At 40.9% G+C, this 144,179-nt stretch overlaps 2 protein-coding genes and 1 non-coding gene across 8 annotated transcripts; 1 reads left to right on the top strand and 2 right to left on the bottom strand.

The window, feature by feature from the left end:
* The first annotated feature begins 10,521 nt into the window (after positions 1 to 10,521).
* Positions 10,522 to 70,432, top strand: GCFC2 (GC-rich sequence DNA-binding factor 2). Of its 6 annotated transcripts, none has more exons than XM_049856736.1 (17): positions 10,522 to 10,877; positions 19,355 to 19,504; positions 21,073 to 21,297; positions 22,377 to 22,474; positions 27,610 to 27,725; positions 29,705 to 29,891; positions 32,024 to 32,147; positions 33,503 to 33,584; positions 34,078 to 34,190; positions 35,157 to 35,356; positions 37,165 to 37,315; positions 41,988 to 42,091; positions 50,783 to 50,859; positions 52,725 to 52,791; positions 54,546 to 54,692; positions 58,889 to 59,013; positions 68,969 to 70,432. In XM_049856736.1, the coding sequence occupies exons 1-17, from the start codon at positions 10,619 to 10,621 to the stop codon at positions 69,084 to 69,086; spliced, it is 2,343 nt and encodes a 780-aa protein (XP_049712693.1). In that variant the 5' UTR covers positions 10,522 to 10,618; the 3' UTR covers positions 69,087 to 70,432. The 6 variants fall into 6 exon arrangements, 5 of the variants coding, with proteins under 5 accessions (XP_049712693.1, XP_049712694.1, XP_049712695.1 ...); XM_049856737.1 differs by having other exon boundaries at positions 37,168 to 37,315; XM_049856738.1 differs by lacking the exons at positions 41,988 to 42,091; positions 50,783 to 50,859; positions 52,725 to 52,791; ... (1 more) ...; positions 58,889 to 59,013; positions 68,969 to 70,432 and adding an exon at positions 39,808 to 39,917.
* Positions 70,433 to 77,978: 7,546 nt separating this feature from the next.
* MRPL19 (mitochondrial ribosomal protein L19) lies at positions 77,979 to 88,477 on the bottom strand. Its single transcript, XM_049857328.1, has 6 exons — positions 88,364 to 88,477; positions 88,055 to 88,172; positions 81,179 to 81,297; positions 79,650 to 79,784; positions 78,830 to 79,011; positions 77,979 to 78,700 (listed from the first exon to the last, which is right to left on the bottom strand). Exons 1-6 carry the CDS (start codon positions 88,464 to 88,466, stop codon positions 78,479 to 78,481), a joined length of 879 nt encoding a protein of 292 aa, XP_049713285.1. The 5' UTR covers positions 88,467 to 88,477; the 3' UTR covers positions 77,979 to 78,478.
* Positions 88,478 to 106,839: 18,362 nt separating this feature from the next.
* Positions 106,840 to 107,073, bottom strand: LOC126061267 (small nucleolar RNA U3). The gene has a single exon (XR_007513742.1). It is a non-coding gene; the product is annotated as a small nucleolar RNA U3 (small nucleolar RNA).
* Positions 107,074 to 144,179: the final 37,106 nt, after the last annotated feature.

A 144,179-nucleotide genomic window follows, 5' to 3' on the forward strand; every position in this document is an offset into this window, starting at 1 on the left:
GCCCTTGACAACCACTAATTTATTTTCTGTCTCTATGGATTTGCCTATCCTGGACAGTTCATATAAATGGAATCATACGATACGTGATCTTTTGTGACTGGATTCTTTCACTTAGCATAACAATTTCAAAGCTCAACTTATAAAATTTTTAGAACTGTGCCTAACACGTAGTAAGCGTGGTGTGTATTACTGTTTGCTATTACTATTTCCTGGCTTTATTCTTCCCCGAGGACTAAATCCCAATCCTTTCCACGCTTCTGAGATTCCAGTAATTATTCTCCCTCTGCAGTATTTTCATCTCTCCTTTTCTACTTTCATCTCCCTCTTGGTATATAAACCCTCTCAAGCCTATCCAATATCTAGTTACCTCCTATCTGTCTCTCCAGAGGAAATTAATTTTTTAAAAACTAGTCTACTGTTTCTGCCACATTTTCCTATCAACTCCTGGCTCCTAGTCTAGCATTCAGTAGTAGAAAGGGATTCTCTCTTAGAATTGCCACTGACTGTCAGAGACAGACCCTCAAAACAATCATGTTTGGTTTATTAAGTTGAACCACGTGAAATGGCCAATATGCAACCATTTTTGTCTTATAAAAATGGCATTTTTATTTTATTCAACCTTTCAATGCCCTCCAGCCAAAGGCTACCAGGAACACACCTACAGTCGATTATTGTCTGTTGCAATAAAGGAGAACACCCGTTGTGGGGATGTGTCCATAGGAACGTGTTGGAAAGCATAGCATTTGGGCTTATCTCGGATGATGCAGGCAGGGGGCTATTTAAAGAAGCAGGGCTTTGCTCTGGATTGGATGCAGTCAGGAAGCAGAGACAAAATTATGATTGAGTGTATTAATATATCTCATCTAGAAAGAGGAAAGAGTAGAGCAAACCTAAAGCTGTAATTGATAAATGAGAAATAATCACTCATAGTAGCCAGGTGTCCTAATTTCCTAGTGCTGCCCCATCAAAAATAACACAAATGGAAAGCTTTAAAGAACGTAAATTTATTTCTCAGTTTTGGAAGCTAGAAGTCCAAATAAGCTCTGGGGGAGGGTCCTACTGGTTGGTAACCCTGGGTGTTCCTTGGTTCATAGACAGTTCCTCACGTGGTCTCTTCTCTGTGTGTGTGTCTCCATGCCTGTTTTCCATTTTTGTAAGACACCACTCAGAAAAGGTTAGATTTAGGACTCACTCTATTTTGGTAGGAGCTCTGGTGGTGTAGTGATTAAGCGTTTGACTGCTAATCAAAAGATCAGCAGTTCAAATCCACCAGCTGCTCCTTGAAACCCTATGCGACAGTGCTACTCTGTCTAGGGTTGCTGTAAGTTGGAATCGACTCGCTGGGAACAATTTTTTTTTGTCCTACTTTGGTATGGCTTCATCAGTGTAACAAAAAGCCCCTATTTCCAAACAGGGCCATATTTATAAGTACAGGGGTTAAGACTTCAACATAACTTTTTAGGGGGACACAGTGCAACCCATAACACCAGGATAAGGGGCTGCTTGTTCATCTTTGTGATTTAGACAATGTTCACGTCTTCTTTGTATTCAGACATTATAGAGCAGTCTTGTTTTTGTCTTGATCCATCATGGTCACAGAATGTTCTTGCCTGATGGTGGTGTTCCGTGAAATTGTTTGACAGATGAACATGACAACCTACCTGTGAGTGCCAGGCCAGCTCCCAGCAACATCCTGGCTTGTCGATGGTGTTATGCCAGACCCTATATGTCGTAGACAGCTTTTTTTTTTTCCTCAGTCCATTTTTTGGCCATAAGTAGATAATATCCATTGTCATGAATTGAATTGTGTCCCTCAAAAATATATGTCAACTTGGCTAGGCCACCAGTCCCAGTATTGTGCTGTTGTGCTCCATTTTGAAGCCAGCTGCGCAGTGGTTAAGAGCTTGGCTGCCAGCCAGAGGGTCAGCAGTTTGAATCTGCCAGCTTTTCCTTGGAAATCCTATGGAACAGTTCTACTCCACCCTATGGAATCTCTATGAGTCAGAATCAACTCAGCAGCAATGGGTTTGGGTTTGTGTCCTCCATATTGTGATTTAATGTAATTTTCCTATGTGCTGTAAATCCTAACATCTGCCAGTGGTTAATGAGGCAATATTAGGTTATGTTAAAGAGGATTAGGGTGGGATATAACAGTCTTACGCAGATCACAGCCCTGATCCAATGTAAGGGGAGTTTCCCTAGGGTGTGGCCTGCATCATCTTTTATTTTATAAGAGATAAAAGGAGAGAGAAGCAAGCCAAGAGATAGAGACCTCGTGCCACCAAGGAATAAGCACCTGGAGTGGAGTGCATCCTTCGTACCTAGGGTCCCTACACTGAGAAACTCCTAGACCCAAGGGAAATTGATGACAAAGACTTTTCTTCAGAGCTGACAGAGAGAAAGTCCTGAATTCAGACTTCTAGCCTCCTAAACTATGAGAGAATAAACTCCTGTTTATTAAAGCCATCCACTTGTGGTGTTTCTGTTACCGTAGCACTAGATGTCTAAGACATTTGTCATATCCACATGTTGGCCTCTGCTGAGATTTTGCTGATCAAGATCAGAACGGTATCTAGGAACAGACTGTATATTTGGACTAGGGTTAATCTCTTCTCCTCCTGTCCCAGGATGAGTTGTGGAATCATCTGACAGGACAATGGCTGCACAGTAATGTTTAGGACCCTGGACAGGATACACTGGCCAGTTGCAAAAAAGCAATTAGAAGAATTACAATAAATTCGCCTTTGCAATAAATATCAAAGACAGGTGCCTAGAATAAAAAACTCAATCAATGACAGCATGTCCCAGAACCCAGCTGGGTCTGTTTTAGAAACCCAGGTGGCTTTTTCTTTTAGCCTAGTTGTGGACTGTTCTACTCGCCCTGTTGTATGTCGGCACAACAAGAAGTGATGTTATAGCATAGATGTCTCCTTGGCTAGAATAATTCAAAGGCTATGTGGTTATCCATTAAAACCCTAGCTAATGAATTTCAAGTCAAACTGGTTTATTGGGCTTCCAGAGAAGAAGTTATGTAATTTATGCTTTTTGCTAGGTTCGAAGACAAGTTTTGACCTCCTTTTCCAGTTGAGGTTTTTTTAACGTGGGGTCTATTGTATGTACGAAGAGTCAATTTTTCCCTCCTGGGAATTTTTCCAAGTAACCTGCTCTTGTCATTGTTTGGAGATTTCTGGACATTCTTTTCACAGAAACATGACCTGCTGGTAATTTTAAATATCTGAAAATCTCTAACAATTATCCCAAATACACAGGTAAGTTAGAGCGTGGCAGGCAGGTGTAAGACTAACGTTTACATAATGGTACTCTAGTAAGGTAGATTGGAAACCCTGGTGGTGTAGTGGTTAAGAGCTATGGCTGCTAACCAAAAGGTCAGCAGTTGGAATCCACCAGGCGCTCATTGGAAACCTTATGGGGGAGTTCTACTCTGCCCTTTAGGGTCGCTGTGAGTTGGAATCGACTCGACAGCAGCTGGTTTGGTTTGGTTTAGTAAGGCAGAGCGTATATTGAAGGTATTGGTACAGTTTACTGCAACAGGAGCAAAGCAAATTTTTGTCTCTCAAGTTGGGCAGATTCCTTGCATGGAGTTAAACAGTTCCTGCAAAGCAGTTTGGAGTGTCTCTGAAGAGAACAAACTGACTGTTGTACCCAGGCTGGCCCTAACATTAGCTCTCATTCCTGAAAGACTAGGTTTCGCAGAAGCACTTGTAATGGGTTTAGCAAAAGCATTTGCTGATGTGAGGTCAAGGTCTAATTTTTATAAGACCAAATAAAGGTTGAGATTAATGATACGATGGAAATTTAAGTTATGGAAGGTCCTATAAAAGAGAATATAGCTTTTGGCGTGCTTGAAGGAACAGTTATTAAATTTTGTCAGTAGTTACATTCATAGGAGTAGCTATGATCTAAAAAAAAAAACCACACACATCAAAAAGTCTTTTTTTTTTTTCCTTAAGTAGCCAAAGACCATATAAAGTCAACAGTAGCAGAATGAAGATCCAAAAACTAAACCTGACCTGTTTCTGCTATGTTGATTCTGGCCATGGCAACCCCTCATGTTACAGACTAGAACTGCTCCATAGGGTTTTCTTGGCTGTAATCTTTACGGAAGCAGATCACCAGGTATTTCTTCCAAGGTGCCACTAAGTAGATATCAACCACCGATCTTTATTTGTAGTTGTGTGCAAACCATTGTGCTACCCAGGGACCTTAGTATCGAGAAGTCTTTTAATAAAAGGTATCAAAATACCATAATAGGCAAGGCTAGTGGTAGAGCAAAAGAAAGAAAAAGGGCAATGAAGATTCAGAAAATTAATCTTGTTCTATAATCCTCGGCAGAAGCTACTTTTTAGGTAGTCAGCAACTTATTCTGTCATCTTGGACAGAAGCTATCCACTTCTGTAGTCAGAGCCTTCTGGAATATTTCTTAGAATTCTAAGTTTAAAGTCTCTGAATAGAACAGACATCCAGTAGTCAGAAGAAAGTGCTATATGTCTTTTAAGTTGGGATCAACATCTTAGATTTTTACTGGCATGTCAGTTGTTAACAGTACCAGATAAGGCCTACATCATCAAGGCTCAAGCACAGTTCTTCTCTATGCCTTTAGAAGACCCAATATAAAGTTTTCAGATCATGTAAAGTCTACTTATGTACATCTTCTAGAAATACAGGTTGTTGGTTATAGTTATGGGGTGAATTGTGTCCCCTCAAAAAGATATGTTGAAGTTCTAACCCTGTACTAGTGAATGTGACCTTGTGTGGACAGAGGAACTTTGAAGATGTTACCGGTTGGGTTACCATGAGGTCATGCTGCCATATCAAAATACCACAAAGTGGATGACTTTAAAGAACAGAAATTTATTTTCCTACAGTTCTGGAGGCTAGAAGTCTGAATTCGGGGCAGCGCTATGCTCTGTGTCTCTCTCGCTCACTCTCTGTTTACTCCAGGGGAAGATCCTTCCTTGTCTCTTTCAGTTTCTGGTAGCCCTGAGCGTTTCTTAGCATTCCTTGGATTGTAGATGGATCCTCAGGCAGTGTCTTCCCCCAGAGGGTGACTCTATTTCTGTATCTGTTCTGCCTTTTTATAAGACACCACTCAGAAGTGGATCCTCAGAAGGGATTAGGATTCGAATCCCCTCTACTTTGGTATGACCACATTTAACACAACTGATAACAAAAGAAAACCCCTATTTAAAAATTCCAGGTCACAGTCACAGGTACAGGGGTTAGAACTTCAACAGTCTTTATGGGGAATACAATTTAATCCATAACAATAGAGTGGGTCCTATTCCTATATGACACGCATCCTTATAAAAGGATGAAGATAAACAGAAACAGGTAGACAGGAAGGATGCCATGTGATGCTGCAGCTGCAAGCCCAGGAACACCTGTAGCCACCAAGAGCTAGGAGAGAGGCCTGGAACAGAGATTCCCCCTCAAAGCATCAGAAGGAACAACACGGCTAACACCCTAAACTCAGATCCCCAGTCTCCAGAGCTGTGACACAATAACTTTCTGTTGTTACAATTGCCCAGTTTGTAGTATTTTGTTACAGCAGCCCCGGGACACTAATAGAGTCATTGGTGACATCTTATGAGTATCTTGTAATGTTCAATCCTATCAGCTTGTAATAGGATAAAATCTAGGACTGCAACTAACACCCCAGTGCATGAGGCAGCCTGTTTTTGACTAAGCAGGACGTAACTTAGAGAGGATTGACATTAGCGCCTTCCAGGCAAGTGGCGATAATTACAAATCTCAGATTTCTGAGGCCCACATTATGGTAATTTGAGGTTTCTGAATGTTTTTTAGAACTCCCAGAGTTTTCTTTATTTCTCCCAAAGTTATGAATAATGACAGTTGAGATTCTGAGTCAAAGGCAAAGCTAGAAAAACGTTGTTGTTAGGTGCCACCAAGTCACCTCCAACTTATAGTGACCTTATGTGTAACAGAACAAAATGTTGCCCAGTCCTGTGCCATCTGAGGAAGGGTATGCATCAGGGTTGTATCTTTCACCATATTTATTCAATCTGTATGCTGACCAAATAATCTGAGAAATTGGGCTATATGAAGAAGAACACAGCACCAGGATTGCAGGAAGACTCATTAACAACCTGCAATATGCAAATGACACAACTTTGCTTGTTGAAGGTGAGGAAGACTTGAAGCACTTACTGGCAAATATTAAAGACAACAGCCTTCACTATGGATTATACCTCAACATAAAGAAAACAAAAATCCTCACAACTGGACCAATAAGCAACATCATGATAAACGGAGAAAAGATTGAATTTTTCAAAAAGAGATACTGAAAACTGAAAGCACAATTGTTGTTGTGTGCTGTGGGTCCATAATTTTATGAATGTGCTTCCACAATGATTTTTTTTTTTTTTGGCCTTAAAAGAGAGAGTTATTTTACTTACAAACATAATTTCCCAAAATGTTTTCCTCTGGGAAAGTTTTAAATAGGTTGGCATAAAAACGAAAATGTATTTGTTGTTTTTAACAAGAGAATTTTTTTAAAGATAGCTCTATCAAAGGAAGGGGGCAGTTTCTGAAGGATTGACACAGTCCGTATGTAAGTAGCCCATTTCTCACTAGGGGGAGCTCAGAACCCACCAATAAGTGGCAAACCCAACCAAACCCACTGCCCTCGAGTCCGTTCCAACTCGTAGCGACCCTACAGGACAGAGTAGACCTGCCCCGTAGAGTTTCCAAGGAGCGCGTGGTGGATTCAAACTGCTGACCTCTTGGGTAGCAGCCGTAGCACTTAACCACTATGGCAATAAGTGGCAAGACAAGCTAAATAAAATGCCATTTCACCTATTTAGGGTAAAAACAGTATATTTGGGTATAGACGGCCAGATTTTCAGAAGTTGGAAATTTTTTATATGTCAAATTTCAATTATCACCCTCTGTAATTCCAAATTATATGCAAAGGAATAAGAAAATATTGTAAGCAAATAATAGATATGGCATTATCCTCAAGTTCTTGGGGGAAAATTCCTAGTGTTCATAACAAAGAACAAACAATATAAGGCAGTTATAATTGTGGGTACCTGGAAAGACTGTTAGGAGAAACACAATTCTTGCTCTCTGGCCCCTTTTCCTGTCTCCATGTATAACCAGTGGAGTCTCTTCCCCTTTCAAGATTCACCATCTTGGGTACATTTGGGGAAGGGGCGATCTCATAGCCACCTCTAGGCTAGTGTGTTCAGCAGCCTGTCATCCATTGTGTTTCCTCTGACGCTCTCAGCTCTGAAACTGTGGTGCTGCCATCCCATCCCCACCGTGAAGCTATCATCACTGTCCTCACTTCAGCTGCTCAGTCCTTCTTTCCCAGCAGCAGTGTTAACCCAAGAGTGTGCGGAGTAGAGCAAAGTCTTACTAAAGGATTAGGGGAAATAGCACCATACCTTAAAAGTCTCTTGTCCCCCTAACCCTTGTTACTGGGAACGTCTCACTGGCCATGGTTTTCTTCAGGTTCCAGAACTATCACCACCCCCTCCATCACCCCCCCCACCCATTGTGAAGCCTTTCACTACCTTTGAAATTCTTCACAGCTCTCTTCACCACAGACTAGAGTTACAATATGTCCCACGCAAATAAGTCCCAAATATTATATGGGTCGTATTTCTACTAAAAAGTTATTTCTCATTCATTTGAAATTTAAATTTAGCTGGGCGTCTTACAGTTTTTTCTAAATCTGTTAATGCTACCCTGGAGTCTTCACTCTGCTTTCCTTGGGACTGAAGGGGGAATTCCAAAATCTACCCCACTCCCCTTATTAAGCAAGTTATCTCTATTTCATCCTCTCCCATTCAAGCCATACCCAGGAAAACTCAATTTTCTCACTAATCTATCTCCCTTGGAACAAAGATTTAGTTTATGTTTTAAATAGCAGTTTTTATTTCTATCTCAGTAGCATATTACCTGGAGCCTTGGTGGTGCAGTGTTTAAAAGCTCAGCTGCTAACTGAAAGGACAGCAGTTCCAATCCACCAGCTGCTCGATGGAAACTCCACGGCGCAGTTCTACCATGTTGTCTTGGGTCACTATGAGTTGGAATTCACTTGACAGCAATGGCTTTGGGTTTTGTTTTGTTTTAAGTATATTACCTGTCTATTAACATATTTGCACCCAGTAAGTTGCAGTGCTTCGTTTTCAGGTTTCATTATTGCTGTTGAACATAGATGTTTCAGAATTGCCCCATCCACAAATTTAGTTCATTGGGTTCATGTTAATTCAGTACATACCACACACTGGACACTGTACTAGTACAAGGATACCAAGAGAGGCCTTGTCTTGATAGACGGTGTAGCTTAAAATGAGGAAGGAGCAGCTATCCCACGGTCTACTAGTTGCTTTAAACCCAGCTAAAAAGGTTGAACTCCGCCTGCCATTTTCACGTTCAAGGTAGACATTGTCTGTGAGTTGGAGATTTTCAAGGGGAGAGAACAGCTTTCTGGAACAGCAGCTGTACACTCAGCTTATCCTTAAATAAACTGCTCCCTTTGCAAGCAACGCTGAGAGTGAATTCTGTCCTGCTGCCCACCTTTCAAACTGAGACAAACACCTGCCACGATTTTGAAGACTGGTGGGGAACGCTGTTAAGAAGGTGTAGGCAGATTTTCCTTTACGGGGAATAACTTCTACAGTTAGATAAACTTAATCCCTTTTAATAGGTTCTTATTAGCCTGCCTTTTGAAGATAATTCAGTTTTCAGATTAGGAGATACACAATGGCATTTGGATGCTGTAACAATCTGATATGCAGTTGTTCATCATGAAGAAGTTACCAGGAACATTAAAAAAAAAATTCTTAAGGGTGATTGTCCTAGTCATCTACTGCTGCGATAACAGAAATACCACAGGTGGATGGGTTTAACAAAGAGAAATTCATTCTCTCACAGTCTAGTAGATTACAAGTCCAAATTCAGGGCACCGGCTCCGAGGGAAGGCTTTCTCTCTCTGCCAGCTCTGGAGAAAGGTCCTTGTCATCAGTCTTCCCTTGGTCTGGGATTATCTCGGCACAGGAACCTCAGGTCCAAGGAATGCGCTCTGCTCCCGGCACTGCTTTCTTGGTGGTATGAGGTCCCCAGGTATCTCTGCTTGCTTCTCTCCTTTATATCTCGAAAGAGATTGGCTTAAGACACTACCTAATCTTGTAGACCTCATCAATATAACTGCTGCTAATCCATCTTATTACATCATAGCGATAGGATTTACAACATATAGAAAAATCACATAAAATGGTGGGCAACCACATAAAATGGTAGACAATCACACAATACTGAGAATCATGGCCCAGATAAGTTGACAGATATTTTTAGGGGACACAATTCAATCCATGACATGGATGAATTTATCTTGTATCTACTCTAGGGCCTTGCTACTTAGAGTGTGGTCCTCGGACCAGCATCCTTAGCTTCACCTGGGAGCTTGCTAGAAATGAAGACTCTTAGGACCCACCACAGACCTGCTCAGTCAGTATCTGCCATTTCCGCATAGTCTGCAGGTGATTTGAAGAACATCAGACTTGAGTAGCCCTCTACGGTTTAGCATGGTGCCTGGGCTACTGGGTGGAAAAAAAACTGTATAATGTAGGGCTGTTTCTTGACGTAGTACCTAAAAGAGCACAGAATTTCCCTCTAATCACAATTATGATCATTTTCCTCACCATTTTAAAATTACAGTCTACTGTTTGGTTTTGTATCAGCAGCTTTATAGTGTGACTTAGACGACATTCATCACAGAACTGGAGAATTCTGAATGGATGGATGGTAGATTGAAAAGCACTGGGCCTAACGGAGCAGCCTAGCCTCTCCCTTACCCATCAGCTGGCTTCTGGAGTTCATTCTAGCCCTAAGGAGCACTTAGTCGGTGGTGGGAAGCTGCTCTTCCAGATATCACAGGTGTCTCTATTTTCTAGTCCTATAAGCCCCGGTAGTACAGTGGTTAAAGCATTCGGCCAAGCCACGGGAGAAAGATGTGGTGGTCCGATTCTGTAAAGATTACAGCCTTGGAAACCTATGGGGCAGTTCTACTTTTTTCCTACAGGGTCGCTGAGTCGGAGAGGACTCAGTGGCAAAGGTTTTTTTTGGTTATGGAATCCTTTTCACATCACATGCCACTATCGTAACAAAAAAAAAACCTTCTAGTGTCCTGAAATTTATTTATCTAGATTTAAAAAGAAAAAGCTCTCTTTGCAATAAGTCATTAATAAATTATGAATAACTGGTCATGCATAGTGCCTGACTCCCAGACAGTTTGCTCACAGAGAGCTTGTGGATGCTTCTCTGTGTGGGACTCAACTCGAGCAGGCTCTGGGAGTCGCTCCGCTATGGTCTAAGAAACCACAACTTGGAAAGAGTACTTTGCATGCCCACGCCTGGGCCCAGGGAACTGGGCTGTCAACTTCATCGAAGGAAGGGAAACACGCATGCGCACTCCTGTTGACCCGGAGGAAGCGGGAGCGGACGCCGCCGCGAGGAATGGGTGCGCGCACGCGGCGGAAGGGCGGGAGCGCGCGCCGATCTTCCAGGACTCGGGTGTGGGAGGCGGGCACACGCGCGGTGGCCGGTGCCCGAGGCCCGGGCTGCTGCCATGGCTCAAAAGCCGAAAAGGACTTTTCGGCAGCGCCGGGCTGATTCCAGCGACAGTGACGGCGGCAGGGAGTCGCCTACAGAGCCCGGGGCGCCGCGGGAGCAGGCGGCCCCGGGTCCTGCGGAGAAAAGGCCGCCTGCAGAGGCGGCGAGACGGCCGTTCAGGGGCCGGAGCCGGGTCTGGGCGAGTTCCCGGCGCGCCGCGAGAGCGGCCCCCTGTGCAGGCAGCGACCCGGGCGACCAAGGCGACTCCGAGAGCGGTGAGGGCGCCCGAGGGGACGTCCAGGCGGGGCGGGAGCAGGTCGGCGGGTGCCCGGAGCCTTCCGGGGCAGTTCTGTCGTCTGCCGCCGGCCACCGGGAGCCCCTAGTCGCAGAGGCAGTGAGCAGGACTCCCTCCCGCCTGAGAGCACTGGCCCGCTGCCTCCATCCCCGTTTTGGGCTCCTTTGGGGAGTAAAAGGAATTCTGTACGGATGGGTGGATGGCTCCTGTGTGTTTGCGTCCCGAGGTGACCTTAACTGATTGTAGCTATAGATCAACACTTGGTGTTTATGAGGAGTTAAATACTGCTGAATATGCTTAAGCAAGCAGGAAAGTTATATGTACCTTTTGGAAACTTGTCAATTCGGAGTTGAATCTTTATGTTTTAGAAAACACTTAGCCAGAATGAATTGTACGTTAGAAGAATCTAAGTGACAGGCTTTGGGACATTCTCTTTTGCCTGTTCTTCTTTTTCATCAGTTATTTGCAAAAACTGGGATGAAAAATAACTGTCGCTGAGTAGCATAACCGATAATAAAGTTAAATATGGTGTAGTGATTTGAGGTACCAGTGAGTTCTTAAATATGGATTTGAGCAGCGTAAAGTTTACGTAAAATGTGCTGTTAATGTGTTTGAATTGGAGTTTAATAAGGAACAAGTTTTTGGTTAATCTTTTCGGTAAAAAATTTTCTCCCTGCTATTACTAGTCCATTAAGGCAATCTTGGTGTTTTCTTAGTCATTGTTAGGACCTTGTATCTGGTGATGGAAGTTTTGATAACTTTTTGTATTTGTTTTTCTACTCTAAAAATGTGTAAGTCATCTAGTTAAACTTTAGCAGGAATAGAGAGCACAAGTTTTCTGTTTGTCTTGCCTTCTCAAGCAGCGGTTTTCTAGCTTTTTGGTTTTACCAAAACCAGTTGCCCTCCAGTCATTACAACTCATAGGTTGGAGTAGAACTGCCCTATAATGTTTCCAAGGGAGTAGTCTTAGTGGAAGCAGGCTGCCACATCATTCTTCCACAGAGCGATTGGTGGGTTTGAACTGACAACCTTTCAGTTAGCTGAGTGCTTCACCACTGTGCTGCCAGGACTCCTTTTTTTTTGTTTGTTTCTAGAACCCCCTTTATACTATTAAAAATGATTGGGGGCCCCTGTGAAGTTTTGGTTCTATGGATTTTATCCATTGATATTTACCATATTTGAAATTAAAACAGAAATGTTTAGTAAACCATTTTTTTAAAAAAAAACTATTGTAAACCCATAACATGGAAGGATAAATAACTTTTTTTTAATATTCTTTTTTTTTGGTGAAAGTATACACAGCAAAATAGGTTCCCATTCAACAGTTTCTACACGTCATGTTCAGTGCGTTGGTTAGTCTTCATTTTGTGTCAATATTCTCGTTATTTCTGTTTTAATTGTTCCACTCCCATTAATGTAGTCTCACTGCCCCCTAAACTTCTCATCTGTGCTTTAGAATAACTTGTCCATTTGGTATCATGTGGATAACTTTTTAAAAAAAAGATTGCAGTTCTCAAGGGTGAAATTCTCTACTTTTTGAGCTAACCTGCTATTTAGTTAAAAAGTGATTTCAAGTGATAGTTTCTGTTCAAGGATTAAAGAGTATCTCAGGGCAATAGTCTTGGGGATACCCTCAGTCTCAGCGGGTTCAGTAAGCCGGGGTTCTTTGAGAATTTGAAGTTCTCTTCCACATTTTTTTTCCTCCCCTTTTTATCAGGATCCATCTATTGTGACCCTGATCAAAATATTTGGTAGTGGTAGCTGGGCACTATCTAGTTCTTGTGGTCTAAAGATAGAGGAGGCCATGGTTCATGGATAATTAGTCCTGTAGCCCAATTCTTTCTCTATTTCTTGGGTTTCTTTCAGTCTCTTTTGCTACAGCAAAGAGAGACCAGTGGTTCTATCTTAGCCAGCTGCTTGCAAGTGTCTAAAGCTTGAGACGCCAAGTAACATTTTTGTGAAAAATAATTATTTTCCAAAAAAATAGAAGAACACCATTGTTTCTCATTTGACAATCTCTTTAATGTCTGGCCTCATGGAAGACAGCTGAATTGTCATAGCCGCTTCTGATTGAGTCTTTTGTGGTATGTGTTGGTTGAAGTATGTGAAGAAGATGAAGCCTTAGATATGTGGTTAGAGGGGTATTTAGTAGCCTTTTTCGATCATTGGCGGTATTCTGCTTTAATACTACAAGAAAACTCAACAAGTAACGTTTTTCAAAGCTTAGGTAAGATACGGAATCTGAAACCATATCAGTACATTTTTTTGTACTCTGTTAAATTAAAATCTGTTGTACCCGTTGTGTATGTAGAATGAATCTTTTACCCGTGCGTGATTGGTAATATTGTGCGTTGACTATTTGGAATGTATTGGCTTGGTGAGTTTGCAGATTTTGCAAATGCTGACACTTTTTATGATACAATACCAAAAAATAACTTGGCTAATGTTACCACTAATATCATCAGTCTCTGAGTATGGGGAAACTGTCAGGTTCACAGTGAAGGATACAGGTTTTTCTGAAATTCAAATTTGCACTTGAAATTTCTAATTCTTGAAGTGATAGGCACGCTTTGTTCATTTTTGAGAAATGATTGTCACAATACCCACTTCTGAATAGCCAGAGTTTGTCAATCCTTCTTTCAAGTAAACTACTTTTCCTCTTCAAAAACAGTAGCTAGTTCAGCATGCAACTCAGTCACACAAATGCTTTTCCTCGAAGCAACCATTGTATTTGAGTGCGCAGCAGAAGTACCTTATGCATACATCCCTTTGGTTGCACAGAATATTAAATAGATGTGTGCCGGAGACGGCCCAAGATGGCAACTTAGTCACACACACCAGTCCGCCCCCTACAGCGAAGAGCCAAGAAACTAAGTGAAACAGATACAGGTAACAGTCTGGGAGCCCAGAACAGCAATTGGAAGGATGAAGAATTAGATCAAACACCAAAGGGAGGGAGAAACTGGATGAAAACTGAGAACGAGGAGATTTATGGACTGTAGGCACCCTGCCAGCCGGCCAGGTGCAGCATGGTCATCTTGAGACAAAGTAAGCACTGTTCCTGGATAAGAAGCACAGGAAGGCAACTTCACAATAGGGAACGGAGATACTGTGTAGACAAACCCAGAGTGAAGCAAGGCGAGCAGAACAGGAACCATATCAAAGGAAGGAAAGTATTGGAAGTCAGGCAGGAGCCCTAGGATCCAAGCAACCATAGAGCAGAAAGAAAGCCAGACAATAGGAGTAAAACTGCTCACTTGCAGTGGAGGCAAGAGATCCCCTCCTGGCCAGATGCTGGGCAGCTCCCCCCTCCATGCATCTGGTCAGGGCTCAGTCCTCATCAAAGGCTGCACTCTGCAGGGAGTACAGCAGCATCCAGGCCAGGGACTGGGGGAACACGCTTCCCCCCTTTTACCGTCTTCTGTTCTCCTGGTAGCCAGCAGTATACCAGTCTCCACCGCCCCCCCTTGCCTGGCAGTCCATGGCACGCAGTCCCACACTGTCCGACCTGCAACCAGAGGCTCGTGCCAGCTTCAGCCATCCCCATGCCGCCACACCCCCGGCAATTGGCAGCATGAGCTCTCACCGACTCCCTCTCCCCTGCCCCCACTGCCACTCCTTCCCGTCAGTCAGCAGTGTGAGTTCCCTTGCCACCAACCTGTTGACCAGTGATCAAAGGAAAAGATCCGTATGATCATCTCAATTGACACAGAAAAGGCATCTGATAAAATCCGACAGCGTTTCCTGATGAAAATTCAGCAAGATAGGAATAGAAAGGAAATTCCTCAACATAATTAAGGACATATATGCAAAATCAACAGCCAACATTATTCTCAATAGAGAAAAACTGAGAGCATTCCTCTTGAGAACAGCAACAAGGGAAAAATGTCCTTTATCATTACTCTTACTCAATATTGTACTGGAAGTCCTAGCTAGAGCAATAAAGCAAGAAAGGGAAATAAAAGGTATTCAGGTTAGAAAGGGAGAAGTAAAACTATCCTTATTCACAGATGGCGTGATCCTACACACATAGAAAATCTCAGAGACTCTACAAGAATGTTACTGGGACAAATAGAAGGATTCAGCAAAATGGTAGGGTACAGGATCAACACACAAAAATTAGTTGAGTTCCTCTGCACTAACAAGAGGACTCTTAAAAGGAAATCAAGAAAACAATACCATTTACAATAGTCCCCAAAAGGATAAAAGTATCTAGGAATAAACATAACCAGGGCCATAGGAGACTTATACAAGGAAAACTATAAAACACTACTGCAAGAAACTAAAAGAGATCTACATAAATGCAAAAACATTCCATGCTCATGGATTGGAAGACTTACCATTGTGAACAATGTCCGTACTACCAAAAGCAATCTATAGATATTAATGCAGTCCCAATCCAAAGGAAGGAGGCCCAGAATAGCTAAAGCAATATTGAAGAAGGTCAAAGTAGGAGGCCTTACACTTGCCGATCTCGAAACTTACTATACAGCCTTAGTAAGCAAAACAGCCTAGTACTTTTTCAATGACAGAGACATTGATAGACCAGTGGAATAGAATTGAGAATGCAGAAGTAAATCCATCCATCTACGGGCAGCTGATGTTCAACAAAGGATCAAAGTCCATTCAGTAGGGGAAGAAACAGTCTCTTTAACAAATGGTGCTGGCAAAAGTGGACATCTGTATCCATGCCTCACACCATGCACAAAGACTAACTCAAAATGGATGAAAGACCTAAACGTTAAAGCTAAAGCTCTAAAGTTCCTGGAAGATAACATAGGACCAAAACTAGGGGACCTAGTATTTGGCATAAATAGCCTATCAAACCTAACTAGTAATACACAAATAACAGAACATAAATTAGATAACTGGAACCTCCTAAAAATTAAAATGCTTATGCACATCAAAAGATTTTACCAAGAAAGTAAAGAGAGAACCTATAGACTGGGGGAAAAAAAAACTTCAATGACATATCTGGTAAGAGTCTAATCTCTAAAATATATAGAAAACTTCAACAACTCAACAACAAAAAGACAAAAACAATGCAATCAAAAAGTGGGCAAAGGAAATGAACAGTTCACTAAATAAGACGTTCAGGTGACTAATAAATATATGAAGAGATGCTTGCAGTAATTAGCCATTAAAAAACCAAAACCAAACCCAAACCCGTCGTTGTTGAGTCAATTCTGACTCATAGCAACACCGTAGAAGAGAGTAGAATTGCTCTCTAGGGTTTCCAAGGAGCAGCTGTGGATTCAAACTGCCGACCTTTTGGTTAGCAGCTATAGCTCTTAACCACAGCACCACCAGGGCTCACATTAGCCATTCCAAAACAAAAACCAAACCCAGTGCCATCAAGTCGATTCCAACTCATAGCAACCCTGTACGACAGAGTAGAGCGGCCCTGTAGGGTTTCCGAGGAGTGACTGGTGGATTTGAACTGCTTACCTTTTGGTTAGCAGCCAGTCTTTTAATCATTGCACCTCCATTAGAGAGATGCAGATCAAAACTACAATGAGATACAACCTCACCCCTTTAAAAATGGTAATGGTCAAAGAAAACAACAAATGCTGGCAAGGCTGTGGAGGGATTGAAACTCCTATGCATTGTGATGGGATTGTAAAATGATACAACCACTGTGAAAGACAATATGGCACTTCCTCAAAAAAGTTAGCAATGGCAATACCTTGTGATCCAGCAATCCCACTCCTAGGTATATATCCTAGAGATAAAAGAGCAGTAACATTGCTGCATTATTCACGTTACTGCATTATGCACAGTAGCAAAAAGATGGCAACAACCTAAGTGCCCATCAGCAGATGAATGGATAAACAACTTGTGGTACATACATACAGTGGAATACTATGCAGCTATAAAGAATAACAAGGAGTCCATGAACATAACGTGGATGAATCTGGAGGGTATTATGCCAAGTGAAGTAAGTCAATCACAAAAAGACAAATACTGTATGGTCCCACTATTATAAAAGTCAAGAATAGATATGCACACAAAGCAAAGCTCTTTGATGGGTACCCGTGATGGAAGGGGGAATCACTTTCTAGATAGTAGACACTTGTTACTGTTGGTGATGGGAAAGGCAATCCCAAATATGAGTGAAGCCAGCACAATTTGACCAAGGTAAATAAAGACACTAAAAAGTACAAGAGAAAAAGGGACAATTTTGGTAAATGCTATAACATATACAATTTTGCAACAACAGTAAAAGCAACCAAAACATATATGTGTGGTTATGTAGGTAGATATGGATACATATATGTGTATAGGAAGGCATATTCAAGTAAATGCACTTGCATGGATGGGTATATCTGTAGGCATATGTCCGTACACATTTGTGCATGCTACATATATATTCACATATATAGCAAATCACATAGGGGGCACAGTTACAGAGGTTCAACATATCTAGACAACTCACGGATTGGTTTACTGGGTCAAGGGGCTTGGGACCATAGTCTCAGGGGACAACTTAGTTAACATAGTTCACAAAGATAATGTTCTACATCTTCCTTTGGCAAGTAGTGTCTGGGGTTTTAAAAGCTTGCGAGTGGCCGTCTAAGATACAACTATTGGTCTCTACTTGAATGGAGCAAAAGAGAATGAAGGAAATCAAACACTCAGAAAAGAAACTGGTCTACAGGACTCATAGCCCACACGAACCACAGCCTCTTCTAACTTGAGACAGAACTAGGTGGTGCCTAGCCACCACTACCGACCGTTCTGACCAGGGACACAATAAAAGGTCCTGGATAGAATAAGAGAAAAATGTAGAATAAAACCCAAATTCTTGAAAAAGGCTAGGCTTACTGGACTGATAGATAATAGAGGAACCCCCAAGACTGTCACCCTAAGATACTCTTTAAACTCGGAGTTGAAGCTATTTCTGCAAATCACTTTTCAACCAAATAATAGATTGGCTTATAAAATGAACAGTATCATCCATGAGTAATGTGCTCCCTTAAACAATTAACTGTTTGAGGCCAAATGGTCAGTATATACCCAGAAGCAAAGACAAGAAGACGAGGAGAAGGGAAGCTAGATCAATGGAAACAGAACAAACAGAATGGAAGTAACAGGAATGCTGACACATTATAAAAATTGTGACCAATGGCACTGAACAATTTGTATAAAACTTGTTAAAGGGGAACCTAATTTGTTGTGTAAACTTTCACCTAAAGTACAATATTATTTTAAAAAATTAGATGTGTGCTCAAGGGTCAAGATTTAATAGAAATATATTTGTATTGTTTCCTTAAGGACCTTCTTAAGTAAAACTGGCTTTTTGTTTTGTTTTGCTCTGTTTTCTTGCCAGCGATAGTGGTCAAGAATATAACTACTGCTACTACAGATTGGTGTCACTGCCTTGATTCATACTAAAGGGGTCAGCAGTTTTATCTGCCACCGCTTTTGCTCACTTATGTAGATGTCAACACATAAAAAGGGCATGTAACATGTTAATATTATGATGGAAGTGGTTTTGACTTCACGGGTCCCAGGGACCTCCAAAGGGTGATGGACCACACTTTGAGAACCACGGCTCTGATGAGAGCTGCAGCTGTATTCCTTCCTCCTCCAAGTTATGATTTTACTCCTGAATTATCTAGAACTGTATGTAAGTCTTCTACTTAAGAATTACCTTAAAGGTAGAAAGTACTGTTTGTGTAACCTTATGTTTTAAGGTTATTTGTAAAGATTGTACAATAATTGTAAGCTAACAAATCCTTTCTTGTTGATAATACCAAGAATTCCTTTACATTTTGTTCATTAAATTCTTATAACACCCCTGTGGATGTTATCTTTATTGAGCAGATTAATTGAAACTAATGAAGTAAATGACCTTCCCATGATCTGAGTGAAGACCACAGTGCTCATGACATCTTGCTACCAGCTATTGAAATACGATATGATGAGAGCCTAGATTGGGCGGAATTAGTTTCACAACCTTTATTCTTTGATTACTAACTTTGTGACTTGGAGCATGTTCTTTAGCCCCTCTAATTCTTAGTGTCCTCATCATTAATAACATTGACTTTACAGAACTGTCACTATTGAATGAAATAAAACATGTGAGATAGGTTTCAGTGTGCCTGGCACATAGTAAGTATACATGAAAAAAAATCTCTACTTGTTCACTACCACTATTTTCTATTCCAAATATTTGTTAAATTATTGTGCTTTTTTTTTTTCTTCTGTGTTCCCTTTCCTCATCTCATTGCATCCTTTGTGAATATTTCATTAGTTAAGTGGATAGTACAAATAAGGTAAGTTTTTATACATTTATTAGACCATTCATGGGTTTCAGAAAGAGTGGAAGGCAGAGAAAGGCGTGTTATGTTTACTTTAGGTACAGAGTAGGATTAAAACACCATATAATACCTAAGCCATATGTTGGTCATAATTCGAATTATTCATCCCAGTGTCTTGACTCTTTCTTGTTAGATTCCGAAAATGCCTTGTTAGAATCCAGAACAGTTGATCTCTCAGCCGATGAAGAGAATGGGACACATCACTCCTCAGAAAGTGAGGATGACCAGAGTTCATCTTCCGACAACTCTAGCTCTCCAGAAGAAAAAGAGTTTTCATCAGCAGGTTGGTAATATTTGTAATTTCAGTTAATAACTTTTTTCTAACGTCAGTATTTTCTGTACCGGTGGTTCTCATTATTGATGACATAACAAACTCTAGTGAAGTATGGGGCAAGTAATTTGTTAATAATGATTGTCCAAGTGCCAAAATTGACTGTTCATGTCAAATGTAAATGAAATGACAAGGTGAGCTGGTAGTTTGTCATACCCATAGAACACAGAGAGCGATAACCTAATATCTAACAACTGGTACATCTAAATGTCTCACATTTGTTTACGTGGGACTCACCACAGGACCTTGGAGCTTTACTTGGTTGTGCTCTAGTTATAGACTGTTTCTCACATTGGCAAAGTGATTAAGAGCTCGGCTGCTAGCCGAAAGGTCAGCAGTTAGAATCTACCAGCCACTGGTTAGAAACCGTATGGGGCGGTTCTGCTTTGTCACTGTGTCACTATGAGTCAGAATCAGCTCGATGGCAGTTATATTCCTGGATGCCCACAGAGGAGGTTCGGGCCATAGTACATGTAGTCCCCAGTTTACAGTGGGGTTTTGTTCTGATGACTCCATCATAAGTTGGTTCTGATGTAAGTCGGATACCTCAATTTTTTTTTTAGTTTTCATTATTATTGCCTTGTATTATCAATATCTATATAAATCTGATCTTTATTTGTCTTTGGGGGTTAAAAACATTACAAGTAAACTTACAGATGTATTTTACTACATACATACGTGGAAAAATTCGTAAATTATAAAAATTTACTCTGATGAAGAAGCATTGGACGACATCAGCATTTTGTCCGTTGCGGTAATAACTCCACATATGGAATGTTCTGGATCACCTGGATTATCCCTGGGAATGGGGATGGCATTCCTCGTCAGAAAGTTAGAGTTGTCTGTGTGGCCCTTTTCTATTTTTTATGTATTTCGCGGTAACATCTCACTGATTGCCAAATCTGTTGACTTTAGCACAGCGATCAGTGTTTGGGTCCGTGTTTTCAAACAGCTGAAGCCCCTGATTTAACCTAGAAAAACTCCCGCTAATTCTTTTTTGTAAAATTTTTCGACAGCTTCTCTCTTCTCTCTCACTGTGTGTTTCTTCTTCAGCATGTCTTCCTCTTCAAAATCTGCTAAGTCCTAGTCTGTGAATCCCTCTTCTTCGCAATCTAGGAGATGTTCCACACTGGCAATATCAAGTTCTAAATTCAACGTTTTTGCCATACAGACAGTATTTCCACCGGTCTTGTTCATCATATTATCCTGATCAAATGCTTGCAGCATGTTCACATAACTTAGCAATTTTCTTATATCCCCTGCATGCATTTTCCCGAAACTGGAATGTTCTCAGTATATTTTTGGATACTTCTAGATTTGATTCATTTCTTTAAATTATATTTAATCTCTATCAAATTAACTTAATTTCTTACTTTACTGATGTAGATTTTGTGCCATTTATTAAGTTTTATGCGTGTATCAAAATAGTGAAAAAAAATGGGAAAATGGTGCCTTTTGTCTAAGTGTGAAGAATATTTTTTTTGGAGTTTGGTTTTCAGTATCCTCTCTGTTTCGTTCAGTTAGGATCCCTGATGCAGCTTTCATTCAGGCAGCCCGCAGAAAACGTGAACTGGCCAGGGCCCAAGATGACTACATTTCTTTGGATGTGAAACAGACCTCCACCGTCCCTGGTATAAAGAAAAGCAGTGATGAAGATCTTGAGAGTGAACCTGAGGACCACGAAGAAAGAATACTATTCACCCCAAAGCCTCGAACACTTAGAGAAAGAATGGCTGAAGAAACAAGTATTTATTTATCAGTGCATAAACATAAAGGCATTTTTATTATAATATTGTGATAAAATCCCTATAGAAGCTTAGATTAGTGTCATATCGTAAAAGTGTTGATGTTGATTTTTATGTAATATCAGTTTGGTCAAAGACATTATGACCTCTAAAAGTTCATGTCTGTGGGTATATGTAATATTTACTATTGCCTATTTAACAATTTAACAAGTTTAAAAAATACATCGTATAGTGTCTTATTTTTCAAACTTTGAAAACCGTCATTGTCACCTCATAAAGATTTAAAAAAAAAAAAACACAGGCATCTACAGAGCTTTTAGGCGTTATGTGTTAAAATCTTCCCTATTCCACTAGATGTCCTCTATCAGTAATCCTTAAGTCTCAAAAAAACTGTTTTCACATTTCTTCTTTATAAGCAAGAATATGCATTTTGCCCAGGTTTTTGTCACTTCAAAAAATATTTTTTCAGAATGAGAATTTTGTTTCCTTATAATCCAGAAATTATTAAGTTATTTATAAATGTTTGGATTCTCGGTTAGGGATTGAGAGCTCCTTCTTTCTGTTTTCCATATATAGGGCTGTAGTGTTTTGAGTGGGACAGTTTGGTGGTAAGAGTACAGGTGCTGAAGTCAGATCACTGAATTCAGGTCCCAGCTTCAACACAGCCCTCGGACAAGTCACTTAACCTCCCAGCTTCTGAATTTCCTCATTTTATAAATGAGGGTACTAATAGTGGTTTTTCCCCTGGACTGTCATGAAGGATAAATAAGTTACCATATTTTTGCACAAATAACATGCGCCTTCTACGTTTGTTAGCCGCACGCTTCCCGTTTTTTTACAGCAGTATGTAAGTGTGCTATGCTAATTTTTTTTACAGCAGCATGTAAAAAAAAATTGACATGTCGGGCTTATGAAAGAGGGCGTGGTTGGCAAACAAACGTAGAAGGCATAAAAATACAGTAATACATGTAAAATGCTCCTAAACCTGCATATTATAAGCCCCCAAAATGCAAGCTGCCGCTAATGGAATGAAAACTATTGAATGTTTATATGTGAATTTTTTTTTTTTTTTTTTGTAGCAACTAGAAATGAAGAAACAAGTGAAGAAAGTCAGGAAGGTGAAAATCAGGATATTTGGGAACAGCAGCAAATGAGGAAAGCAGTGAAAATCTTAGAGGTAATAGTTTTTATACCGTATGTATTAGTTTCTTGTGGTTGCCATAACAAATAGTGTACACTAGAGGTTCCCAAACTTTCTCATTCTTGGAGCCCTAGTGTTTTGCTAATTTTACTATTGTTCCCCAGGCCAGAAGAAATACCAAAACAATTCCATTTATTAAATAGGTTCAAGAAATTCAATAAGGTTTATGTCTTAACAACTTAGTATCCAATTAGGTAAAATAATACGGATAAGTTAAAGAAACAATGTTTATTTTTATTTTTAAATAACCACAGTTACTTACAAATGGAATAAGTGCACTTATTAGACACTGCGTGACTTCTCAAACCTTAGAATCAGATTAGACACTGCCAGCCTCATTTCCTGATTTTTATATGGTACTTGTGTTTTATCACGTCACTGTTAGGTGCAGTTGAGTCAGTTCCGACCCATAGCGACCATATGTACAACAGAATGAAACACTGCTCAGTCCTGTGCCGTCCTCACAGTTGTTATGCTTGAGCCCATTGTTGCAGCCACTGTGTAAATCGTCTCATTGAGGGTCTTCTTCTTCTTCACTGACCCTCTACTTTAGCAGCTGCCAAAATCCCAGCTTCACAAATACTTCATCAAAAGGAATGTAGTTCAATCTAATATTGGGACTTTGAACTGATGAGAACTAGCAGTCCAACAGATGTTGAGTATTGCTGTTCCCCTAAAAAATTTAAAATATCCCACAGGGATATTTTAAATTTTTTAGGGGAACAGCAATACTCAACATCTGTTGGACTGCTAGTTCACAGGGATACCTTGGCACACAGTTTGGGAACCGTAGTGTGCATTAATTTTAATTCGGATTCTTTTACTTGACATACTCCTGTTTTTACATAGTTATAGAACAACCAATATCTAATATCTCCAAAATACTTATTGGAGCCAATGAATCGTCATTTTCTTAACCGTTCCTCCTTTTGGTGACCATTTTAGGTTATTTCTGATTTGATTTTTCTTCCCTGTTAATAATATCAATCCTTTTTCACTTCTTCCCTCCTTTTGTTTCTTTTGTTCAGATGTGCTTTTGAGCTGTTAACTTAGGATAACTGCTAAGCGTGATACTGCTCATCAAAGGCAATGAACATATTTTATGGCACTTAATACATTTTTCTCTAATGCTTTCTAAGGAAACGTAGAACAATCTGTAATGCCGTTGATATTATGAAAGCGTTTCACCACAGCCTTGCCTTTAGGTGCAAGCTTAGTTGGTGGAAATGTAATCTCAAGCTTACTTGATTGGCATTTTTTATTACCAGCATGGGTGGATTCACTGATTCCCTTACTGAGGATCTGGTACATGCCACTGCATCAGTTTCCTGTGGCTACTGTGACATACTTGGTGACTTGAAACAACAGAACTTTATTCTCTTACCGTTTTGGAAGCTGGAAGTCCAAAATCAAGGTCTCAGTAGGGCCGTACTCTTTTCGAAGACTCTGGAGGAGAATCTCTTCCTTGCCTCTTCTGGCTGCTGGTGGCTGTTGGCATTCGTTGGCATGTGGTCACATCTTTCTCTCCACCGTCTTCTCATTGTCTCCTCCTCTTCTGTCCCCAAACTCCCTGTGCTTCTCTCTCATAAAAATACATGTAATTGCATTTAGTACTACCCGGATGATCCAGGATAAGCATCTCCTCTCAAGATTCTTAGCTTCATCACATCTTTTGCCACATAAGGTAATATGCACAGGTTCTGGGGATTAGGATGTGGACATATTTTTTGAGGGCACCGTTCAGCCCACTACGGCCACTTATGGTGGTAGGTACTGAAATATGCAGTCCTAGTTGGGGAGAGGCAGCTAAACAAAGTAAGTATAGTGTGATGTTATGGGTTCTCTGAGAACTCCTGAGGTGGCACAAAGGATCAAAGGAGTGGTCAGTTTTACAGGAGGGAAGATGCATGGAGAGACTTGGAAAAGCCTCTGCCAAAGTGATAATACTTGAACGGGTCTTTGAAAAAATGTTTATGATGTGAGGAATTAGAGATGAAAGCATCAGGAGCAAAGGCATAAAGGCTTGAAACAGTCTGATTAGCTTGGGGATTTTCAGATATGATCGGAGTTAGATGGGAGACTTAGAAAATTAAGGTGAGAAATGATGATGCCCCATATATTTAAAATTATGAAAAGTATAGTTAAGCCAATGAGTTGCCTGAATACCTGCTTCACCTCTTTACATGTCTTTGTCTAAACAGAGGTTCTCCAGGACCATTTGAACATTCTAAACATGACGATGGTAGGCAGTCATCAGGCAGAGGACAGTAATGTGAAATATACCATGTTACAAGACGTATTAGTTAGGAATGTGTTCTTCTGCAAGTAACAAAAAACTCAAATAACAGTGATTTAAACAAAAGTAAAAGCTTTATCTAGAAACCCTCCAGCAGACTTCATTTACTTTTCATTGACCAGAATGAATTTATGGCTCTTTTGTCATGGAAAAGTAGTATTTAGCTTTTGGGAAATAGGCATTGGTTTAGCCAGACAACTGTGTCTACCACCCAAGGTGATATTCACCAAGGACTGTTGATTCTTCAAAAACTGCATGACTTTTTAAGATTACATTATACTGTAAACCAAACTAGTTATAAAAACATTGAGAACTAAGCTTTTGTGAAAATACAAGATTTTGTGTTTGGCTTTCGTATGTGAATTATGATACAATTTTGCAAAACCAGTGGCTTACTCATTGGAAGTACCATTTTTTTTTTCAACAACATAAATGGTGACTATACATGTGGACCTCACCAGATGGAAAACACAGAAATCAAATTGACTACATCTATGGAAAGATATGATAGAAAAGCTCAATATCATCAGTCAAAAGAAGGCCAGGGGCCAGTTGTGGAACATACCATCAATTGATCATATGCAAGTTCAAGTTGAAACTGAAGAAAATTAGAGCAAGTCTAGGAGAACCAAAATATGACCTTGATTATATCTCACCTGAATTTAGAGACAAGAATAGATTTGATGGATTGAACACTAATGGCCAAAGACCAAACCAGTTATGAGATGACATCAAGGACATCATACATGAAGAAATCAAAAGGTTGTTAAAAAGACAGGAAAGAAAGAAAAGACAAAAACGGATGTTAGAAGACGCTCTGAAATTTGCTCTTGAATGTAGCGTAGCTAGAGCGAATGGAAGAAATGATGAAATAAAAAATCTGAACAGGAGATCTCAAAGGTTGCCTCGAGAAGACAAAGTATTATAATGAAATGGGCAGAAATCTGGAGTTCGAAAACCAAAAGAGAAAAACACTCTCCGCATTTCTCAAGCTGAAAGAACTGAAGGAAAAATTCAAGCCTTGCGTTGCAATTTTGAAGGGTTCTGTGGGCCAAATAATGAATAATGCAGGAAGCATCAAAAGAAGATGGAAGAAATACACAGAGTCACTGTAACAAAAAGAACTGGTTGACATTCACCCATTTCAGGAGGTGATCGAGAACTGATGGTACCGAAGGAAGAAATCCAAGCTGCACTGAAGGTATTGGCAAAAAAAAAAAGGGGGGGGGGGGCGGGGGGGGAGGCTTCAGGAATTGATGGAAAACCAATTACGATGTTTCTACAAACGAATGCACTGGAGGTGCTCACTTATCTGTGGCGAGAAACTTGGAAGACAATTACCTGGCCAACTGACTGGAAGATATCTATATTTGTGCCCATTCCAAAGAAAGGTGATGCAACAGAATGCAGAAATTATCAAACAATATCATTAATATCACATACTAGCAAAATTTTGCTGGAGATAATTCAAAAACAGTTGCAGCAGTACATCAGTGGGAAAATGCCAGAAATTCAAGCTGGATTCAGAAGAGGACTCGGAATGAGGGATATCATTGCTGATGTCAGATGGACCTTGGCTGAAAGCAGAGAATACCAGAAAGATGTTCACCTGTGTTTTATTGACTATGCAAATGCATTTGACTGTGTGAATCATAACAAATTATGAATAACATTGCAAAGAATAGGAATTTCAGAACACTCAATTGTGCTCATGCAGAACCTGTACATAGACCAAGAGGCACTTGTCTGAACTGAACCGGGGAATACTGCGTGGCTTAAAATCAGGAAAGGTGTGTATCAGGGTTGTATCATTTCACCATGCTTATCCAGTCTGTATGCTGAGCAGATAATCCACGAAGCTGGACTATATGAAGAAGAACAGGGCACCAGGATTGGTGGAAGAATCATAGAATCTTTAACAACCTGCAATATGCAGATGACACAACCTTACTTGCTAAAAGCCAGGAGGACTTGAAGCACTTACTGATGAAGATCAAAGACTATAACCTTCAGTATGGATTACTCAGGATAAAAAAAAAAAGCATAAAGGAAACAAAAGTCTTTACAACTGGCCCGATAAGCAACATCATGATAAACGGAGAATACTGAAGTTGTCAAGGATTTCATTTTATGTGGATCCATAGTGAATGCCCATGGAAGCAGCAGTCAGGAAATCAAATGATGCATTATATTGGACATATCTGCTGCAAAAGACCTCTATAAAGTGTTGAAAAGCAAAGTAGTCACTTTGAGGACTAAGGTGCGCCTGACCCAAACCATGATGTTTTTAATTGCCTCACGTGCATTCGAAAGCTGGACGTAAATAGGGAAGTCTGAGGAAGAATTGATGCCTTTGAATTATGGTGTCAACAAAATATTGAATATACCACGGACCACCAGAAGAATGAACAAGTCTGTCTTGGAAGAAGTACGGCCAGAATGCTCCTTAGAAGTGAGGATGAGGAGACTTTGTCTCATGTACTTTCAACATGTTATCAGGAGTGACTGCAACCCTGGGTTTAAACATAGCGACAATTGTCAGGATGGTGTTCCCTTCTGTTGTATAGGATTGCTGTGAGTCCAAACTGACTCGATAGGACCTAACAACAACACAACAGTGTAATTTAAAGTTCTAAATTTTAAAACTGAGGGTTTTAAAAACTTTTTTTTTAAATGTTTTGTTTTCACGTAGAGTTGCACAGGCATGGAATTTTTGTGCTGGCGGGGACCTTAGCTGCCCAGTCTCCTTTCATGCTCTTAACATTTGTAAGGTAAATTAAATGTTAAAAAAATGTAAATTTCATATTATTTCTAGGGAAGAGACGTAGACCTTTCTCACAGCAGTGAATCTCAAAAAGTGAAGAAGTTTGATACTTCCATTTCATTTCCACCAGTAAATTTAGAAGTTATAAAGAGGCAATTAAATACTAGGTAAGTAACGTTCATTTTGAAGTTACTTTTGTCCTAGATATTTAATAGTAAAACAATATAAATAATAAATGGGTTTATAGGTAGAAATAGCATCTCCTATGTTAACATAATTAACACATTAATTTCATTTTTGTGTGTCTTTAGTCTTTATAATAGATACATATTACCTAGTTAAAATCAATAATCATAAAATTCCGCTGCTTTTACTTAACATGGCCATAAGCCTTTTTCTGCCTGGTTAAATAGCCTTTAATTTTCTAAAAATACCATGTTTGTCCATATAGTTGATATATCATAACTTACTTGAGTACTTCTGTTAGACATTTTGATGTCGGAATTTTCTCAGCTATACTTTTTTTTTTTATACATAATGAATGAACATTTTGTTCCTATAGGTCTTTTAGTCTGTTAAATAATTTCTTAACTTTCCACAGGAGGTTGACCTTGGCAGTGGGTATACATATTTTTATGACTCATGGTAAAAATTGTCTTTCTGAAGTATGGCTATCTTTTATTTGTTGTTGAGTGCCTTCGAGCCTATTTGGATTCATAGTGACCCCGTGTGATGGAATAGAACTCCCCATATGGTTTCCTGGGCTGTAATCTTTCCAGCCTCAGGGTTGGTTTGAACCGCACCAACCTTTTAGTTAGCAGCAGCCAGTTGCTTAACCAGGGCTCTTTCAACATTGTTATCTTTTATTTTACTATTTTTAATACTTCTCTCTTAAATAGTATTAATCGTAATATAAATGGCATTTTTGCTAAAAACAAAGCAAGCCCATTATAGGTTATTTTAAATATATTTTCTCTTGTACTGCTTAGGATCTAGTGTGTGTCTTTAGGCATATGAAGGAATGTGTATGACAGTGAAAGTCTTAATTAGCCCTATAACAGTTTGGTACAGGGGGTTTGATTCTCCTGCCAAAGCAAGTAATTGTAAAGAGCATTTCACTGCATGTCAGTATTTTTCTAATACCTGGAAATAGGTTCAAAATTCTTTTCCCCAGTATCTTTTCTATAAATCAGCTTTAAAGTGGCTTCATTCCTTAATGATATTGCAACTAAAATGTATTTGCTGTAGTTGTTCATTTAAACGTAGATTTGATGTAGAAAAGGATGTTTTGTAACATTTCTTAGAGAAATAAAATTAAAAAATCTGTAGATATACCGACTTTTAGATATTGTGTTATCTCTGTATTCTAGGGTGCTGACAAACTATCAGTCCACCTTGTTCTATCTTTAAGGCTTTGATAGAGTCAAACATTAGTGGAAAATGCATTCCAGATGTTTTCAAAGAAAGTGTTTCTTATTCCTCCATTGCCACATACACATAAGGGGTCACTGAATTTTAAAAGATAAGCAGAAATTGAATTGTATTTTACTGTTTTTCATGTAGTAACAGTTGATACATGTAATACTCACAGGAGCTGAAAGGAAGAGGGCTGTTTTAATATCAGGAGAGAGACATGTGGGGGCCATGCAGCAAGAGAAGGAATGGGATACTCCCTAAGGAGTGGTAGATTCTAACAACAAATAAAACAAAAACCAGAAGTCGCAAAACAGATACATTGTACCGCACCATAATATACTCACGGTTCTAATGCCAGCTTGTTCAGATCGCATTATGCCAAAACAGACCACAGACTACGTCTTGTTTCAAGTATAGAAACACTGATTGCTCTAGCAACTCATGTAGTTTACAAATTCTCATCCATCCCAGCCTAGACCACAGTTACTAGCTTCTACTTTAAAACTACCCTGATAACTCTTGTCTGTAGACACGTACACATGCCCTTTACTACCTTTCTGCTTTTGAGACCCGTTCCCATGTGATGCTCTCCATTGCTCAGCAAGTCTCATAAACCCAGGTTCCTGTAAATCAGCAGCTTTGAAAAAAATTCCATTAGGTTGCTGCTTATTATAGTAGAAATCGAAATTTGAAAAATAAAGCAGTATTTATTTTTATTTTATTTGTTTAGATTAACGTTATTACAGGATACTCACCGTTCACACCTGAGGGAATATGAAAAATACATACAAGATGTCAAGAACTCAAAGAGTACAATCCAGAATCTAGAGAATTCATCAAATCAAGCTCTAAATTATAAATTCTATAAAAGCATGAAAATATATGTGGAAAATTTAATTGACTGTCTTAATGAAAAGGTACATGGCTATAAATATTTACATTATTTTCTATTTCTGGACAATCCCCTTTACAATCTGGTTAAAAAAAAAAATTAAATCCTAAAACTACTTTCTTCTAGTTTTTTTTCCCTACACATTATTGAGATATATAATATTAAGTATTCCCCTAATGATGGACCTTTGAGTTTTTTTTTTCAGTGATGTTACTATTTTAAATAGCACTGTATACAATTTTGTGTATGATTTTTCTGTATAAAATTCCATCTGTTTATAAGAAACATCCCTAGGAAGTGAATTAAGGAAAATAGTCTAAATATTTTTAAGGCTTATAAAACATACTGTCAAATTGCCCTCCAGAAAGATTGTGTCAGCTTTATTTTATTAATTTACTCAATTTTTTTAAAACAGGTTTTGTTTTTATAGATTATATTTCCATACAAAACAAACCCTTTGTTTTATTACCTATCTTTAGTTTCTCTTATGACTTATTTGTTCATCACTTTTGCATTGGTAATCTTTTTGATTCTTGGTAGGGATTTTCTTTTTTTTTTTTTTTTTAACTTATTTGATGAATTTTTTTAATAGCTTAAAGATTCTTAGTACTTTATCCAATTTGGTATAGATAAAAAAAACTTTCCAGTTTGTCTTTTGATTTTGTTCATGATGGTTTTTTGACATTCAGATGTTTTGACATTTTTGTTACCACATTTGTCCATCTTTCCCTTTATAGGTTCTGTTTTTGTTTTACAGATACGAAGTCCTTCCATTGGGGTCTTCAGTTGTCTTTTTTTTCTTTTTTTAAGTAGACTAACCATTTTTAGAATAAGTTATGCTGTACTTTTCATGTTTATTTTTATTTAGATTTAAATGTTGCTAAACGATGCATGCTTTCTCCTCTATTGTTGGTTTAAACTGGCTGTCTTCTAGTATCACTTGGTAGTTACTTCTGTTTACTACAATGTAATTTTCTTTTTTAATTCATCTTTGAGGTGAATTATGCTGATAAAATCTCTTCAGCCGACACATTAATATAATCCATAGCCAAAGCTGTGCAGCGTCATGGGTTTGGGAGGAATTGTTACCCAAGAAGTGTAAAAATACCAAGTCCCTCTTTCTGCCCCCACAACTTTCTTACCTGTCTCTGATTAGATCTCTTCATTCTTTAGTTTTTCTAACTTCACCAGTTCCCTCCAGCGCCGCCTCCAGTCAGCCCTCTCAGCTTGTGAGTAAATGCTGCACCTAACATTTCCCCCTATAATCCTGTCTCAGAGGAAGGCCAGTTATTCCTCTTATCTAAGGCTACTTCCTCCATCTCCCTGGATCCATCTTATTGGGTTTCAATATTTATGAGATTTATGGCTGTTCCAGTACTATAAGCTGATTTTCTGTTTCTAATATTAAAAGTATTAGCTGCTAGGTTTGTTGCTCACAGTATTTTATAATTGAGATATGATAGTATTGAAGATGTTTCTTTATATGAGAATTAAATGTATACACACACACATATATATGTAAAACCAAACCCACTGCTGTTGAGTCAATTGTGACTCATAGTGACCCTATAGGACAGAGTAGAACTACCCCATAGGGTTTCTAAGGCCTTAAATCTTTACAGAAGCAGACTGCCATGTCTTTCTCCCACAGAGCAGCTGGTAGGTTCGAACTGCCAACCTTTTGGCTAGTAGCCTTGCACTTTAATCACTGTGCCACCAGGGCTCTATATGTGTGTGTGTGTGTGTGTGTGTGTGTGTGTATACGTATACCAAACCCATTGCCATCGAGTCAGTTCTGACTCATAGCAACCCTATAGGGCAGAGTAGAACTGCCCCATAGAGTTTCCAAGTAGCGCCTGGTGGATTTGAACTGCCAACCTTTTGTTTAGCAGCCATAGCACTTAACCACTATACCCCCAGGGCTTCCATGTATAGGTAGATCGATAGATTAGATTAGATAGATAGATGTACATGTATATATCTTCTAAGAGTTACTTCTTTTATGTTTTTGTTGTTAGATGCTATCTAGCCAGTTCCAACTCATAGTGATCCTATATACAACAGAAAGAAACAGTCCCCGGTTCACCATCCTTTTTTATACTTGTATATGATTCATTATTCATGACCTGAAAAATATTACTTATATATGTATTTCAGATTATCAGCATTCAAGAAATAGAATCATCCATGCATGCACTCCGTTTAAAACAAGCCATGACCTTTGTGAAACGCAGGCAAGATGAATTAAAACATGAATCAACGTATTTACAACAGTTATCACGTTAGTATTTTTCATGTTGAATATAATTTATTATCTTTAAGTTAAATTATCAGCAAGAGATTTAAATTTTTTTTATTCCTGCTCTTAAAAAATGCGCTTTGCATATTTTTCCCCTAAACTTTCACCTATCACCTTCCAAAAACCCAAAACATTTAGAGCTAAGGGTTCAAAATGTCTTAAATTAATTCTAAGACTAAAAATGAAAAATTTTAATATCAAACTATTTAGTATTTGAGACAAAATATTTGTATGGCCCTAATGGTTATTTTAAGATAGTTCACATAAACCTGTAGGCTGCTGTGTCAGAGACCTAACGTTAGAAGGTTTCCAGGCCCTTACACAGATTGGTTAGGGAGATGAAAAAAAACTGGTGGGTTTCAGTATAGATACATCTGTAAGTTCTCATGGGAGATTTGAATGCTTCCTCATAGTTCTCACACTGGTTTTGTATTTTTAGAGGTGTTATTGCCAAGGGGCAGTGAAAGAGGTGAGAACATAACCAAATAGCCAGTAAAGCAGAGTGACTTTCAACCACATGGCAACTTGTTGGTCATAAATTATGTGTACATGTGAAACTAGGAAGGAGCCCTGCTGGCACAATAGTTAAGCTTTCAGCTGCTAACCAAAAGGTCAGCGGTTCAAACCCATCAGCCACTCCACGTGAGAAAGATGTGGCAGTCTGCTTCCATAAAGGTTACAGCCATGGAAACCGTATGGCGCTGTTCTGCTCTGCCCCGTAGGGTTGTTATGTGTCAGAATTGAGTCCAGGACAATGGGTTTGATTTTGTTGTTGTTGTTAAGATAGGAAGTAATATGAATAACGTACTGGTAATACAAATATTTTCAGCATTTGGCTACAGGGACAAAAAAAAATTGGTGAAAACTGTTGAAGAAAATTTCATAGGAAGGAAATTTGGCAGTAGAGTTTTGTTGTTATTTTCAAGTGCTGAGCTACATTCAACAGCCACAGTACATTTCCTTAGGCAGGCCGAGTTGAAGCCCGTTAACATTGTGATAGGGAGTTAACGTTGCATAATAACATATGTTGAAACCCTGGTGGCATAGTGGCTAAGTGCCACGGCTGCGAACCAAAGATCCGGCAGCTGGAATCCACCAGGCGCTCCTTAGAAACTCTGTGGGGCAGTTCTACTCTGTCCTATAGGGTCGCTGTGAGTCGGAATCAGCAGCACTGGGTTTGGTTTAGTATTGGTTAATGACATATGCAGTTTAACATATTATTGGTGAGTATGTTTATGCATACATATGTGTATATACACCATGATTTCACTTTTGTTTTGTAGTAATTCACTTTTTTAGAGAACTTGCAGTATGAAATCAGTTTTATTCATTTGCAGGCAAAGCTGAGACATCGACAAATGAAAGCTTGGCTATAGATGAAAAAACACAACGGATTTTAGAAGAGATGGAATCTCGAAGGTAGCTACGTAAAGAGTTATAGCATCACCGAGCAAGTGTTTTTCACTACTTAAGCATAATTAACCATGTGGTATAATTAACCATAACCTGACATATTAATTTATGAGAATAATATAAAACCAAAATTTAGTTAAATAGTCCTCAACCCCAGAGCTTGAAGACATACTGGTGTATTTGGATCAGTTGAAAGGAATGGGTAAAATGAGATTTATCACGCTGAGAATTGCTTACAACTAGAAGCTGGTCCTAGGAAGCCATCTTTAAATTCTGATTAACCCATGGGAATATCCTGGATGGCAGTGTCTTATAATAGGAGAAAAAAAGGAGAACTACCAATTCAGACTAATGCTGCAAAGATTTCAAAAATATTAGCATGAAACTCTGTGCTAATATGATGGTGTACTTCTGGACATTTTTAGTTTTACTCATTGTTTTAAAGAATTTATTTTCAACAAGAGCTTTTAACTCATTTTTGGTTTACTGCCAAATACAGGGCACGAAGAAGACAAGCAAGGGTGCTTTCTGGGGATTGTAATCATGAGGAAGGAACATCAAGTGATGATGAACTGCCCTTAGCAGAAATGACTGACTTCCAAAAAAGCCAAGGTCAGTTACCAAGTTTCTAATGTGCCTTGATTCAAAGTATATAAATTGTGGGAAATACCTTGTTGTATTTTTGTTCCTATCCTTACATACATAAGCTATATGAAACAGTGGGGAAATTCGAGGGAAAAAGGAAACATATCTTTTCCTTTAAGACTCATTTGCTGCCTCTGGAAAAAATTGGAAAAAACCAGGAGGGAGCGTTATGTTTCTACATCTTTATGGGTTTTTCCTTCAGCCTTTCTGGTTTTATTTCAGCAACACACACTATGTGATTATTTTTAATTTAAAACAACTGAATTTAGTGGAACCATTCTTAACATGGAAACCCTGGTGGCACAGTGGTTAGGAGCTATGGCTTCTAACCAAAAGGTCTGCAATTCGTATCTACCAAGCGCTCCTTGGAAACCCTGTTGGGCAGTTCTACTCTGTCCAATGAGTCAGAATCGACTCAACAGCAGTGGGTTTGTTTTTTCTTTTTTTTTTTTTTTTGGTTTATTCTTAGTATTATGTGCTGGTAAGATGTGTATAGTTGAAAGAATGTGAGCTTCGGAGTCAAATAGACTTGGGTTTGAATAAAAAAAAAAAAAAAGTGTGTGATCGTAGGCAAATTCCTTGACCTCTCCAAATCTGGCCTTCTTGTTATTTGTTAAGTTTTCGTTTTGTTTCTTTTTTTGCCTGTAAATAGGATAGTAACACCTACCTTATAGGGCAGATAGTTATGGTGATGAAATGAGATAATGTATTGGTAATACTTTAACATATAGCAGGGACTCAATAAGTGGTATTTGCTATTAGTGTTGACATTACTATTACTAATATGACTTTTTAATAAAAATAAATTTTATGTGTTACTAGCAAAGGAAGTTTTCAGTTGAATTGATTGTGTAGTCATGTGTGACTATAAGGAAGCAAACTTAAAATTCACACTTAAAATGCATAATATAAAGAAACTTCTTTTGTTTACAGGGGACATTTTACAGGATCGTAAGAAGATTTTTGAAGATGTGCATGATGATTTTTGTAACATTCAGAATATTTTGTTGAAATTTCAGCAATGGCGAGAAAAGTTTCCTGATTCTTATTATGAAGCTTTCATTAGTCTCTGTATACCAAAGCTTTTAAATCCCCTAATACGAATTCAGTTGATTGATTGGAATCCTCTTAAGGTAATTGTGCTTAACATATGAAAAAATAATCCTGATCACTTGAGTTACTTAAATTCTCTTACTGTCAGGTTAGCTGTGAAATACCTCACCCATAGAACTGGAGCTGATAATCAGTGCTTTGGAGCAATACTCTGGAAATGCCTGCTTCAGGCTACGTTCTTTTCTTGGTTCTCAAGTGATTTTTAAGACTTAGTGGCACTAAGGATGAGTAAAGCAAATACATTTTTTTTTTTTTAACAATTTCTGTGTTAAGGATCGCCCAAGAAAAGTATAAGGTGGTATTATACCTTAAGAATGTTACAGTCTGTATGGAAAAATTAGACCTAGGAACCTTGTTCCGAGAGTTCTGAAGTTGGAAATGACATATTCAAAAGAGATAACTAGGAAACTTGTATTGAGGAGGAGGAATGTAAAGGAGACTCTAAAGGGTATGTAGGATTAAAATCAGGGAGAGAGAGAAAGGGAAGTTTTATCTCGGTAAGTGATAGTGGCCTGATGAAAGCAATACTTAGGGACCCTAGCAGTGATCTAACTTGAATAGAAGGGAAATCAGAAGTGGAGATAAACACTGGAAGGCTATTGCTATAATTATCCAAGTTCAAGGTGATTAATTCCTCACGTAGGTTGATAGTGACAAAGGGAAAAGAAGAAAGGGTTGATTACAAGAGGTGTTATGACGAAAGAATCAGTAAAATATGGAGAATAACCCTAACCCTTCAAATCCAAAGATGACCCCAGGGTTTGGATTCCAGTTTATTAGAGGAACAGTGATTAATAGAAATGGGGCCTTTCCAGAAAGAGAAAAGGGTTTGTTGGAATTTTCACTTCATAGATAATTAAATGACAGTGGGACATTTACACAGGTCTACCTAGTAAGCTGGAAACCCTGGTGGTGTAGTAGTTAAGTGTTACGGCTGCTAACCAAAGGGTTGGCAGTTCAAATCCACCAGGCGCTCATTGGAAACTCTATGGGGCAGTTCTGCTCTGTCCTGTAGGGTCACTACGAGTTGGAACCGACTTGACGGCAATGGGTTTTTAGTTTTTGGCCTAGTAAGCAAACAGAAATGAGAAACTGAAGTTCTAGGAAGAGATGAGAGCTGAAGATAAAGATTTAGTGAAGGGAAGGATGGAGCCATGTCCGTTAATCTTTCTCTGCCTTAGCCATGCAGGCCTGGTGGCACTCTTAGGCTCAGGGTCCTGTGGTCTTCACAGTACAGGAACCACGTCCATCCCTAAGGTACTGCTAGGTAAGTCATCAGGGCTGCAGCCGAGGTGTTGGACTGGGCACTCTCTTATGCCTAGCAGAGAGCTGTTCATTCATGCAACAAGTAGTAACTGGGCAGCTGCTTTTTGCCTGGTAAGCTAAAAAAAAAAAAAAAAAAGCTAAGCTGCATGCAAATTATGTTTGTACTTATAAAAATGGCGAGAGCCAGAAGTGAATTTTGCTCGAGGCAGATGAATTTTTATGAATAATTTCCATGGGGATGTCAGGTGCTAGTCTAATAAATGTGTATTTTGCCCCTAACAGAGTGCTTGCCATTGGCAGGCTCTGAAGGTCCTGGCACACAGTGGGCACCTGCTGAACATTCGTTGTATGAACGAATGTGTGAAATGCAGCTTCTTACGTTGCTTAGACATCCTGTCTTAGTCACACTTTCCTGGCCTAGTGCCGCATACACAGCGTTGAGATACGGAATTATCTCTGTTGGGCCTTAGAAAAGCTCTGGTGATTATTTAAAAAGCTCGCTATTTTAAAATAAACAAATATTTAAGAATTCATTTGTAAGCTGTGTAATTCTATTTATAAGCAGGATTCCATAGGTCTGAAACAAATGCCGTGGTTCACATCTATAGAAGAATTTGTGGATAGCAGTGTGGAAGATTCAGAGAAGGAAGATAGTTCTGATAAAAAAATCTTGGCTGCTGTCATCAACAAAACAGTTATTCCTCAACTGACAGGTACTACTTTGTAACCTTGATAAATTTACGTTGATCTTAGAGTAAAAGATCACTGGCTTTTGTTGCCGTCCCGAATTTTTTTTTTTTTTTTTTTGAACATGGGGGAATGTTAAATGCAGTAGAAATCAACAGAGGTCCTAATTTTGGCTGGTTAATAAACACTCGTTTGTGGGAGTGGCTACCAACTGCCGATATTCTGAACCTTTAGCATTTGTGACATGTGCACCGCGTTGTGGCACCTAAGTCATTTATTAGTGGCACGCAGGCATCTGTACTACATGTGTCACTTTTTTTCCCTTAACTTCCCCCATCCCCTCAGGTTTCTGTTCTTTATTTCTTCTCCCTTTCTTTAAAAAACATCATGACATTTTTCTCACATCTGCCACTGGCAGTCAGAAGCACTTAGCATTGAAGTCTGAAGACACTTGTTTTATCTGACATTGTATCTGATGAGGGTCTGTTTCACCATGTCACCAGCTCTGTTTCAAAAGCTGAGTTACCCAGGTTTGTGTTGCACCTCCGCCAACTCGATGAAACTCTAAAGCTTTTCCTGATGTAACTTGCAGTGCAGTTTTGGGGACATGGGGTGTATTAGAAAGTTACCACTCCTAACTAGCTCTATTAATAATAGTATAGAATTTATTTGCTTCATTTAAATACTGTACTGAAAAATCCAAATACTTCACTGAAGATTGAAGAGTCCCACAAATAAGCAGCATTTTGAGAACTTAGTACTGGCTGTACATTTTTTTCTTGTACTTTATATTCAAAGAAATATTTGGAATCCACAGAAACTGTATCATATCAGGTTGTTTTAATGCTTTGGTTGTTTGTCCTCAGTGGCTGTGGGAGTTATCAGAACTGAGTTTTCCTGATAAGTTAAATAAAGCCATTTCAGAACCAGCCTCATTAGTATTCACATCTTTCTTAAATTTTATTGTACACTCCTTAGTTTTCCTATAGCTAACTTCACATAACTTATTTTTGTTGACTAAAAATTATCCCTGAGAAGCCCCAGTCTTACTGCACTGTAACAGGGCCCTTAACCACTGATTTGATGAGTAGTTGGTGCCTCTGAGGCTACAGAGCTGTTGTGTTGTTGATATGTTTTTAAAGTCATCTGGCTTCTACCTCCATATACCACTGACATTGGCCTAACCAAGGACACCAACAACTACCTGATAAGATCTCACTGGACATTTTTTAGCCCTTCTATCCCTCTTGAGAAGAGAAGTGACATGGTCTACCCTAACATTTTAACAGACTCACTCTAGCTATTGTGTTGAGAGCAGACTCTAGGGAGACCAGTCTGGAGGCTTTTGGACTAGTATGTTAAAAGTGGAGGTGGTAGAAAGTAGTTGAATTCTGTATATGCCTTGAAGGTAGCACTAACAGGATTTGCTAATGGATTAGTTACGGGTCAAGAGAGAATGAGAGGAGTCAAGAATGACTACATGATATTTGGCCTGAGCACCTGGAAGGACAGATTTGCCATTTTCTGAAATGAGAAAGACTGAGAAGAACAGATTTAGGACAGGGAGGCTTGTCAGCTCAGTGTGGGACATGTTAAGTTTGAGATGCCCGTCATCCAAATGGAGATATATGTCAAGCAGGCTGTTGAATATACGAGTCTAAAAGGGGAGGTCCAGGCTACAGATAGAAATTTGATATTCATCAGCATATATATGGTATTTAAAGCCACAAGACTGACATTAAATACTAGGGAAGTGAGTACAGATAGGAAAGAAAGGGTGTGACTTGAGTTGAGATACCCCAGCATTTAAAGATCTTATTGCTGACGAGCAGCCAACAAAGGAAACCAGAGAGGTAGGCAGGAAGCCAGAGAAGTGTGGTATCCAGGAAGGCAAGTGAAGAAAGTGCTTCCAGGAGGAAAAAAACTCTGATCACCAGTTACAGTTGTTGCTCATAGGTCAAGTCAGATGAGGACTAGAATTGACCATTGGATTTTGCAATGTGAAGGTCATCTGTGATGATGAGAACAGTTTGCTTAGAAATAGTAGGAAATAAGGCCTAATTGAAGGGAATTCAAGGAGTAGGAGAGAAATTAGAGACTGTAAGTTTAGACAGGTTTTTGTTTGTTTGAGGAATTTTGCTGCAAAAGGAAGGAGAGAATGGGGCAGGGCAGTAGTGGGGTTGGGGGAGTAGAGCCAAGAGAGAGTTTTTTGTTTTTGTTTTTCCATATAAGAGATAATAGCTTGTTTGTAGGCTGATGGGAAAGATCCGGCGGAGGTGGAAATGATGATGCCAGAGTGAGAGGGGAGAGTTGCTGGAGCAGGGTCTTCAGCTAAGCCAATGGGGTTGGAATCTCATGCCCACGTAAAGGATTGGCCTTAGCGAGGAGTGTGGGTGCTTCAGCCAGGGGACCAGGAGACAAGTTAGAGCATGTGGGCACAGCAGGTAAATGTGTGGATGCTGTGGGCAGAGCTTGTGGAGCTTCTCTTCTGATTGCTTCTGTTTTCTCGTCACATTAGGAAGTAAAGTGATCAGTGGAGAGTGAGAGTGAGGAAAAAGGAAAATGTGTGAAATAGTCGTCTAGAAGAGGCAGTCCATCAACTGAGAGTGAGAGCAAGGAGGAAGGAGAAGGTATGAAATAACCATCTAGGTGAGAGGAGAATGAGTGGGCCAGGGAAACAGACTAGGATTGCTGGGCAGCTTTTTTCTTTTCCTTTTTTTATTGCATTTTAAGTGAAAGTTTACAGTTCAAGTTAGTCATATGAATATTTATACCCACATTGTTATCTGACCCTAGTTGCTCTCCCTGTAATGTGACAGCACACTTCTCCTTTCCACCCTGTATTTCCCATATCCATTCAACCAGCTTCTGTCCCTTTCTGCCTTTGCTTCTCCCATCTAGACAGGAGCTGCCCATTTAGTCTCATGTATCTATTTGAGCTAAGAAGCACACTCCTCATGAGTATCATTTTATGTCTTATAGTCTAGTCTAATCTTTGAAGAGTTGGCTTCGGGAATGGTTTTAGTTTTGGGCTCACAGAAAGTCTGGGGCCGTGTCTTCTAGGGTCCCTCCAGTCTCAGTCAGACTGTTAAGTCTGGTCTTTTTAGTAGAATTTGTGTTATGCACCCCACTTCTCTTCTACTGCATCAGGGACTCTCTGTAGTGTTCCCTGTCAGGGCAGTCATTGGTGGTAGGCGGGCACCATCTAGTTCTTCTGGCCTCAGGCTAATGGAGTCCCTGGTTTATATGGCCCTTTCTGCCTCTTGGGCTCATATTTTCCTTGTGTCTTTGGTGTTCTTCATTCTCCTTTGCTCCAGGTGGGTTGGGACCAATTGATATGTCTTAGATGGCCATAGGGTTGCTGGGTAGATGGCCACTTGCTAACTTTTAAGACCCCAGATGCCACTCACCAAAGTGGGATGCGGAATATTTTCTTAATAAACTTTGTTATGCCAATTGACCTAGGGATGTGCCCTGAAACCATGGTCCCCATGTCCCCGTGCTGGGCAGCTCTAAGGGCTCTCTGGGTGATGAATTGAAAGTATGTTTTCCTGGTGATGAATTGAAAGCATGTTTTCCTCCAGCCACACTTCAGTTGCATGACTACAGGCACAGACTCAGTGGCAGGATGGATTTAACTCATTTTGTGGCTTAGGCAGGCAACTTCAGCAAAGCCCAGGAGAGGCAGGGAAATTGCAGGTGTATGCAGATATGTAACTGTAATGACTGACCATGGAGTTTAAATGAAATGAGGAGGAAGGGAGTAGACACTAGAAGTGAGCGCTGTGAAAAGGTGGTTGGATCAATAGATTATAGGTTCTGGTGAGGCTGAAGGCCTGTTAGAATGGAGGTACTAGAGGAATTGATCTGGAAAGATGGGGGAGGGGTTATCACTGAGTAGGGTGTATGACATTGTGGTTACAGAGGGGATCAGTTACTAGTAATGACAGGGAATGAGTACAGCCATGGGAATGAGTGGCTGAGGAGAGATGGAGCACAGGGTTATTGGGAAAGACCACACTACTGGAACAGTTAACACCATAGATTTTGAAATGACAAGAGTTATTTTAGGAATCGTGTTGGAGAGAGTGGCAGGGTCCCAGGAGTTGAGAATCCTCAGGGAATGAAAAGAAGTATCCTCCAGGATGCAGACTGCCTCACCAGAGTGGGGGAGCATGTCATAGCCTGCTGATGTGAGATTTTAAACTCAGTTATTTTAGGAGGGAAGGAAATGAGCAATAAGGAAGATACATACCTCCCTTCCAAGTATGAAGGATGTAGGACAGAAAATAATTTTCTGTGGAGAAGGCGGCAAGGGAAGCCTTACCATCAGGGAGAGTCAGCTTCAGTTGGGATAAAAAAGCAAAGAGGGCATACCAGCAGAATTTGAGAAAATGGGGGAGTTTGCTGATGATTAACCATTCGTTTCCAGAGGGCTCAATGGGAGGGTTTCAGGAGTGGGAAATGGAAGATAAGGTCAGAAAAGACGATGTTCTGGATAAGAGTCCCAGGGCATGAGGGCATGAGTGTCTTAGACTTCTTGTGCTAACTGACATGAACGTATGTAAAGCGCATAATGAGATTAATCCCAGGGCAGACGGTGTTTTCAGGGATGGGAGATGTTGTCTTGTCAGAAGCATGTGACAAGCAAAAACAGTGTACTAAATAAATTGTGCATGACTGAAATGTTTGTTTCAGACTTTGTGGAATTCATTTGGGATCCCTTGTCGACCTCACAGACAACAAGTTTAATAACACACTGCAGAATGATTCTTGAAGAGCATTCAACTTGTGAAAATGAAGTAAGTAAAGGCAAGCAGGTAGTATTTTCTAGTTTGAATTCCTTGATTTAGTTATAACTTATTTTTATTACAAATCTTCCTTAATAGAAGGTGCAGAAGTACTTATAAGAAACTTTGGAGAAAAGTAGGTTTCTGTCTGATTGATAGAAACTAGGATGGACCATGTTTTCCTTTTTATTGTAGTAAAATCATAAGAGTAAGCCTTGATACTTCTAAACACTGTAACCTGAGAGGTAACTGTTATGATGAAAGGCCACACATACATGTGATAAGACCCAGATTGCTACTTTAATGCTGAGTAGCTAATTTCTCTCTGTTGAATGGTTGGTCTTAGGTATGTTCTCATAACCTAGCCAGCCATCACTCAGGTTTATGAATATACGTTGGCCCTGCAGAGATGAACAGGCAGAAATGCGTAGTGCAAATTCTTCCCTTCAAAAAGAAGAGAATAAAACAAAACTTATTGCCTTTGCTCTTTTGGCAAAATTACAGTGCCATTGTGGCCCTGCTTTAAAAATGATTCCAAAATTAGGCTAACGTTCATTGTATGAACTAGTTATTTGTATTCTACCAAAGAGCAGTAATGTCCTTAAGATTTCAAAGTTCAGTAGGGTAGACTTTCAGATTATAGCGATCTGGTATTGAGTTTACGGAACATAACACAAAAAAAGAACTTTATACAGAGGCCCTGCTGAGAGTCTACTGAATCTCACTTTCATTGTGGTATTCTGTTTTTTATCATTCTGTTGTTAAAATTGTATACTCATGCTGTTAAATAAATAAACCTGTGATGTTGAGGTTTAAGGAGATGAGAGAGAAATTGACAATTGCAAATCACCCAGGTATAATGACCAAAGTGGTTGAAAATCAAGGAGGCATGTCATATTCATAGTGTGAATACCATCAAACTTCAGCACTTGGAATTGGGATCATGGAGGAGAACAGCCATAAGGAGAAATGAGAGGGAAAGGAGGGTACCAGCCTGATTCTGCCTTCAAGAAGAATGTAACTGTAGAAGAAATAAGATAATTTAAGATATAATTTAAGAAATAGCTATAATTTAATATAGGAAACGAGAAGTGTGAGGAGAAGCAAGGGTGACAGGGAACACTTTTGTACCGAATTCCTGTTGTGCACTAGGTACACTGTGAAGTCTTGGCATCTGTGTCGTCTCACATAATTCCAGGAGTTCTGTCAAAAATGAGTGGTAGCCTCATTTTACAGATGAAGTAACTGAGTCTTGAAAACTTGTTCACAGTTACACCATGACTTAGAACTAGGACATGAACCTTGGTTGTTCTGACTGTAAATCCTGAGTTCATCTCTCTGAGCACGTATCTCCCTGTGAGCAGCACAGGTGAAGTGCTATGAAACTTCAGCAAAGAGGCAGGAGAGAGAAGTTACTTTTAACAGTGGGAATTAGGAAAGAATTTATGTTAGAGGTGGCATTTGAGCTAGGATTTGAACATACAGCCATTGATGGAAAAAAAGCACTTTCCACTTGTCTCCAACAGGGCAAAGACACATGTAAGATACATGAAAACTGCTGGAAGAATTACAGATACTTAACCTAGAGAAAATAAGGTTTGTGGGGAGATAGATTATATCTAAAGAAGGAATAGATTTATTCCGTATTGTTAAACAGCACAGAACCAGCATTGGTAGATAAGAACTATGAGGAAGCAGGCATACAATCCTGTATGTGCTTTCTATGTAGGATTATGTAATTATAACCTAAATGCAAAAAGTACTTTACTACTTATAAAATGCTTCCTTTTTTTTTTTCATTTGATCCTCGCCTTGTGAAATGTGTTCATGTTAATACATTTTCTAGATGAAGAAGTTGGGACCCAGAAGGGCCAAGTCAGTTGTAAAAGATCACTTGGATACTAAGTGTCAGGCCTGGCATTTTGTAATCACTGAAGCCTTTCAACAGTATTATAGGTTGATTCATGAAGTTCTTATACTAGGATTTTTTATTCTGGAAGCCCTCCCCCTATGAATGAAGGGTTCTTTAGCATCAGTAGGAGGCTGGAAGACATCAGGGATTTTCAGCCTTGGCACTGTAGACATTTGGACCAGATAAGTCTTGTTGTGGGGCGGGGTGGGGTGGGGTAGGGTATAGTGATCTGTGCATTTAGAATGGTTAGAAGTATCCTGGCCTCTCTATCCACTAGATGCCAGTAGCACACCCCTCAGCCTTGACAACCAAAAATGTCTCTAGACATTGCGAAATGTCTCCTCAGAGGGCAGTATCATCCCCAGTTGAGAATCAGTGGACCACATGATGTTCTAGTTTACTAAGACAGTTGACCACTGAAATCACTGTTTTTTTCAGTGGTGTGTAAGAAATTGAAAAGAATGAGAATGCTTCCCGAAGAATGGAGTCAGACAGCATAGTTCTAGTTTTCAAAAGTGAGAAGCAAGCACATTGTATAAGCTAACACCTGGTTTTGATTATGGTTAAGATTCTCAAGATTCTAAAGTACAGAGGCAGATTATCGTTACAGCCGTCGAGTCGGTTCCAACTCATAGCGACCCTGTGTACAACAGAACGGAACACTGCCCAGTCCTGCGCAATCCTCATGGTTGTTGCCATGCTTGAGCCCATTGTTGCAGCTACTGTGTCAGTCCATCTTATTGAGGGTCTTCCTCTTTTTCACTGACCCTCTGCTTTGCCAACCATGATGTCCTTATTCAGGCACTGATCACGCCTGACAACATGTCCAAAGTATGTGAGACGCAGTCTCGCTATCCTTGCTTTCAAGGAGCGTTCTGGTTGTACTACTTCTAAAGAAAGAAAGCAGTGATGACAGCAATCTGACATTGAGAGGGTTCCGAAATACAAATGATGCTTAACGTTTGTTTATCAAAGCAAATTCTCAAATATTACCTCACTTACTTTCAGTGATAAATAAGGGATGTATAACACAAGTACATAAATAGTGCATTTAACTGTCCCACGATGTTAGCATGGGTCAGATGGGGAAAGATAAACTTAGCAGTTCTGCAGGTAGATACACAGAAACTAGTAGGTTGTATCCAAAGAATACTGACTAATAGAGACGTAGCTACCTATGGAGAGTCTCTTAGCGTTAGGTATCTTTTCAGCTTTACCCTGTTCAATCTTTTTATTAAACTGAATGAGGATGTAAAATACATTCTAATTCTAATTTCCGAATGGAAGAAATGCTAGAATTTCTATGACAGACCTATGGATAGTAGAATTAGAATTGAAAAGAATTTCAAAAGATAGGAGAAAATGGATTGACTCATAAGATGAAATTTAAAAGGAATTAAGGTATGTCCTATCTTTGTGTTCAAAAATTCAACTACATAAATAAAAAATGGAGACACACGGCTTTGAGGCAGCATAGCTAAGACAGAGGGATTATAACCAATATCAGTCAACAGTGTCCCTTGAGTAACAGAAGGACTAGCGGGAGCTCATCCTCCATAGGTGTGTGCTGTTGCAAGTGAAAGTGGTGTTTGTGCTCTCTGCCTGCAGATTAGACCTCCCTGGCATTGTTGCATTTAATTCTGAGTATAAATATATTAAGTGGAGAGTGCCTGCTAAGATGGTATGGGAAAGAGAAGATAAAGGAAAAATGTGATCACAATCTTAAAATCTAAAGGAGTATCATACGGAAGGGGGTAGGTTTATTCTCTGTCATCCAACAGCATAAACTAGGACCAAGGAATGGAAGCTTAGGAGAGAGAGGTTTGTTCCTCATTTTTAAATGGAATTTATTAGGCAGAAACTGCCCAAAGTTATGGGTGCCCTTGGGTGATAGGTAAATATTGTTAGGCATAGTTTGAGTGGCAAATTAGTGGAGCCGTGAAAATGAATGTAACCGTCAGGTAGGTATTTAGATAGATTTGTGGTTTTCAAACTTCTATTTTTATCAACAAAACCTTTTTCAAATAACATCTTACAGAACCCAGTGCACAGTCACACAAAAAACAAAGCTTCTGCTGTAGTGAATACCTGCCATCGTTCTCCCCTAAGCATCCCAACACCCGCCCCATACATGGAATACAGAGCAGTCTGAGACCACTGGCGCGGGCCTGGTAGTGCCTTTACAAAGCCATGTGAAAGTATATTTACAGAGGGGTGGGTGTGGGTGGGTGTGTGTGGGTGTGTATGCAAGTCTGAGTGTGTAGTTCAGAATACTTTTTAAAACTTTATATTTGAGAAACTTTATTTTTTTCAAGGAATAAAAAATATAGTTTAATACTTGGAAAAAATTAACTCAGTTTTAGGATGTGAGTTTGGGGTTTGTTCTGTTTTTAAATATTTGTAAATAATTTCAAACTTATAGAAAAGTTCAATTAATAAGAACAGTATACCAGTGTACCTTTTACTCAGGTTCACTTATCGTTAACATTGTCCTGTTTGCTTTATTATCTGCTTTCCCATTATATATACAGGTGTTTTTTTTTTTTCTTCCTGAGCAATTTGAGGGTAAGTTACATATTTGCTAAGAATAAGGATATTGTGTTACATAACCGTAGTACAGTTGTCAACTTCAGTAAACAACAACACTTAATCTACCATCCATATTCCACTTTCATCAGTTGACTCAATAATATCCCTTATAGCGTTTTGTTGTTGTTGTTGTTTTGAGAACTATTTTTAAGAAACAACAATGTAAACAATATGGAAATATATGTCAAGGCTGGCATCCAAAGCCATTTAAATTAAAGGAAAAAATCAAACCAGCTTTTTTTTCCTAGCACAAACCCCAAACTCAGTAAGTTACATAAGTTCAGATACTACTTTGTGGATATATTGTCTAGAACATTGTTCTTTTTTCTTTGAAGAGAATTCAGAATGTTTAAGAAATAGAGTAAAATAAAATACAGTTTTGTTTTTAATGTTGGTATATAGTCGCTTGAAGAATATATTATAAATAATTAAATGGAAAGAGAAATAGTACTTCGGTTAAATGTGCTTCGTATGAAGAGCATATTTGGTTGAATTCTACATTTATGAGTAGTTTGGTTAGGGAAGGATATATGACAATTTGTGCTACACCCATTGTGATTGACTTGAAAAATTCCTTTTGCTCTATTGTACACGTCATTTTCACTTTTAAATTGGGATTCTTTTTTTAAGAATAAGAAAATACCTCATTACAGAAATTTTGGTAATAGATGAAAAAATTTTTAATTATATTTTCATCCTAGTACAAGGATTGATATCATTGTAGGGTATTTTCACCTAACCTTTTCAAAGTTATAATTCCAAATAGATACGTAAGTTTGTATCCGGGTTCTTCCACTTAACATTACCTCATTAAACATTTGTATTTGTGGGTTACTATAGTCTTCATAAACTTTAACTACCTAGATAATATTTCCATGCAGGTGATGGCTATAATATGACATCCTTAGAATTCCCTATTACTGAATTAAATGAATAATTGCTTTTGTAAGGATCAGCACAAAGCTAGTTCCCATGAGAAAGAGGTTAAGGATGCCCCAAATGTCCAGCGTCTCCAAACTGCTGCACCACTCCATCATTTCTAACATCAACTGCTTCCCCTTCTCTCACTACTTTCCTTCCCATCTTTTAGTTCAGATATTCACGAACTGTAGGGCGGGTAGTTATAATTAAGTGGTTTATTAGGGAAGTAACTCAGGATCGGGATCCACTTGGAAGCAACAGGAACAACTCAGGATGCAGCTTCTTGAGCAGGACAGCTCCTCACCCTTCGCCCCTGGGCCCTACTGTGGCCTTGCTGCCACCAGGCCCTGCTGGGGTCCTTCTTGGGTAAATGTTACAACTCTTAGCCCTGTGGGTAGGTAAGCCCCACTGTAGCCATCTCACGCCGGTCTCCTGGCTCCTGCTGTCTCCCACCTCTATCATTCTTGCTACTGCTGTGCCATTGTCTTTCGTCTCTCTCTGTCTCCTGGCTGTAGGAGGGTCTCAGTGCAGGAGTCCTAAGCCCAAAGGATGCACTCCATTCCCATCTTTTCTTGGGTAGTCAAGTCTCGCCTTTCTGCCTCTGGGGTGGCTCATTTTCAGCCTAGCAGGATGGCAAAACTGACCAATCCCCTTGTTAGGGTTCCACACACTTTATTTGCATGTTCCTACTTCTCCAAGGGTGCCATGCACCTTATTTGTATTATTAGCCAGCTGTCCAATCCCCTTAGTGGGCCACAAGCACTATATTTGCACAGCCCCACCCAATATTTTAGTGGGAGTTACAAGGTCATGGCTACAAAGGCCATATAAAAGTGATACATCCCACATGAATATTTTGGTTGTTTCTAATTTTTACTATACAAACAGAATGAGTTTGCCAAAGTTAATATTAAAAGACATAGACAAACCAACAAAGGAGCCATAGCTAGAGTGTATGGAAGACATGTACAAATCAGTAAGAAGATGACAAAAGCTAATACAAAAAAAAACAATAAAATTAGCAAGTAGATTAATGCAGCACTTCACAAAAAGGCATGTCCACATATCAAGAATGAGAAGATTCTCGACATTACATTTCTGAACAATGAACATTAAAATACAATGAGATATGACTACATACCCACCATAATGGCAAACATTAAAAAATATATACCAAATTTTGATTAGGAAGTATGGGGACAGGATTTCTCATACATTGTTGGTGGGAATATCAGTGGGATACCACTACTTTAGAAAAAATTTGGCATTTTCTACAAAATTGAACATACGGACACATCCTATGGCCTAGCACTTCTATTCTTATGTATATAGCCATTAGAAACATATGGCCTTAGGTACTGAAAGACATGTATAAGAACATTTATAGCACCATTATTTGTGATAGTCTCTAAACTGTAAACCCTCTGAATGCCGCATCAGTACTATTCATGCAACAGACTACTACACATTGGTGAAAATGAGCAAATTGTAGCCATATGCAACAACCTGGATAAATGAAGATCTCTTGTACCCAATTGTAAAAATGGCATGGTGGGCAAGTCTCACCTCCTCTAACTTCACAAGGGAGGAGTAGAAGAAAGATCAGCAGCCCAAGGCTGATTCCTATGAGGCAAAGGTCAGATATACCTCCACTCTGCAACCTTTTTTACCAATTCTGACACCAGCCATCCCTTCCACACCACTCTGCACATCTGCTGGGTTCAGTAATTCATTGCAATGACTACACAAAACTCATAGACAATACAATTATGGGGTTTATTGGGAGAGTAACAGGTTATAATTCAGGATCAGGAACAACTCAGGATACAGTTCTTCAATCAGCTTCTTCTTAGCCGTGCCTGCAGGCAGGCCTCTCTAGCCCTTGGCTTCTGCCTTCCTTGGGCAAATGTTACAAAGCTCTTTAGCTTTGCCAATAAGTACCTGGAGGCACCCCACTCCACCAGTAAGCCTCAGCCTGAAGGTGCGCAGCTCTCTCACTCCATGGGATGGCGCACCCACCGTAGGCGCCTCACTCTGTGGACTGGGAAGCCCACTGTGCCATCTTGCGCAGGTCTCCTGGTTATGCTGCCACCATCTCTGCCACTGCTTCTCACCATCTTGTGCCATCTCTGGTGTTACAGTTCTTTGTCTCCTGGGTCTAGGAGGTTCTCAGCACAGGGACCCAAGGTTCAAAAGGTGCACTCCACTCTTAGCTTTTCTTTCTTGGTGGTAGTGAGGTCTCCTCTGTGCTCTGAGATTGGCTCGCTTTTAAGCCTGGCGAGATGGCAGAACTGAACAATCCCCTCGTGGGGTTCCTTTCACCTTATTTGCATAGTCCCCCCCTCACAGGGGTTCCATGTACCTTATTTGCATTATTAGCAAGCTATCCAGTCCCCTTGGTAGCCCACAAACACCTTATTTGCATGTTGTTCCATGTTGTCTTGGTGATCAAGAGTAACTTTCATAGTCAAAAAGACCTACGCCTTTTGTACTGTTTCTAAAATGTTTTGTACTTTCCCTAAATTTAATCTTATGCACAGATTGTGATGAGATTGCCGAATTTTTGAATCACTTCATTGAGCTTGGCATCATTGGCCTCTTTCAGCACTTTGCATTCAACCTTATGGGCTGCTCATCATCAAAGTGACTTCACCTCTTTATCGCTCACTGGCTGGCCATGAGTGCCTCAGATGTTGTTGTTAGGTGCTGTTCAGTCAGTTCCGACTCATAGCAACCCTATATACAGCAGAATGAAACACTGCCCAGTCCTGTGCCATCCTCACAATCATTGTTATGCTTGAGCCCATTGTTGCAGTCCCTGTGTCAGTCCATCTCATTGAGGGCCTTCTTCTTTTTCACTGACCCTCTACCAAGCATGATGTCCTTCTTCAGGGACTGGTCCCTCCTGATAATATGTCCAAAGTACGTGAGACAAAAACCTCACCATCCTTGCTTTTAATCAGCATTCTGGTTGTACTTTTTTCAAGACAGATTTGTTCATTCTTCTGGCAGTCCATAGTATATTCAGTATTCTTTGCCAATACCATATTTGCATAGTCCCACACAATCATTTTGTAGGAGTCACAAGACCATGGTGAGAAAGTCCATATAAAAGTGATTTTTCACACTATACTAGTTAGTAGTTATTTTAAAACCTGATTTTGTGTGCATGTACAAACTTATAAAAAAAAAATTATACCAATGTTAAATTACTTTTTTTTGTTGTTAAACATATTTCCACCTATGGTCATCATTTATACTTTTCAAATTTTCATATACAGGGCTTACTTAAATCCATTGTTTCAAGAATAAAGAAGGCAATAGAAGATGATGTTTTTATTCCTCTGTATCCAAAGAGGTAAGAGCTGTTCATTTTTAGATTGGTTGAAATAACTATCCGTGTAATATAGATTTATTTAAGAATATAATGAAACCATGTAAATATTTTCAAAGCACAGATACACATATTCTATTAAGATGCAAGTTGACATCTCAAAAAATATTTCTCAGGCACCTACTGTGTGACAGGAATGATGGTTAGCATTTGGCAGACATACTTTTCTTATGGTATCCTGGGAACATGAGGAGCCCTGGTGACACAGCTGTTAGGAACATGAGAGGTGGCATAGCAGAGTGGCGAGGAACACAGATCATGGAGACTGGATCCACCATTTGACCTGGGGCCTCGCTATGCGTCAGTGTCCTCATCTGTAAAATGGAGATACAATTCGTACTTACCTCACAGGATGTTGAGGATGAAGAACCGGTTCAGAACAGAACAGGACTGGCACAGAAGCAGCGCAGCATAAGGCCTAGAAGCCCACTGAGGGGCCAGAAACTGCATCAGTGAATTCTGCAGTCACATTAAATTAGGAAACAGGTAGTATTTGATACAAGTTCATACAGGTGCTAAAAACATCTGTTTATAGTGGAATGGTTTATGAACTGTAGCTATCCAGTGGGTACTCCTCAGAGGTTGGAAGAGCTTTATGGAGGGGGACAAAGAAAGGAACCTGAGTTTTCTGAGTGGAGTACCTGGGTGGTGCTAACAGTTAACGTGTTTGCCGCGCTTACCGAAGGGTTGGTAGTTCAAGTCCACCCAAAGGTGCATGAGAAAAAAAGGCCTGGTGATCTACTTCCAAAAAAATCAGCCATTGAAAACCCTATGGTGCACAGTTCTACTCTGACACACATCAGGTCACCATGAGTCAGGTCAATTCGACAACAACTGGTAATCTTTTGGTAGGCTAGATAGATTTAACGTTTTAAACCATGAAGAAACGTCTGCAAGCAAAAATTCTGGCAAGATTTGTTTTATAACTTTTTAGGTAAGTAAGACATTCACATGGTTCAAACGTGTGTTTATTTATTTATTTATATAATGAAAAGACTTACTCCCTCCTACTCCTGCCTGCTGTCCACCCAGTTTCTGCCCTTCTCCCTTGTATACGTACTTACACATGTAATAATAATCACTTTTTTTTTTTTTTTTTTAGAATTCCTTCATGCAAATACAAGTAAATGCTGATAATTGCTATAATCTTCTTTTGCCCTTGCTTTCTGTAGAAAAGAATGGATACTGTAAATGGCTGGAACCAATGTTTCGTACCTTACTTTTTTCACTTAGTAAATCTTTAAGACCTTTTCATGTCATGTTTAAGTACTTTTTTCATTTTTTTAAGCTGCATAGTATTTCATAATATAGATGTACTGAAACTGATGGTGGCACAGTGGTTATCCTCGACTGCTAACCGAACGGTCAGTGGTTCGAAACCACCACCTGCTCCACAGGAGAAAGATGTGGCAGTCTGCTTCTATAAAGATTACAGCCTTGGAGACCCTATGAGGCAGTTCTACTCTGTCCTGTAGGGTTGCTGTGAGTCAGAAGCAATTTGTTGGCAGTGGGTATATATACAGGTAACTGATAAGCATATAAGTGGTTTCCATTACCAACGATGAGGTCGTGAATGACCTTGTACGCATGTCATTCTGTATGTGTGCAAGTATATCCACAGGGGGCATTTGCAGAAGTGCAGCTGTTGGGTCACAGTGTACATGCGTTTGTCATTTTGATAGATACCACCAGGTATCACCAGCACCTTCATTTATTTTCCATTAAGGCTATTTGGTTGCTTAAAAAAAAAAAAACTCAGTTTTTTAATTCCTGGTTCTAGATGATTAACAGTTCTTTGCATTTTCTTTTTTCTCTTTATTTCAAATTAGTGCTGTAGAAAACAAAACATCACCACATTCAAAGTTCCAAGAAAGACAGTTCTGGTCAGGTCTAAAGGTAAGCAGGAAACTGCAACAACCACTACAAAAAAAAAAAATCCAGATTTTAAAAAAATCCAGCTTATTACAGAACAGAGGTTTGCAGGCATTTTCTGAAAGGGCCGGATAGGAAATGTTTTAGGCTTTATAGTCCACATCATCTCTGTCGCAGTTACTCAGCTTCGCCACTGTGGTGCGGAAGAAGCTATAAACAAATGCACAGGGCTGTGTGCCAATAAAACTGTATTCATGGACACTGAGATTTAAATGTCACATAATTGTCACATGTAACAAATTTTTTTTTCAACCACTTAAAAATGTAAAAATCATTTTTTGCTCATGGGCCCTACCAAAGTGGGTAGCAGGCATTTAACCCACAGGCCATAGTTGGCCAACACCTGGTCGAAAAGCTAAAGGATAAAGTCACTAGCTAAGTCGTTGACAATGGGGATGATAAGAAGATGGGTTCAAAAGATGTTGAGGATGAAGCATTGAAAGACCTGACGGCTAATTAATTCAATATGAGGAGAATAGGATGCTAGCCAGGTTACCAGTCTTTGAGGACATTTTAGGGAATGCAGGAAGAAGAGATTTGGGAGGAAAGGTGAGAACTGTTTTGGACACAGGGCGTTGAAGATGTCAATGGGATATATAAGTGTAGAAGTCGAGGAGTCAATGGGATTTATGAATCTGAATTTCAGGGAACAGACGTGGGCTGGAGATTTGGGAGTCAGCCCATTTAGGCAGTGTTCGGGGCCATAGTCATGAATGACAGCCTCTGAGGAGATTGGGTGAAGCATGAGAAGAGGGCTACTGCAGGAACCTTGGAAAACACTGACATGAGAGGTGGACAGAGAGTGGGATCTTCAGAGGAACCACAGAATGATTACAAGACAGCAGCTTCAGGGAAGTTAAGAGAAGATTTTCAAAAATGAAGACAAGAGTGTTAAATGTCACAAAGAATAATAGAAAGACTGAAAACCTTTATTAGGTTTGACATTTAGAAGGTCATGGGTGACTTCAGTTAGCTAGAATGTTTTCATTGGGGTGAATTGGTATTTGCCATGTGGTTAAGTCAGGGGAAAGACTTTCGACGAAGTGGGAGCAACATGAACAAGTGACATGAAATGTGAAGAAGAGTTGCAGGTTAGTAAAACTGCATGTAGCTCAGCACTTAGAGTAATATTATAGCACTGGAAAGAAAGTGGAAAGCACCATAAAATACACAGGAAGTTCTGGATTTTGAGGAGGGAAAGGCAAGTAATATAGCAATATTTATTAGAATTTATTATGAGTACTTTACCCAAATTATATCCAAACGCACAGTTATTAATCTTATATATCAAATAAATGAAGTTCTCAACATTGATTGATTTCTCAAGGTCACTCATTGGTAGCAGTGGCACTGGCTTTGATGGCAGCCGTTTATGAATCCTGGGGTCTTTCAGTCTCGTACCCAGTGTCCCTGGGCTCCGGTAGAGGATGGATTAGGGGAGGCAAATTGTTGATCTGGGAAGGCTCCAGTGAAGTTATTTGAGATGGATAACTTTGGTTATTCTAGAAAATTACAATGGGATGAGCAAATACATAAAAATCAGAAAGAATCAAGTATTTGTTCAGAAATGTTTTTGTATCAATTCTAAAATTGACAGTTCCACCAGGGCTAAATGTAGTGAGAGTGCAGAAGTGTTCGACCAACTGTTAGGTTTCTTAAAGATTAATACAGTTTCCTTTTGGGAAAAGGATTCATATTCATTTGATATTTTATTTTAGCTCTTCCGCAACATTCTTCTTTGGAGTGGACTCCTCCGAGATGAGGCCTTGAAAGAGCTTGGATTGGGGAAGCTGCTAAATCGCTACCTTCTTATAGCTCTCCTTAATGCCACACCTGGGCCAGATGTTGTTAAAAAGTGCAACGAGGTACGTTGTGTAGGAACTGATCCTAATTTTATCATTTTTTAAAAGTCAGTTGTTAAAGTCTGTTTTAAAACAAAATAACAAAAATTGGGGCGCTGGCACAGGAATATAGAAATGAGTTGAACAGACTAGAAAACCAGAAGCAGCCCCTCTGTATTTAGGAACGAGCGTACCAGTAACAGCTGCCATCGAGCCAACTCTGACTAGTGGTAACCCCGCGTGTGTCAGAGCAGAACTGCGCTCCGTAGGGTTTTCAGTGGCCGGTTTTTTGGAAGTAGATCGCCAGGCCTTTCTTCTGAGACATCTCTGGGTGGACTCGAACCTCCAACCATTTGGCCGCTCATGGATTCCAAGACTTAGTATACTGGTTTGAAACATCACCAGTACGGGAAAGAAAAATTATTTAATAAATGCTGTTGAATGTTTATGAAAAAGTATGTTAGATCTTTACCTCTCAATCTGTAGCGATATGAATTTCAAGTGAAATAAAGAATGAAACATAAAAAAGAAAACTTTAAAATCCTGTACTAAGAAGAAAATAAATGATGATATCTGAGAGTGAGGGAGTCTTATCTAAACCTAAAGGCAAAAGAAGATATGAAGAGAAAAAAAAATAGATTTAATAAAAATATAAAACTTCAGTGGATAAAAACATAAAACAGAGATAAGTTGATCATTGTTAAAACTGTGGAGCTCACTATACTATTCCTTCTACTGTTGTATGCATTTGAAATTTTTTGTAATGCAGAATTTAAAAGAAAGTTGAAAAACTGAAAAATAAAAATTAGAATTCACAGGATTATAATCCAAACAATATAAAAAGCCCTTTACATATCAGTAAACACTTCAAATACTCCAACTAAATATGGCCAAAAGTCATGGAAGAGGCAGTTCATCAAAAAAGGATATGCATAGAGGACACAGTTACAGATATGTCTTAGACATAACCCAACACCTCACAAGATTGGTTTGCTGGGTTTGAAGGTTTAGAACCATAGTCTCGTGGGACAACTCACTTAATTGGCATAATATAGTTCATAAGGAAACCCTGGTGGTGTAGTGGTTAAGTGCTACGGCTGCTAACCAAGAGGTCGGCAGTTCAAATCCGCCAGGTGCTCCTTGGAAACTCTATGGGGCAGTTCTACTCTGTCCTATACGGTAGCTATGAGTTGGAATCAACTCAACAAGCAGTGGGTTTGCTTTTTTTTTTTTTTGTATAGTTCATAAAATGTATATTCTCCATGCCAGTGTGCTGAGTACCATACTTTTATACAAGTAACTCATGTGTTATACTTTTTTTGGCCAACTTCGCACTCCCCCCACCCTGCAAGATATTTTTGTAAGTGTGCTATGTTAATTTTTTCCAGTAACGTAAAAAAAATAGCATAGTGTGTTTGCGAAAATACCTCACAGTGGGAGGGCATGATTGGCAAAACGTATAATGTGTTATTTTTGTAAAAATACAGTAGTGTCTAGGCTCTTAAAAGCTTGCAAGCATCCACGTAAGATGATATTGATCTGTACTCGTCTGGAAAAAGAAGGAAACCAAAGACCTAGTGAAGAAAGTAGTTTATAGGACTAAGAGTCTACACAAACCACCATCCCATCTACCCTGAGACTACCTACTATTCTGATCAGGGCCACAACAGATGGATCCTGATAGAACGGGAAGAAAATGTGAAACAGAACTCAAATTCTTCAAAAGTCCAGACTTACTAGACCAGTTGAGACTAGAGGACTCCCTGACACTATTGTCTTGAGATACTCGTTAAACATTAGAGCAAAACTGTCCCTTGAGGTCACCTTTTAGCATAATAAGAAAATGGCTGATAAAATAAAGAGTATCACCTTTTTTAAAAATCATCTATAGGAGACTAAAAGTTCAAAAATGACTGAAAAGCAAAAATTAGAAGGTAATAGGGCAAGGAAGCTAGAGTACTAGAAATGCTACAACCAGAATGGAATAAATGAGAATGATGACATATTGTGAAAAACGTAACCAAAATAATAATTTGTGTAGAAATTTTTAAATGGGAACCTAATTTGCTATGTACATTTTTCATCTTAAACACAGTAAAATAGTATTTTTAAAAAAGGGTAAGTAAAAATAAACATATAAAAAAAAAAAAAAACAGAACTATTAATAAGAAAAAAACCCCACTGGCGTCGAGTCAATTCCAACTCATAGTGACCCTATAGGACAGAGTAGAACTGCCCCATAAGGCTTCCAGGGAGTGCCTGGTGGATTCGAACTGCCAGCCTTTTGGTTAGCAGCTGTAGCTCTTAACCACTACACCACAAGGGTTTCCAATAATAAGAGAAATGCAAATTACATAGTAAATTTACCTGTAGTGTTGGCAAAAGCTTTTTTGTTAATATTAAAATTGTAATTCCCAGTGTTGTCAAAAATGCCAGGAAACAGCCCCACGTCATTCCAGGGGCTCCGTCCCCTAGAACATGCAGTGCAGAAGTCCTGGGAAGCTGTCTTCTGCAGCGATAGAAGGAAGGATACAGCTGCTCTGCAGAATATTCTGGCATGATGTATACCTGCCTTTTGACTTGGTGATTTTACTTCTAGGAATCTATCCTGAGTTAAAACTGGGAGATGCTCATATAGATTTAAGTACAAAGAATCTGTTACAGCATTATTTACAATAAAAGTTGGAAACCACCCAAATATCCAAAAATGTTACAGTCTATTCATGTTGAAGAGTTTTTAAGAATATAGGAAAATACTTTATAATATAAACTTTGAAAAAAACGACATACAAACTTTATGTATCAACTCCTGTCAACAGTGATTGTTCTGGCTATAGTTTTTATATCATGCAGTTTTAAACATTATATACTAAAAATTATAAATCTTCCATGTTTTGGGTTTAAGGCTCAGCTTAGTCGCCTGTCACTATGAGGGTGGTCAGAAAGTGTATTTACACATCACTCTCTCTACAACTATGGCTAGAAGACCAGGACAAGAAAATGTGGTTTTAAATTCCAGGATCATTTATGGAAAAGATGGATGGTTGCTTGAGAATTTTATTGAGACTTGGGATGCAGAACAAGGGGAGAGCAGTTGCAAGACCAGGAAGGGCTGATTTAAAAATTTTTTAAAACAGATAAAGTTTGCATCATAAAACTTGTAGGACCTTCTGCCTTAGGCAGTCACAGTGTGTTTTATCTGGATAATTAAAAAAGGTGATTCAAGAATAGGATAGGGTAAATCTTTTTTTCCCCAAGCATGTTTTAAATGCTGACTAATCAGATGTTTTAAATGCTGACTAATGAGATTTATTTTAGAAAGAATACATTCCAAAACCTTTATTTTTAATGTATTTTATAATATAAATTAAATAAAAGTTCTATATATTTGGTGCATTTTTACTTTTTTCCCAACTTTCTATTTTCTATAAAGTATTGATTTTGTCAACTCATCATAACCTGTGTGATTGTCCAATTTTTCTGTGAATGGTATGATCTCAAATTTTTCTTTCCTTCCCCTTTTTTACCCTTCTTTTTTTCTTCTTTCTCTTGTGAGGAAGGTTTTTTGGGGTTTTTTTTTCTCCTTAATATTTTTCTATTTTTACTAAAATTTTCCACATAATCATGTATTAAGGATGATGATGATCAGATGAAATGTGAATTTTTTCAAAAAGAAAAACTGAATTCACGTATGTTGACTCCTGCCTCCATGGACACTGTATTAAATTAGTAGAAAATGAGAAATAATTTTTTTATGCTGTGTATCTTAGAACCGCTTACTTGACTCCTTAACCTTGTATATAGATAATATACTAGAAAACCAATTTCTTATTTTGAAATAATACTGAATGTACATATTTTATAGTAGTTGTGTTTAACTGAAAGTTTTGTGTCTAGGAAATTTGTTTTTTTTTAGTTGTAAATTAACGTCTATACAGATTTAAAATGGCTCAGGAGTATAAGAATATAGAAGGAAATACAAGTGCAACTAGAGAATCTTCATAAAATCTATTTTAAGCTCTTAGCCTTAAAGTATGATATTTTCTTTTAAAGTATGTAACCCTTAACAAACCAAGTAGGGAAAATTCTGAAAATGTATTGAACCATAAACTATAAAACGGAGAGAATGGTATTCGGCTTGCATAATCACTCCGAGTGTTAAATGAGATTATTAGATGATAACTCATTATTGTAAACCAACCATGTGTTTTTATTAACAGGTAGCATCATGTTTCCCAGAAAAATGGTTTGAAAATCCTTCCATGAGGACATCTATTCCCCAGCTAGAAAACTTCATCCAGTTTTTAGTGCATTCTGCACTTAAATTATCTAAAAGTGAACTCAGGTAATATGTACATTGTTCTCATCTTGATAAGCATAATTCAAGGGTTCTATTGTGCTCTCAGCCATTTTAAGAAATATTTGTACTTTTCCTGTATTTCTACATATCTGTTCGAGATTCCATAGTACTGTAGAGTTAGTGCATATTTTCATGTGTGACCCTTGCAGTTGCTCGCTATTTTATTCTCACACCTCATGCGTATTAGTTTATACCTTTAAATGTAAGTCTTTTTAAAAAGTTTATACCTTTAAATGTAAATACTTTTTTAAATCACTTCCAGAAAAATATAATACAAAGGGTTTTAGAATTAAAACTATTAAATCAAAAATCACTTAAGCTTTTTTTTTTTAAATGTGTTTTTCATTTTCATAGCCATTTTTAAGTCTCAGCATTTGTTAAGTACAGGTCTATAGCCTGATGTTTTACCCAATAGTAGCTAGATTTCTGGTCTGGATGTCTCATTAAAAATGCCAGATATTGAGACAGCCCAAGATGGTGGCTTAGTCACACATACCGTGCCGTCCCCCAACATCAAAGAACTGAGAAACCTAGTGAAACAGATAAAGATGACAGTCTGGGAACCCAGAACAGCAAACAGAAGTATGAAGGATTAGATTAAACACTGAAAAGAAGGAGAAACTAAATGAAAACAGTAAACGAGGAGACTTAATGACTGTAGGAGCCCTGCCAGGAGGCTTGGCGCAACATGGCCATCTTGACCCAAAGCGAGCAGTGTTCCCATATGAGGAGTACAGGAAGGTAACTTCATAGAATCCCCAATAGGAGAGAGAGATAACTGAGTAGACAAACTTGGAGCGAAGCAAGATGAGCAGAACAGAAACTGAATCTAAGGAGGGAAAGTGCAGGCAGGCAGGTGAAAGCTCAACATAGAGCAGGGAGAAAACAGGGATAGAACTGCTCACCAGCAGAGGTCCCTGATCATTCATGTGGGTAGTACTCGTAGTACTCATGGAGTGGAGGATCCTTGGAGCAGTGACTAGAGACCCCCGCACCCAACCAGACTCGGGACAGCTCCCCTGCTCCTTGCATTTGCTTGGGGCCAGGTCCTAATTGCCAGCTGCGCTCTGTGGGGAGTGTCCCAGTGCCTATGCCAGAGACTAGGGGAACACGCTACCCCTCCCCCCACTTCTGCCTTCCCAGTGACCAACAGTGTGCCCTCCCTCACCCCTGCCCAGTGATCTGTGGCATGCCCTCCTGTGCCACACTCACCGCACCAGCAACTGAAGGTTCATGCCATCATACCACACACCCAGCAATCAGCGGCGTGTGGTGTGCTCCCACCCTGCAACCAGCAGTGCAGGCTCCAGTGCCACCCACCCAGTGACTTGTGCACCCTTGCCCTGACCACCTAGCAACTGGCAGTGCATGCATACAGCGCCTAAACCTGTAACCAACAAGAACACTCCCTGCACCCACACCCAGTTACCGGCTGGACAGACACATCACCTCATCGGCAACACCAGTCACATTCTGACAGGCGCCATCTGCACCTCTGCCAAAAAACAAGCAGGAGATTCTAGTGCCTTTATCCAATGTCCGCCCAGCTACAATGTCACACGTCCCGTACCCAAACAGTTCCTGCAGGCTGTCTGCATTTGCACTGAAGCCCCTTGATGCCCTACCACCTACTGAGACACCAATTCTTGCATGCATAGCAGGCCTACCCTGTCCATTTGGGTAGCACTCGCTCACAGCAGATGCAGAAACATCTTGCCTGACCTCCAGAGAACATACTAACTGCTAGCATGAACCCAGGACCCCATGGTCCCACAAGGGCTATGGAGGGACCGTGACTACCCAACACTTCTCATTCAATATCAGGGAAAGAACTGGCTCTCCCACCTCTACTCAGTCTGTTAAGGGAAGACATACGAGCCTAACCACAGAGGACTCACATGTGGTTGTGACCCTCCATACCCACTAGTGAGTCCAGCCAACAGACACCACTGAAGTCACGCCTTAATGCCTAGGAGACAGCAGATACTAACAAATCATGAAGAAACAGGATAAGATGGCACAAACAAGTGAGCGAAAGAAAGCAGCAGAAAACCTTCCTGAAGAAGAAATGGTAATAGAACTACCTGATAAGGAATTCAAAAAACAGTGAACAAGGAGACTTACAGACCACAGGAGCCCTGCCAGCCAGCTTAGCACAACATGGTCATTTTGACCCAAAGTGAGCATTGTTTCCATGTAAGGAGCACAGGAAGGCAACTTTATGAAATCCCCAGTAGGAGACAGAGATACTGACTAGACAAACCCTGAGCCAAGCAAGGCGAGCAGAACATAAACTGAGTCTAAGGATGGAAAGCAGGAAGATAAGTTAGAGCTCTACAGATCCCAGGCGACCATAAAGCAGGAGAGACAAAGCCCCCCACCTTTGCCACGGCAAAGACAAGGCTCATCGCTATATGAGCATCTACAACTAGCTAATACCCCCCTTCCTTGCATGCATATTGCATTCCAGAGATCAAGCATCCCAAACTGAATCAGCACTGACAACACCTAAGAGTGCCATCTAGTGGTTCTCAGGAGAAGATACCAAGCCGCTGAGTCTTTCTCACTCATAGTGAACCTATGGAACTGAGAGGACCTGCCTCAAGGGGTAGTGAGTTCTAAGTCTTTGCAAAGGCAGGCTGCCACATCTGTCTCCCGTGGGACAGCTGGTGGGTGCAGGCTCTGGTCTTTCGTTTGACAGACGGGTGCTTGGTGGTGGCATGACCAGGGCCCCACAGAAAATTTTCCCACAATAAAGACAAAACAAAATTTAAAGCAAAAATAATAAGGCCCAGTTCAACAAAAGGTAGTAAAACACTCAGAATCCCAAGGGAAGAAGGAACAATCAAAGGTGAAACATGAAAGGAAATCTCTCCTATGGCGGCCACAATAATGCAACCAGTAAACAAAAAAGCGTGGTTGCCATACTGATATCAGATAAAATGGACTTTAAATCAAAATCTATTACAGGCGATAAAGAAGAACACTACATAATAATAAAAGGATCAATTCATCAAGAAGACTTAACAATTTTAAATATATATGTACCCAATAGCAGTGCACCAAAATACGTGTAACAAATACTAATATGAAAGGCGAAATACACAACACCACAATAACAGCAGGGGACTTCAACACAACACTTCCAGTTGTAGACAGAACATCTAAAAAATCACTAAGGATATTGAGAACTTAAATAAAATCATCAACCAGTTGAACCTAACAGACATATATAGAACATTCCACCTAACGTCAGACAACACATTCTTCTCCAGTGCACATGGGTCATTTCCCAGAAAAAACCATATGCTAGGACACAAAACAAGCCTCAACAAATTTAATAAGACTGAAGTCATACAAAGCAACTTCCCTGACCACATAACCATATGAAGCTAGTAATCAACGGCAGGATAAATAAGGAAAAAAGAATAAATACATGGAAACTAAATAATAACACTACTAAAAAAATATTGGGTTATGGAAGAAATCAAAAGTGAAATTTTGAAAAAATGAAATTTTAAAATTCTAGAATCATCAGAAAGTAGAAACACAGCATATCAAAACACGGCAAAAGCAGTACTCAGAGATAAATTTATAGTAATAAATGCCTGCATTAAAAAAGAAAAAAGATCCAAAATCATTAACTTAAACCAATAACTTGAACAAATAGAAAAGGAAAAGAAGTCAAAAGCTACCAGAAAAAAAGAAATAATAAAGACCAGGGCAGAAATAAACAAAAATTGAAAGAGTTAACAAAGCCAGAAGTTGGTTCTTTGAAAGGATAAATAAAACGGACAAACCATTGGCTAGATAGATACAAGAAAAAAACCTTCACACACACACACACACACACACAAAATTATAGGCCAGTATTCCTTATGAAGATAGATGCAAAAATTTTCAACAAAATTCTAGCCAACAGACTTCAGCAGCATGGCAAAAAGATCATACACCATGATCAAGTGAGATTCATACTAGAATTACAAGGGTGATTCAACATTTAGAAAATCGATGCAATCCACCATATAACTAAAAACAAAGGAAAAGAACCATATGCTTATATCGGTCGATGTAAAAAAGACATTGCATAGAATTCAGCACCCTTTCCTGATTAAAAAAACACTCAGCGCAATAGGGATAGACGGGAAATTCCTCAACATAATTAAGGTCATATATGCAAAACCAGCAGCCAGTATTATACTCAACAGGGAAAGGCTGAGAGCCTTCCCTTTGAAAATGGGAATGAGACAAATACGCTTATTATCACCACTCTTATTCAACGTTGTACTGAAGTCCTAGCCAGAGCAATAAGAGAAGAAAGAGAAACAAAAGGTATCCAAATCAGAAAGGAAGAAAACTGTCCCTATTTGCAGATGATATGATCCTGTACGTGGAAGACCCTAAAGATTCCACAAGAAAAATGCTGGAACTAATAGAAGAGTATAGCAATGTTGCTGGGTACAGATTAACACACAAAAATCAGTTGGTTTCTTCTACACTAAGACAACTCAAAAAAAGAAATCAAAACAATACCATTTACAGTAGCCCCCAAATTGGTAAAATACCTAGAAATAAACCTAACCAGGCACATAAGAGACTTACACAGTGAAAATTATCCAGCAATCCCACTTCTGGGTACATACCCTGTTGTTGTTGTTGTTGTTAGGTGCCTTCCAGTTGGTTCCGACCCAGAGACTCTGTGTACAATAGAACGAAGCACTGCCCGGTCCTGTGCCATCCTCATGATCCTTGTTATGCTTGAACCCATTGTCGCAGCAACTGTGTCAGTCCATCTTGTTGAGGGTTTTCCTCTTTTTCACTGACTCTCCATTTTACCTAGCATGATGTCCTTCTCCAGGGACTGGTCCCTCCTAATAACACGTCCAAAGTATGTGAGACAAAGTCTCGCTGTCCTCACTTCTGAAGGAGCATTCTGGCTGTTCTTCTTCCAAGACAGATTTGTTCGTTCTTTTTGCAGTGTTCTTTGTCAACACCATAATTCAAAGGCGTCAAGTCGTCTTCAGTCTTCCTTATTCATTGTACATGTTTTGCATTCGTATGAGGCGACTGAAACCACCATGGCTTGGGTCCGGTGCACCGTAGTCCTTAAGGTGACAACTTTGCTTTTTAACACTTTAAAGAGGTCTGCAGCTGATTTGCCCAATGCAGTGTGTTGTCTGATTTCTTGACTGCTGTTTCCATGGGTGTTGATTGTGGATTCAAGTAAAATGAAATCCTTGACAACTTCAGTCTTTTCTCAGTTTATCATGATGTTGCTTTTTGGTCCAGGTGTGAGGATTTTTGTTTTATGTTGAGGTGTAATCCATACTGAAGGCTGTGGTCTTTGCTCTTCATCAGTAAGTGCTTCATGTCCTCTTCACTTTCAGCAAGTAAGGTTGTGTCATCTGCATAACACAGGTAGTTCATCATATAGTCCAGCTTCTTGGATTATTTGCTCAGCATACAGTTTAAATAAGTATGGTGAGTGGATACAGCCCTGATACACATTTTCCTGACTTTAAACCACTCAGTATCCCCAGTCCTGTTCGAAGGACTGCCTCTTGATCGATATACAGGTTCCTCATGAGCATGATTAAGTGTTCTGGAATTCCCATTCTTTGCAGTGTTACCTATAATTTGTTATGACCCACACAGTCAAATGCCTTTGCATAGTCAATAAAACACAGATAAACATCCTTCTGGTATTCTCTGCTTTCAGCCAGGGTCCATCTGACATCAGCAGTGATATCCCTCGTTCCTTGTCCTCTTCTGAATGCAGCTTGAATTTCTGGCAGTTCCCTGTCCATGTACTGCTGCAACTGTTTTTGAATGATCTTCAGCAAAATTTTACTTGCGTGTGGTATCGGTACTGTTTGATAATTTTCACATTCCGTTAGATCACCTTTCTTTGGAATAGGCATGAATATGGATCTCTTCCAGTCCATTGGCTGGGTAGCTGTCATCCAAATTTCTTGGTGTAGATGAGTGAGCACTTCAGCACCACATCCATTTATTGAAGCATCTCAATTGGTATTCCATCAATTCCTGAAGCCTTGTTTTTCACCAGTGCCTTCAGTGAAGCTTGGACTTCTTCCTTTAGTACCATCAGTACTTGATCATATGCTACCTCCTGACATGACTGCATGTCAACCAGTTCTTTTTGGTTCAGTGACTATGTATTCTTTCCATCTTCTTTTGGTGTTTCCTGTGTCAATTCAATATTTTGCCCATAGAATCCTTCACTATTGCAACTGAAGGCTTGAATTTTTTCTTCAGTTCTTTCAGCGTCAGAAATGCCAAGCATGTTCTTCCCTTTTGGTTTTCTAACTCCAGGTCTTTGCACATGTCATTATAATACTTGACTTTGTCTTTTAGAGCCACCCTTTGAAATCTTCTGTTCAGCTCTTTTACACCATCATTTTTTCCATTTGCTTTAGCTACTTGATGTTCAAGAGCAAGTTTCAGAGTCTCTTCTGACACCCATTTTGGTCTTTTCTTTCTTTCTGTCTTTTTAATGACCTCTTGCTTTCTTCTTGTATGATGTCCTTGATGTCATCCCACAACTCATTGGTCTTTGGACATGAGTGTTCAATGCTTCAAATCTATTCTTGAGATGGTCTCTCAATTTAGGTGGGATATACTCAAGGTTGTACTTTGGCTATCGTTGACTTGTTCCAATTTTCTTCAGCTTCAACTTGAACTTGCATGTGAGAAATTGATGGTCTGTTTTGCAGTCAGGCCCTGGCCTTGTTCTGAGTGACAGTGTTGAACTTTTCCATCATCTCTTCCCACAGATGTAGTTGATTTGATTTCTGTGTTTTCCATCTGGCGAGGTCCATGTGTATAGTCGCCCCTTATGGTGTTGAAAAAAGGTATTTGCAATAGGAAGTTGTTGGTCTTGCAAAATTCTATCATGCTATCTCCGGTGTCATTTCTGTCACTAAGGCCATATTTTCCAACTACCAATCCTTTGTTTCCAACTTTTGCATTCCAATCACCAGTAATTATCAATGCATCCTGATCATGTTTGATCAATTTCAGACTGCAGAAGTTGGTAAAAATCTTCAGTTTCTTCATCTTTGGCCTTACTGAATAATAGTCTATTAACTGGTCTTCCTCTTCAATTTGTCATTCCCGGCATAGTAGCCTATATGATTATCTGATTCAAAATGGCCAATACCATTTCAGCTCACTAATGCCTAAAAAAAAAATGCCTAGCATATCGATATTTATGTGTTCCATTTCATTTTTGATGATTCCCAATTTTCCTAGATAAATACTTCATACATTCTAGGTTCTGATTATTAATGGATGTTTGCAGCTGTTTCTTCATATTTTGAGTTGTGCCACATCAGCAAACGAAGGTCCAGAAAGCTTGACTCCATCCACATCATTAAGGTTGACTCTGCTTTGAGGAGGCAGCTCTTGCCCAGTCATCTTTTGAGTGCCTTCCAACCTGAGGGGCTCATCTTCCAGCACAGTATCAGACAGTCTGCTGCTGCTATTCATAAGGTTTTCACTGGCTAATTTTTTTCAGAAGTAGACTGCCAGTTCCTTCTGCCTAGACTGCCTTAATAAAAACCAAAAGCCAAACCCATTGCCATCGAGTCAATTCTGACTCATAAAAAAAAAAAAATCCGACTCATAACAACCTAAAAATAATGACATGAACAGACATATGCACACCTATGTTCATTGTTGCTTTATGCACAATAACAAATGAATGAAAACAACCAAAGTACCCATCAGTGAATGAATGGATAAGCAATTTGTGGCCCATACATACAATCGAATACTACAGAACCATAAAGAAGAATGATGAGTCCACGAAACGTAACATGGATGGACCTGGAGGGCATAATGCTAAATGAAATAGGTCAAGCATATAAGGACAAATATTGTATGATCCCTTTTTATAAGAAGACAAGAATAGATAAATATAGAGAGACCAATGTTCATTGGTGGCTACCAGAGAGAGGAGAGGGGGTGGGGTAAGTACGTTATATACTATTAAAAAAAAAAAAATTTTTTTTTTTTATACTGACTACTTATTTTTGGTGATGGGAAAAGTGGCACCGAATGTGGATGTAGTGAGCATAGCACAACCCAAGTAAAAAGTTTTTGAACACATATGGATGATTATAGGCAAATTGGTATACAGGTGGGTACAGATGCGTACATAGGTGAGAAGAGATAGAAGTATGTATACACAGGTATATGTAAATACAAATATGTGGCTGTAGATATTTATTGAAGAGATAAATACAGATACTCCTCAGACATAACCAAACACCTTCTAATGTTTGCTTTCTGGGTTTGAAGGCTTAGGCCCATAGTCTCATGGGCCGGCTCAATCAGTTGGCATAACATAATTCACAAAAATCGTGATCCGCTTCGTAGTGAAGTGAGTAGCACCTGGGCTCTTAAAAGCTTACAAGCAGCCATCTGAGACACAACTACAGATCTTTCCTTGCCAGGAGAAAAACAGTAAGAACTGAACCAAAAGTGCAGACAAGAGCAAGTCTCCTTGAGCCAGGACCTCATGTACTCTGAGACCAAAAGAACTAGATGGTGCCCAGCTACCACCACTGACCATTCTGACCGAGGTCACAACAGTTGGTCCTGGAGAGAATGGGAGAAAAATACAGAGCAGAACTCAAATTTTTATTAAAAAAAAAAAAAAAGAAGCCAGACAAACTGCAGCAATAGAGAACAGAGGATTCCCTGACACTATCACCCTGAGACACTTTAAACCTAGAACTGAGCCTATCCCCTATTTAAAAATCATCACAATGAAACCAACATATCAACAGTGAGAAGATATAAGGGGGTAGGGAAGCTAAAGTACTGGAAAGGGAAGAACCCGAACACAAAAGAATGTTGACGCGTTGTGACAAATATAACTAACATCACTGAACAATTCACATGGAAATTGTCAAATGGGAACCTAACCTGCTGTATAAACGTTCTCAAAAAATTCATTAAATAGTATTAGAAAAATAAAATCAAAGGGTGGAAAAATATATCAAACAAAGAGTAACCAAAAGACAGCAGGAATGCCAATAATTTTGATAAAATAGACTTTAAGTCAAAATTCATTATAGGAGACAAACAAGGGCATTATATAGTGATTAAAGGGGCAGTCCACCAAGAGGACATAACCATAAAAAATATCCGTGCACCCAGTGACAGCTCCAAAATACACAAAGCAAACTCTAACCAAATTAAAAAACAGTTTTACAGTAATAGTAGGAGACTTTAACACACCACCTTCAATGATGGATAGAAATAACACAATCAACCAACTTGACCTCATAGACAGATATAGAGCACTCCATCCAACAGCAGTACTGTATACATTCTTCTCCAGTGCACATGGATCATTCTCCAGAATAGACAATATTTTAGGCCACAAAGCCAGCCTCAATAAATTCAAAAACACTGAAATAATACAAGGCATCTTTTCTGATCATAACACTATAAAACTAGAAGTCAGTAACAGAAACAACAAGGGAAAAAATTAAATGCATGAAATTGAATAACTGCTTACTTAAAAATGCCAGATGTTTAGGGACTTGAATATAGTGATGTTCTCCAGGGGGAACAAAACAGAACAGAATTGTAGCATTTGCCAGTGTCTGTGGTATAAATACTATCACCATGGTTCCCACTATGATTTAGCTTGTTCTGGCACACCACTGCTTAAATTTCTGTGCTTTTCTAGTTTTTACAGTCGTTCACATTGAAATTTGCCAGAATATATCCATTAATGGTTCGTTTTTGAAGTTTATAATTACGTGGAGAAGGCAGCATCTCTATATTTTATGCCACTTGTAGCTATTGGTTTAAGGTAAAGCTTTTGTTTTAGATTAGCTTTTGGTGATTAGGTTCTGAATTGACCACTGTGCCTTCACACTTAGGTTTGTTTTCTTTTCTTTAGGGATGAAGTGAAAGAAATAATTCTTATTCTGGTGAAAATAAAAGCTTTGAATCAAGCAGAATCCTTCATAGAAGAATACCACCTAGACCATCTTAGATCACTAATTAAAGAAGTTTGAGTAAATTATTATGGAAGAATACTAAAAGCGAAATTTTAATATAGTCAAACTCAGTTTCTGGCTTGAAAGGCAGTTTATCCCTCTTTTTTATTTCCAGTTATAGAGTGGAGGATTGGCTTAAAAAAAAAAGGCAAGTCTCCATTCATTCCTCCATTCCCTACTTTCTCATTCTGCCTGCTGGTATCGTGAGAGTCTGAGGCTGAGGTGTTTGAAAGAATTAAACACATACAAGCAACATGTTTCTCTTTGATTCTTTTGACTTCTTTTCCAGTTGAAAAGAGGAATTGAAGAAACTTTGCTTGTAGCTGTTTTGGTTTAGATGAGCATGCAAATAATAAATCTAGCACCCTGACCTGTAGAAACTTAGACTTCTAGTTCTTACCATTTTAACCTCTATTTACAAAAAAGAAGTTGAAATGGCATCTTAATTGGAATGAATTAGCTGCTAAGCATATTGATTAAGGCATTTTAAGGCTTTTGATAATTAATGATTGTCAAATTGCCCCTCAGAAGTCTGTACCAATTTATTTTCCCAACCCATGTGTAAGAGCAGTTCTACTCTGTCCTATAGGGTCTCTATGAGTCAGAATTGACTCTACGGCACTGGGTTTTTTCTGGGTTTATGTGTAAGAGAGTGCCAGTAAGCTTCCACCAGCAATGCTTTTTTTTTTTTTAATTTATTGCAGATTTTATTGGTGCAAAAATAATTTGTCATTAGTTATAGGCTTAGAAACGAAACAGGTATATTTAGATACTTAGAATGTGGGGTTCATTCTCTGATAAAATGTTCATATAGTTGAGGCAAAGAAATTAAAACTTTTCCAGATGAGAGAATACTAGTAATTTTTTTTTTAAATGTTTGTTAAATAATTCAAGGGTAACTCGTAAATATGTATTCTGTAAATTTTTGCCTCCCCCCTCAAAGATAATTAATTAGGTTGCAGGATTTGAGCATGTGGCCTCTGACATTGTTACCTTTAATTCTGAGGCCACATATAATGTGTTTTAACAGTTTGCTGTGTTATGTAATGAAGACCCCTGATTCACTAGCGTGAAGGGGTTTTTTTAAAATGTATTTTAATTACATAAGTTATACAGGAATACAATCTCCTCTAGAAAACTGAAAGCATTGCAGAAAAGCATTTAGCCTTCCCTCACAGCTGTTGTTCTCAGGTACCGACTGTTTTCTTTCTAGTGTTATATTTTCATACTTTTTCCATTTCCAAAAATATGTGTATGTGTGTGTGTACATACAGCTTTATGTTTTGCACATAAATGGCAACAAATACTTCATTGCATATGGAATTTGTATTTTTTTACCATTAAAGTGCACATTTGGAAATTTCTCTCTGACTCTTGAATTTTTAGTTAAAGATAACGTCAGATGCATTCCCTTACATTTTTAAGTAGAGCTGAGAGACTTCTCTTGCTTTTCTTAGACCGAAAAATACCATAACTGCTTTCAAAACTACAGGGCAATTTAAACTACTCTAATAGTTTTTCATTACATTTCATTATACTTGGAGTTTGAACTTCACGGTTTTTACATCATATACTATAGTCGAGGATGTTTAAAAACATTTGGAAACTTGCCTAATCCTTAGTGCAGATTTTTTTGTTGTTCTTACTATGAAAGAAGGAAACCCTGGTGGCATAGTGGTTAAGAGCTATGGCTGCTAACCAAAAGGTCAGCAGTTTGAATCTGCCAGGCACTCCTTGGAAACTGTATGGGGCAGTTCTACTCTGTCCTATAGGGTCGCTATAAGTCGGAATCGACTCGACGGCAATGGTTTTTGTTTTTGTTTTTTAATGAAGTGAATGGAATAAAGAAAAAGAACACAACTAGCAAGAATAAAACTTTGAATTGGCAGCCCATCTCACATCCTAGCTCTTTCCCTAGTTTCAGATTTTTGTTCACATAAATAATGAGAAATTTTTCCAGAATCAAACATGACCATTTTTGTAGGTTTTTTTTGATTTGTTTGTTTCTTGCTATTTTTTCCATAATGGCTATTAAAAAAAAAAAAAGTTGCCGTCGAGTGGATTCCGACTCATAGCGACTCTAAAGCACCTCACGGTGGAGTGTGTATGCATTTTTTAAGCCCTTAACAAAATACTTACCTGTATGAGGCCCTAGGAAATACTGTATGTGATACAAAACCTGAAAAGGATATTACAAGCAAATGACAGACCAATGTCCCTCATGAACACAAAAATAAAAATCTTTTAACAAAATATCAGCAAGTTGAATCCAACAACATATAAAAAAGATAATACATGATGACCAAATAGAGTTCATTCTAGGAAGGCAAGGTTGCTTTAACATTTGTAAGCCAATCAGTGTAATTCACCACATGAGAATAAAGGAGAAAAACTATATGATGATCTCAATAAAGATACATAAAAAGCATTTGACAAAATCCAGCACCCCCTCGTGATAAAACACTCAGCAAACTAGGGATGTAAGTTCTTCCTGTGATAAAGGGCATCTGTCAAAGACATCTATACCTAACATACTTAATGGTGAAACATTACATCTTTTTTCCTAATGGTCGGGAAAAAGCAAGGATGTCTGCTCACATCATTTCTATTCAGCATTGTTTGGGAGGTCCTAGCCATGCAGTAAGTCAAACAAAAGGCATAAAGATTGAAATACAGGAGTAAGTCATTATTCACAAATGACATTGTCTACACAGAAAACCTCATGAAATCTACCCCCTCCCCCCCCCCCAAAAAAAAACTACCAGAACTAATCAGTGAAGGTCACAGGGTACAAAAATCAAAGCCAGGAGCATGCTACTGATCTGATTGGAAAGTTAAATTTTAAAAACAATTACATTTTCAGTAGCATCAAAAAACATCAAATCCCTAGGATCAAATTTAGCATGATGTGTAGACCTCTGCGCTGAAAACAACAAAACTTTACTGAGAAAATCTTTACTGAAAAATGATGTATTCATGAATTGGAAAACTAATTTTTGCTAAGATGTCTATTCTCCCTAAATTGATTTATAGATTCAATGCAATTTCTCTTAAAATTCCATCAGCTATAGGGTTGCTATGAGTCGGAATCGACTTGATGGCGGTGGGTTTGGGTTTTTTTTTTTTTTTTTTTTGGTTTGCCAAGGGAAAAAAACGTTGATTTTTAAAAATTTATGTAAAATACAAAACCCCTAAAACAGCCAAAGCTAGCTGTTCTAGGTTGTGCAAACAGTTAACGTGCTCACCTGTGAACCAAAAGGTTAGTGGGGGAAGGTCGAGTCCACCCAGAGGTGCCTTGGAAGAAAAGCCTGGTGATGTACTTTCAAAAAATCAGCCACTGAAAACCCTATGGAGTGGCTCTAGTCTGACAGCGGAATCCATCAAGGGCAACTGGTTTTATAAATGTGTGTAACAAAAATCTCAAAAATATGATTAAACACGTTAGATACAAAAGAAAGCACACTGTATTATTCCATTTATGTTAAATATAAGACAAAACTAAGGTGATGGGGGAATGGAAAGGGACACAAGCAAGCTTTCTGAGGCGATGAGAATGCTCTAGGTCTTGTTTGGTGGGTTCACAGATGTATTCAGCTGTTACAAACTCACGTAAGCAGCGACTCTAGCTCGCCAAGCTCTCGCCAAAGAAGGGTGTGAGTGAGGCGGTCTCTGTACCCTGGCTGCTCCAAAGCAGACTGCCCGCAGATCAACCAGTGGCGAGGCACTCAACAGGACACTGGCTGGCAAGTGCGCCCTCTACTGGAGGGATGAAGAAACCTCATGGTCACAGGCCTAGCACTGTGGCACTCTGAAATCAGATGTTATCTAATATTCCGATGCCCAAACTTCCCTTATGGCGTCTGGTGCGAGAAGTTGCTCAGGACTTCAAAATAGATCTGCGCTTCTAGAACACAGCTGTGCTTTGCAGGAGGCATGTGAGGTTGGCCTTTTTGAAGACACCAACCTGCTTGCTATCCAGGCCAGACATGTGACGGTTATGCCAAAAGACATCCAGCTAGCACGCCGCATACATGGAGAACATGCTTAAGAATTCATTATGATGGTAAACATTTCATTCTTTAAAAGAAATAAACATTTTCTCCCTGATAGTTCTGAACATTAGATTCACCCTCCACACACCCACGGGGTCAAAATGCACCTAAGTTTATGATCACAAATGGAAAAACGGGACAGAAATCAGGCACTGGCAGTTCTTGCCTTATCATTTGTGTATGAAGTCTTCATAGAAATGCAAGGACATGAAGCCTTAATGCAAGTCAAAATGTTGCAGTGAACAAGTGTCAGCAGTTCAACTTTATAACAATTATGAATAAACCAGTTATATTTTCTGGACAATGCAATGCCAGCATTTGGATTTTTTTTTTTAAACAATTACATTTCTTATTGAAATGGCAAAAAAAAAAAAAAAAACTCATCTAAGAACACCTAAGATCTGTACATTTTATTGTATATAAATTAGCCCTCAATTAAAAAAAAAAAAAAAAAAAACACCATGTAGGTCAGACAAGTGTCTGGAATAGTAAACAATCTCTGACCATCTTACCACAGGTCTGGGCACCACTGACCATACTGATTGCCCTCCATGATACTGGTTTCAAAGGTCGTCAGAGAACTGATACGGATATCCTAGGAGCATTTTAACATACACAGTAAATTAAGCTAGTGATTCTTAACCCTTTTCCTGCCCAAACCTAAAGGATACAACAAACTCTCATAAAGAGCTGTGCCTTAGAATCACTGCCCTGGACTGTTCCATGCTAATAACTCAGTATGACCCGCTAACCAGATACATGCGTACGACAAGCATGTAACTATACTGACCATAAAGATACTCTCCTAAACATTTAACTCTTACAGAGTCGGTCCAGAGAAATGAATTAATGCTTTTATTAAATGTCTGAAGAGCACTAAGGACGACTGCCTACTTGAACATTTTCACGTATGTGGCTGCATGGCAGAACGCATACAAAACCACAGTTCCCAAACTCTGAGCCAAGGTGACCTGACAGGGACACTGAGGGGTATTTTAAATTTTCAAGGGAGACAGCATACTTCGCAGGTCAGAACCCACAGGTACTAACTCAAGCTAGTTCAGTTTCAACACAAGATCATATTGCATTTGTTTCAAAGACAATATGTACTTGTGAAGTTAGATTTTTAGAGGTTATCGTGATAAAAAGTGGGTAGCACGTGAACTCCCATGTGGGACAGGAAATGAATGGTGGTATCCAACCTGATTCCAAGGTTTGAGAAGCTGTGTAGCAGCCAACAGGCACCCACCCACATCTCATTAGTAATTGTGACTTAAGGATGCTTTCAAATTCTGCGCATTTTTTTAAAAATATTAGGTTATTTGGGCCAAAGTGCTTAATAAATGGAACTGGTATTTCCTTTGGTTTAGGGGGTGCCCTTAAAACTCTGCAAACTAAGGGCTCTGTGCATGGAAGAAGTTGGAACCACTGATAGAAACTGCGTGGAAAAGAGCAGGATGTTCCTGGAAGCATTAAGGCTAAAGTCATAAAGGGATACACAGGGTTACCATTTCCTGTTGTGCTAGAATTTTCAGGAACACATTTACGATTTAAAAATAATAAAAAGCTATTCAAGATAATTAAATTCCATAAATAACTGCCTTGTAAAGTGACCAGCCATCCAGGTTTGCCCAAGACTGAAGGGTTTTTCAGGTAGGGTTTCAGGGCTAAAATGGTAAGTCTCCAGCAAATTGGTCACCCTACTACCTTGACTGAACCACATTTCCCGGGCACTTTGTTTAGCTAGGAGCCCTGGTGGCGCAGTGGTTAAAATGCTTGGCTGCTAAACGAAAGGCCGGTGGTTTGAACCCACCAGCGGCTCTGCAGGAGAAAGACGTTGCAGTCTGCTTCTGCAGAGATTACAGTATCGGAGACCCTGTGGGGCAGTTCTGCCCTGCCCTATAGGGTCACTGAGTTGGAATCGACTCGACAGCAATGGGTTTGGGGTTTTTTTGTTTAGCTAATTTGGAGCAAAATTACCTACCTTGAATTTCACCTCCATTCTGCTGTTCCTACAGCAGGCAGTATGTTAAGTGCCCAAAGCAAATCCACCACCATCACGTCGATTCTGGTTCACAGCAGCCTCACAGGCCGCAGTAGAACTGCCCCATAGGGCTTCCGAGGCTGTTACCTCTGGGGAAGCGGACCGCCACAACTTCCTCCGTGGAGTAGCTCGTGGGCTCAAACTGCAAACTCTTTGGTCGGCAGTTGAGCACTTAACCATTGTGCCACCATGGCTCTTTACGTTAAGTGCACTTGTTCTCAATTCTACCTATACATTGGTCATATGGGGAGCTTTTTAAAAATACTAACACCCATCCCTCACCCCCCTCCAAATATTCTGATTTGTCTGGAGACTTTTTAAAAACTGACTTTAAGAGTTCTGATTCAAATACGTATGAGTTTTAACATCAGCCTAGCCACCTATCCACCAGCTTGTGCCACTTGAGAGAAGTTGCTTGCACCTCACAAGGTTGCTGTGAATGTTGAGAGATGTGAAATACCTCGCATGGTGTCTGGGACACAGGAGTCCCTCTAATGGAATAGCCTGTCCCCGAAACTTCAAAACTTGGATCTCTTTTCTTTTAATCTTTCTAATGGGAAAAACGTCTAACATTTTGAACACTGTGAATTATACAAGACTCACTGGGTTATTTGCTTTAAGCTACTAACTGTCCCATCACAACAGTAAAGAGACATTTAAAAACAACACATTTAATGCATTAAGATTTGCTTTGTTCCTGGGGGAAGGATTTCCCAGCAATTTTAAAGAGAACCATACAGAGTGAAAAACATGACCAGTTGGGTGTTGTTATGAGAACGTGTCCTTATAAGCTGATCACATGTTTGCCCGTGCTCTAGAATGTTGAGTGGCTTTCTCAGCAAGTCATCTAAATCAGTGAATGACGGTATCCTGTTGCTTGTTCAAAGTAACTAGATGGCCATGTAACATCAGTGAAAACGATCAAGGAAGCAGCTGAATGTTGAGAACACCAACAGCTAATATCTGAAAATTTCTTTTTGAGAAGAAATGTTACTGGAAAAATAGCTAAATGTATTAATCTGTCAGATGAATTATTCAAATGGTCATTAAATTATACTATAGGGAAAAAGACAAAACCACAAGGAAGGAGAGAACAGGACAAGATACAGCCAGTATGAAACACTGAAAATCATATGAACGAGTCATAAAACCACAAGGTAGGGCAGAAGAGGACAAAAGACAACCAGAACACAATTTTGAAAGCTGAAAAGCATATGGTTAGACCAGCAGACTTGAGAAAGGCAAATCAAACCAGCAGCAGAGAACTGTGAGACTCAACCCAACTCACCCCTCAGAACTGTCCAAAGGCTGGAGAACTGTCAGCTCCAGGACCTCAGCAACTGGGTGGCAGCAACTGGACGGTGGTTAAAATAAGAACCTGGTCAAACTATTTGGAGAGTTAATTCCCTGAGATCCCTTCCCCCACTGCCTACCACTGGCTGCCACCCCTCTTCCACACCAGCTAAAGTCCAGAGGTTTATTCTCTGGAGAGGTTAAAAACAGGTTTTCTGAACTGCGGGGAATACCAGGCACTGTAGCACGTACAGGTACTAAGCCAAAAGCTGGGCAGGGTGGTAGGGGCAGAATGGCTGTATACATGCAGAGTGCGAAAGAGATCTCATCCTTCTTGCCACACATAGCCCCCAGAACACTGGCAGACCGACCCTTGCCCTCTGAGATTGGAGGCCTCTTCTCTAGAGAATGTGACCAGACCAAAAGACACTGGAGGACAGGACTCCCAAAAAAGGCCCACCCAGATAACCTTAGAAACCCCCTTCCATAAATCCAAAGTTTACAATCAGCTTTTTAATCCTCCATAAATCATGGATTATCAAATGTCCTGAAAAAGCCTAAAACATAAAAAAACAGAAATGACTGAACACAAAAATGTGAAGGAAACAGATGCTTCAGGAGAACAATTTAAAAAAACAAAAACAAACACTATCATGCATATTCTCAGAGGAAAGAGAATGAACCCACAGACAAGAACATAAAATAAGAAAAAGGTACTATATTTTAAAAAAAAAAGTTTTAGGAATCAAAAAGGGGTCTTGAGATTTTAAAACATGATACCAAAGAGTTTTGAGTTCAGGTGCTAAAAAGCAAAGATGAAAAAAAAAGTTAAGAAAATTAGATTCAGTCCTGGAGAGCCAACTTCCAAGTAACAGCTCCACAAAGCAGCAGCAGAGAGGAAATCATTGGACACAAACCATTTCCCGGAACCAAAGCCTACGCTATCACACTGAAAGGGCTCACCAAGTACCCACCACGGTGGATGAAAACAGATTGACACCGAGGCACATCCAAGATCCATGCTACTACTACACTGTCGTTTCAACCTGAAGAGCAGCACGCCCAGGTGATCCTGGTCCAAATGATCTCTAGGCTCGGTCAGACCATGTGTGATTATGTCCCAGCTTTCATTTCACGCCCAGCTGATGGACCAGCATGGACACTCCTATTAGCCCACAAATGTACTGTTCTGACTTACCCCTAAGAGCTAGAGTTTGATTCAGTCTACTTCCTTTGACCGTATTTCGGTCAGACTCATTACCTAGTCCCCACTGTAGTCAGATGCCCTGACTGTGGTGAGCCTCTGTAAAGCAGGGCTGAGTCATGACCTTAGCGATGGACTTGACCTTATTGATGGACTTCCCCAAAAGCGACTTTGGTAAATTCTTAGGGAAGCTGAAGCCAGACTATGACCCGAAGACTCTGTTTTGTTCTCCCAGAAGCCTTCATGTAATGATGAGAATTTTGCTGTTTTATACTTGCTAACACGTTTTTCAGAATGAAAAAAGAAAAGCAAGGGAATGAGTAACACCAGATCAGGACAGTGCCTACATCTGGGAGAGGGTGGGATCCAACGGGGGACTCACAGGAGTCTTCTCATATATACTACAAGTTCTATTTCTTAACCTGGTGGTGAGTGCATAAATGTTCATTTTATTATTATTCTCTAAATCATACTGTACTTATGTTCTGTATTTATTTCACAGCTTTTAAAAAACCATCCTCTCCGCTCCTCTTGCTCAGATTCCATGCTCACTGAAGAGCTTCCTGGTGACGAACTGGCTTCTGTTGTAGCTTCGTCTCCAGGAAGAGAATGGACACCTGGGCCACTTGGCATATACGTGTCTCTTTTTAAAGTAATAAACTGGTGTGTTCATTTTTTTTTAAAAAAAAGGACTAGTCAAATATGAAATGCTTACTGATTTAATGACTATGTTCTTATAAATGAAATTAAATTGGCCTCTAAATACATCTTCTGAAGAGTCAGTGTATCCTCTGAGTCACCAAACTGATTCGCAGAATCAGGACTTATTCGATGCTTCGATTTCACCCCATATTGCAGCTTCAGTTTGTGAAGTGTCATATTCCCTCATCATATCGAACTCAAGCCAAGGCTGACCCCACTTCTGAGCTTCTTTCATTTGTTCTTCAGTTAAATAAAGATCAAACTGGATTCCTTTCACATTAAATTTTGGACGTTCCCAGCGTTTGGACCAGGGCTTAGGCTTCATTTTTACTTTCAGCTAAGGAAGACAGAAGGAGAGGAATAATTAGGCTAGGAGATGTAAGTAAAAATCTTCCTCAGTTTTCATTAAGGATATTTCTTTCTTATTTTATAGTTGCATTTCCAATTCTAAATGTCCCTCCTATACCTGATTCACAGGAACTTCTTGGTCTGATTCATGTGCTACTGGCTTCATGTTCCTATCAAAGGTGCTGTATTCAGGAAGGGCATCTCTTAAGTACAGCAAGCTGTCATCCAGCCGTTTCTCTAATTTGACCACTTGGATCTCCTGAATTCGGGGATTATAAAGTTGAAAGCAAATCTCAACACCTTAAAAAGGAGAAGAAAACATATTCTTAATATAAGTCCAGATTCCTGTATAAGCCTCACACTACGGTAAAAACTGTTTCAAAAGGGAACCGGCATAGGGTTTTGCACGTAGGAAATGTGACATAAATTTGTAAAGAAATGCCTCCAAGTCTTATAAAACGGGGGTGATGACTGCGGCGCCTGTTTTGTGTCAGAATATAAGCAAAATGGGGGCATTCGTTCCAGTAAATAACCCATGAGGATATCATTATGCTATCTCAATATCCTCATGGGTTATCCATCCTAACGTGAAAGCCCCCACACTGCTTTGTAGTCACTTATCTCCTTCCTTGGTGTTACCATGGTTTGAGGAGTCTACCTCTAACAGCTGTTATCAATGCAGGGGAGGAAGCCTTCAAGAGAAAGCAGACCAACCATAGTCAATAACCAGTTTTCATACCATTCTAAGGCCACAGGCTCATGAGGAACACTGCCATGTCTTCCCCTAGAGTCCCCTTTCACTTTCAAGTTCCATGGGGTCTCTATGGGTTGGAATTGACTCAATGGCAGTGAGTTTTGGTTTTATTCTAGAATAAAGAAAACAGAAAAGAATCTCGATAACATTTTCTAGAAAAGCAAAATAATGAAATGAAACCCACCTTGTCCTTCAATAGTATTCCTAAGGATAAATGTAGCTCCAAGTCCTTTTCCTGATCTCTGGATGCAAATCCCCAGAAACTCGCTCATTTTTCCATTGGCATAAGGGTCTGCTGTAGTTACACGAAGTATGCTTCCTACCAATTCAAAAGAGAACTTTTATATGGGATGCAGAAACAAAATACAGCATTTCTAAGTAATTTCTTCTTAACTTTCTTTAAATATTCCCATATTATGAATAAATACTTAATAAGTGTAAAATCCAGATATGTGAAAAACAATCTTCTTCATGCCAAGAAAACTAAACTTATGGACTGAACTGTGTCCCCACAAAATATGTGCTGGAATCTTAACCCCTATACCTATGGAAGTAATCTCATTTGATAACAAGGTTTTCTTTGCTATGCTAATGAGGTCTTATCAGTGTAGGGCGTGTTTTAAACCAATCACTTTTAAGATCTAGAAGAGTCGATTGTTGCTGTTAATGATGCCGTCAATTCAGTTCCGACTCATAACAACCCTAGACATGATAAAATGAAATACTGCCTGGTCCTGTGCCATCCTCACAATTGTTGCTATGCTTGAGCCCAGTTGTTACAACCACTGTGTCGTTCCATCTCGTTGAGGGGCTTCCTCTTTTTCAGTGACCTCTCCTTTACCAAGCATGATGTCCTTCTCCAGGAACTGATCCCTCCTGATAACATGTCCAAAGTACGTGAGACGTAGTCTCGCCATCCCTGCTTCTAAGGAGCATCGTGGTCATACTTCTTCCAAAACAAATCTGTTCATTCTTTTGGCAGTCCATGGTATATTTAATATTCTTCGCCAACACAATTCAAACGTGTCAGTTCTTCTTTAGGCTTCCTTATTCACTGTCCAGCTTTTGCACGCATATGAGGCAACTCAAAGTACCATAGCTTGGGTCAGGCGTACCTTAGTCCTCAAGGTGACATCTTTGCTTTTCAACACTTTGAAGAGGGCTTTTGCAGCCGATTTGCCCAATAAAAAAAACTAAGTGTCTGTCAGTCTGTCATACTGTGAGGGCTTGCACGCTGCTGTGATGCTGGAAGCTATGCCACCGGAAATACCAGCAGGGTCACCCATGGCCAAGAAGTTTCAGCTGAGCTTCCAGACTAAGGCAGACTAGGAAGAAGGACCCAGCAGCCTACTTCTGAAAAGAATTAGCCAGTGAAAACGTTATGAATAGCAACAGAACAAAAGAGCAGATTAGGCACAGAATTAGGCAGACACAGGGAAGACCAAAAGTAGAGGAAGACCAGTCCACAAGCTCAGAACTCCAAGGATGGCTGGCTCGAAAAGCTGAGACAAGGATTTTCCTGCAGAGTCAACAGAGAGAGAGCGTTCCCCCAGAACCAGCGCCCTGAATGCAGGCTTCTAGCCTCCTGAACTGTGAGAAAATACATTTCTGTTCATTAAAGCCACTCACTTGTGGGATTTGTTACAACAGCACGAAGAAACCAAGACATAACCCTTCAAACACTAATAACAAAAGTACCCAGCTCTTACTGACCGACATAGAACTCTGGAATGTGGAGTACCTTCCTCCTTTCTAACATATCTTTTCTTTCTATTTGAAATTTCAGAGGATTTGTTCTTCCTCTTGGAGGGATGAATTCAGGACTCAAGAACCTGTGAAAAACATTAAAAACAAAAGTAAAAGACCATTAGAAGGAGTACTGTTGCTTTACAAAGAATATATTGATGTGTTGCTTTACGAAGAATATATTGATGCGTCTTATTCTTCCTTCTCTAAATAAAAAAGGTTGATCTTTTTTCTAAAATTGTTGTCAAAGCTCATAAAAACAGCTAACAATTTCAAGTACTTGCCCATAGTGTTAATAGCTTTATTAAACCTCTAGAACATAAATTAATCCTTACAACACCCAGGTAGGTTTGGTATTATCATCTCCTTTTTTTCAAATGAAGAAAGTGAGGCTTAGAGAAGGTAAATATCTGAACCATTATTATAAAAAAAAAAAAAAAAATTGTTATACATTAGCGATAAAACTGTCAAGTCAGGACTGAAACGTAGGCAGGTCTGCCTGACTCCAAAGCCTGTGACCATAGCCACAGCCCGCATGTTGATCTGTACATGTTATAATAAATTATACTGGAAAAAACAGAAACATTTCAATTACCAATTACACACTGACTTTTAAAATAATCATCCTATTTTGTTGTGAAGTTACCACTGAGTCAGTTACAACTCATGGCAACGCAGTGTGTGCAGAGTGGAAGTGCTCCATATGGATTTCAAGGCTGAGACCTTTCAGAAGCAAATCACCAGGCCTCTCTTCTGAGGCACCTCTGGGTGGGTCTGAATCACAAACCTTTTGGCTAACAGTCAAGGGCTTAACCGGTTGTGCCACCGGGGACTACCCCGATCATCCTATTACCTGATTTTAAACTCATTATTAAATATTTAAGCTACAGAAAAAAGAATAAATGCCACTATGATGAACACTCCTGTCTCTACTATGAGCTTAAATAAGTTATCAATATAAGTGAAGCCCTGTGCACCTCCCCTGCTCCCTATAGTTGATTACTACCATAAATCTGGTGATTACGCCCATGAGTTTCTTAGTTTTCCTCAACTTTTGACTTTGAAAATTTTCAAACCTACGAAAAGGTTGAGCAAATTTCAGATACAAGTTAGCGGAGATTTCTACCATAGTCCCGTGTCTGCCAGAATTCCCACCTAAAACTCGGTGAGTTCTGGCCAATCCATTCCCACCCAGGGGTTAAGGAGCTTTTGTGAGAACAAATCCACTCTGGAATCTAATAACCTAGAAAATGTCTTCCACCTAACTTCACCAATTGTTAACATTTTACCTTATTTGCTTTATACGTACATAACTTTCTTCCTATATCATTTGAAAACATTAAACAGCAATGTATTTCATCCCTCAATACTTTAGAAAGCATCTGCTAAGAAGAAGGACCTTCTCCTACACGATCACAATAAATACCTTAAAGGCATCTAAGAAAATTAGCATTAACTCAATAATATAATACATAACTCATATTCAATTGTATCTAATTGTCCTGGAAAAAGGCTTTTATAGCTATTTGTCACTCAATCTAAAATACATCAGGCTTCACATGTTGTGTCTACTGGTTAGTCTCTTAAATTAGTCCTATCCTCTCATCTTTCTACTTTTTTGGAACACTGGTTTTTTTTGAAGAGGCCAGGGTCTGCTCTCTTATAGAACATGTCTGGATATGTTTCATTGTTTCCACATGACTAGCCCCCACGTGTCGGTCAGTTTGTCGTACAGTGGGGGCGTGTATATTGCTGTGATGCTGGAAGCTATGCCACCAGTATTCAGATACCACCAGGGTCACCCATGGAGGACAGGTTTCAGCTGAGCTTCCAGACTAAGACAGGCTAGGAAGAAGGACCCAGCAGTCTACTTCTGAAAAGCATTAGCCAGTGAAAACCTCATGAACAGCGGCGGAACACTGTCTGATACAGTGCTGGAAGATGAGCCCCCCAGGTTGGAAGGCACTCAAAAGATGACCGGCGAAGAGCTGCCTCCTCAAAGCAGAGTCGACCTTAATGAAGTGGATGGAGTAAAGCTTTTGGGACCTTCATTTGCTGATGTGGTACGACTCAAAATGAGAAGAAACAGCTGCAAACATCCATTAATAATCAGAACCTGGAATGTACGAAGTATGAATCTAGGAAAATTGGAAATCGTCAAAAATGAAATGGAACACATAAACATCGATATCCTAGGCATTAGTGAGCTGAAATGGACTGGTACTGGCCATTTTGAATCGGACAATCATATAGTCTACTACGCTGGGAATGACAACTCGAAGAGGAATGGTGTTGCATTCATCGTCAAAAAGAACGTTTCAAGATCTATCCTGAAGTACAACACTGTCAGTGATAGGATAATAGCGATACGCCTACAAGGAAGACCAGTTAATACGACTATTATTCAAATTTACACACCAACCACTAGGGCCAAAGATGAAGAAATAGAAGATTTTTATCAGCTGCTGCAGTCTGAAATTGAAGCAACATGCAATCAAGATGCATTGATAATTACTGGCGATTGGAATGCAAAAGTTGGAAACAAAGAAGGATCCGTAGTTGGAAAATATGGCCTTGGTGATAGAAAAATGCCAGAGATCGAATGACAGAATTTGCAAGACCAATGACGTCTTCATTGCAAATACCTTCTTTCACCAACATGAACAGCAACTATACACATGGACCTCGCCAGATGGAACACAAGGAAATCAAATTGACTACATCTGTGGAAAGAGACGATAGAAAAGCTCCATATCATCAGTCAGAACAAGGCCAGGGGCCGATTGTGGAACAGACCATCAATTGCTCATATGCAAGTTCAAGCGGAAACTGAAGAAAATCAGAGCAAGTCCACGAGAACCAAAATATGACCTTGAGTATATCCCACCTGAATTTAGAGACCATCTCAAGAATAGATTTGACACATTGAACACTAGTGACCGAAGACCAGACGAGTTGTGGAATGACATCAAGGACATCATCCATGAAGAACGCAAGAGGTCACTGAAAAGACAGGAAAGAAAGAAAAGACCAAGGTGGATGTCAGAGGAGACTCTGAAACTTGCTCTTGAGCGTCGAGCAGCTAAAGTAAAAGGAAGAATCGATGAAGTAAAAGAACTGAACAGAAGATTTCAAAAGGCCTCTTGAGAAGACAAAGTAAAGTATTATAATGACATGTGCAAAGAGCTGGAGATGGAAAACCAAAAGGGAAGAACACGCTCAGCTTTTCTCAAGCTGAAAGAACTGAAGAACAAATTCAACCCTCGAGTTGCAATTGTTAAGGATTCCATGGGGAAAATATTAAACGATGCAGGAAGCATCAAAAGAAGATGGAAAGAATATACAGAGTCATTATACCAAAAATAATTAGTCAATATTCAACCATTTCAAGAAGTGGTATATGATCAGGAACCGATGGTACTGAAGGAAGAAGTCCAAGCTGCTCTGAAGGCATTGGCGAAAAACAAGGCTCCAGGAATTGATGGAATCTCAAATGAGAAGTTTCAACAAACAGATGCAGTGCTGGAGGTGCTCACTCGTCTATGCCAAGAAATATGGAAGACAGCTTCCTGGCCAACTGATTGGAAGAGATCCATATTTATGCCTATTCCCAAGAAAGGTGATCCAACCGAATGTGGAAAATTATAGAACAATATCATTAATATCACACGCAAGCAAAATTCTGCTGAAGATCATTCAAAAACGGCTGCAGCAGTATATCAACACGGAACTGCCAGGAATTCAGGCCAGTTTCAGAAGAGGATGGGGAACCAGGGATATCATTGCTGATGTCAGATGGATCTTGGCTGAAAGCAGAGAATACCAGAAGGATGTTTACCTGTGTTTTATTGATTATGCAAAGGCATCTGACTGTGCGGATCATAACAAACTATGGATAACACTGTGATGAATGGGAATTCCAGAACACTTAATTGTGTTCATGAGGAACCTTTACATACATCAAGAGGCAGTTGTTCGGACAAAACAAGGGGATACTGGCTGGTTTAAAGTCAGGAAAGGTGTACGTCAGGGTTGTATTCTTTCACCATACCTATTTAATCTGTATGCTGAACATATAATCCGAGAAGATGGACTATATGAAGAAGTACGGGGCATCAAGATTGGAGGAAGACTCATTAACAACCTGTGTTATGCAGATGACACAACCTTGCTTGCTGAAAGTGAAGAGGGCTTGAAGAACTTACTAATGAAGATCAAAGACCACAGCCTTCACTATGGATTACACCTCAACATAAAGAAAACAAAAATCCTCACAAGTGGACCAATGAGCAACATCATTATAAACAGAAAAAAGACTGAAGTTGTCAAGGATTTCATTTTACTTGGATCCACAATCAACAGCCGTGGAAACAGCAGTCAAGAAATCAAAAGACGCACTGCGTTGGGCAAATCTGCTGCAAAGGACTTCTTCAAAGTGTTGAAGAGCAAAGATGTCACCCTGAAGACTAAGGTGTGCCTGACCCAAGCCATGGTATTTTCAATCTCATCATATGCATGTGAAAGCTGGACAATGAATAAGGAAGACTGAAGAAGAGTTGACGCCTTTGAATTGTGGTGTTGGCGAAGAATATTGAATATACCATGGTCTGCCAAAAGAATGAACAAATCTGTCTTAGAAGAAGTACAACCAGAATGCTCCTTAGAAGCAAGGATGGCGAGAATGCGTCTTACATACTTTGGACATGTTGTCAGGAGGGATCAGTCCCTAGAGAAGGACATCATGCTTGGAAGAGTACAGGGTCAGCAGAAAAGAGGAAGACCCTCAATGAGGTGGATTGACACAGTGGCTGCAACAATGAGCTCAAGCATAACAACGATTGTAAGGATGGCGCAGGACAGGGCAGGGTTTCGTTCTGTTGTGCATAGGGTTGCTATGAGTCAGAACGGACTCGACGGCACTTAACACATCACATCACCTGACACTATCACAGCAGGAGATACATAATGTCAACTTACAACACTGCTGGTAAAGCTAGGTTGACTGCTTGATTAGGATAAATAATTTCCCCCATACATTTCTTCATACTTTAAATATTTCACACATACATATCTGTGTGTCTGTGCAATACATAACCTTGTTCTGTGTGGTTTTAAAGGTGCCCTGCTGGCGAAGTGGTTAACAGCGCTCAGTTGCTAACCAAAAGGTCAGCTGTTTGAACCACCAGCTGCTAAGAGGGAGAAAGATGTGGCAATCTATTTCCATAAAGACTACAGCCTTGGAAACCCTATGGGGCAGTTCTACCCTTTCTTACAGGGCCTCTATGAGTCAGAATCGACTCCATGGCAATGAGTTTGGTTTGGTTTAATGTGGTTTTAAGCTCCATTAAAAAAGGTTTTATAGTCTATCAGTTTTTTTGCAGGATGTTTTTTCCCCCACAAATTATGTTCGTGAAATTCATCCATGTTTAAAAGTTAGCTCTAGTTCATTAATCTTTCACCACTGTATAATATTCAATCATATGAAGGTATTTGCCTATTTACTTAATGATAGGTATTTCAGGTGCTTCTATTTTAAAATTTTGTTTGTTATAAACAACACTGTTGTTGTTGCCGTTGTTGTTAGGTGCCATCAAGTTGATTCCGACTCATAGTGACCCTACAGAAGAGAGAATTACCCCATAGGACTTCCAAGGATCAGGTGGTGGATTTGAACTGTCGACCTTTTGGTTAGCAGCTGAGCTCTTAACCACTGCACCGCCAGGGCACCACAAACAATACTAGTATGTTAATTCTTGCATCTCCTTGTATGTGTGTGAGAGTTCCTTTAGGTTATATACCTTCTGAGCAGACAGGTACACATAACTTACAAAATGTTGCCAAACTCTTTTCCAGGGTAGTTATACAATTTACATTCCCATTTAAGTTTTACTAGGTGTTGCTCTTTAAGAGATGGCAGATATCCCTTTTCTAACTAAAAAAAAAAAAAGTTGTATTAGTAAATCTTTTCTGAGTCTCTACCAAAAAAAAACCAAACCAGTTGCCCTCGAGTCAATTCCAACTCACAGTGACCCTATAGGACAAAGCAGAACTGCCCCATAGAGTTTCCAAAGAGCACCTGGTGGATTTGAACTGCAGACCTTTTGCTTAGCAGCCGTAGCACTTAACCACTATGCCACCACGGTTTCCTTCTGAGTCTACAGGTTCCATAAATCCTAATTTATTTCAAGTTAGAACTTCAGAATATTTGAAAGGTTAAAGCCCACAAAAACCACCCAATTAACAATCTAGAATCCTTTCAGAAGACCATAATTTTAAAAAGGTCTTTACTTAGCTCTACAGGAACATATTCTCCAAATCCGAATTCATCTAAATTTGTCTGTAGCTCCAAGGTTACCACCATTCATTTCTGTGAACCAGGCTTTTACGCATACTGTTTTGAAGAACAAATTTCAGACACAAGTCGGTAAAAACTAGGGTTATCACGTTTGCCAGGAATCCCCACACCGTGAGTTCTGGCCAATCCATTCCCAGCCAGGGTACAGAATCTTTTGCGAGAACTGATCGGCTCCAGAACCTAAACAGGTATAAATAAGATGGGTCACAAAAAAAAAAAAAAAACTCTGGTACAAGCTAAACGCCAGAGCTGAAAGAACTTCGAATTTGGGGAATCCCTCCTTTTAGGTCTTATTTAATAAGAACGGAGAGAAAGTTTAATGCTGGCTGGGGGACAAGGGACGGAAACAAACCTGAGGGAGGTGCGCTTTACACACGCGAGCTCAAGAAGCTTAAACACAAGCCCGTGGAGTGGGAGTCCCAGCCCTCGCTTCCCGCCCGAGACCCCTGAAGCGGACACTTATTCAGGCGACCCCGCCAGGGTCTCACCTCTTCTTCTGCTGCGGGACCTGGCGCTTGTCCACGATGACGGGTTTCGGCGGTGGCTGGAACGTGCCGGGCCCCGAAGGCCCAGTACTCTGCGGCCGTCCCGGCCCCACGTGGGCGCCTGCGGAGCGAACAACCGAGGTCAGGCCCGCCTGGGCGCCCGCGCAACATCCACCAACCCGCGACCCCACAGGGACCTCCGCCGAGGTGCCCCTGACCTCCTGGCCCTGGGCCGCGCGAGCGGGAACCGCCTGCTCCCAGCTTGGCTCCGATCCCTCCCACGTCCAGGCTCGCGAGCCCCCCTCGGCTTACGGTAAACAGCAGAGGCTGGTGCAGGGAGCAGTACCCTGGCGCTTCTGAAGCTCCGGGCCAGGCCCACCGCGGCCCCACAGCCCCCTGCAATGCAGGCTGCCATGTCTGCTCCTCGGGTCGAGACTACAACTCCCAGTAATCAGTGCGACGAGGTTGCGGCCATCTGCTGCCGGACGGTGGCTGCTATTGGACAAAAGAACTAAGCGTTTAGTGGTAAGAGCTGCAGCTGCTAACTTAGAATTCGGCGGTTCGAATCCACCTGGCGCTCTTGGAAACCCTATGGAGCAGTTCTGCCCTGCCCTGCCCTGTAGGATTGCTATGAGTTAGAAACCTTTGGATGGCAAAGGGTTTGGTTTTTGGGGGTTTTTTTTTGGTGTGAATATTCTAGAGAAAGTGCGTATTTCTCTAGTTCTCCAGAACGTGCCAGGCTACGCCCCTCTACGTGGGTGCATTTTCAACCTAGAAGGCTCTAGCTCTATCAACTCTTCCTTCACTTTCTCAGGCAAGCCTTTCCTATGTCAAAACTCCCCTTATGTGCTTTCATTAGTATTAGGTACCTTTCATTAGTAGCTCTCATCTCCTTTGCAGTTTTTCCTTTACTTGTCTATTTTTTGGATTAGTGTCTAACTCCACTACTATAAGATAAGCTCAACAAGGACAGGGACGTGGTCTGCCTCAGCACATAGGACCTACCTGGCACTCAATACCTCTTTGTTGAGTGCAAGGAAAAAAAGAATAGCTCCTGATGGAACAACTGGCACAAAGTACCTGAGACAGCAGAGAGCAGGAACTTAAATTGAGTTGTAGTTGAACAACTCTGGGTGAGGCGAAGCTGAAAACAGTAAATTTTTATGTCTTTTAAGGATTTTGGAATTTGCATTCTTGGCAATGGTGAGCCACTGGAAGGACTCACCATTGCTTCGATGTGATTATTTAACTACTTAGTACGGGTCATTCCAGAGACCCTGGGTGGTGAAAACAGTTAATGTGATTAGCTGCTAACTGAATGGTTGGAGGTTCAAGTCCATTCAGAGGTGCCTTGGAAGAAAGAGCTGGCTATTTACTTCGGAAGAATCAGCCATTGAAAACCCTATGGAGCACAGTTCTACTCTAGCACATACGGGGTCACCCTGAGTCAGAATTGACTCCAGCACAACTGGTTAACTGGCCATTTCATTTGGATTAATATCGCACAGTTACCGCAAACTCGACATGTCCATACCAAATGCATTGTTCACCTCCAAGCATCCTCCCCAGTGCTGTCTATCTCAATAAATGACTTCAACATCCACTCCGTTGCTTAAGCCAAAACTCTCAGTGCCATCCTCTGACCCCGCCCTGGCTCTCCCTGGGTGAAGTGCCTAAAACTACATCTGGCACCATCAAATATCTCTGGAATCCTTATACTTACTCATCCTCCCATTCACATCTCTAATCCCGGTCGCCATCCTTTGTCTTCAGGATCACTGCACATCACCGCACCTGCCTTCTCATTTGTCTTCTCACCTCCAGTTCCCGCCAACCTTTCTCCACACAGCAACCAAAACATGGCTTGAAAATGCATGCCTAGTTCTGTTCTTTCCCCAGTTTAAAGCCTTCCATAGTTTTCTGTAGACCATGGAATAAAAATCAGTTTCTCAGCCATGTGACCCACCTCTGCAGCCTCCCCCTCATACTTGAGCTTACCATCCTGAAGATACCTGTGCTGTTACCCCAGAAAGAAGACCAGCGTTGCTTTATTTATTTTTATCGTTCTATTTTTTTAATTTATTATGGTAAAATATATATAACAAGATGTTTGCCATTTCAATCATTTTTACACATACAATTTCAGTGACCTTAATTACATTCACCATGTGCAACCATTACCACTATCTGTTTCCAAGTTTTTTATCACCCTTAACAGAAACTCAGTGCCCACTAGGCAATTAATTCCCCTTCCCCCATTACCCTAAAAAAAAAAAAATAATAATTAACTTTGGTCTCTATGATATTTCATATAAGTGGAATCATACTATAGTTGTCCTTTTGTGTTTGGCTTATTTCACTTAGCATGATGTTTTCAAGGTTTGTGTGTGTCATAGCATGAATCAGAACTGTATTTCTTTTTATGACTGAATAATACTCCATTGTGTATATATATCACATTTTGTTTATCCGTTCATCTGTTGATGGACACTTGGATTGTTTCCATCTTTTTGGCTATTGTGAATAATACTGTAATGAACACTGGTGTACAAGTATCTGCATTCCTGCTTTCAAGTCTTTGGAGGTAGGTACATAGGAGTGGAATTGCTAAGTCATGTGGTAATTCCATGTTTAACTTTTTGAGGAATTGACAACCTGTTTTCCACACTGACTGCACCATTTTATAATCCCACCAGCAATGTATGAGGGTTTCAGTTTCTCCACATCTTTGTCAACACTTGCTGTTTTCCATTTTTCTGACATCCATCCTAAGCAAAAAAAAAAAGTCACTGAGTTGATTCTGATTCACAGTGACCTTGTAGGACAGAGTAGAACTGCCCCATAGGGTTTCTGAGGAGTGGCTGGTGAATTTGAACTTATGACCTTTCTAGTTAGCAGCCAAGCTCTTAGCCACTGTACCACCATGGCTCCAATATCCATCCTTGTAGGGGTGAAATGGTATGTCATTATGGATGGTTTTTATTTTCATTTCTGCAATGACAATGAGCATCTTTTCATGTGCTTGTTAGCCATTTGTTTATCTTCTTTGGTGAAATGTGGTACCATGGATCTCTTTGGTAGGGCCCTTCTTGCCATGGTCTTCTAACTCCCACCCAAGTGATTGGGTGGGACTGTGCAGATAGGGTAATTGTGGTCCACCGAAGGGATTTGGAGCCCTGGTGGCGGCAGTGGTTAAGTGTTTGGCTACTAACCAAAAGGTTGGCAGTTTGAATCTACCAACCACTCCTTGGAAACCTTATGGGGCAGTTCTACTCTGAACTACAGGGTCACTATGAGTCGGAATCCACTCGATGGGAACAGGTTTTTTTAAGGGATTGGTCAGTTTTGCCACACCTCTGAGCTTGAAATGAGCCACCCCAGAGATGGGAAAGAGAGGATTCCATCACCACCAAGGAAGGGCAGGCAGGAGAGGAGAGTGTCTCCTTTAGACCCAGGAACCCTGTGCTAAGAACCTGGTGGAACAAGGAGAGAGAGAGCTGAAGAAGCAGTGGCAGAGAAATAATGACAGGAGACAATGTGGTGGGCTTCCTGGCCCACGGAGCAAGAAAGCTGAGTGCCTTTAGGCAGAAGTAGATGGCAAAGTAGAGTGCCTCTGGGCACTTATTGGCAGAGCTAAAAGAGCTTTGTAATACTTGCCCAAGCAGGGCAGAGGCTGAGGGCCAGAGAGGAGTGCCTGCTAGCACGGCTGAGAAGAGACTATCCTGATGGAAGAACTATATCCTGAGAGTTCCTGAGCCTGAATTGTAACCCGTTACTTCCCTAATAAACCCTGTAATTATGGGTATTGTCTGTGAGTTCTGTGTAGCCATTGCAATGAATTATTGAACCCAGCAGAGAAGTGGAGAGTACCGCGGTAGGGACGGTTGGTGTCAAAATCAGTAAAGGTGGCAGGAGGAGATATGTTTGACCTCTGCCTTGTTGGAATCAGTTTTGGGCTGTTGATCTTGATTCCCCTTCCTCCTTGTTAAGTTAGAAGAGGTCTGACACTGCCCCTATGCCATGTTTACAAAAGTCAATTCAAGGCCTCTGCTCAATTTTTTATTGGGTTGTTTCTCTTTTTGTTGTTGAGTTGTAGGAGTTATTTATCTATATTCTGGATATTAAATCCTTATTAGATATGATGCTCAAATATTTTCTTCCATTCTGTGGGTTGTGTCTTCACTTTGTTGATAAAGTCCTTTGATGCACAACAATTTTTTTTTCATATATTAAATTCTAATGCGTGTACTTTTTTTTTTTAATTGTGATTTAGGTGAAAGTTTACAGAGCAAATTAATTTCTCATTAAACAGAAACAAATTGTTTTATAACGTTGGCTGGCAACCCCACAATGTGTCAACACTTTCCCCTTCTCCACCCCAGGTTACTTGTTTCCATTCGTCCAGTTTTCCTGTCCTTTCCTGCCTTCTTGTCTTTGCTTTGGGGCTGGTGTGCCCATTAGTCTTATATACATGGTTGAACTATGAAGCTAAGAGAGTTTCTTAACTTCCCTTTGCCTTAGTTTCCGTATTGGTAATAAGCTACTAGTATACCTACCTCAATGGGTTGTTGTAAGGATTAAAATGAGATAAAGTGTAAGTAAAGCTCTTTGGTAGATGTTTGGATCATGATGAGCTCTTAATAAATATAATTAGTATTATTAAACTTACTTTCAAGATGCAAAATGACTCCTGGGCCAGCAATAAGAGACTATAATCTGAACCATGCATTAACACTCCCAAAGAAAAAATCTCGCATTCCAAAGAGGGGTTGGTCATCCATGGTGTCTAGAAAAACAGAGTCATGACATGAAATATTGAACAGTTAATATGCAGGAAAGGAATGGAGCCTTAGCTGAATTAGGTGGAAAAATTCCAGGCCCATTGGTGAGTCATTCCTGGGGCAAAGATAGACACAGGGAGTTATAGCCAATGGATGTCCAATTTCTGGCTCCATTGAAGAAATTATCCCAGGTATAAGGTGGTCACCTTAGACATTTGAAACCTGTATTAACCTTCATTTGTTCTGATTTTATGTCTATCTAGCAACACCCACAACTATTTGACATTAAATTTTGCCTTCAGAAAGAAAATGCTGGTCACAGAGACGTAAGTGTTCTGGCATTCTGGCCAGCATGATTATTTTTTCTTTCACTGTAAATTAGTAAACTAGCATTTGGTTTTGTTATAACAGTCTCGTAAGTTTGGTTCATGTGAATCTGCCCTGAAAGATGAATCTATTTAATGCTGTACTGACAAATCAAGTCCTCGGCTTCCAGAGCTAAAGAGCAGACACAGGGCCATGACAAGTTCACCAAGATAAAATATATTATGTGTGAGGCCTCATGGTATGTACTCTGCCTGGATAAAGTATCTTGATATTGCCTTTAAGCCACACACACACACACACGCACACACGCACGCAAGCCACCTGTATAAGTTATCTATTGCTGTGTAATAAATTACTGCAGAATTTAGCAACTTAAAACACAAACATTTACCTCACAGTTCCATGGGTCAGGAATCCAGGAGTGGCTTAGCTGAGTGATTCTGGCTCAGGGACTCTCACAAGCTGCAATCAAAGGGCTGGAGGCATCAAGGCTCCTGATCTGCCTTCAAGCTCATTTATGTGACTGATGGCAGGACTCAGGTCTTCTCTGGTTGTTGGTCAGAGATGACAGTTCCTTGTCACGTGCACCTTTTCATAGGGTAGCCCAAAACATGGCAGCCAGCTTCCCTCAGAGCAAGCCAGTGAGAGAGCAAGAGTGTTATGATCTTCTTGTAACCTCAGAAGTGACATCCTGTCGATATTGTCATATTCTATTCACTAGAAGAAAGTCACAAGGTCCAGCTCACACTCAAGGGGAAGGGATTATACTGGCCGTGAATACCAGCAGCAGGGATAATTGGGAGCACTATTACAAGCTGCCTACCATAAAGCCTTTTCTATTTTCAAATATGCAAAAATACGCTATTTGTCTTCTACAACCTACTCAAGATTGCAATACAAGGAGTATTAAACAAGTGTCATAGTAGTTCATGTTTGCCACCCTTTATATTGTGTAACTATTTAGCCACTGGAGCCCTGGTGGTACAGTGGTTAAGAGCTTGGCTGCTAACCAGAAGGTCGGCAGTTTGAATCTACCAGCAGCTCCTTGGAAACCCTATGGGGCAGTTCTACTCTGTCTACGGGGTCTCTATGAGTCAGAACTGACTCAACAACAATAGGTAGACCAGTGCCATTACCTATAAGGTACTCAATATATGTTTGTTCAAAGTGTGAATGAATGGGTGGCAAGCATTAGGAACATAAAAATGAAGATGAAAAGGCAATGTTTCTGCCCTTGAGATGTTATTATTGTTGTTAGGTGCCATTGAGTTAGTTCTGACTCAGAACGAAATACTACCCAGTCCTGAGCCATCTTCACAATAGTAGCTATGTTTGAACCCATTGTTGCAGACACTGTGTCAGTCCATCTCATTGAGGGCCTTAGTATCTATTGGAGAAACAGATAAGCAACCAGAGTTTTAACACAGTAAGATAATAGACTTAATTCATTTTTCAGCAAGTCCTTATTGAGCATGTACTGTATTCGAAGTGCCCTTCTGGGTGCCAAGGATATATAACAGTGAACACTGATAAAATCACTGCTCTAGTGGGAGAGCTAATATTCTGATGACTAAGACATATAATAAGTAAATCACTAAGTATGGTAGAATTTGTCAGATGGTGCTAAATGCTTACAGGGAAAATAAAGCAGGAAAACTGGGATAAGGCATGCTGGGCTATGGGTGAGGGGCAGAGGAAAGGCCAGGTTTGAGCAAACTCCTAAAGGAGGAAAGGAAGTAGCCATCAGCTATCCCAGAAGAGGGAACTGCAAAGGGCCAAAAGTAGGAGTATGTTTGGGTGTTCAAGGACGTGCAAGAAGGCCAGTGTGCCTGGAGCTGAGGAAAGGAGAGAGAGTAGGAAGAGATTCGCAGAGGGGATCAGAAAGCCTAAGGCTTTTTGAGCCACACCAATTTGGACTTTTATTGTGAATCAGCTGGAAAGCCATTGAGAGTATTGAAGAGCATTGGGTGTGTACAACCACGGGAGATACTAAATGCTGGAGGAAGAAGTCTACTTGCAGAAGTCAGAGAAGGAGGCTTTCCAGAGGAAGAGGCTCTTAAGCTGAGACTTGGAGGATGAGTTTGTCAGGCAAAGATGAGGGAGCAACAAAAGTTCAGAAACTAAAGTAAGCATGGTATATTCAGGCACCTACAATGAATACAATAGAGCTGGGGAGGAACATCCAAGGTTGGCCTAGCTTGGTCATCCATAAAAAACCCATGCACAATGCAAAGGAAGTTAGACTTTCTCCACTAATGTAGACAGAGGCGACTGTGGAGGTACTTCTAGAGAGCTGAGTGAGATAGATTTTGATATAAGAAACCCATATTGATCATACTGTGAAAGAGAGGTTGAAAAAAGTGAAGCTAGCTTAGACAAAGGAGATTGGTCAGGAGGTTAGAACAAGAATCCACTGGGGAATGAGGGCCTGGACCAGGTAGTGCAGGGGGTTACAGAGGGTAGGAAGGAAGGGCCCAGGTAGGAAGGACACTAGAGACTGTACATGTAAGGAACACCCAGAGTGTGGGTAACACTGTGTATGACTGTGTAACTAAGTGGGCTGAGCTTCCATCCTGGACTTGCATTTGACCTTCAGCACTCTGTGCCCTGATCACAGCAAGCTCCCAACTAGAGGTTTCTGTTTGACTCTATCCCATCAGCCAGGCTCAGGGACTACTCCTTGGTCAACACTGCCAGCAAGGAATCTGTGTTAGCATCTGGGAGAACTATCCTAGCCACACCCACAGAAAGCTGGTCATCCTGAGCCAGCCATGCTGCTGGGACTTTCCCACTCATGTTTGAGTTCCTGAACATGATGAGAATTTCCTTCTTCCAGTGAAAATGACTGGGGCCTCTGGGACCTCACCATTCTCCCCTCACAGTTAACCAGGCCCTGGGACTGAGTGTGGGGTCCTGCATCCCCTTGACTTGATCAAATACTGCAGGCCCTCCCTTGGCAGTCTGAGCAAAAGGTCCATCTGCCTGTCTCTATTACATGAGGGCTGGTCTCTCCTAGAGGGGCCAGGACTAGATCTGTGATTTTTTTTTTTTTTAAATATTGTATTTTTAAGTGTATATATTAAAACCCAAAACCTGTTGCCATTGAGTAGATTCTGACTCATAGCAACCCTGTAGAACAAAGTAGAACTGCCCCATAGGGTTTCCAAGGAGTGGTTAGTGGGTTTGAACTGCCTGCCTTTTGCTTAGCAGCCGTAGCTCTTAACCACTACACCACCAGGGTTTCCGTGTATGTATTGGCAAATGTTAAAAATATATTAATCACAAATTCAGTTTTCTGGGTGACTTGAAGGTTTTAGCTCTTTTACTGATCTCCATCAAGTATTCCCAGTTCTTTGATAGATCAGTTGACCTTTCTCCGTCTTAGGTAAAACTCTTAGCAAGCCCAGCATCCAAAACCCCTTTCCAGCCAGATAGGTGCCCCACCTAATACCCTCCTCCAAAGAAATGTCCTGGTTGCCATGCCACTGGTTCTATCACAACTCTTACCAGCAAACACACAATCTTCTCCTAACCCCTTTCATATTCATATCCACAGCATACAAACCAGATTAGGAATGTCCTACAGAATAGCAGTAACAGCTGCAAGAGGCCAGCTTGTGACTGGCTGTCAGGCAATAACATGTTCATGAGAAATGCCCAGCCTTTAAGGACCCAAGACCTAGTTCTCAACGGCATTCATACTTCGCTGATCTTTCCTACTTGCAAAGGTTGTTTTGTAGAGCACATGAGCCTTCTCTCCCAGTAAGGTAGAGGGATGAAAAAAGAAAAGTCTCTCCATCAGGGGAACATACATTCCAAATGCCAAGTGGGCTTTTGTCAGCCACAAAGGTGCTTTGTATTCTATAACAATACTTTTGGTCACATTTTTCTAGTATGTTAATAGTGTTGATGCCACAGGATGATAACTGCATTCCACCAGACACAATTTGATTTTCTATGAACAAGAACTACATGTATTACTATCAGTTTTTACAGCTTAGAGTTGTAAAATAGCCTAAAGACAATGAAAGGTGGAGATAACCTGGATGGTTGAGTCCATTTCAAACTCTTCCCAATTCTTCCTAGACTTGAAAAGTGTGCTTGCTGTTCTAGAACACTGGTTTGTCCGATGGGAGATAGCACTTCTGCTGAGTGTGCAGCTTCCTTTTTGGCAGCTGCTATTAGTCAAGGATGATTTTCTTCTCTATCCTTGTAATAAGAGGGGGAGAATGCAAGCAGACTGGTGATCACCTGTATATGGTCTTGACAACTGAGTCTTTTTCTTCTTAGTTTATTGGTATTTTGTCCAGTAAAATGTTCCAAAACATGACAGCAAGCTTATTCCCTCTTTTTTTTTTAAAAAAAAAAAGATATTTTATTGATTTTCAATCACAAAGTATTTAACTTTGTACTTTTGGGCCCAGCACAAAGTCTAGCATGCCCTAGCTATTGATAAGTATAGGCAGAGGGGACAAAATAAGCCACAAAATGGATGACAGTCATAAAAGGAAAGTTATTTTGTGCTACTTCTCTGCTCTCCACTGGCTTCCTTCTGCCCTTAGAGAAAATCCTAAGCCTGTGAGGCGCATTATGGTCAGGCTGTCTTCACCTCTGGAGCTCACTTTTTACCTGGCTTCCCACACTCTACCACACCAGCACCAGCACACCACCACACCTCTGCCCACAATGTTCCACATTTCAGTCTTGGCATAATTGTCACTGTCTGTAATGGGCTCTTCAGCACCTCAGTTGGGATCAAACCCCTTTATCTTCTGTTTCATAGTATCCTGTGTTTTGACTTCATGTAATTTGTTCCGACTTGGTGAAAATTTTGTAATTCTCTTTCTTCCCAGATGTTCTAAGTTTGTAGAAGGCAGAAACCCTGACATTTTTTCATGGGCTGCTGTATCCCTGCCACCAGCACAGAGAAGCTGCTCAGTAACCACATGCTGATAGAATGCAGGGCCCCTGAGGGCCACCGAGCAGCCTGGAGGTAGTGGTCTCTGTGTGCCGTACATCAGCCCTGCAATATCAACTAATCCATTCCGATTTGGGAGCATGATGAGAGAAGGCTTGGAAAAGTCTTTGTTGGCTTTTGGGGAGAATCCTCACCGGGTCCAGGGAGACTGAATCTGACTTCTCTGAGGGCCCCGGGTTTGTATATGGGAAGGGGCCTGACTTGCGAGCCTACAGGGAGTTCCACAACCACATGGCCCAGAATGTGAGGGAACACCAGTCTTTCTAACTTGCAGTCTTATAAATGTTCTCTAAATGTCAACTGTCGATTTTGTTGGTGTTCATAGTTCTTGCTGGTGTCTCCATGCAAGTATCATGAATAACTTAGAGAAAGCGCTTACTGGGTGGTGGGACTAAGGGGGTCTCCCCACTCTTTAAATCCTTCCATCCATACTTTCTGTAATAAGCATATTTTGGTTTTGTCATGGAAAAACAATCAGCTTTATTTTTAAAACATGAATGCACAGACTATGGCCAGTTCTTCCTTTACACAGCTTTCTCTACAAAATGACTAAAAAGCTGCACTGGTTTCATTCTAAGCTAAGACTTAAAATGACAGGACAATGTGAGACCAACTCACTGGAAAAGTTATAACAATCTGCTTATATAATAGGAGATAATGTAATATATATTTTGAAGACTTTCATCCAAATATTTAAAATTTAAAAAAAAAAAAGTTGCTTCCCAGCTACCTGGAAAACTGTGTTCCTCCGATTTCTCAAAGGCAGAACACATCAATCTTCTTGGAACACAGTGGAACACAGCATGGATGGATGGATAGGCTGCCTGTGGTAGACCCTGCAGCACATAGCAAGGCTGGAAACTCTTGGACCATGAGAGATTTTCTAAAGAGATTCCCTTGAAAATACTTGTCTTTCTACAACTGAATGCTCCGTGCCCTCTGCAAACACCCCAGAACATATGCTGGAGGAAAAATATTGGAGCATAAATACAAGGTTCTGAAGTGTCAAATAGTTGTTTGTTTAATAATCCTATTCATGTTACTGAACTGCATAAAGCACTCAGTGAAGCCTTAAGCACAATTCTGTAGACTGTTATTATCCCGGAATGATGAGAAAATTGAGGCTTACAGAAATGCAATGACTTTCCTATGGTCACAGAGTACAGATGTTGGGTGATTCATGCAATCAACACAAATATTCTGTGCTTCCTGTGAAGTATCATAGAGATGGGCATAGAGAAATAATACTCTGAAGAAATGGCTACAATATGGAATGCTGGTCATTGGGGTGGAATGTGCTCTGTGGGTTGTCATAGCATGTGGAATGTATTCTCCCAGACTGGGGCAGTTGGGAAAGTTTCCCAGAAGAAAGGAGGCTTTTACAGAATATATGTAATTGGAGAAGACAGAAGAGAGGAATCAGAGGATGATTTTAACAGCAACACACCTACACATACACACACACGCAAATGAGACTCTAACTAGGAGACAGATGCAGGACGCTACTGTTTTAGCTTCCTAGTGCTGCTGTAACAAAAAATAACACAAGCGAATGGCTTTAAAGAACAAGCATTTATTGTCTCACAAATAATTTGGGATGCTAGGAGTCTTCATTGCTAGAGAATAACCATTTCTAATTTTATAATAAGGCTGATTGGTTTTCTCTCATAAAAGTACACACAGTTGGGCCTGAAATTCGATTTTCCCTACTTAGAAGCTAATAAGTTAACCCGTTACTGTTTCATGGACACTGGTAGAAGACATGAGACTCCTGGACCAGAGACAGAGGACTTTATTCCTCATGGTGCAGGACATAGCATGAGCATTAGTTTTTGTTGGTTTCTCTTATTCCCAGGCCCCATGTCTATGATACTGTGAAATCAGATGGGTGGCCTGCAATCACATGGGTGGTGTACATGCATCAGGTTAGCTTCATAGCTGAGGAATAGTGAATTTAGGGAATCTACTGCTTTTTATAGTAAAAAGTAAACAAGCCAGTTCTTTGTCCTGGAGTGAGACATGACTTCATCCCTCAGTGTTGCTCACTGCAGACTCAACCCTGAGACATGACCTGGGTAAAGAGTGATCCGTGAATTCTTGGCACACCCAGCAAGACACGCAGATGTGCAAAAAACCCATGGAGGACTGTATCTCCCAACAATACTTACTATAGAAAATATGAACAACAAAACAAAGAAAACCTAGCTCCTACTACATTTCCCAGCAAATGCATTGTTTACATAGCCCAACAAACTGAATCCAGAGTTGAGCAAGTCTTGTAGGCAGCTGCTGAAGTCACATCTGAAGTTCAGGTGAATATACTTTAGTAAATATATACACAACAGAACATTTCCATTTCAGTGTTCTTCAAGTGTACAGTTCAGTGACATAATTTGTGTTTATCATGTGACGCAACCATCACCATTATCCATTTCCAAGTTTTTCCATTACTTTAACAGAAGCTCAGTGTCCCCTAAGCAATGAGTCCCCCTTTCTCCCTCAGGTGATAATATTTTTGAACCTGTGACACAAATAATTCTGCTAGGGGCAGGTGAAGCTCCTCAGACATTTTTAGCCTCACTACTTGGGACTGAGGATAGTCCTACAGATGGAGTTATTGAGGGGTCCATTCTCCGTTTCCCCAACTCTTGAGGGTTATCCTTCAGGTGCCCCAGGGGTGGTGCTAATACCCTCCTTCTCTGAACACAGTTAGTTTCCTAGCAGAGCCTGCTTAAGATTGTCCTCGTCCAAGCCCTCGCCTCTTCCCTAATATGCTATCAAATCTGAGCAAGTCACAAAAAATAGGTTAGAATAAGGGCCAGTCTGCACAGCAGAACATCAACCTTCAATTCTGAGCTCAGAACACTCCTTGTTCCTCAGCTTGTATCATATTTCAGCAGTCTTTACATTTCTCTACCGTGTGTTCATTGCTTATCCTTCCTTCATTCAACTTATTAAATATACATTGAGGGGCTACTAGACTGGAAACTGCTAGGCAATGAAGGTGCACATTTCTGCCCTCAGGAAATTGAACCTGAAGAAATTTCATGCACGTGTTTTTTTTTTTTTTTTGATTAACAGTGGAATATTGTGTGGAAACACACCAAATGTTCACCATTATGGAAGTCAACTATGTTATGGGATTTGTTTTTGGAAAAAGAGCCAAACAAGACCCCCTATTACTATTCAAAAATGAAACCTATTGAAAAAGTAATCGCTTAGTCTGGGTAGACTATCTGAAAAGAAACTACTAAATTTATTTCCTTTGAAATTACTAGCAAAGACGTACTTATGATTTTAAAAATGAAATAGCAAAATGAATTTAAAAGAAGTTATGCAAGACAGCATCAACAGGTCACTTGATCTGGTGAAAAGAAAGAGAACGTCCATATCGAACAACTAAGTAAGGAAACTAAGATCAGACCTAAGCAGACAACAGCCTGGGTTGTGCTCTCTCCCTCTCACTGTCCCAAGAGAAAAGGAGGACAGTTACTCAGGTGAGAACACAGGCTGGCCCAGCCATGGACTGTTGGCCTTGCTCATCATTGCTACCTGTTGCCCCACGGGTCCAGAACTACTCCTCCAACAGCACAGTCTAGAAATAATCCTTCACAGCCTGGCCTTGTTGTTTTCACCCACCCGTGTTGTAGAAAACACTCACTTTTTGCTGATGGTGTTAGTCAGAATCGACTCGACAGCACACAACAACGATAAACTCTTTATTACTCCGTTGACTTCTTGAAAAAATTATGGCAACATACAATTTTTTTACTCTCCTAGCCAACACTTTGAAAAATCAAGTTTTAAAAAAAAAAACTTCTTGGACTCCATTGATTAGTATTTCCTGAAGAAAATTTTAGTCTTTTGGCTCCAAATTAACAAAATACCATTCAATAACCAATTACAAGCCATTAGATTTCAGCCTATAGCACTAATATCCCTTAGACGAATTTATAAAAACAAAAAAATATATGAGTGCTGATGATTGTACAGATTTTTGTAGTGAATAAATCTTTGAAGTGACAGAAATCTTAACTAAATAGTAATCAATTAAGGCTATGTCCCGCTCTTTTCCTCCTGCCCTTTTCTTCACCAGAAAGGAAATTAGAAGGGGCCTTAATTTGAGGGGCTTTGCTACCCAGCCAACAAGAGTGCCTTCAGATCAAAACCTCGCACACAAGAACTCTGTATGTTAGATTTTATAATTCCCAATTTATAGAAACAACAGAGTTCAGTAACTTATCCAAGGTCACTTTCACTCAGCTAAATGATTGATTGAAACCAGGTCTGTTAAACCAGTAAGTCTGTGCTTTTCAGGGCAGGGAAGAAAGTTCGCTGAAGGCAGGAGTTTGTGGGTGGGACACCAATCCTTACCTCTTCCCACCCAACCAGAGCTGCTCTGCGGTTCTCTGTTTTACGTCTTGAGTGTCTGGCTAAGAAGACATTGAAAGAGATGCTTTTGGTGGTTAAAAGGAAAAGACAGATCTTTTGGGGCTGAATTAAATACAGCCTGATGTTCATTTATTTATTATAAAAATTCCTGATGTTCATTTATTTATTATAAAAATTCTGACAATAATAGTGGTTCTCAAATTTTGTGGGCATAAGGATCAGCGTGGGTGTTTAACCTGGAGCTTCCTAAGCCCCACCCTGAGATCAGATGGACTGGGTCTGGCGTAAAGCATAGGAATCTGCAGCTTTAACTGGGGCCGCACGAGAATTTGATACAGGTGGCGAAAGAACTGCATTTAGAGAAAATGAGCAAAGATGTTTAAGAAACCACTTGATCTGTTGTTACTAGGTGCCGTTGAGTCAATTTTGACTCAGCGTGACCGCATATGGCAGAGTAGAACTGCCCCATAGGGTTTTCTTGGCTGCAATTTTCATGTGAGCAGATAGCCAGGTCTTTCTCCTGGGGGTGGTTGTGTGGATTTGAACTGCCAACCTTTCACTTAGCAGCCAGGGGCCGAGCACTTAACCACTGTGCTACTGGAGCTCCTTTTGCAGGAGTGCTAGCAAATAGTAACAAGCCTTTAAAAGAGCTCTGCTGCTAACCAAAATGTCGGCAGTTCAAATCCACCAGCCATTCCTTGGAAACCCTATTGGGCAGTTCTACTCTGTCCTATAGGGTTGCTATGGGTCAGAATCAACTTGAAGGCAACTTTTTTTTTTTTTTTTTAATTCTGCATAAGCGCCGTCCCTCTGGGAAGCCCTCCTTGAAATGTCCATTGCAGACTTGTCTTTAATCATGGCTCTCTATGGTGATTTGCAGTGGGAAGGAGAAGGTGGATGTTGGTAGCACTAGGCTTAAACCCCTTCACTTACACTAGGAGGCAAATGAATGAGGGATTAAGACTGGAAAGCCAATGGGCATTCCAGAAAGGGAATTCCTGGGTGGTGCAAAGGTTGAACAAAGATTGATGATTTAAACCTTCCCAGAATTTTGAAAATCCTGTGGAGCGCATGGGGTTGCCATGAGTTGGAATGAACCTGAGAGCCACTAACAACAACACACTATTTATACTAAATTGTACCTGCACCTTCATTCACAACAGCAGAAAGGAAATCCTCAACCCGATTAAATAAAGAAACCAAGACGCTATCCTCCTGAGTGACATCAAGCAGTATTTCTTAGGAACGAAGAGCAGGGCACATTTCTCATCTACAAATCACAGCCTGACAGCTAGTCCCAGAGAAATCTCTTTCAGCTGAGAGCAAAATGTGAGCCTAATGAAGCAACAGTGATGGATTAGTGGAAGCTCCAGATTTTCCTTGCAAGAAGTGTTAGCAATTTGCTGGTAGGGTTCTTGAAGCTGCTTTTGCTGAGGTTTTGATATAGCGTAAGGACCCCTGATAGCTCAGTGGTTAAAGCGATCAGATGCTAACCAAAAGGCTGATGTTTGAAACCATCAGTGGCCCTGTGGGAGAAAGACATGGCAGTCTTCTTTTGTAGAGATTTACATCCTTGGAAAACCTGTGGGGTCACTATGAGTTGGAATCAACTCAATGGCAATGGGTTTTGTTTGGTTTTGGTTTGACATAGCATGGAGCCCTGGTGGCACAGTGGTTAAGAACTTGGCTGCTAACCACAAGGGTGGCAGTTCAAATCCTCCAACTGCTTCTTGGAAACACTGTGGGGAAGTTCTACCCTGTCCTATAGGGTCACTATGAGCCGGAATCGACTTGATGGCAACAGGTTTGGTTTTCGGTTTGACATAGCATTTTAAAAAATCTATCTGTAACAAATGTGTTTCGCGGATGGAGATAGGTGACAGGTGGTTGTGGTTTAAATGTCCCCCAGTACCTCCCCGCAGCCACTATCAGTGGATGAAACTTGGTGATCAATTCTTTCTCTATCATCAAAAAGTCTAGTGTGGCCTGGACCCTGCTCTTTCCTCCAGGAGAGACAGAGGATATCAGGGCTTCAGTTTTACAGATTTTATACTTGGCTTAAAAACCAAGGTTTAATTCAGCTCCACGTTAGGGAGCATGTGCAGTATGTAGCCCAGCCAGGGGCCTGAGAGAGGCCCACAGAGAGTCAGGGTCATCCTCAGGCTATCCCCAGGTGGATCCTCCTGTGCCAGGTGGGCTTCACTGGGGAAGGAACTTGGCCACAGGTGGGGCAGTCCCAGGAGCATTGCTGGCCTTGGATGACCAGTGAATATGTGTGTTGCTGGGACATTTCCCACAGGTGCTCTTAATCCAAGTAGACATGTAACCAATGAGTGATTCCCAAACCTGGCTGCTCCTTCTCAGTCTCTTGCATGGCGTGTGTTTCCATGCTTTTTTCTTACATGTTCAGAGAGTCTTGGCTTGCTAGGTATCCCCACATGATCTTGCATAAAAACCAAAAACCAAATCTGTTGCTGTTGAGTCGATTCCAACTCATAGAGACCCCGTAGGACAGAGTAGAACTGCCCCACACGGTTTGGTCTTGCATACCCAGAAAACCCAGTGTCGTCGAGTCGATTCCGACTCATAGCGACCCTATGGGACAAAGTAGAACTGCCCCATAAAGTTTCCAAGGAGCACCTGGCAGATTCGAACTGCTGACCCTCATTTTATATATTCTAGTGCCCTCATAGGTACCTCAAATTCACCATGTCCCAAATTGAATTAATCATTTTCTACATATCCAGACCTCCTCGTGTATTTCCGTTGTGACGAGTGAAATCCTCAGCCACCTAGCTGCCCAAACCACAGCCTTGGAAATCCTCATTGATGCTTCCCTCTCACATACCCTGGATAACCCAATCAAGGCCAAGCCTGGCTCATTTTACTTCATAAATATTCCTTCTGTACATACCCTCCTCTGGATGGATCCTTGGCCACTGCTCTAGTTCAGATGTTCATCATTTCTCCCGTACATTTGCAATAGCTTTCTGACCAATCACTCTTCCAAGGTCCCTCAAAGGAGGTGCTATTGGCCTTTTGAAAAGGATAATTATGAGTTTGTGAAGGATGGTTCCAGCATCACGTGATTATTAGTGTCCACAGCCTGCGCGCATGAAATGTTGAGAGCTGTAAAAACTAACCTCTCTTCCCACAAGGGATGCTGGAAAGGAGCTAAGTGTTGTCCAGAGACCCAGGGAAGCCACGTGGCCACAGGCATCAGGGAATGAATGACCTGAACCAAATCTGGAAGCAGGCACCTGTGCCCTTGATGGAGCTTCTATACCCTCTTAGGGTGGGAGTGCATTTTGCCCAGGGGACATAACTGCAGCAGAAATCCTATCTCTACCTCATCTCCTGTCCTCCCCCAATTGTGGCTTTTAACCTCCTTTATTTTTCTCTTCTTTCTCTGCACATTGGGAGACTTATTTCAAGGACACCGGGGATCTTATTCTTGCAATATTCAAATATCATGCAAATGCCAATTTCTCCCCAACTTGCATCTCTAGTCAAGACATCTCTTCTGAGCTTGAGACCCCGTCTATGCGGAAATTTAACATACGAGTTAAGTGGCTTTTCAAATCCATTTAGAAATGCAAACTACTCAACAAAGAGTGCTTATACAAATGGGAAAACAGTTTAGATAGATCTTGAGGCATTTATAGAAGTGTATTCCTGATGGTTAAAGAAATCAGTGTAAAAATTATAATGGCTTAGAAGAAAATATAAAAGTTATGTAAAAGTCCTCAACACACAAATGCAAAAACCTTGGAAGTAGAGATTGTTAAAGCTGGCTCTATCAACCTTGAAAACTTCTGTATGACACAGAACAGCATAAACAAAATTCAACGACTAGACTAGTCTAACAGGCAAAGGATTAATCTTCAGAACATACAAAGAACTCCTACCTATGAATCAAAAACACACATATAATTCTGGATCAATCTCCAGAATATCCAATATTGAGCTGGATAAACCATATTCATAGCTATTTACAAAAGAAAAAATATGACCACAAAATATGAAAATTATTCAAACTAATTGGTAATCAGGGGAATTAAAATTGAAGTAGCAATTTTCTTCCCTCTCTCCCAATTGAAAACAGAGAATATAGGAGCGAAGACAAGATATTCCTCCACACACGGGAAACCTGGGGTGGAAAGGGGGAGTGTGCTGCCACATTATAGGGATTGCAACTAGTGTCACATAACAATATGTGTATACATTTTTATATGAGAAATTAACTTGAGCTTTAAACTTTCACATGAAGCACCAAAAAAAAAAAAAAGAGAGAGAGAAAGAAATGATTCCCTCAGCTTTTGTTCTCCACTCTTATCCTTCACCACTCTCTCTTATCCTTCCCAAAGAATTTTAAAAGGCTCAGCAGCAGCAAGCAGTAGCTACCACCAGGTGGCACCACTTGCCAACTTCACACTGAGGGAAGAGCCCTACAGTTTATCAGTGGCGTTTCCAATGCCCCCCCCATCGTCAGAAACACTTCTCCGGTAATATACCGTAGAAATGATCTCGGAAAGTATAGTCTTCAACCTCCGTCATTTGCCTCTGTTGGGGGTAGGAAGCCCACTATTATTTTGCTGATAGATGATTATGTTATGAAAACCAAACCCATTGCTGTCAAGTGGATTCCGACTCATAGGCACCCTCTAGGACAGAGTGTAACTGCCCCATGTGGTTTCCAAGAAGTGGCTAGTGGATTCGAACTGATGACCTTTTGGTTAGCAGCGGAACGCTTAACCCACTGCACCACGAACTACCCACTAACTACCCTTTAGAAAAACATATTTGTTATAATTACATTCTGCAAATTAAACAAACACTTTGGACTCTATTAAATATTACTTCTTCAAGAAATTTTAAATCACAAATTTCCTAATTAGCATAAAAAAATTAGCACAGCTCCACTAAAAACAAAAACCATTGCTGTGAGCCGAATCCAACTCATAACGACCCTACAAGACAGAGTAGAACTGCCCCATAGTGTTTCCAAGGAGCAGCTGGTGAATTTGAACTGCTGACCTTTTGGTTAGCAGCCGGGCTCTTAAGCACTGTACCACCAGGGCTCCGATAATACCACTAACAGCCATTATCATCCAAGTGATAACACTACCCTAACCATGCTAAACAGTTTTCTCTCTGCCCAGGTTCCCAGCTGATGGAGGGCTCTTCCTGGCGGTGAGGAGACACGAGAAAACTTTTACCTCGACTGATGGAAACCAGGTATGCTTCGTTTAAGTGTATATTTGAAGTTATTTCTAATCCCCCTTTGTGGCAGGGTTCAATGTCAATGGAAATTTTTAAAGCTCCAAATAGCAAAACTTACGTGATACCGTTACGTTTCTTAGACACCTAAGTGGAGATGCTGTGTTGACAGTTAACTGAAGAGTCTGGGGTATAATGGAGTCATCTGGACTAGAGGTCCAAGGCCTGCTTCTAAGGCAATACCAGTAAACACAAGTCTTAGAATTTTGAAATAGTAATTGATTTTTTTCTCCCCAGCATATTTCTTTTTTTATTTTTTAAACCTTTCTCCACCCTCAAGCACTTCCATTCAAGAGGATGACACAGTTTTAATTAATTGCCTCAGGAAAGGAGACAGACAGCAGAAAATAGTTTGCTGGTCTCTGGCTAGAGACCAAATTTACTAAGAAGATTACATTAGATGCCTCTGAGAGCAAACATCACAATAAAGGGAGTGTTTTTGAGTCAAAATTCATAAATGTTAAGCACTCTCTTGGGTGTGGTGGGCGGGAGTCTGGTGCAAGTGTCTGAAGAATTGGAAAGATTTAGAAAGGAATGGCCATGAGGTGAGTCTTGGCAGCTGTGTATCGTCTTGCAAAGGTTCCTGAGCCCCAGAGAACCAGAACATTGGGTGGGTCCTCAAGAGAGGGACCCTGCGCCGTGCCATATGGTCAGAGTTCCCAGGGGCTCTCTTGGAATCTCTTTGGGAGGAACACTAAGGTCAAAAGGACTCCAGGTATTTTTTTTTTTAATTGTGGTAATACGTGTGCAACAAAACATTTGCCATTTTAATAGTCTTCGAATGCACAATTTTGTTGTTGGTTGCCCTTGAATTGATTCCAACTCGCAGGGTCCCCACGTGTGCAGAATAGAACTGCTCCACAGGATTTTCAAGGCTGGAACCTTTCAGAGGCAGATCACCAGGTCTTACTCCAGAGGTACCTCTGGGTGGGTTCAGCTCTCCAACCTTTCGGTTAGCAGTCCAGCACCATTCATGCCACCCAGAGACTCCTATGTACAACCTGCTGACATTAATTGTATTCATCATGTTGTCAAACCTTCACCATTATCTGTTTCCAGCTTTTTCCATCACGCTTAACAAAAGCTCGGTGTCTCCCAAGCAGTGAGATTCCAGAGAGATCTTAGGGGATTTAAGACCAATGAGCAGGCAGCTTTGCAGGAAAATCGATATTTTTTTTCACTTCTTAAATTTTGGGGAAAAATATATATAACATGACATTTGCCATTTCAACATTTTTCACATGTACGATTCAGTGGGACCAATTACATCAATGATGTTGTACAACCATCACCAACATCCGTGGCTAAATTTTCCATCCCCTTAAACAAAAACTCACACTCAATGCCAGGTAAGCAATGACTTCCTTGTCCCCCTCCCCCACTCCCGCTCCTGGTAACCGGTATTAAACTCGGATTTCCACACATTCTAGCATAATGTTTTCAAGGTTCATCCATGATGTGGCATGTATCAGGACTTCATTTTTCCTTATGGCAGAGTAGTATCCCACTGTATGTATGTATCACATTGTGCTTAGGAGAACTGATTTTTAATTCTCAACAATGGCACAGAGGAAGCAAAGAGCTGCTGCTTCACCTGGAAGGACTAAGGCAGAACCATTCACTGCCAAAGGATCATATGGGACAAGGAACAGAATACTCTAAGTCTGTATGGGACCCTCTGCCTTGGCACTGTATAAACTGCTCAGAATTTAGGCACAGCTGTAGAGTGGGCAGAGCCCTGGTGGTGCAGTGGTCAAGAGCTACAGCTGCTAACCAAAAGGTCGGCAGTTTGAATCCACCAGCGGCTCCTTGGAAACCCTATGGGGTAGTTCTACTCTGTCCTATAGAGTCGCTAAGAGTTGGAATCTACTTGACCACAACAGGTTTGGTTTGGTGTTTGGTAGAATGGGATGGGATGAGCCTGAATATATTGAGATTAAATGTCTCTTTGGATGTGGTGGTGGTGGTTGGTGGGGCTGTGGCTCTAAATAGAAATTAAGTCGAGTTACATCTAAATGAAGTTACTATTATAATTTTTTTATATGAATCTGAGTACTGAGATTGCTTCCTGAAACATAGGCTTTGTCTCCTTATCAGTGTTTGACAATAACACTAATTTATGGAGAACTCCTACAACATCTCCTTATTCAGTCATGGGATGTCAGGTGGCTCCCTGGTTTACTGAAGGAGGCCTGGACGAGGAATTACAGACATGAAAGGAGAAAAAACACTCAGTTTAGATCTATAAGTAACAGGAGACACTGGACCTTGGAGGCTGGCTCTAAATAAAGGGTGGATTAATTGAACAATGCCATATCCACTCACACTTTCAGACACAGACCCAAAGCTGCTTCTTCCCAGTATGCATTTTGTGGGCACTAGAACTCAGTCTGTCCAAACCATAACTCATGGGTCTAATTTATTCTGTCAGAGAATAAAATAAAGACCACCTGAGCTTTAAAAAGTACAAAGTGTATTAAAATGCTAGGCAAGGGATACATACCAGTGAAGAAATTCACTGAGAAGTTTGCTGAGGGGAAAAGTTAAGGGCTTTCAAGTGTTAGGAAGAAGTCCCTGGGTGATGCAAATGGTTAACAGGCCCAGCTGCTAACTGGAAGGTTGGTGGTTGGAGGTTGGATTTGACCCAGAGGCATCTTGTAAGAAAAGGCTGAAGATCTACTTCTGAAAAATCAGCCATTAAAAACCCTAGGGAGCACAGTTCTACTCTGACACACCTGGAGTCACCATGAGTGGACACAACCGTAACTGGTGGTTTTAAGTGCTAGGAACAGGGGTCAGGGTTCAAGCTGGTTATGCTAATTAAGGTTAGAATGAGTCCCTATGTCTGTTCCATTGTTCACTGGTCAGGAAAGGTCTCCTAGTAAGTCTGCTAAAATCTGTCTTCTTGGAGCCACTCAAATTCATGGTCTTTTATTCCCCAGTTGGAATAGAATATGGTGTTCATTCAGTGTTGCCATCTCCTGGGCAAGTAAAATGGAACAATTTCCTGTGACAATTTTACATTTATTTTATTTTTTGCTACTAAAATCAATGGTTGTTTTGTATGTAAGTATTGCTTGTTTCACTGATCCTCAAATGAAATTTCTCTGTCAATGTTGTCATTAGGTGCTGTGGAGTCGATTCCAATTCACAGCGACCCTATGTACAACAGAACAAAACACTGCCCACACCTGCTCCATCCTCACAATCGTTGTTATGCTGAGCCTATTGTTCCAGCCACTGTGTCAGTCCATCTTGTCGCGGGTCTTCCTCTTTTTCACTGACCCTCTACTTTACAAAGCATGATGTCCTTCTACAGCGGCTGATCCCTCCTGACAACATGTCCCAAGTATGTAAGATGCAGTCTTACCAACCTTGCTTCTAAGGAACATTCTGGTTGTACTTCTTCCAGGACAGATTTGTTCCTTCTTTTGCCAGTCCACGGTATATCCAATATTCTTCGCCAACACCACAAGTCAAAGGCGTCAATTCTTGTTCAGTCTTCCTTATTCATCATCCAGCTTTTGCATGCATCTGAGGTGAGTGAAAACAGCATGACTTGGGTCAGGCACACCTTAGTCTTCAAGGTGACATCTGGGTCAGTAGGAATATGAATTTGAGAATTTATCAGAAATTATCAGAATACCTTTCAAAATGTTATAGTGAGTCACTCCCATGGACAATAGGTAGGTGTTCCTGTTTCTTTCCTCTTTGCCAGTTCAACAAGTCAGCTTTTCAAAAATATTTGCCAGCCTCAGGCATGAAAAATGGTATTTCATTCTCGTATTAATTTATGGAAACCCTGGTGGCATAGTGGTTAAGAGCTACGGCTGCTAACCAAAAGGTCAGCAGTTCAAATCTCCCAGGTGTTCCTTGGAAACCCTGTGGGGCAGTTCTACTCTGTCCTATAGGGTCGCTATGAGTTGGAATCGACTCGACGGCAATGTGGTATGGTATTAATTTACATTTTCCTGCTAGTGAGACTAAGCTTCTTTTGGTAATCTTCTTGGTTATTTGCATTTTCTCCTTTATCAATTGTACATTCACAGTCTTTTCCTGTTTTCCCATTTGTCTGTTTTTAAATCAATTTGCAGGCACTCTTTGTGTATTAGATATACTAACCTATTTGCTATGTATGTTAAACGTATTTTTTCCACTTTACAGCTTTTGTTGTTGTTTTACATTTTTGTTTTTCTTTGTGGTAACATTTATCACATAATTTTTTTAATTTAATAGTCAAATATACCAATATTTTTCTATAGCTTCTGGATTTTGTGTCTGTTTGAGAAGGACTCCTCATCTCCAAAGGTTTACTATTTCCCTAATATCTAACTGGAATACCTTCTGCATATGTGATTTCCACCTCTTCTTGTGGTGTCTCGCATCTCTTCCTTGATTGGGCACACAGAGAACCAGTATTCCAGTTGCCATCAAGTCAGCCCTGACTCATGGTAACCCCATGTGTGTGAGAGTAGAACTGTGCTCATGGGATTTTCAATGGCTGATTTTTCAGCAGTAGATTGCCAGGTCTTTCTTCCGAGGCATCTCTGAATGGACTCGAACCTCCAACCTTTCGGTTAGCAGATGAGTGCATTAACCACTTGCTCCATCCAGGGACTCCAGGACACACAGAGAAATGAGCTGTTCCCCGATGCAGCCCAACAGCCCCTCTGGTTCTTGAGGACTCTGTAGGAGCTTTGTACTTTCACAGAGCTGTACATTTGGTGACATCATGTGCCAAACAGGAGCCAGCGCTACTCTGCTTAGACTCTGGTGAAGGGGGGTATGAGCGGGGAGGCAGAGAAAAGGGCAGGAGAGGTGTGGCTGTCTGGATACTTCATGGGTCCTATGGTGGAACAAAGCGGGTGCTGAGAGTCCACTTCTGGGAAGGCCTTATATGTCCACTGCACATCGTGTCACCGTGGCCAATACCTCTCTCTCTCTGAATTTAAATCTCATCGAGGGTAAGGAGGGACTGGAGATTTTCACCTCTTTTAGAGCTGGGGGCAATAGACCCGTTTTCTTGTTGGTGTCCACAGAGTGGGTGGTTCGCCTTGCCCTACCTTTCTAAGTGCACATGCTAGAAGAGGCAGCATTGCTCCTGTGTCCATTGGCTCCTGGACATCACCAACACCGCTGGCTATGTTCCCAGGGTTGGGCCCTGCATCTGCCCCGTCCTACGTGCTGGAGAGGCTCTTTAGATACTCACCTGTGGATAAAGACCTTGAATGACACTGAGCCATCAGACAATTTATGGATTAAGCCATGGTTTGAGAGGATCAAACTGCCCACTTTGTCCTGAGTGACCACGAGTTAGATTAGGCATCACTGATACACAGGCTTTATTTGGGGGATGTATGAGATGCCACATCAAGATGAGTGTAAGGAAGGAACCCAGAGGTTAACACGGTCAGTCACCTACTCTTGGTGCTTCCCTTTGATCCTTTACCTTTCCAACCTGGAACCTCACAGCTACTTCTATCATCTAGAGGACCCGCAACGTCCACTGTACTGTGAAGTAATATAATTCTGACACAGAATGATTGGGTCTATCTTTTTTCATTATTCCTGAATTCCCATCCAAGAATCTTGTGTGAGATATTTCTATAGTAGACCTAAGAAGAACTACTTTCACCCACATCACAAATGACTAGCCTTGCCTTCTCTTCACACCCTGTCTCCTCTTGCTCACCTCAACTTCCCACTTTGGACACAGTTCTATAGCTGGCCCTTGGATCCCTCTCTGGAACATGGTGCTTCTATATATCCCCTCCAGTTCCATTTGCTTGGCAAAGTTTGGACAAGAGTTGCTCCTACAACACTTTAGAATCTACTAACCATGCCTCTCCCTGTGTAGTTCAGGGAAGGGGTTTAATGGATGGAGATTAAGGAAGTGTAGGTAGAGGAAGTGGAGAAAAAACAGGAGAGAATGGTAGCACAGAAGCCAATGAGGAAAGAATCTCAAGAAAGAAGAAGTTTCCCATGCTTGGAAAAGTAAATCTTCTTGGCAGGGATGATGACAAAGATGGGCATTTCAAAGTGCCTGTTACTTTTATGTTCTTAAATGGAGTGGGTGGGGTAGGGTGGGCTGGGCAAAGGTAAGTGGGAGCAGACCAAGCAAGGAGGATTATTTTATTACTGACAATATTTAGAATTGTTGGAGCATGGCGATAGTAAAGAGCAGACCAACTTTTATTATTTTTAAATTCTTAACCAACAAGAAGAAAAAAAAGACACCTCCTTATTTCCTGTACCTGGGGAGGACCACTCCCATGCCCCCTCATCACCAGAGTACATTACTGAAATGGAGGAACCCTTTATGAATATTCCATTTGATCAAATATGAATGAGTTTGGGACAGGCAGAGAGAAGCCCATAAGTGAAAAGGAGAGGAATTCTAAAGTTATCTATGTAATAAAACAAGTGATTTATTCTTAAATTGTGCCAGGAGTGAGAATGCCTACACCCAGAGAACAGAGAAGTAGGTCATATTTTGGAGGAAAACACCCAGAAGTATGGCAATGTAAATCCTCTCCACTACCCCTTTGGCAATGGAGGGTGATGTAAAACCTCTCCAAATCTTTGGTAAAAGCCTTGTGGCTTGGCTTGGGGTTGAGCTGATGGCAAATCTAGAAAGAGGGCAGAGAAAACAGAAAAGTTCATCACAGGAAATGAGCACGTGTGAAATCAAGAGCTTACAGAGAGCAGCGATTCCAAGTCAAAGTGACCAGGAAGAATCTTCAGAAATCCTGGGGAACACACCTGACTTCACACACAGCACCACATAAGGAGCAGAGTCTTCTGAGTATGAGTGTAAGGGGCCAGAAGTTTAATCGTTCCCTGCTCTTGGCTTCAGTGAGGTAAGAGGGAGAGAAGCAGACAGGCCGAGGGAAAGGAAGTGTGGAGTAGGCAGCTGCGGCCTGACTTCTCTAGGACTTAAGCCCATGGAATTGCGAGTCCTTGAGGCAGGAAAATGGTAGCCCAGACAAGAGATTCAAGGAGGAAAACTAACAGAGATAGACTGTGGATTTGACTGGTGGGTCCCTTCTGATGAATTTCTTAAAGATCAAGCATGTCAGATTATCGTGGCAGAAACCTATTTGGGATCCTAGTTTTAGCATTACTCACAGTACACCCTCAGGGAAAGTTAGCTGAATGAACTAAAAGGAAAAAAAAAAGAGAGAGAGAAGACCACAAGAGAAGTAAAAAGTGGTGAAAAAAATAAATAAAACATAAGAACTAAAATCTACATAACTTATTTGTTGTTGTTAGGTGTGGTCAAGTCGGTTCCTACTCACAGTGACCCTATGCAAATCAGAACGAAACACTGCCCGGTCCAAACTTAGAGCCACCTTTAAATAGGGTTGGACCCAAAAGTTTCTGGGAGAATTGCCTTGTAAACCCATAACAAATACTTACTGAGCACCTACTGGGTGTCAGGAACAGGAAATTAAAAAAAAAAAAAAATGAGTAAGACATAGCTCTTAGCCATGTGAAGCGTCCATCACAGAGCAGGTCATCCTGACACAGTGTTTTGCTTCTCTCCACCAGGGTCTTCCCGACCATCCTTCAAGACTCAGTTCACGTCTTGCTCTATGAAACCCTATCCAACAACTCCAAGAAAAAAAAAATAGTTTTTTTTTTCTTCTTCTTTGCTTCTAGAACACTCATTTGAACTTGTACTATATCATTTGTGCTTTATTCCTATCATGTTTCTATATTTGCCTTCAATAGTAAGCGAGAAATACTTTGTATTGTTTAGATTTGTGTCTCTTAGATTCATGATGTTTATTAAAATGTACATATTGAACCAAGGGTTGGATGTGAAATCAGTAGATTGTACCCAGTGTATCTCTTTTTGGTAATTAAAAAAAATTATTTTGTTGTTGTTGAAAATATACAGAGCAAAACATACACCAATTCGACAGTTTCTACATGTACGATTCAGTGACATTGATTACATTCTTCAAGTTTTGCAACCATTCTCACCCTCCTTTTCTGAGTTGTTCCTCCCCTATTAACATAAACTCACTGCCCCTTAAGGTTCCTAGCTGATCTTTCAAGTTGCTGTTTTCAGTTTGATCCCCTATAGATCATTCTTAAAAGAGCATAATGCTCAAGGCAGACATTTTTTACCAGATAAGTTAAACTATTGTTTAGTTTGAAGAATATTTCAGGGGATAATTTTGGTTTAAGTTTTCAAGATTATCTCGGGGCAATAGTTTCAAGGGTTCATCCAGCCTCCATGGTTCCAGAAAGTCTGGATTCCATGAGAATTTAAAACTCTGTGTTTTCCGTTTTTTGATCAGGCTTCTTCTATAGAGTCTTTGATCAAAATATTCAGTGATGGTAGCCAGGCACCATCCAGTTCTGGTCTCATGGCAAAGGAGGCAGTTGTTCATGGAGGCAATTAGCCACACATTCCTTTTCTTCCTCCTATTTCTGATTCTCCTTCTTCCTCTGTTGCTCCAGGCAAATAGAGACCAATTGTTGTGACTGGATGGTTATTTGCAAGCTTTTAAGATCCCAGGCACTATGAAACAAACTAGGATGTAAAACAGAAATACCAAACATATTATTAAGCCAATTAACTATGACCCTGAACCTTCAGACCCAGGAACCAAATCCCATGAGGTGTTTGGATGTACATAAGCAGCCTCGGCAGCTACTCTTTTTGTTGTTGTTGTAAATATATCTATCATACCAGTTTTGCCAACTGAACTTTTTACAGGTGTACAACTTATTGACGGCACTTACAATAATTAGCTGTGCAACACTACCCTTAATCAATGTGATTTTTCCATCAACATAAACTGAAACTCAGCACTCCCTAAGCAGTAACCCCTCCTTTCCCCCTCCCTCCCACCTCTTCTAACCTCTAATAAACTTTGGTCTCTATACATTTGCCTTGGCTTTTTGTATAACTGAGGTCATACAATATTTGTCTCTTCATGAATGACTTTTTTCACTCAGCATAATGTCTTCAAGCTCCATCCATACTGTAGCATGTATCAAGATTTCATTTCTCCTACTGGCTGAGTAGTATTCCATTGTATGTATGTTCCACATTTTGTTTATCCATTCATCTGTTGATAGGCACATAGGTTGTTTCCACCTTTTGGCCATTGGGACTAGTGCTACAGTGAACATTGGTGTACAAGTCTCTGCTTTTAAGTCATCTTGGTATATGCCTAGGAGTGGAATTGCTGGGTCATATGGTAGTTATATTTTTAATTTTTTAAGGAACTACCACCCTGTTTTCCACAATGGCTGTACCATTTCATATTCTCACCAGCAATGGAGAAGAGTTTCAATTTCCCCACACTCTTCCCAACATTTATTATATTCTGTTTTTTTTTTTCTTTCAATTTTCGTTTCATTGATTCTGACTCACAGTGACCCTATAGGACAGAGTAGAACTACCCCTTTGGGGTTCCCAAGGCTGTAAATCTTTACAGAAGCAGACTGCCACATCTTTCTCCCTAGGAGGACCTGGTGGGTTCAAATTGCCAATCTTTCAGTTAGCAGCCCTGAGCTTAACCACTGTGCCACCAGGGCCCCTATTAGCCATCCTAGTGGGAGTGAAATGGTATCTCCTTGTGGTTTTTGTTTGCATTTCTCTGATGGCTAATGACACTAAGCATCTTTTCATGTGTTTGGTGGCCATTTGAAAGTCTTCTTAGGTGAAATGTCTATTCAAGTCCTTTGCCTATTTTATGTTTGGGTTATTCGTCTTTTTATTGTTAAGTTCTTGAAGTTTTATATATATTTGGTTATTAGATATATATCTTGTCAGATATATGGTTTCCAAAGATATTCTCCCAGTAGCTCTATACATGGTATAAATCCGCTTACGATCCGAAAGCTTCAGAATCCCTGGGTCTAGCTTTCTCTTCAGAGTGTACCCCAAATAGCTGAGTCTCCAGTGCTTTATTGGCTTTTTAAAAATGATCCTCTGTAAGAAGAATATTTTGCATTGTGACTCAGGACACCCACATACATAACAGAGACAAGTTTGATGAAACGTTGCTATTGTTGGCTACCAACCAGTTGGTAACACTAAGCACAACGGAATGAAATGTTGTCCGGTCCTGCCCCATGATCGGCTGCAGCTAGGACTATTGTAACCCATAGGGTTTTCACTGGCTGATTTTTGGAAGTAACTCACCAGGTCTTTTTTCCTAATCTTTCTTAATCTGAAAGCTCCCTGAAACCTGTTCAGCATCAAAGCAACACACATGCCGCTACTGACAGATGGGTCATGGCGATGCATGAGGTGCATTGGCCGAGAACTGAACTGCTCCTCCCCCTCGGAAGATGAGAATTCTACCACTAAGCAACAAAAGCCTCATCGTGAAACACTACTCGACCTTATAATGCGTGGATCATGTTGATAGTTTCTGTTCTCTTATACTCCATTTTAAAAATACACTGGACAAAATTAGGGAAACAATTCCATTTACAGTAGCATCTAAGAGAATAAAATACCTAGGAATAAATTTAACCAGGGATATGAAGGACATATACAAAGAAAATTATGAAACGCTGCTGAAAGAGATTAAAGAAGACGTAAATAAATGAAAAAGATATCCACGTTCATGGATTAGAAGGCTTAATATTGTTAAGATGTTGATACTACCCAAAGTGATCTATAGATTCACCACGATCCCAATAAAAAATCCCAACAGCCTTCTTTACAGAAATGGAAAAAACGATCCTGAGCTTTATATAGAATAGCAAGAGGCCCTGAATAGCTAAAGGAATGTTGAAAGAGAAGAACAAAGTAGGAGAATTCACACTTTCTGATTTTAAAACGTATTATACGGGCATAGTAATCAAAACGACTTGGTACTGGCATAACAATAGACACATAGAATAATGGAATAGAATTGAGAGTACAGAAATAAACTCACGCATCTACGGTCAGCTGATTTTTGACAAGGGTACTAAGTCCACTCAATAGGGAAAGATGAGTCTTCAATAAATGGTGCTGGGAAAATTGGATTTCCACATGCTGAAGAATGAAACAGAATCCATACCTCACACCATACACAAAAACAAATTCAAAATGGATTAAGGACCTGAATATGCAAGCTAATACCATAACATTTTTAGAAGAAAATGCAGGGGCAACACTGTAAGGCTTAGCTTTCAACAATGAACTATCTAAAATAATAGCAAAAACACAAACAACAAAAGACAAAATAAATAAATAAGACCTCATAAAAATTAAAAACATTTGTTCGTCAAAAGACTTTACCAAAAAAAGTGTAAAGACAAGTTACCGACTAAGAGAATATCTTTGGAAACTGAGGGCGAAGCAGGTAATTATTCAGTGGCCCACCCTTGCCTTCCTTGTAAATTATGTGCTCTAGATTTTAGCTGCAGTTTTTTTTTTTTTTTTGAATAGATGAATTTTATTGCATCTTAAAAATATCACCCATAGGTTTTAGGAATCATTTGTCCTTGTTTCTGTAGCTAGACAACTCTTAGATCTTACTCATCAGCCTATTGAGCAGTCCCTTTTTCAGAGATAAAGATACCATTCAAAAAATTTCAGATACCCTTGTTTTTTTTGGATTCCAAAAATATTTATTGTTATACGACCACTCACATTTCAAAACTCATTTTCACAAATAAGAAGGCAAACGGAGCCTTACAAATGCGTTTTAGAGCCAGGCCTCACCTGAAGCTGTCTGTGGCTGCAGCAGGGAGGTCAGCCTGCAGTCTGTGGTGGACCTAGAGACAAACTGACACCCCCCTCCCTCCCACCCCCTGCAGACCCCAGCACCTTCAGACAGTGAGGCCCTAAAGAGCCCAGTCCATTTTGATACCCTTGTTTTTAACTGTCGTGGCTTGCTGAATTAAAGCAGCTGAATTTGATACAAGCTCAATGTTGTTTCCTTCAAGAATTAACTCATCTTTCTGGGCTTGAGATCCTGAACAAGTAACACCTGGCCTCATCTGAACCCTATGGATGTATTTTTCACCCAGGAAGTTTCGTATCTCGACAAGTGACCCACTCTCCTGAATAACGACTTTGATGGGGAAGTGAGCATCTTATAATGGAAGCCCAGTACCACCCTTGATCAGATTTTGTGCATGACTACAGGTAGAGTGAACTGCAGCCAGTTCCTTTCTCTTTGCCCACCATTTGTCAAAGAGAAGCCTCTCCTTTTTCTTTCCAAGGAAACTGAGCTCTACATTGATTTGATTGACTGAAGCAACTCAGCAAGTTTCCTCTGAGGACCTTCACCATAACTGTGTGGCCCTTCACAGTGATGTAGATAGACACTTTCTGGAATGTCAACCATCTGGTTGCTGAGAATAGTCTTAGTTCTCATTGGAGTTGGGGCCAAGATTAGCTGCAGTTTCGAAAGCTAATCTGGGTGTTTTGCAAGAAAAACAAAGAAGCAGAAGCCCCTTCTGGAGTCTTGGAAAGTAGAGGTGGGTTGTGAGCAGTAAAGTCTCAGTGCCTTGGTGACGTGGCCTGCGGGAGCAGCTGCAGATGGGAAAACACTAGACTTTTCATCTTCCTGTGGATGGAGTTCATTATGGGGTAAATTCTGAAATGCAAAACAACCTCGTGGGGGGGAAAGAGCATTCTATATCTCACAGTCTTTCTTGAAATTTACGTCCACAGAAGTGTGGTCTGTGTATATCTAATGAAAACTTAAACGTTCTCTGAGTTCCAACACAAACACAAGTACTTTAAAGAGTCTTGTGATTGACCTTGAAACCAACATACCTGCCAACCTCTCTCTCCCTATTTTCTCCACTCCCTCCCAGTCTTGTGAGTGCCCCCTTTGTGGAAGGCACTGTGCACACGGTGGAATAGGGTACATGATGGAATGTGCAGACGTCACTTGTGGGAACTTCATTTACAGTTTATTGGGGGTAGCTGGCTACAGAAACAAATCCACAAATACGTGTTTAAGGGCAATGTGAGTAGGTCCCAGAGGAGATGTATCTTTGTCTAGAGAGGTCAGGGGAGTTCATAGAACAGCTGACTTTGAGCTGAATCTTGCCAGGAAACAAGTGAGAAAGTACTATAGAAAGGCAAACCAGTTCCCATCAAGACAACTCTGACTCATGGTGACTACACGTGTGTCAGAGTAGAACTGCACTCCATAGGGTTCCCAATGGCAGACTTTTCAGAAGTAGATTGCCAGGCCTTTCTTCCGAGGCACTTCTGGGCGGACTCCAACCTTCAACCTTTCGGTTAGCAGCTGAGTGTGCTCTTTGTACCACCCAGGACTCCTGTATAAAGGCACTGAGGGTGAAAACACAAAGTCTGTACCTACAGAGAGAAGCACACAGCGCCTGGAGTTTCAGAGCCATGCCGGAGGGTGGCTGAAGACGAGGCAGCAGAATGAGCAGAGCCTTGAGTGTGGAGAGGGGTTTAGATTTTATCCAAAAACAATGAGCAGTCACCCAAGGAGAAATGATAAAATCGGTCATGATCTTGCTCAGTTCCTTGCCTTCAAGCTTACTCTACCCTGAAATGGCCTTCCCAATCCTACCGTTCTTTCAGCTGGTTCACTTCGACTCATTCTTCAAGTTCAGCTCAAATGTCACCTCCTCCAAGAGTCTTCACCTGCCCCCCAACAGCCTCAACGGGTAGATTTGGACACCCTTCCCAGCACTCCGTGAGATCACTTGCTTACCACACTGCCTGACAATTTTTGTGTAGCTATGGGAGCCCTGGTGGCCCAATGATTAAAAGTTCAGTTGCCATCCAAAGGGTCGGCAGTTTGAATCCACCAGCAGCTCCTTGGAAACCTTATGGCGCAGTTCTACTCTGTCCTATAGGGTCGCTATGAGTCCAAATTGACTTGATGGCAACTGGTTTTGTTTTTGTTTTTTTTTATGGGGGGCCTTTCAGGCTGTGATTGTCCAATTTGAGTTTTTACAATAGACTTTATTTTTTAGAGCAGTTTTAGGTTTACAGGTAAAAAAGTTACAGAGACATCCCATAAACCACCATCTCCCCTCTGCACACTGTTTCTCCTGTTGTTACCATCTTGTATTCCTCTGGTACATTTGTTACAATTGATGAGCCAATACTGATGCCTTATGTTAACTAAAGTCCATTATTTGTGTCAGGGTTCACTCTCTGTGTTGTACAACCTTATGGGTTTTGACAAATGCATAATGTCATGTACGTTATTTCTGTGTTCTAAAATCTGATTTGATTTTTTTGTTCAGTATCTAACACAGAGCCTGTGCCAGGAATTTGCCTGTTTGCTTCCAGATCCTTGTGGCTTCCTTGCGCTGCATCACAGAGGTCGACCCCTTTAAACTACATTTCCCAGGATCACTTGCCAACTCTTTTTCTGCAAAGTTTGTCCAATGGGAGGCATTGGTGGGAGAAAAGGAAAGACCAGGGTATTTCTCCTCTTCTCTCTCCTTTGAGCAGTGTCACTGACAATGGCTGTATGTCCTCCAAGTCCCCAGCTCTTGCTGGACAGCTCCAATCTCTATGGTTCAAGCTCCTGCCAAGTGGCCCCTGCTTCTGGGCTCTGGTAACACCACCTCCTCTGTCCTTCCCTCAGGCTTTAGGGGCGGTAACGGCTCCTGCTCTTGCTAATTCCGGGTTGCAACATTGCTCTCTGCTTGGCTTTTCAGCTGTCCCTACACCATGGTAAATAGTTCTCTGTACTCGGTTCCCTCCATTGAACTCCCTGGCATGGACTCTGCATTTCTGACTGGACGCTGATGCCCACAGTGCCAGGCTTGTAGAGGTGCTCTGTGAAGGTGTATGAGATGAATGCTTGGGAGGAACTGTCCTGTGACTGGGCAGCCATACTGGTGGGGGGAGACTTGAGGTAGAGAGGCCATTTGGGAAGTTACTGCAATTGTCCAAGTGATGGAAGATAAGACCTGAGCGGAAGCAGAAGTAGCAGAAATGAAGAGGAAGGGAGGGAATCCTGAGACTTTCATGAGAGAGAATGAATAATTCTAGTAACCAATTTGATGTGGAGGTTAAGGAGATGGAGTGGGCAGCTAGGATGGCTCCTGGTTCCTGGCTTGGGGCCCTGGATGTAGAAGTCCAGCTGTTCACTAGGGCGTGGAGCTCAGGAGCAGCAGTGCCTTAGGGGGGCTGGGAGACCTTGGGGAAGAGGCACTTAATTCTCTCTCCTTCTCTGTAGCCTCAGCTCTAAGGTGGTGCTAATGCCTTAGGGGCTCACTGAGGCCTGGCCCACAGTTCTAAGATCCATTAGAGTGTTCTGAGCTGAAGTGGTAACTGAGGGGATGTTAACAACTGAGAAATAGACAAGTGATGCAGAAAGTTAGGCTTGGAGGAGATTTAAGGAGGAAAGAAATGTGCTCCATCTCTATAAGTAAAAAGATCCGAAGTCAAAGGCGCCTTTCTAGTCCCTACCCTGCTACTCAGGATCCACAAGTCATTGAACCACCATGATCTGGTCTCCTTCACTTGTGAAACTGAGGATAATGGTATGGTCCTACCTCTAGCCAGGGCCAGAACCTGAGGAGAGAGGGAACAGGGACTTGAGAAAAGAGTCCTATTGATTGGTCTGGAAACCTGGCAACAGCAAGGGATGAGGGAGTTTGGAGTTAGGTCATTGGCATAGGAAGGATGGCAGAGGACCTGGCATTGGAGAGATGGTTGGAGGATGGAGAGACCAAGTATCATCTGGGAGAATCAGTGTGGCTCAGGCCTAGCATTTCCACCTCAGACCTTCCTCAGGTCCTGACAGGTATTACCAGGGAAGCCCCAGGACGGTGGTGTCCCCTGAGAGCTGGGCAGTGGCCTCAAGCAGGCCCTCAATGAACAGATGAAGGAATCCTGTTGGAGTGACCACTGAGCTCAAGGACACCCAGTCTGCAGTGCCCTTGGGGCCTGGACTACTTCCTCTCCTGACTAAGTGTTCATGTGTGGGAGGGACAAGGGGGCTAGACTTTTCTCTCCAATGTGACTGGCAGGTCCCTGAGGGTAGCAGCCCTATCTCCTCCTCCCCTTATGTCCTCCCAAGCCCCCGCAGTACATGGCGCAGAGAATGTGCTGTGTAAAGATTTCTTTCTTATATTGAAACCCATATATTGAACAAAGTCAGGTGGGACATAATCAAAGCACATTTTTATTTTTGGTCTCTCAAAGGGCCCATCCTTTGAAAATGTATTTGCCCTGGGCCCTTGACTCTTTTGCCAAGGCCCTGGTAATAACAGTCTTGCAGTCACTTTAGTTGCAAACAGTCTCAGTTGGGTAATTAGAAATGCCAGTCTTGCACAATAATAAAAATTAGGAACCAAGATTAGCATTCAATCTTGTTCTTCCTCCTGGTTGGGGCAGAAGGCAGAGGAAAACCCGCTGTCTGAGAAGGACCACGTGGGCAGCTTCACTCTTTCCCAGCTCATGCCCCCACCCCCTGAAACTTGCTAAAGGACTTTCACAATTGGGGGAGGTAATTAGGGGACAAGGGCAGGGCCTGCTGTCACGGGGCCAACATTGTCTGAGGTGGCTTCCAGAGGCAGATGTCTGAAGCTGATTCTTTGACTTGAGGTACATTCGTGGGCTCTTCAGAGACCCCCTGCTGGTCCCTCTGACCACAGGTCCTATAACATAGGTAGAAAGTTTTGGATATCTTTCCCCCAAGCCCCTGGTTAACTGATAGTCCACTCCGCACAGAATCTCACTGTTGGAGTTCCCTCAGCCGCCCAGGCTCTGCTTTCATGTGAGCTGTTTGAGTCAGGAATCTAAAAACATTTCAGGGACCGAAACACCCTAACATTTAATCAGTTATTATTCCATTCAATCAGTTATTATTCCATTCAATTTGGATTGGCTTTCAGTCATCAATTCTTAGGTTTGGCTACTGGCTGAGTCTAATTCAACAAAGAGTATGGAAGAGGTAAAGATTGCTCCACAAACTTGGGTCGCTCCCGTTTTTCCAACTGGATGGCAAATAGCTTCCATCTACCCTATTAGCTGGAAACCAGCATCTCCTTTAGTCACCCCTCACTTCTCCAAGAAGGCAGGGATTAGGGGTCCTAGTTGCGTACGAAACGAGGACTGGGATTGGCTCTCTCCGCCGCTGCCCCGCACTGCCACACGGTGGCGCTGGTGAACGGCCTTTAGCCTTCCACAAAGCGGCTTTTGTCCGGTCAGGCCAGCCCCGAGGTTCTCAAGAAAGGTGACCCCATTCCCTCAGTGGTAACCTCAGCCAGGGGTGACCCTCCGTTGAGCTCATGAGGTTGCAGCTCAGCTGAGTTCTGCCGCCAGTTTCCTTTCGCGGCTGCCTTCCAGGTGCCAGCCGGTCCCAGGAGAACCCGGGCAGCGCAGGTTCCCCAGATCCCAGGCATGGTTTATTTTCAACTCAAAACACACACACACAAAAGGGTCCTGTTATCACCGCCTCTTTCTGGGTATCGGGGCTACGAACCACCCATCTAGCCTTCTGAGAAAAGTCCCCTCAGTGGTTCTCCAGGGGATTCCAGCACCGCCTACCTCTTCGCCTCCCTTGCCCCCACTCGAGGTTAGCAGCTCTCTCTGAGGCTGCTTCGATTTACCGTCCTGGTCTGCAGCAGTGAAAGAGTTGGCACTTTTTTTCACCAAAGAAGGGGAAAACGCCTACAACTTTAAATCTTTTAATCTTTTGCAAGCACCTTTCTTGTATAGCACCCCGCCGCAAAGGGAGTAAAAATGTGTCTCACAACCCTTTAAGATCTAGAATGGTGGGTGGTCCTGACCTTCAGGGCCGACCACGCGGAGTGTATTTCAAAGCCGGGCAGCAGTTTGACCCCTGTGTTGGGGAAGTGACTTTGGATTCCAAGGGCTTGTTCATGCACGCCAAGTAGTTTTTAAAGCTTCCCAGAGTAGTCTCCATGGAGAGGCAGCATGGGGAACCCAGTGTTTTCGTCGTTGTTGTGGAAGAGAGGAAAGTCATAGAAAGTGCTGGATGTCATACCAGCGACCAAACAACATCTCTTCCTTACTGAGTAGGAGTCAGCCACTGAGGGCTCCTGGGCCAGACAACACACCCAACAGCCCAGAACACCAGGAGCTGCCATCTTTGAATATATACAAAATGCCCTGAATACGCAAAGTATTTTTCTGGGCATTTTACATATGTTATTTTTAATCATAACCACTGTATTTGGTATATATTATTGTTGTCAGCTGCCACTGAGTCAACCTCCATGGATCCCATTGGTGCATATTATTGTTCCATTTTACAAAGGAGGGAAGTGTGACTCAGAGCAGTTAAGTAGCCAGTCCACTGTCACCCAGTTAGTAAGTAGTGGAGCTGGGCTTCAAAGCCAGATTTTGGGCTCTAAAATTCATTATTTTTCTATAATCCTATTGTTACCTCTCAAGAATGGAAGAGGATGAGAGAGGGCAGTTGGGAATGGATCTCCCCATATTGCAGAGTTCCTTGTGAGATTTCAAGTTTAGACAAATGATAGCTTTGCTTATGAGTCAGCCATGAGAATCATTCTGACCTACAATCCTGGCTGAAAACCAACCAGTGAGTGGGAGCCAAGACACTTAAACCTGGCCACTTGTTTTCCTTGGCAGTGGGTGGTGGGGTTCTTGTTAATCTGGTCATTCTCTTTCACTTTGTCCCTGCTGTTCCCTCTGCCTGGAGTGGAACATCTTCTCTCCATCACCTCCCAGCCCATTCCACCTCAGGAAAGTCTAATGTGTCACGTTCTTGCCCTGCTCCAACACACAGGTAGGGAGAGGCCTCTCTCCTTTTCGTCCCATTGGTCTTGCATCAGCATAGGTATAGTCACATGGCACAGCCGCTGTTTGTTTAGGCCTGGGGCTCCAGGGTGGGGGGAGAGTGGTCTGTTACCCAACACAAAAGCAGATGCCAGGAATGAAAGAATCCCGTCACGCAAGAATGATATCCAAAAACCAGGAAGGAAATGTGCAGAACCCCAAAACCTAACAAGGGTGAAGCCGGGGCCGCGGAGCCATTAACAAGCAGCGAGTCAGGCCTGAAGGCACAGCACCTAGCAGGGGCCAGCAAATAGATGGTCTCAGTAAGCTGGTGATAGATGGGAAAAGGAACGGATAATGTATAATGAACGGCCTTCATTAAGCCAAAGCTGAGGCTGGATTGGTCTCAGGCAGTTACCACAGTCCAGGCTTAAGTCATAATTCTCTGAAGAAGTCATCATGCCCCTAAACTTACCACTGTATTTCCCAGCTGACTTCCCACGAGTTTGACCAAGGGCCTGGACCTCTCAAAGAGGTAAACCACGCTGGCCTTCCCAGCCGTAGAGCGAGCAGTACTTGGTTCTCCAGGCAGCTGTTTGTAGAGCTGGAAATGGCTGAGCCCCTACAGGGTGGTACAGGATGACATAACCTTCTCCCCACCCCCATTTAGGGGGAGGCCCCTACCCTGGCTGTGATTCTACTTGTCCCCAACACCCTCTTGTTTTTCTAACTGGGTGCTGGGAATTTCTGTGTTTAAGCCCCAGGTCTTCCCTCCTTCAGGATTTAATGAGCTCATTTATTTTTCTTTTTCCCTTAGCAGGTTTTAGGGCTGGTTAATGAACAGTGGGGTTCTCTTTGACAGCCAAGTTGGGCTGGAGCTCAGGGCAGTTTTCTTGCCGTTTCCAGCTCTCTGGCTCCCGGCGTCTCTCACACTCTGTCCCCAAATCTGGCAGCCGCCCTCCTTGGTCAAGTGGCCATTGGTGGAAGTTTCTGGGACGTAATAACACAGAGCCCTCTGTTGGGTTTTTTTTTTTTTCTTTCCTTCGTATGCCTTCCCCAAGATGGTTGTTTCGAGATGTACTTGTGCTTCCTAAAAAGGAACTGCTAAACATCAGAGGAGGGGATCCATTTTTAAATGCAGGGTTCCCCTCCATAGTCTGAGTTTTGTCTGAAGCTTTTGGTGGGTTTGGGGGCGGGGGAGACTGGTTGTGGATTGCAGGGAGACTTGCCAGTGGCTGTTTAAACCTCTTTTGTGTGGAGCTGATTATAAAGAGCTGCCAGGAGGAGCACTAATGGGAGGAAACTTGGAAGCCTGGCATGGTGGTTGGTGGTTGGGAAACTTTCCGGCCAAAGAGAATGAGAAAGAATGTAGGACTTGCATCTCAAGAACAGGAATCCGTAGAGACTTAGCGCTTGACTCAGTTCCTAGAAGCTCCTCTAGGTAATGATTTCACAGTTGCTTTGTTGAATCATTTCTTGTACTGGGGAAAGCTTAGCCCAGAGATTCTCCCTATGTGTTCATCCACCTAAACCGGTTGCCACTGAGTCAATTCTGACTTATAGTGACCCTGTAGGACAGAGTAGAACTGCCCCATAGGGTTTCCAAGGAGTGGCTGGTGGATTCGAACTGCCGACCTTTTGGTTAGTAGCTGAACACTTAAACGCTGGGCCACCAAGGTTCTGTTTGTCCGCCTATCTATTCAATAAACAGGAATTGAGCATTTACTCTGGGGCCAGCAGTGAGCTGGGTTGGTGCTGGGGCAACAAGAAGGGGGGTTGAACACAGTCCTAGTGAATGCCCACGGGTCATATCAGAAGAGCGAGTCTTCCTGGGTAGTTGGGAGATGACAGGGTGTGGGGGAGGGAATAGAGGATAAGTCATAGAAACGTCAGCATATCACTTTTAGGTCATTGGTGGCTTGGTGGTTGGCTGCTTGTTGCTTGTGGAATCCCTGAAGCTTGAGCATACACCACTCGCCCCCAACGTGGAGACAGAGCCCTCAGCATGCTCCTTTCTGCATGGGAGACCAGGCCGTGGTGACAGTGGGGAGCCTCAGGGGCTCTGCTCCATGCTTTGGACAAGCTGAGGGCCAAGGCTCTTGAGGCCATTGTTGCTATGGCCAAAACCACATTTTTATTTATCTACTGATTTATTTTATTTATTTTGTTGGTGTTGAGAATATACACAGCAGAACACACACCAATTCAGCAGCTTCTTCATGTACAATTCAGTGACATCGGTTATAGTCTTCAAGCTGCACCGCCATTCTCACCCCCTTTTCTGGATTATTCTTCCGCCATTAACATAAGGCGGAAACTCTCTGGAAACCCTCTTGGTGTAGTAGTTAAGAGCTAAGGCTCCTATCTAATGTTTCAAGTTGCTGTGGTCAGTTTGATCCCATATAGATAGGTCTTGAAAGAGCACAATGTTCAAGGCAGACTTTCTTTATTAGTTAAACTAAACTACTGTGCTGATTTTTTTTTGTTTGGTTTTAAGAGTGCTTCAGGGGATATTTTTGGTTTAAGGTTTAAAGGTTATCTCAGAGCACTGCTCTGATCTGACTCCCTAGACCACCCTAGCAAGAATCAGAGAGAGGGTCAGGTCAGGGAAGACAACCTACCTTCGTCTGAGTTGGGTCTCATGTTCTGACTTCTTCTGCTGCCATCAGCAGTGCCAATAAGGGGGATGCCAGAGACCATGCTGCATCAGGAGTGGCAGGAACAGAGTCCTTGGGAGAAATCAAAGTGAAGGGGGGTCCATGAGCAGGGAAACATCTGCTGGAAGGGAGAGGTTTGTGCTGGAGGATGGTGAAGCACGTGGAAGCATTGAGTAGTTGCAGAAACATAGAGGGGTGCTTAGCAGGGCACAGAGCTTTCGTCCTTTACCCCATTGTGCTGGGAGCTGGCAGGAACCTGAAGGGGAGGAAATGCCCAAGGAAAAGAGGTAGCCCTTTATCCTGGGATAGAGCTGCCAGAGGAAGGCAGGGGGCAGAGGGCACCTGGGTCTGAGTGAGGCTACCCCTGGGAATTGAAGGAGAAAAGACAATAGCTGTCAGGGGCCAGAGCTCTGGGGGGCTTCTGAGTAGCCTGGTGGGCAGGAATTGGAACACAAGACTATGTGTGTGAGAAAGCCGAGGTGAGTGATTGCAGCAGCTTGAATGAATTGGGACTCATTTACCCAACCACCCAGTTTTTGTGTGTTTGGGGTAGGGGGGCTTTCTCATCAGTATCCAAAACCCTGTTTCTGATCACAGGCCTCCCTGGACTATTGAGTCATTTTTCTCCTCTCCCATTCAGAACCAGTTTTCTTGCTGGTATTACCTGCAAACCATTTTCTGTACTTCCTTACCTCCCAGGGACCCCTTAGCGAGGAGTGATCTGGAGCCCACCCCCCACTCCCACCCAGTCAAATCAGCGGCTCTTAGTCAAGGGATGTTCTCGGTGCTTTTCAGTCCTGGCTTGAATTTCAATAAAGCCACATTCTCTTAATCACTTCCTCTTTGAAATGCAAGATTAATTTAATTAAAAAGTATAATTATAGTGGGGGGTTTTAATATTGTACTTGGAGACTTTGACAGATAATTTTGGAAAACAAAATAGGAGACATTTGCCCTATCAAATATTAAAATTTAGGGTGAAGTGATTGCCATCAAAAGAATATGTTTTTGTGGAACTCTCATACACTGCTGGTGGGAATGTAAAATGGTACAACCACTTTGGAAATCTATCTGGCGTTATCTTAAACAGTTAGAAATAGAACTACCATACAACCCAGAAATCCCACTCCTCGGAATATACCCTAGAGATACAAGAGCCTTCATACAAACAGATATATGCACACCCATGTTTATTGCAGCTCTGTTTACAATAGCAAAAAGCTGGAAGCAACCAAGGTGTCCATCAACGGATGAATGGGTAAATAAATTGTGGTATATTCACACAATGGAATACTACGCATCGATAAAGAACAGTGACGAATCTCTGAAACATTTCATAACATGGAGGAACCTGGAAGGCATTATGCTGAGCGAAATGAGTCAGAGGCAAAAGGACAAATATTGTATAAGACCACTATTATAAGATCTTGAGAAATAGTAAACCTGAGAAGAACACATACTTTTGTGGTTACGAGGGGGGGAGGGAGGGAGGGTGGGAGAGGGTTTTTTTATTGATTAATCAGTAGATAAGAACTGCTTTAGGTGAAGGGAAAGACAACACTCAATACATGGAAGGTCAGCTCAATTGGACTGGACCAAAAGCAAAGAAGTTTCCGGGATAAAATGAATGCTTCGAAGGTCAGCGGAGCAAGCGCGGGGGTCTGGGGAACATGGTTTGCGGGGACTTCTAAGTCAATTGGCAAAATAATTCTATTATGAAATCATTCTGCATCCCACTTTGAAATGTGGCGTCTGGGGTCTTAAATGCTAACAAGCAGCCATCTAAGATGCAGCAATTGGTCTCAACCCACCTGGAGCAAAGGAAAATGAAGAACACCAAGCCCACATGACAACTAAGAGCCCAAGAGACAGAAAGGGCCACATGAACCAGAGACCTATATCATCCTGAGACCAGAAGAACTAGTTGGTGCCCGGCCACAATCGATGACTGCCCTGACAGGGAGCTCAGCAGAGGACCCCTGAGGGAGCAGGAGAGCAGTGGGATGCAGACCCCAAATTCTCATAAGAAGACCAAACTTAATGGTCTGACTGAGACTAGAGGAATCCCGGCGGTCATGCTCTCCAGACCTTCTGTTGACACAGGACAGGAACCATCCCTGAAGACAACTCATCAGACATGAAAGGGACTGGTCAGCGGGTGGGAGAGAGACGCTGATGAAGAGTGAGCTAATTATATCAGGTGTACACTTGAGATTGTGTTGGCAACTCTTGTCTGGAGGGGGGATGGGAGGATAGAGAGAGAGGGAAGCCGGCAAAATTGTCAAGAAAGGAGAGACTGAAAGGGCTGACTCAAGACGGGGAGAGTAAGTGGGAGTAGGGAGTGAGATGTATGTAAACTTATATGTGACAGACTGATTGGATTTGTAAACGTTCACTTGAAGCTTAATAAAAGTTATTATAAAAAAAAAAAAAAAAAAGAATATGTTTTTGGCACACGAATAGATAGTTCACTGGAACAGGTTATAATTCAAGAATGGATATAGGTATATTTGCACATTTAATATTTGCTAAAGCTGACATTTCAGTTCAGTGGGAAAATGATGATTAGTTTAAGAAATGGTATAGACCTCGTGGCTGTCCATGGAGATAGATCTCTGTCTTAGTTACCCCATGCTTTTGTAATAGAAATACCACAAAGGGGAGGCTTTAAAGAACAGGAGCTTATTTTCTCACAGTTTAGAAGGCTAGAAACCCAAGTTCAGGCCGTAGTTCTAGGGAGAGGTCCTTCTTTGTTTCAGCTTCTGGTAGCTGGCAATCCTTGGCATTCCTGGGCTTGTAGATGCAGCTGTCATGTGTGCCTGTCTTCATATGGCATCTCGCCTGTGTGTCTCTCTGTGTCTAGTCTGTTCTTTTTATTACAGCTATTACAAGTAGATTGCCAGGACTTTCTTCTAAGGCACCTCCGGTTGGCAGCTAGCAGCTGAACTTGTTAACCATTTGCACCATTTACACGTACGGGGTTAGCAACTCAACTAATATTCTTGGGAGACACAATTCAATCCATAACTACCATGTCATATACAAAGATAAAGTCCACATGGGTTTGACTTCAAGTTCTAAGTGTAAATAAATAAATAAACACATAAGTAAAGTATTTGGAGACAATCTAATGGAGACGTTGGGTAGTTTTGGAGTAGAGGGGTTATTTTTAATAATGGCAAGAATCCGAAAATTCGTGGAAAAAAAAAGACACATTTTCCTACGTATCTTTTTCAAATTATAACAAAAAAGAATACTAGATGAAAAGTCAAAAGACAAACTGTAGACTTAGAGAAATATTTGCAGCACACAGGGAGGGATATTATCTTTAATTTCTCCAAAGCTCTTATAAATTGGTTAAAAAAAAAAAAAAAAAAGAAGGTAAGAGGAATATAGGAAAAAATATGGGGAAATACAGATTTTAAGATAAACAGAGTAGAGAAGAGTTAACCAGGGGGATGCAAATGAAATTATTTATCCATAAGATTGGCAAAAATTAAAAAGACAGAAACATCAGACTAGTAACAAAGGATGTAGCAAAATGAGCACTTTCATACCTCGCTGGCAGGAGTGTGAACTGCTAAAACTTTTTGGGAAAACAATCTGGCAATGTCTGGTAAAGTTTAAAATGCACACCCGTGGGCTCAGCAATCATTTCAGGAAATATAAAAGCACCAGTACTTAAGAATATGTAGACGAGGCTGTTTACAGAAACACTGTTTGCTTCAGCCAAAATATTGGAAAATACACGATTACCTATCAAAAATAAAATGGCCAAAAAGCATGGTGCCACCATACTGTGAAATACTATGTAACTATCACAAAGAAGAATAATATGTTAGTTCTATATTTTTTATGAATATATGCACACAGAGATATGTTACTATATGAAGCACTGAAAGCAGATGACAGAAAAATGTATGTTCTATTATCCCAGTTTTGAAAAACAGTCAAAGAAGCAAAACAAAACCCAACACAGGGGCCTGTTCTATGTTTGCATGTATTAGCACCAGCATGGAGCACTGTGCCTGTTAGCACAGGTTACCCAAGGTCAGTAAAACAGGAGACGTGATTTTTAGCTTCTTGCTTCTATGCCTTTGGCCGTTTTGCTTACTACAAGAATCTTATTCTGGGGTTAAAAGCTATTGAATAAAAAGGCAAGTTTAAAGGGGAAAAAGGGACAAAGTGCTTAAAATACTTCTATGACTCACTGGGCCCTTGGGACAAAATCCATTCTCTTTAACGTGACTTACAAGGCCCCTGGGATCTGGTTTCTATGTGAGGCAGCATCCTTGTTTCCCTTCATTCTACCGTTTTTCCTCTGTGTTCTCCAGCTGTGCAGGCCATAACCTTCTGAGAGCCTGAGACTTCACGACAGGAACAATCTGAACACCACGTGGCCCCCTCCCCACACTTCGACCTCACTTTCCTGAGAATCTCCAAGGCTGGGCAAGGCACCTACCTAGCTATTCCTATGGCACCTTGCATCTATCCCCCTCATGGCATTGCTGGGTGCCACTGTAATTGTCTCTTTACTTAGCTCTATCCCTCCACTGGCCTGCAAGTTCCAAGAGGGCAGGAGCTGTGATTCTTATGGCATTCCCAGTGACTTGGTTGACTTCATTATTGGTGCTAAATACAATCTATGTTTCTTGAATGAATAAATGAAAGAAGAAATGAATGAATGAGTACCAAACATTTAGAGATACAAAGAAGAAAACATAATCCGTGCCCTTAAACTATGCGGTGGAGAGGCAGGCATGTAAACGGTCTAGTTATAATACCAGAAGACAACTACCCTCATAGGACAGTGGGAACATACACTACCCAGAACCGCCTGGGGAAAATCTGGAAGGTTTCATAAGCAAGAAAGCATTTAATCGAAGGCTTGAAGGATGAATAGGCATTTAGCAGGAAAATAAGAGGATCGAGTAACATTTTTGGCACAAGGACCGGCCCATGTAATGGAACTGAGGAATGAGAGGCAACCACATAGTCCAAAAACCTCAAGAGATTCAATACTGCTTGAATACAAAGTGCAAAGCTGGGGAAAGGCATATTTGGAAGATAATAAATGGAGGCAGTTATACAGAAACCAAATTACTCATGGAAGGGCCTGCAGACCATGCCCATGAATTTCTAGTTTGTATTGAAGTATGACTAGAGCCAGTTGCTGTCCAGTCCACTTCAAACTCGTGGTGATCCCATGTGTGTCAGAGCAGAGCTGTGCTCCATATGGTTTCAATGGCTGATTTTTCTGACATAGATCACCAGGTGATCCAAGGTGCCTCTGGGTGAACTTGAACCTCCAAACTTTCAGTTAGTAGCCAAGCATGTTAACCATTTGCACCAGCCAGGAACTCCATATTGAGGGTAGACATGGGGGAACTATTAGGAAAGTTTTAAGCAGGGTGTGACATGAAGGGTTTTAGAAAGCATCAAATGGGTTAGAGTGGGCACAGGAGGTCATATCAGCTGAAGGCAGGCTGGCAAGGAGAGAACAGAATGAAGGTCACTACAATCTGGTACCAGAGAAATTATAAGGGCTGAACCAGGGCAGAGACAGTGGGCTGGAAGGAGCAGAAGGATTGGGAAGTACAAATGAGGTAAGGTCGACATGACTCGGTGCTTGTTGGCCTGTGATGGAGGTGAGAGAGAGTCAAAGGAGACCCTCAGGTTTCTGATTCAGCAATGTGTTTCACTTATTACAACAGAACGTGGGTAGACAAGCAAGTCTGAGCAGTAGGTCTTGCTGAGTTTGCAGGGCCAATGGGACCTCAGTGGCGATGTCCAGGAGGCTGCTGGGTTGATGGAGGGAAGGCTTCGGGGAGAATTCAGGGCTGAATGTTTTGATTTAGCAAAGATTTTTTTCCTGTTGCTGTTGAGTCGATTCCGACTCATAGCGGCCCTATAGGACAGAGTAGAACTGGCCCATAGGGTTTCCAAGGAGAGACTGGTGGATTTGAACTGCCAACCTTTTGGTCAGCAGCCTGAGCTCTTAACCACTGTGCCGTCAGGGCTCCTTAGCAAAGACAATATCCAGCTGATCCGTGACTGGGGCCCATAAATGTGCCAGACTGTGCTTCCCGTTACCTGGTCCTTTCAGGTCTGAATCTCTTCCCCAGATTCGACACTGCTTTTACTTCCTTACTCAGTAAGCTTTAGAACCCTGTGGTCATCTCCTGAAGGAGTCAGCAGGGATATTACAAGAGGTTGTTGGGGCAACTGCCTCCCTGAGCTCCACTCTACAGTACAGCATTGATAAAGCAAACAAGGCTGACTTGTTTGTATTTTGTATTTCTTTAGAAATGAGCTAACAATTTTGTAATAACACTGAGGAATTACACTTTAGTGTGTCACCAAAATATCCCTTCATGGCCATAAAAGTTTTATCTACAGTGCATATCTTATTTCGCCTATAATCACACTACCCCAACCCGAAAAGCGGCTGCAAAGTCAGCTTTCAGATATCAGAGAAAGCTGCAGACTCCGGAATGTGGGACTGAAGGTCTGGGTGGACCAGACTGAGTCAGCCAAGGGCCTTTAAATTCTGGAAAATGTGTCTTTCTAATAGCATAGAACATTGGGATGGGCTCTCGATGAGGGTAGGATCCTGGGCTGGCTGGTTCACTGCTGTAGCCATAGCATCCAGTAGGCTCATAGTAGACACCCAGAAAGTATCTCCAGGTTCTGGGTGGCCCAGGATGTGAGAAGCTGAGCAGGAGTGTTATGGGTTGAATTGTGTCCTCCCAAAATACATGTTAGAGTTCTAATCCCCAGTATTCATGAATGCAGCCTTGTTTGAAAGTAGGATCTCTGAAGATGTTATCACTTAAGGTAACATGATGTCATACTGGAGTAGAAAACTAACCAAAAAACCAAGCCATTGCCATCAAGTCAATTCCAACTCATAGCAACCCTATAGGACAGGGGAGAACTACCCCCATAGGGTTTCCAAGGAGTGGCTGGTGGATTCAAATTGCCAACCTTTTGGTTAGCAGCCCAACTCTTAACCATTGCACTACCAGGGATCTGCTGTAATTCATTAGGACTCATTATTAAAAGAGAAGAGACACGGAAGGAAGGTGGCCACATGAAGATGGAAGTAGAGAGTGGAATGTTGCATTTACAAGCCAAGGAATGCCAAGGATTGCTAGAAACCACCAGAAGCTAGGAAGAGGTGAGGAAGGATCTTCTCCTAGAGCCTTTAGAGAAAGCATGCTTTGCTGACACTTTGAATTCAGATTTCTAGTCTACAGAACTGTGAGACAATAAATTTCTGCTGTTTTAAGGCATCCATTTTGTGGCAGCTCTAGAAAACTAATTCAAGTATGATCCTGAGAGGGCCAATTTTTCTCTTCTCTGTGGGGAGTCCAGTAGTCAGTGCCCAGGCTATTACAATATGGTAGCCTTGGGCCTCACACTGCTTGTTTCAGCAAGATCTGCCCTCTCTTGCCCTGGAAAATTCAGGCAAACAAACCTCAGAGTGACTACTGCATTACGACTTAATAAAAACAATGGCTCATATTTATCAAGTGCCTGTTATGGATAGGGCCCTGTGCCAAGTGCTGTCTATGCATTATCCCACATAATCCTTGCAACAACTCTATAAGGTAGGTGCTATTTATATTGCTATTTTAAAAATGGAAAAATCAAATTTAAGAAATTCAAGTTCACTTTTACAGCTAGAATGCAACGATGGTGGTATTTGAACCCAGATGGTCTGAACCTAGAGTTCACTCATTAAAGCCCTTCACTGTATACACAGAGCTTTGCTGATCTCTTGTTGAGAGTTCTTACCCACTTGTTGCATTTTTAACTTTTACATTATTGCCCAAGAGACAGGACAGGAATGATGTAAATGATTAGGAAGCCTTCAGGGCAGCTGTTCTCAGGTTTTAGGAACTAGGGTGTGACTTCGGCTTTGGGAAGAAAAACAGCAGTGGGTTTAGAAGAAAAATGCAGAGGAGCCTGTGGACCTGGGATAATCTGTGCCCCCTTAAGCTCTTCATGTTTTCTGGATGTGTTTGGTTGTCACCACATACTGGTCATGGACTCACAGATTGGCCTCTTTGTCGGCCAGCAAATTATAAATCAGAACCAGTGATTCATAGCCTTTGGGACCTAGCAGGGCCCTTAAAGATAAGTCAGTTTGGCTTTTTGATTTCACAGGTGAGAAGCTCAAATCCCAAAGGTCATGGGTAGAGTTGGAACAGTGGCAGATTAAAGCTGGCCACATGTTTTTGACACTTCTCCCATTAAGAAGCAGGAACTGTCTCACTGCCCTTGAATCTGGCAGGCTGTATGACAATCAACCAATAAAATGGCCAAAGTGGCCCTGTGCCAGTTTCTGGGCTCCGGCTTTAAGAGACCAGCAGCTTCTACTTCCTACTCTGCGAATGTGAACACTTAGAACCCAGCTACCATGCTGGGAGGAAGCCTAAGTAGCCCCATGGAGGCCCCTGTGGAGAGAAATTGAGGTCTCTAGCCAACAATCCCTTCTGGAGCCATCTTAGAAGTGGAAGTGGGTCCTCCAGCTCCAGCCAAGCCTTCTCTGCTGACAACATATGGAGCAAGAACAGCCCTCTCTACAAAGCTCTGCCTCAAAACATGGATTTACGAGCAATTTAAGTTATTATTGCTATTTTAAGCCACTAAGTTGTGGAGTGGTTTGCCGTGCAGCAATATATAAGGAGAACAAGGACCGAGCTATAGGTGTCATGATTTTCAGCCAGTGATGCTGTCACTGTATTGCACTGGTGCCCAGTAGCTCCCTTTGAGTCATCCAGTCACTCACCGATCTCAGTGCTCTGTGGAGTTGGGAAGGCTACAGCATTGTGCGCATGAGGACTACTGGATAACTGATGTCTCCAACAAAAGTCTCCAGACCTGATGATCACAAAAATCCTTGTGGGTAGGGGCTAAATTTCAGGAGTCTTGGGGCCCGTCCTAGCCCTGTATGAAATTAGAATCCTCAGGAATGGGACCCAGACATTTCTGGGTTTTGTTTTGTTCTGTTTTTAACCTTCGCAGGTGATTCCGATGATCAGTCATTTTCGGAAACCACTGATCATGACACATTTGTGAGCACTTGGGAGAAGTGTCCCAGCGTTACTTACATCTACAGATTTCCCTAAACTAGACACTACTGGGAATTTTCTGTTTATATTCAGATTCCTGTACAGGATGAGTTAAACCAACCCGGAACCTCCGGGTTGTTCCCATACTTGCCCTTCATTTAACTTGGTGTTGGCTTGGGATCCTCAGTATAGACATCTCTGAAGTTCCTGGATCAGGCTAATGTAATAGTCATAAGTGCTGTCTGCAAATATTTATGGCTCCCTTCTTGTGGGAACATGATAGGATTGCATTTCCTGGTACCCTGTGAGACAAAGTAACTCTATCTGGCCAATGAGCTATGAGCAGAAGTGGTATGTGTTACTTCTGGGCCAGAGCATTTGACTCTAAGTGCAAGCCCCTCCAGAATTCTCTTTCCCTCTGAATCATCAGTGGCAATGTTCCAGATGGTGGCTGCTCTAGCAGCATGGATTCCTGAGTGACTGTGAGGGACAGGGCCTCCTTGCCGACCTACAACAGATGTTGATGTTAGCAAGAAAGGGATTTTTATAGTTTGAAGCCACTGGGATTTGGGGGATGTTGGCTACTGTAGCATATTCTAGCCATGCCTCACTGATATAGCCAGATATTGCAGACATTTGCTAATCCTAATTTGTAGCCACTCTCCTGGCTTGTTAAGTGCCTTTAAAGGCTCATCACCCTGAAGCCTGCTCACTGTTCTGTGTCTTTTGGGTAGAGACAATGGGAGGGCCATGCCCATAGCCAGTATGATTTTTTTTTTTCTACTTCAAAGTCTTCCTAATCACAAAGTTCTTTCTTTTTTGCGTGAATGAACACTTTTCTCCCCCAGAAAACTTGTCAGGGGACTGTCAGCATTCTCAGAATAGCCAGTAAGTGCTGAGAATATAGTGTCACCAGCTGAAAGGTACTGGCTTTTGTTTGCCTATCGCATGAGTCTCTGATAATTATAAATGTTGGGTCATATACTAATTTAAAGAAAATTCTGCTTAAGAATCTAAAACACTATGTGAAATTTTCTCTCTTTAATGGGCTGTCTTGCAAGGCATATTTCATGATTTTTCTTTTTTAAATAATATGCTAATGTGTTTTAGGTAAAAGCTCATACAACAAATTTAGGTTTCCATTTAACAATTTTTATGCAAATCGTTCCATTACATTGGTTACAATTTTTACAATATGTCAATATTCTCATTATTTCCATTGTTTGTTCTGTTTCCATTGATCTAGCTTCTCTTCTCCTCCTTCTCTTCTCATCTTTGCTTTTGGGTAAATGTTGGTTTGGTCTCATTTAGTCGATAGTTTAAGGAAGCACATTACTCATGGGTGATATTGTTTATTTTATAAGCCAATTTATTATTTGGCTGCAAGTTGACTCCCCAAAATAGCTTCAGTTCCAAGTTCATAGGGTATCTTAGGGTGACAGTTTCAGGGGTTCCTCTAGTCTCTATCAGTCCAATAGGTCTGTCCTTTTTTAGGAATGTGAATTTTGTTCTATATTTTTCTCCCATTCTACCTGGGACTTCTATTGTGTCCCTGGTTAGAATGGTCAGTAGTGGTAACTGGGCACCATCTAATTCTTCTGTTCTCAGGCTAGAAGAGGATCTGTGGACTAGCTTCTTCTTTGATCTATTGGTTTCTTTCATTCTCTTTTGTTCTATATGAGCGAAGACCATTAGTTGTTTTTTCATGATTTTTCTGAAAAGCCAGTGATGTGAGATAATCTCTTCGTCAGTGAAATGAGTGTTGATTTCCTATACTGAGCAAAGCTGTGATCTATAGTAATATTTTATTTTCAGAGATCACTTTTATATAATGTTTTAGTAGAGAAGCTGAGCCCCAGTATTCAAAGAGAGGAAGCAACATCTTGTCTCCTGAGCAGAGAGAAGGCATGTGGGCTGTATTTGGGCAAATGCTTTGTCTTAGTTCTTATTCTTTTCCTTAGTAAGAAAACACATACTGACTGGCTGTTTTCTTTCATCTTTCTTTTTCCCCTCAAAAAAGAGTCACCAATGATTCTTGCATCGGTTTGCTAGGTGATGGGTTTTCTTTACTCATTTAACATGTGATTAACTATCTCTCTAAAAGATACACGAGGAAGAGCTGCCTCTTCAGAGCTGAGTTGACATTAATGACGTAGTTGGAGTAAAGCCTTTGGGACCTTCATTTTGCTGATGTGGCACACCTCAAAATGAGAAGGAATAGCAGTAAATACCTATTAATAATCAGAACGTGGAATGTACAAAGTGTGAATCCAGGAAAATTGGAAGTTGTCAAAAGTGAAATGGAAGGCTTGAAAATTGGTATCCTAGACATTAGTGAGCTGAAATGGACTTATATTGGTCATGTTGAATCCGACAGTCACATGGTCTACTATGCCAGGACTGACTAATTTAAGAGGAACAGCATTGCATTCAGTGTCAAAAAGAAGACTTCAAGAGCTATCCTGAAGTAAACACTGTCAGTGATAGGATAATATCCATGTGCCTACAAGGAAAACCAGTTAATAAGACTATTCAAATTTACGCACCAAACACTAAGGCCAATGATGAAGAAATTGAAGATTTTTATGGAGTGTTGCAGTGTGAAATTGATCACACATACAATCAAAAAGCAAGCATCAATAATTACTATGACTGGAATGCAAAAGTTGGAAACAAAAAAGAAAGATCAGTATTCGGAAAATAAGGCCTTGGTGATAGGTACGGTACTATACACCACATGATACGATTCTGCAAGACAAATGACTTTCTCATCAGAAATACTCTTTTTCAACAATACCAATGATGACTGTACATGTGAACTTCACCTGATGGTTTACACAGGAATTGAATGAACTACATCTGTGGAAAGAGATGATGGAGAAGCTTAATATTATTAATCAAGACAGCAACTGCTCATACGCAAGTTCAAGCTGAAGCTGAAGAAAATCAAGGCAAGTCCAAGGGAGCCAAAGTACAACCTCGAATACATCCCACTTAAATTAGCAACCATCTCAACAGGGGCAGATTACCCAAAAGGCAAAGTAAGCATAGGCATACTTGTGCTTACTTCCTAATCTGTTGTGAAAAATTTCACATAGATTTCACCATGTGAAATCTCTGATGTGAAATTATTCACTACAGATCAGTAAGTTAACACAAGTAAGCCTGGGCTTACCTTGCTTACTGGGTAATTCGTCCCTGTCAGGGATTGTAAATTTGAAAAGAGGCTTTGATTCTGTAGGAGGGTGCTGTGGGTTTGAGAGAGAGAGAGAGATACCAGCCGTACCTAGAAGGAAAATCTTTGATGTGGTGAAAAAACGTGAACTTGCTCACTACAGATGATCTGGTAAGTAAGGTAAACACCATGATTATCTTGTCTATTAGCTAATCCGCCCCCCGTATCTCAAGAATAGATTTGATGCACTGAACGCTAATGACCGAAGGCCAGAAGAGTTGTGAAATGACATCAAAGATTCATACATAAAGAAAGTAAAACAGTCATAAAAAAGAAAGAAAAGAACAAAATGAATGTCAGAAGAGACTCCAAAACTTGCTCTTGAATGTAGTGTAGCTAAAATGAAAAGGAGAAATGATGAAGTAAAAGAACTGAACAGAAGATTTCAAAGGACAACTCAAGAAGACAAAGTTTAAAGTATTATGGTGAAATGTGACAAGACCAGGAGTTAGAAAACCAAAAGGGAAGAATACGATTAGCATTTCTCAAGCTGAAAGAACAGAGAAAATTCAAGCCTTGAGTTGCAATATTGAAAGATTCTACAGGCAAAAATTGAATAACACATTAAGCATCAAAAGAAGATAGAAGGAATACATGAAGTCACTGTACCAAAAAGAATTGGCCAACACTCAACCATCGCAGGAGGCAGAATATGATCAAGAATGGTGAGAAGAAGTACAAGCTGCTCTGAAGGCATTGGCGGAAACAAGCCTCCAGGACCTGGCAGAATACCAATTGAAATGCTTCAACAAAATGATGCAATGCCCTTACTCATCTATACCTAGAAATCTGAAGACAGCTACCTGGCCAACTGACTGTAAGAGATCCATATTCATGGCCATTACAAAGAAAGGTGATCAAACAGAATGGAAAATTATTGAACAATATCTTTATATCACACGCTAGCAAATTTTGCTGAAGATAATATAAAAACAGCCACAGCGGTACATTGACAGGGAACTGCCAGAAGTTCAATATGGATTAAGAAGAGGATGTGGAACAAGAGATATCATTGCTGATGTTTGATGGACCTTGGCTGAAAGCAGAGAATACCAGAAAGATGTTTACCTGTGTTTTATTGACTATGCAGAGGCATTCGATTGTGGATCATAACAAATTGTGGATAATATTGAGAAGAATGGGATTTCTAGAACACTTAATTGTGTTCAGGTAGAACCTGTACATAGGCTAAGAAGCAGCTGTTTGAACAGAACAAGGGATACTACAGTGTTTAAAATTAGGAAAAGTGTGTGTCAGGGTTGTATTGTTTCACCATACTTATTCAATCTGTGTGCTAAGCAAATAACCTGAGAAGCTAGACTATATGAAGAAGAACCCAGCATCAGGATTGGAGGAAGACTCATTAACAGCTTGCAATATACAGATGACACAACCTTACTTGCTGAAAGTGAAAAGAACTTGAAGCACTTACTAATGAAGGTGAAAAAACTGCAGCCTCCATTGTGGGTTACACCTCAGCATAAAGAAAATAAAAACCCTTAACAACTGGACAAATAAACAACATCATGATAAATGGAGGAAATATTTAAGTTGTCAAGGATTTCATTCTTCTTGTATCAATAATCAATGCCCATGGAAGCAGCAGTCAAGAAATCAAATGACATACTGCATTGGACAAATCTGCTGCAAAAGATCTCTTTAAAATGTCAAAAAAACAAAGATGTTACTTTAAGGATAAGTGCACCTGACCCAAGCCATGGTATTTTAATTGCTTTATATGCATATGAAAGCTGTACATTGAAAAAGGAAGACCGAAGAAGAATTGACACATTGGAATGGTGGTGTGGGTGAAGAATATTGAATATACCGCAAATTCCCAGAAGAACGAACAAATGTGTCTTTCAGGAAGTATAGCCAGAATGCTCCGTAGAAGTGTGGATAGTGAGACTTTATCTTGCTTACTTTGGACCCATCATTAAGAAGGACCAATATCATTGGAGAAGAACATCACGTTTGGTCAGAGAAAAAGAGGGAGACCTTTCATGAGGCTGACACAGTGGTTGCAACAATGGGCTCAAACAGCAATGATTGTGGGGATAGTGCAGGACTGGCAACGTTTTGTTCTGTTATACATAGGGTCTCTATGAGTCAGAGCTGAGTTGAGGGCTCCTAAGAGCAACAATAACTAAGAAAAATTGAACCAAACTCGTCAATTATGACTCATAGCAACCCCTGTGTTACAGAGTAGAATTGCTCCATAGGATTTTCTTGGCTGTCATCTTTACAGAAACAGATCACCAGGCCTTCCTTCTGTGATGCTGGTGGGTGGGTTCAAACCACTAAGCTTTAGGTTAGTAGTCAATTGCAAACCTTTGGCACCACCCAGGCACAGTATCTCTCTACTAGGTCGATATTTTAATTAGGTTTCTGAATTTAAAATATTTTACCTTTTATGAAAGTGACAGGTGTGTATATTCTGTTGGTTAATAATTGAAATATTGCAAATAATACTGAAATCACTCTTGAACACCTCCTTCTCCCCATTTTCTTCCCCAGTGTGAGTTAATTATCAACTATCTGTGTATCCTTCCAGGCTTTTATCTATAAGCACCTGTAAAATTACATGGTATTTTTGTGTGTTTTAGGTTTTTTCCACACGTGGATCTATTGTACATACTGTTCTGCAAATGGCTTTCTTCACTTAGTAATATATCATAGAGAGCTTTCCATGTCAGTATAAATAGAGAAA

The sequence above is a fragment of the Elephas maximus genome, chromosome 17, assembly GCF_024166365.1.
Source record: "Elephas maximus indicus isolate mEleMax1 chromosome 17, mEleMax1 primary haplotype, whole genome shotgun sequence".
Taxonomy (NCBI): domain Eukaryota; kingdom Metazoa; phylum Chordata; class Mammalia; order Proboscidea; family Elephantidae; genus Elephas; species Elephas maximus.

What these genes read in the sequence shown, in the direction of transcription:
- GCFC2 (XM_049856736.1), top strand. Translation starts at nt 10,619, where the DNA reads ATGGCTCAAAAGCCGAAAAGGACTTTTCGGCAGCGCCGGGCTGATTCC. An exon ending in AGTTATTCCTCAACTGACAG is followed by an intron (nt 37,316 to 41,987) that starts GTACTACTTTGT and finishes TGTTTGTTTCAG; the next exon opens with ACTTTGTGGAATTCATTTGG. An exon ending in ATTCCTCTGTATCCAAAGAG is followed by an intron (nt 50,860 to 52,724) that starts GTAAGAGCTGTT and finishes ATTTCAAATTAG; the next exon opens with TGCTGTAGAAAACAAAACAT.
- MRPL19 (XM_049857328.1), bottom strand. Translation starts at nt 88,466, where the DNA reads ATGGCAGCCTGCATTGCAGGGGGCTGTGGGGCCGCGGTGGGCCTGGCC. An exon ending in ACCAGCCTCTGCTGTTTACC is followed by an intron (nt 88,173 to 88,363) that starts GTAAGCCGAGGG and finishes TTCGCTCCGCAG; the next exon opens with GCGCCCACGTGGGGCCGGGA. An exon ending in CATTCCAGAGTTCTATGTCG is followed by an intron (nt 79,785 to 81,178) that starts GTCAGTAAGAGC and finishes TTGAATTGGTAG; the next exon opens with GAAGCATACTTCGTGTAACT.